Genomic DNA, 110,826 nt, shown 5'->3' on the forward strand with positions numbered 1-110,826 from the left:
AGTATAGAAGCTGGGATGTAATGTTAAAATTGTACAAGGCATTGGTGAGACCAAATCTGGAGTATGGTGTACAATTTTGGTCGCCCAATTATAGGAAGGATGTCAACAAAATAGAGAGAGTACAGAGGAGATTTGCTAGAATGTTGCCTGGGTTTCAACAACTAAGTTACAGAGATAGGTTGAATAAGTTAGGTCTTTATTCTCTGGAGCGCAGAAGGTTAAGGGGGGACTTGATAGAGGTCTTTAAAATGATGAGAGGGATAGACAGAGTTGATGTGATCAAGCTTTTCCCTTTGAGAATAGGGAAGATTCAAACAAGAGGACATGACTTCAGAATTAAGGGACAGAAGTTTAGGGGTAACATGAGGGGGAACTTCTTTACTCAGAGAGTGGTAGCGGTGTGGAATGAGCTTCCAGTGGAAGTGGTGGCGGCAGGTTTGTTGGTATCATTTAAAAATAAATTGGATAGGCATATGGATGAGAAGGGAATGGAGGGTTATGGTATGAGTGCAGGCAGGTGGGACTAAGGGAAAAAAGTTGTTCGGCAAGGACTTGTAGGGCCGAGATGGCCTGTTTCCGTGCTGTAATTGTTATATGGTTATAAGATAAAAAGTCAATAATGCCTTACTTTTGATGAAATGCAGCGAGCAAACGCGATAATTCCCGATATTTTGGATCTTTAAATCTCCACGGCAAATGTCCGCTAACAACTTCCGCTGTATTTACACCTTCAGCTCCCTCTTGAATTTACCTTAGTTTCTATCTTTTTTTTGGACTGTAAATTTAGGCAGCTGTGCCTCACGGTCACCCCGACGGGTACAGTTAATTGCAGCTCAAAAACGGGCCGTTTTCGATGTTTTTAACGGGTGTGAAAGTGCGTGTTTTCCCATTCACTAACATGTACCGGAAGTGACGCTTGTCCCCCAGTTAAAAATTTCGGTCACGTGGGTGCGGATCTACGCTCCAGTGAAATCACCCTATAGGGGGGGTTCCACGTAAGGTCATCGGGTCAAAAAGCGTGACGCACGGAGCAGCTCAATCCTTCTGGAGGACATGGCAGCCTCCGGCATACACTGTTAACACACGAAACGCATACTTGTTAAAAAACACCGAAATGGTCAATTTATGCGCTATAACTAATTGTGGATGGGTGACTGAGCGCTCTGAACCAAATGCTCTAGTATCTTTGCTCTGAATCCGAGTACCAAGGTGTAAGCGGCCGAAGGAGCGCATCCCTCAGGACAGTCCCTACTCTCCCCCCAGGGTCTGCGCTGTCCGGCCACCCTACCCCTGTGGGCCGCACTGTCACGGGCTGTGGTGGAGTGGGGACCGGGCAGTGGACACACGGGAATGAAAACCCGGCAACGTCCTCGTCAGCTGCAGCACAGTTGGGGACAGTCTGGTTTCTCCGCCCACCCAGAGTCACTGACTCTGGGTCGTGACCTCGACTGCCGTGCAACCTCCCTATAGACCATATATGCACAATAAATAAACAGATATAGTGCAATAATAATAGTAGACTGTTATTGTTCGGAGCTTTTTTTCTTGTAGCGTTTAATAGCCTGATGGCTGTGGAGAAGAAGCTGTTCCTGAACCTAGATATTACAGATTTCAGGCTCCTGTACCTTCTTCCCGATTGCAACGGTGAAATGAGTGTGTGACCAAGATGGTGTCTTGGATGATGTTGGCAGCCTTTTTGAGGCAGCGACTGCGATAGATTCCTTCGATGGCGAGGTCAGAGCCGGTGATGGACTGGGCAGTGGTCACAACTTTCTGCAGTCTTTTCCGCTCCTGGATGGAAAAGTCGCCGAACCAGGTCACGATGCAGCCAGTCAGTATATTCTCTACCGTGCACCTGTAGAAGTTCGAGAGAATCCTCCATACCGACTCTCCATAATCTTCTCAGGAAATAGAGGCGCTGATTTGCCTTCTTTATAATTGCATCAGTGTGCTGGGACCAGGAAAGATCTTTGGAAATATGCATGCCCAGGAATTTGAAGCTTTTGACCCTTTCCACCATCGTCCCATTGATATAAACAGGATTGTGGGTCCCTATCCTTCCCCTTCCAAAGTCCACAATCAGTTCCTTGGTTTTACTGGTGTTGAGAGCCAGGTTGTTGTGCTGGCACCATTTGGTCAACCGGTCGATCTCACTTCTATACTCTGACTCATCATCATCTGTGATTCGTCCCACAACAGTGGTATCATCGGCGAGCTTGATGATGGAGTTCGCACTATGTCCGGCTAGACAGTCACGAGTATAGAGTGAATACAGCAGGGGGCTGAGCACGCAGCCTTGAGGTGCTCCCGTACTGATTTTTATCGAGGATGACATATTTCCACCAATACGGACAGATTGTGATCTGTGGATGAGGAAGTCGAGGATCCAATTGCAGAGGAATTCACAGGGACCCAGATCCGTGAGCTTGGTAACCAGTTTGGAGGAGATAATGGTATTAAACGCTGAGCTGTAGTCTATGAACAACAACCTGACGTACGAGTTTTTGTTGTTCAAGTGGTCCAGAGCGGAGTGGAGAGCCAGTGAGATCGCATCCACCGTTGACCTGTTGTGGCGGAAAGCGAACAGCAGTGGGTCGAGGTTCTTGTCGAGGTAGGAGTTGATATGCGCCATAATCAACCTCTCAAAACACTTCTTATAGAAACTTACAAAATTCTTAAGGGGTTGGACAGGCTAGATGCAGGAAGATTGTTCCCGATGTTGGGGAAGTCCAGAACAAGGGGTCATAGTTTAAGGATAAGGGGGAAATCTTTTAGGACCGAGATGAGAAAAACATTTTTCACACAGAGAGTGGTGAATCCCTGGAATTCTCTGCCACAGAATGTAGTTGAGGCCAGTTCATTGGCTATATTTAAGAAGGAGTTAGATGTGGCCCGTGTGGCTAAAGGGATCAGGGGGTATGGAGAGAAGGCAGGTACAGGATACTGAGTTGGATGATCAGCCATGATCATATTGAATGGCGGTGCAGGCTCGAAGGGTGCAGCCTACTCCTGCACCTAATTTCTATGTTTCATCACCAGACATTAATGCCACTGGTCGATAGTCGTTGAGGCACGTCACCTTGCTCTTCTTGGGCACAGGTATCATTGATGCCCTTTTAAAGCAGGTGGGAACCTCAGACCACAGAAGTGAGGGGTTGAAAATGTCCACAAAAAGTCCAGCCAGTTGGTCCACACAGGTTTTAAGAATGCGGCCAGGTGTACCATCAGGTCCAGGAGCTTTCCGAGGGTTCACCCCTCTGAAGGATCTTCTGACATCGGCCTCTATGACTGTGACTAAAATACCATCTTGGCGAATGGGGGCTCGTGAAGGCGCATCAATGTTCTCCCTATCAAAGCGTGCGTAGAACGTAAAATAAATGGATATAGATGTCGAAGATGGGTAAGATAGTGGACAGGAGCGACAAAAAAACTATACCCATCCATAGATGTGTCGGAAAGAACTGCAGATGCTGGTTTAAATCGAAGGTAGACACAAAATGCTGGAGTAACTCAGCGGGACAAGGATGACGATGCTCCAGAGATGCGGCCTGTCCCGCTGAGTTACGCCAGCATTTTGTGCCTCCCATCCATGGACAGTTTGGAAAAGTCAGTAGTCTATTGAGGCGCGGTTACAAACTATACTATTGACTGAGCTAAATGGCCATTTGCTACAATGCAGATTTTCCTTGCTAGAAACACACTCCAAGATAGTTCGTTTTTAATATTGATTCTATACCCAATAATATGTATTCTCAATTTCAGATTGCATATTCCATTATTTAGTCAAGTTGGTTAAATTCCGTTTACTAGATACGGGTATCAGGAAATGTCTTGCTCATGTTTCAGTAGATGCCTCGTTGATGTTAGGTGAAGTCGAGTTTAATGTCAGATATGCAAGTATGGTGAGGTACAAGTATAAAAAACTAATCTTGCCTCAGCATCATAGGTATATAAAACCGGACAACACACAAAAACAAATTATACGCAAAGTACACAAAATTTGTAAACAAAAAAGAGAGTGCAAAAAAACAAGACATCAATGCAAAAACATATTTTGGAAAAAAAGGTTTTTGGGAGTGCAAGAAGTGGATCGTAGTGTTTTGTTGTTGCAATAAGATTAGGGTTGTGCGGGTTGCCTAAAAAAACGATAGTTGCAGAAACATAGCTGTTCCTGAACCCGGTAGTGGTGCTGACGGGGTAGCTATGAGAAGAGGGCATGGCCCGAATGGTGCATATCGTTGAGATGATAGGTGCTACCTTCTTGAAGGAACTGCCAATTGGTCGAACAGCCAGACTGAAGCATCAGTACAGGTTTAGCCCCTCCACCTATATTCCTTCCTCTAGCTTCACAATTCACACTTCTTCCAGGCGGGCTGCCGAGGCTGGCCTACGTTGCCTCTCTGGCCGCTTCCAGGCCAGGCTGCCCGCCACCCTGGCTCCCATTGCCTTCCTTCCAGGCTGCTGAACGCATTTCTGGCTCGCACTGCCTCCCCGGCAGTTTCCAGACCGGGTTGCCGACACTTGCCCGCATCGCCTCCCTGGCTGCTTCCAGGCCATACCGCCCCTATTGGCAGAAGGGTGGCCAAACACTTTCATCAAAGATTGCAAGAAGAATGTCTGCATTTCCTAGTCAAAATTACGTGCGGTAAATGTCACTTATTTCCTGGAGATGGCAACAATCAAAATGGCCGCCTCCCAGCTGCACTGTGGGAGCATGGTGATAATTTGTTGAACTAGTCTGTTTCCAAAGTAGGACACTTGTACATTGCATAGCAGAACAAAATAAAATGTTGATAGGCCAATATGCACGAGGCTGTAGTGGATTTAATATATTTTTTTTCCCCAAAAATAAACTTTATTCAGAATACTAAAAGATATATACAATAAAATGCAAAATCTCTTCCGATATTCTCAGCGTTCATACATTCATTAGCATTATATACGGTATTTTTCCCAAACTGTCCTTGTATCAAGCACTCTTGCCACTCGTGGCCCCCTGGGATGATATCCCTTCCCTTGTTTGAGGGGCATCCCCACCAGACATGGAAGAACCCTAGACTGTGGTTCTCCCACCACAGAGCCTTGGCGTTGGCTGCACCAAGCTTAAGCGAGTCCCCCAGCACGTACTCCTGCAGTCGAGAATAGGACGGTCTTATGGGTTAACCCCATATCTCTCATATCTTCTTGCTTGTGTGAAGGTTAATGTCGAGAGCTCAATTGCATCACCTCTTTTCATAGTAGTAAGAAGGTGAAGAAACAAAAGGTATTTACAAAGACGCCAAAAATATATATTCATCGACAAGATTTTATTGCAGCAAATTATGTTCCTAAAATAGAGCATATATTAAAAAACTCAATAAAAGACACTTCCATCATCAATAGACTGGTATTCTAATTTTATTTCAGTTTCTGCGTATCTGGTGGCTTGCGTTGATTATTTGAATTGTGATGTATTAACGATTAGTTATACATGTTAAGGAAATTAATAAGGAACGTGTTTGTAACCTGTCCGTTTTTTTGATTCTTTGTAGTTTTTGTAAATTTCAAGGAAGAAATTTGACTAAAAGCTTGTCACCCATGCTTCCTGATTGACAGCTGTACTAGGACTGAATTTGCATGCAGAATAACATTGAACTATTTTCAACAAACCCACCGCATAGTCAAACATGCCAAACATCACTGTAATAGGGAGAACGTGCAAATTCCACACAGGCTGCACCTGAAGTCAGGATAGAACGAGAAATACGTGTCTACAGGTGGAATTTTCATAGAGCTTTAAGTTAAAGGTGTTCTGTCTGGTGAATAAGTGTGTTGGTGGAGGAGAACTGTTCCAGGTAGAAGCGCAAGACCCTTGGAAATGTGCAATCATACAGTCATGGTAAAGATGAACTGGTTTGAACCAACAAATTTGAAACTGCTGAAATGTTGGAGGGCATCTCAAATGCCATGGATGCGAGAAGGGATTGAACAAGGGGAGGAAGAATGGAGTCAAGTTAGAAAGATATGAGTTCAGTGGGGTAAGAACAGGCCAAGACAATAGGTCTGCCAAGAGAGTCTTCCTAGTGAATGTTGGGGACAAGGAAGAAGAGGGTAGTGGGGTGCTGGGGCACTACATGGTTGGGAGCTGTGAAGGGACCATCTCCTGAGGAAATGAAGACTATATTTCAGGGGTAATGGTCTAATGTTCATCAATGAGGTCATGGTCCAAAGGGAGGTGTCTGAGTAATGTAGATAAAGTAAATAGTCACAGTCTTGTTTTATGAGTTGGGCCGAAGGGTCTGTTTAGGTGTTGTATGACTCTGTGACTCTATGAACCGACATTTAGTTACAAACACAGAGGTTGATGTACAGGACAGCATCACCCTTGTCAACAGGTTTGATAACATATCAAGCTTGGGTCTTAGTGAGTGGGCAGCCAATTCTGAAGGGGTTAGATTAGAGTGATTGAGGAATTACCAGCATTTGCAGCTAATTTGGATTGCAAAACACAGCAATTCTTCTTACTTATGATTTACTAATTCTTACTTAAATTGTTACCTGTGTGAGCATTTTATAAAGACATGGTTATTGCCTTGCACCTGCTGCAAACATTCAGCAGGTGCAACACTAAATGAACACTAGCTTGGGTGAGGCAAAGATACTGAGAATATTTGATAATATGTACCGAGACTATAGTGGGAACCCCTTGCCCTCCTGAAATCTCAATCCCAGTTGAAAATGATCTTTAGCGTTGAATAAATAATGACAAGAATGGTGAATACTTAAAAAAAATTAAAATTGAAGAGAGTACAATTACTATCATAAAGTTGACATTTGTGCTTGTATGTAAATCAAATCAAGCACCAAGAACTGCGACTCTCTGTGTTCCTTCTCAGCATAAGCTGCACATTTCAGTAGTCAGTTCCTCAATTGCAGCTATTTCTTGTTAAGGACCGTTGTTACTTAACTTAATGTTTACTATCCTATCCCCCATTATGTTGGAGGTAAGAGGGTGTGCTTTTTTGGCTATAGCATCAATGTTGGATCCAATTTGCCGACATGCCTTGGATTCCATGAGTTTTAACCTTTTGGCTCAGTCTCCTTTGTGGGACCTTGTCAAAGGCCTTACTGAAGTCCAGCTTGACCAAATCAACTGCACTGCCCTCAAAACACTTTGCTACCTCTTTGGAAAACCTCAATCAAATTGGTCAGATGTATCCTTATGTATGTATCCTTATTATGTAACCTTAATAAAGTTGTCTATGTTAGATTAATCCCTGTTTTCCAAGTGGCATGAACTCAATGGGCTGAAGGGCCATTGTATGAAGATAATGTTTTTGATTTGGACAAAGGTTGTAGCCACTTCGTGCAAATGTGTGCAGAAATAGATGAAGTTAACTTCAGCATAAAGTGAAAATAAATCCTGCAACCTCTGGTGGGAAAAAAATGAAAATAAATATAGAATATGACAGATATGCCAGGCGGAGTCTATTAGAGCTGGAGAAAAATATTTACTTTTGTTTGGAGATCAATTGTTCGAATAATCTATAGCCAAAATACTGAGTTTTCATTTTCCTTGTAAGAAGCTTGCAGACCTCATGAGCTGATGTTCTTTGCTTTTGATTCTGGTTTCGCTTGGGCCTTGGCTGATATCCTGTCTCCATCCGTTTTCAGGCAGTAAACATGAACCTACTGTTGTTCTGTTAACTAATAGCAGAACAAACTGATTTAGAGGAAAGTACCGTGTGAATACTGTGAATCTGCAACATGAACAGAAAATGCTCGAGATTCTCAGCAAGCCACTATTTTCTGTGAATAAAGAGGGTTAATATCTCAGATTCATGAAGCAAGGTCACCAACCTGAATGTAATTTGAGATTTCACTTGGGAGAATAGACAATATGTGCAGGAGTAGGCCATTCGGCCCTTCGAGCCAGCACCGCCATTCAATGTGATCATGGCTGATCATTCACAATCAGTATCCCGTTCCTGCCTTCTCCCCACATACCCTGACTCTGCTATCTTTAAGAGCCCTATCTAGCTCTCTTGAAGTATCCAGAGAACCGGCCTCCACCGCCCTCTGAGGCAGAGAATTCCACAGACTCACAACTCTCTGTATGAAAAAGTGGTTCCTCATCTCCGTCCTAAATGGCTTACCCCTTATTGTTAAACTGTGGCCCCTGGTTCTGACTCCCCCAGCATCCTGCCTCTAGTGTGTCCAAACCCTTAATAATCGTATATGTTTTCAATAAGATCCCCTTAATTCCAGAGTATACAAGCCCAGCCGCTCCATTCTCGCAACATATGACAGTCCCCCCATTCCAGGAATTAACCTTATGAACCTACGCTGCACTCCCTCAATAGCAAGAATGTCCTTCCTCAAATTTGGAGACCAAAACTCACACAATACTCCAGATGTGGTCTAACCAGGGCCCTGTACAACTGCAGACGGACTTCTTTGCTCCTCCACTCAACTCCTCTTGTTATGAAGGCTAACATGCCATTCACTTTCTTCACTGCTTGCTGTACCTGAATGCGTGCTTTCATTGATTGATGAACAAGGACCCCCAGATCCCGTTGTACTTTCCCTTTTCCCAACTTGATATTATTTAGATAATAATCTGCCTTCCTATTTTTGCTACCAAAGTGGATAACCTCACATTTATCTACATTAAACTGCATCTGCCATGTATCTGCCCACTCACCCAACCTGTCCAAGTCACCCTGCATTCTCATGGCATCCTCCTCACAGTTCACACTGCCACCCAGCTTTGTGTCATCTGCAAATTTGCTAATGTTACTTGTAATCCCTTCATCTAAATCATTAATATATATTGTAAATAGCTGCGGTCCCAGCACCGAGCCTTACGGTACCCCATTGGTCACTGCCTGCCATTATGAAAGGGACCCGTTAATCCCTACTCTTTGTTTCCTGTCTGCCAACCAATTTTCTATCCATGTCAGCACTCTACCCCCAATACCATGTGCCCTAATTTTGCTCACTAATCTCCTATGTGGAACCTTATCAAATGCTTTCTGATAGTCCAGGTTCACTACACCCACTGGCCCTCCCTTGTCCATTTTCCTAGTTACACCCTCAAAACATTCCAGAAGATTAGTCAAGCATTATTTCCCCTTCGTAAATCCATGCTGACTCGGACTGATCCTGTTACTGCTATCCAAATGTGCTGCTATTTCATCTTTTATGATTGACTCCAGCAACTTCCCCACCACCGATGTCAGGCTAACTTGTCTATAATTCTCTGTTTGCTCTCTCCCGCCTTTCTTAAAAAGTGGGATAACATTAGCTACCCTCCAATCCACAGGAACAGATCCTGAATCTATAGAACATTGGAAAATGATCACCAATGTGTCCACGATTTCTAGAGCCACTTCCTTAAGTACCCTGGCATGCAGACCATCAAGCCCTGATGATTTATCAGCCTTCAGTCCCAGCAGTCTACCCAACACCTGCCTAATGTGGATTTCCTTCAGTTCCTCTATCACCCCAGATCCTCTGGCCACTAGTACATCAGGAAGATTATTTGTGTCCTCCTTAATGAAGACGGATCCAAAGAAAGGGTCTGTAACAGGCAGAAAATGTACTTTTAATGAAGAAGGACTGCATCTACAATGAAAATGGCTTAATCTGGTTGAGACCTGAAGCCCATTATTCTTGCTTTCCACCTCACGACCACTGAAAGATTATTTTGATTGGAGATGCAAGGAACTGTTGATGCTAGAATCTTGAGCAAAACAATAAATGCTGGGGTAATTCAGCGAGTCAGGCAGCATCTGTGGAGGAAATGGACTGGCGATGTTTTGGATCAGGATACTTCTTCAGACTGTTCATATTGTATTGATTGGTGGCAGTCAGGCTATTGCATTCCAATAGTATTTAGCTAGAAGCTGCCTGTCAACAAAAGCCAAGCAAGTCCAATCTGACCAGTTGTAATCCTGGATCCTTTCTGTTCATGAGGGGCTTGCTCTCATTCAATGAGCTAATGATAGATCATTGATGGAGCCAGCAAAGGGCATGTCAGACAGCAAAGGGGATGTGGATTAATAGCTTAGGATATAGGTGGAAGACCAAAGGCAGGTGCTCAAAAAAGGGAGCATCTACAGTCACATCCTCCAATAGAACATAGCACTTGGGCGGCACAGTACCACGGCTGATAGAGTCACTGCCCCACAGCGCCAGAGACGCGGTTCAATCCTGACCTCGGGTGCTGCCTTTGTGGAGTTTGTATGTTCTCACTTTGACCCTTTCCTCCCGCATCCCAAAGATTGAAGATTAATTGGCCTCTGCAGAATGCCTCTGTTGTGTAGGGAGTGGATAAAAAAGTGGGATAACATAGAACTAGCGTGAATGGGTGTTCGATTGTCGGTGTGGACTCGGTGGTCCAAAGTTCCTGTTTCCATGCTATATCTCCCAATCCAATCCAATCCAAGCCCAGCATTAAAATGGAAATGCATAGTTTCAATTCTGCATTAATACTTATTCTGTTCTAATTTTATCCTTCCTCTCATTTTCACAAATTGTTCTTTTGGCCTCAGAATGAACAATCCTAATGCCTCTACTACATCTGATGCCATGACATATGTCTCTTGCAAGATTAGAAATGAATAATAATACACAAGGGTTTATAGTAACCTTTTGAGGAACTGTGATTTGATCTAACAGTAGTCACAAGCTGAAGGTTATTTTGATCTGGATATTATTTTGAGTAACATTATTTTTTTTTTTTGCCTCTGCACTCCCGATGTCAATTTGTATCAGTTCATCAATATCAGAACAAAGCAGAACTGCCAAGAAATTAGTTATGAGAATTGGACATGTGTTACATGGATTGTAAATTAATTGTTTTAATTCTCAATTCTCTTGTACAGAATGTGCTGATGCATGAAAGTCCCCAGAGATTGCTGTCATGTCACTTCTGCAAATTAATGCAGTATATGTGGACTATAGAGGCCACACTTGCTGAAGCAAGTTTTCAGAACATTCTTGAAGTCTGTCTTAGTGTAGCTTTCATGGATCTCCCGACCTGATGCTGGGAATCCAACTTGGATAATTTCACCTTTAACCCATTTAAAACCTGGCTGAAAGATGGCTGATTGTGAAGGACTCAAAGCCTGAGCAACGACCAACTGTTGGCAAGCTCCGTCTGCTTAAAATTGCAAGATGTGGAATTAAAAAAAATATTCTCCCTTGCTCTCGTTTTCAGAAAACTAGAAGTTAATTTTAGGAAGTCCAGCAAAATATCGTAAAAGGAAATATAACCATTAGTAATTGGAGTCGTAGAGTCATATAGCACAGAATCAGGCCCTTCAGCCCAACTTGTCCATACCTACCAAGATTCCCTTCTAACCAAGTGCTTAGCCCATATCTGCATTTGGCCCATATCACTCTAAACTTTTCCCATCAATGTACTTGCCCAAATGCCTTTTAAATATTGTTGTACCTCTCTCAAACACTTTATCTAGCACCTCATTCCTTATATATCTTTTGTAATCATCCACCCTGACTCATATTGGCCCCTCTTGCTCTTTCTGCCAAGATTTGCTCTATAGTAAACTATAAGGAGAGCCTGGATTGGCTGACTCTTCTCTCCCTGGAGCATCTGAGGATGAGGGGTGACCTTATAGAGATTTGTAAAATCATGTGGGACATTTTTATATGGTGAATAACCACCACCTCTCCCCTAGGGTAGGGGAATCTAAAACTACTGGGGATAGATTCATGGTGTGAGGGATTTAATAGAGACCTGAGGTTTAGTTTAGAGATACAGCGAGGAAACAGGCCCTTCGGCCCACCGGGTCCATGCCGACCAGCAATCTCCACATATTAACACTATCCTACACTCACTAGGGACAATTTTTACATTTGCAAACCTGTACGTCTTCGGAGTGTGGGAGGAAACCAAAGATCTCAGAGAAAACCCACGCGGTCACAGGGAGAACGTACAAACTCCGTACAGGCAGCACCCGTAATCGGGATCGAACCCGCATTCGCTGTAAGGCAGCAACTCTACCGCTGCGCCAATGTGGCGAGGTACAACCTTTTCACACAGAGGGTGGAACATATATGGAATGAGCTGCCAAACTGGTAGAGGTGTGTACATTAATGATATTTAAAGACACTTGGACAGGGACGTGGATAAGAAAAGTCTCCAGGAATATGGGCCAGGCTTAGGCATGAAGGACCACCTCAGTTAGGCAACTCGGTTGCTAACTCAGTTAGGCAACTCGGTATTGAGCCAATGCAGTTTGGCTCTCACTCTATCTGGCATCTGTCCTCCCATTCCTCTAGCCTGTCTGAAATTATCCTTTTTACAGTCCACTCACATCTCCAAGCTAAAAAACAAGTCTTCACTGATATTATTTCCTGTTATTTAACCAATTAGACCACGCTAGTCTGAATAACAGCTAATTCTGTCTTTGATCATATAGAAGCAAAGAACTGCAGAATTCAGTGAGAGGGCAAATTCTATCAAATTAATTAAAAGAACTGCAGATACTGGTTATTACATAAAAGGACACAAAATGCTGCAGTAACTCAGTGGATCAGGCAGCATCTCTGGAGAACAAGGCAATTCCAATCTCACCAGTTATAATCCTGGATTCTTCAAGTTCATGAGGGGCTTACACAATGAGATAATGATAGATCATTGAGGGAGCCAGTGGTGGTCAGCAAGCAAAGGGGACGTGATTAATAGCTCAGGATATGGGTTATGTGCAGGTAGATAAATGATGGTCTTGGCATCATGTTCGACTTAGTCATTGTGGGCCAAAGGGCCTGGTCTTGTGTTGTACTGGTCTATGTTCTAGTTATACGGCATAGGAATAGGCCTACGATAGACACAAAAAACTGTAGTAACTCAGCAGGACAGGCAGAATCTCTAGAGAGAAGGAATGTGTGACGTTTCAGTAGAAGGGTCTCGACCTGAAACGTCACCCATTCCTTCTTCTGAAGAAGGGTCTCGACCCGAAACATCACCCATTCCTTCTCTCCAGAGATGTTGCCTGTCCCTCTTGAGTTACTCCAGCTTTTTATGTTTATCTTCGGTTCCTTCCTACACGTAGAAATAGGCCTTTCAGCCCATCAGGTCTGGGTCAATCATTATGCTTATCTGTATTAGTTCCAATAAAGATTCATCATATTTTGAATAGGTAGCAGTAATAAGGTTGCAAAAATAATTATGTTTTAATTCAATACACAATCCAGTATTTGACCTTCTATTTTTAAGATTCGGGGAATACAGTCGAGAACTTAAAATTCCTAAAACAATTTTGTAGTTTCCCCACTAAATGTTTCTTTGTATTAGTACACTGAGCTAAAATTTGCTGGAAACTTGTGCCCAAGTGTGTCCCATCAAAACTACGAATTCCGGGAATTCCGGGAATAAAATTGCTTAAGTAATTTTCCAAATAATAAAAGCCCAGTGTGCCATGATTCTTTGGAACTTCTATACTGTTCCACTGAATTTACTTGTGGGAAGAGATCATTGCTGACAAGCACACATAAACTTGTTGCATTCACGAACAAAACTGGACTCAGCACCATTCCCGTGGTACACCACTTGTTACTGGTTACCAATCTGAAAGATAACTCCAATTCCTACCTTCAAGCTAACCTCCAAGGCTATTGTGCCTTGGATCATGTGATGGAACCTTCCAAATCACTCCTACTATGCAATACCATGTCAAATGCCATGCTGAAGTCCATGTGGACAATGTCGACAGCACTGCCATCAATCTTCTTGGTCATCTCTTCAAAAAACCTCTATCAAATTGCTGAGGCATAATTTCCCACGCACAGCCACGCTGAAGAAGGGTCTCGACCCGAAACGTCACCCATTCCTTCTCTCCAGAGATGCTGCCTGTTCCGCTGAGTTACTCTAGCTCTTCGTGTCTATCTTCTGACGATCACTAATCAGTTCTTGCATTTCCAAATGCATGAGGATCCTATCCTTCAGAATCCACTCCAATAATTTACCCACCAATGATGTAGAGCTCACTGGTCAGTAGTTCCCAAGCATTTTTCTTGCAGCCTTTCTTTAATAGAGGCACAGCATTATAGGTATTGGTATAATATTGTCATATGTATCGAGATACAGTGGAAAAACCTTGCTTCAATGCAATTCCATCAAATTATACTCTTTATAAGTACAATCGAGACATACACAAGTACACCAGGTAGTGTAAAGAGAAAAATTCAAAAGTGCAGAATATAATGTTGCACCATTATAGTGTTATAGTTGGAGAGAAGTAGTGCAGATTTTTTTTTTAAGTCCAAGGGCCACAATGAGATAGGTAGGGAGATTTGGACTTCAACCTTAGTTTATGGGAGGACCGTTCAGTAGTCTGATAACAGCAGGGCAGAAATAGTTCCTTAATCTGGTGATACATGCTTTCCGTCTTGTTTCTTCCGCCTGACAGGTGAGGAGAGAAGAGGGAAGGGGCAGGGTGTTTACGGTCCTTGATTAGGTTGGCTGTGGGAGGCGCCTCCAGGGAAACAAAAGTGGATGGGCAAAGAAAAGGACGTGGGTTCGCTTGTCAGCCTGCAGCAGCCTGGCATTGGCAATGCTCATAACAACTAGTGCGTGGACTGCACTTTGAAAATGGCACCAAAATAAGGTGCCTCTTGCAGGATCAAATTAACTATTTCTGTATACTTGCTAATCAGGGAGTGTGCTTGGATATGGCTGGAATGTTTGCAAGAAAATAATTTCACTGTACATGTGGCAATAAAAACCTTTGAACCATTGACCAGTCTCAATATTTCTCTTTACCTAGGGTTTCCTACATCCAGGAAAGGACACAAAGTGTTGGAGTAACTCAACGGGTCAGGCAGCATCTCAGGAGAACATGGATGGGTACTATTTCGGGTGGACCCTTCTTCCTACTTCCAACCTTGCCCTTCACTCTGGCAGGAACATGCTGGCCCTGAACTCTCACTATCTCACATTTAAAGACAGCCCCCTCATCACACTTCCCTTTATCTGCAAACGGCCTTGCCCAATCAGCGATTGAATGTTCTTGGCTGATACCATCAAAATCAACCATTCCTTTGCCTCCACAAACACTGTTTGACCCACTGAGTTCTCCCAGTAGTTTGTTTAGTGTTCCAGATTCCAGCATGTGCAGCTGCTGTGGCCCCTGACTCAATAACTCTCAGCATGCTTGGTGGCTTTGTTTTACCAGCATAGTGGCTGGTAAAACAAAGTAGCCTCATCCTTGAAATCTGGTCAAGGTTTGCTCTTCAATGTTTCTCACCTTTGCTTATATTTCCCTGTAGGTTTTGACATCTGTGAAAGCTAAATGGTAAAAGGATTAAGATGGAAGGACAAGTGGAAAAGATTGCATTGTGCTCCAACTCAGTATGACTTCACACTATAGAGTTGAGTCAGCCTGAACTCTGCAGATGAGATGCTTGTGGAACCAGAGGATCCTGTTCAACTACTTTCAGAAAGGGAAACACGTAGACAAAAATCAGAACAGCTGATGGCAAAATGAACTCATTCTACTTTCTGCCATCACTACAATGTTGTACCAGATGTATCAACAGGGTATCAGGACAGTGTCCATGGGAGGGGGAAATCAAGCATTAACGATAACAGACAAAACTGTAGCAATGTGGAACATCTGTTGAACAGCATCAATATGTAATTAACGTTTTCCCGTAAAGGGCCTGTCCCACTGCGGGGACCTAATTTGCAAGTTTAGAAGAGTTTAAAAAAGTGTCATGGTCTTGTTGTATCTTGTCTTGTAGAACACCTCCTACGACCTCCTTCGACTATGTAGAGAACCTCCTTTTAATATGTTGAAGACTAGCTTCGACTAGCTTCGGGAAAATTGGACACCGAATATTGGAGAGTGAAGACGACCACCTTCGACTATACTAACACTATCTACGACTACCTTCGACTATACCAACACTATCTACGACTACCTTCGATTACCTTCGACTACCTTTGATTACCTTCGATTACCTACGAATAACATGCCGACCTACTACAACCTACTTCGACTAAACCTACCAGTAAAAAAAATATTTTTTCCATGCCGACCAATTTTCACTCGCGGACAATTTTCAGCATGCTAAAAAATACTCCTCGACCAAACTGAGACCATTGAGTACGAGGGAACTTCTCTTGAGCATGAAGGTGCTGTCTGTGTGGAGATTGCATCTCCCTGTGACCACATGGGTTTCCTCAAGGTGCTCCGGTTTCCTCCCACATCCCAAAGACATGCAGATTTGGAGGGTAATTGGGCACTGTAAATTGCTCCTACAGTATAGGGAGAGGAGAATGGGAGATCGATGGTCGCCGTGGACTCAGTGGGCCGAAGAGCCTATTTACATGCTGCATCTCTAAACCAAACTAAAACTAAACTTGAAAGAACCATCATTTGCAGCACGTAGAGAAGAGAAATCTATAACATCATAAGCAATGACAAACATGGCTGAGGGGGGGAGGGAGGAAGAAACTGAAGGGATAGGTGTGATAGGGTGGAAAACAGGATACATTTGAATAAGAAAAAGGAACATATGTTGGTGACAGTGCTTCAGAGAACTGTTGGTGAACTAACCTGAGATGTTACACAAAACAAGCAATCAGTCTGCAATTTGACAGCAGAGATTTGTATTTTTGCTGCTGATGTCATTTGCGATGCCTCTAATTTTGTGTTTGTTATTTTACCATCTACGTTTTCACATGTACTATTTATTTTGTTAATTAATCTCTCTGGCTTTCTACCCATCCCTTTAGCAGTTTCTTCCCTTCCCTTCTGCCCTTTGTTGTCTCTCTTGCTGCTTGCGTAATTTTGGCTCTGCCATCCATCATTACTGACAAGGTCAGCTTACACAAATGCTTTATGTAAGAAGGAACTGCAGATGCTGGTTTAAACTGAAGATAGACACAAAAAGCTGGAGTAACAGTGGGACAGGCAGCATCTCTGGAGAGAAGGAATGAGTGACATTTTGGGTCGAGACCCTCTTCAGACTGGTTAGGAATAAGAGAAACGAGAGATAAAGACGGTGATGTGGAGAGATAAAGAACAATGAATGAAAGATATGCAATAAAGTAACGATGATAAAGGAACAGGCCATTATTAGCTGTTTGTAGGGTGAAAATGTGAAGCTAGTGCGACTTGGGTCGGGGAGGGATAGAGAGAGAGGGAATTCCAGGGCTACCTGAAGTGAGATAAATCAATATTCATACCACTGGGCTGTAAGCTACCCAAGCAAAATATGAGATGCTGTTCCTCCAATTTACGTTTAGCCCCACCCTGACAATGGGGGAGACCTTGGACAGAAAGGTCTGTGGGGAATGGGAAGGAGAATTGCAGTGTCCAGCAACTGGAAGATCAGGTAGGTTCAGGAAGAAACAAGGAACTGTAGGTGCTAGTTTACAAAAGTAGACACAGAATTTTGGAGCAGCTCAACGATCAGGCACATTTCAGGAGAACGTTCTTCTGAGATGCTGCCTGACCTACTGAGCTACTCCAGCACTCTGTGCCTACTTTCTTTTGGAGCCAAACTGACAGCCATAATGACTGAAGATTGAACAAGCTTCATATCCCACCATGGCACAAGGAACAGGAGGCTATTACATTGTTTTAAAACGGGCTGTGAGCTTAGGGACATTAATTGTCTATTTCCTTCTGCAAGCCCCCGTGACCTGTCCGACCTGCATTTCCACAGAAAAATAGATACCTTGGTTACACCAAGTCTTGAGTTCGAAGCATTTGGAAATATTAATGTTGAAATAATTTCTGCAGTAAAAAAATATGATATGGTTTTGCTGAATAATCCTGAGCTTTCATCGGTCAGATCATGACAGAAACTGATCTGAAACACATCAGAATTTGGTAGATCATTGCGATTAAAAAAAAAAATCAGAGCAAATATAAATATTTCATAAGTTTGTTGGAATAGCTTTGTGTGTTTTCTCATTTCAACTGTGTTCATTAGTTCCACCTACTGGAAAATTGGAGTAGTGCAAGAAGGCGTACACAACCACGGAGATGTAATTCACGCAACAAAAGTTATTACGCTGTTACGTGCAGTAGTTACTAATCGGCCATTAAGCATATAGCATCATTAACATTTGTACAATTAAAGAGTGTGGTCCATGCAGATGACTTGGTTCAATAAATGAAACAACTTAATGAAATAACAAATAATAATATTTAATTTTCAAATGGACTACGTTTCTTCATTATAATTTCTTACTCAGGTTTCAATATTTTTTTGTTTTTTGCTCTCTTTAGTACAAAATATAAAATATTTTTACAAATTTAGTACAAAACAGAAATTTAACAAACCAAAGAAAAATTCAATACAAGGCAGAAATTCAAAGCAATATTCATTATTTTTGCATTGTGTTGTTTAATAGCTGGTGAATATTCAATATTCAACAACAGGAGTCATGGTATTAAATGGCCAGAGATGCTGAAGATAAAGCCCTTCAATGAAGACACATGGAGCCTAGTACTACTGGATAATAGAAAACATAATTATAATTCCGTCATAAGAAAAGACGCATTAAATGACATGAATGTCAAATATTTATAATTATACGATGAGAAAGTTAGCAATTTGCCGCTTCAAATGCACATGGAAATTCTACTGATTGCATTGTTGTGAGTGCTATGAAAGGAAGCTCATTATTTTGAACATGCACCTGTGACTGTAATACCTATTAACTCAATTCAGTTGACTTTTTCAAATTTTTTATGCACTGTTTCCTTTTCCAAGTGAAATGGGTATGGTTTTTATTTAGGACGGACAAGGTTTATTGTGCAGTATTGGCTTTTGTTAAAGAACTGCAGATGCTGGTAACATCGAAGGTGGACACATAATGCTGGAGTAACACAGCAGGTGAGTGCTGGTTTACAAAAAAGTCACAAAGTGTTGTAGGGACTCAGTAGGCCAGGCAGCATCCCTGGAGAACATGGATGGATGACGTTTCCAGTCTGTCTGACCTGCTGAGTTATTCCAACATTTTGTGTCATTTTTAATTCTGGCAAGAAGTAGATTTCAAATGGTAGCGGGTGTAATTTCATTAATCCTATCATGTTTAAGAAGTATTTGGGCATCAGGGTGGATCCATGGACAAACTGTTGTGTGACACATGAATTAATAAACTTGATGAATAATCAAGAAAGCTATCCAGGGTAACCCCAGAACTGGAATTTTTTAATTTAATTTTTTCCTCGTCTTTATTATTTTCTAGTTCTCAGCTGGGTCGCCTGGGTGAGGGTGTCTGATGTTGAAAGACCCGAAACACCCAATGACACCAGGTTACATCACTGATGATGTGTTCAGGAGCATCTATCTATGTATTTGTATCAAATAACTAGGGTGGATGAGATTATTAGAATATTAAGGATTATGTACTTCCCCCTACCTGTATTATTAATTGCTTTATATACTCTAGGATGAATGAATGAGTGATTGATTGGTGGGAGATGCAATTATTTTCCATAGTTGGAGCTTGGCCTAGTTTTGCCTTTTATCCTTGCTATCCTCACTGCTTTCAAAAGATTTCCAAGAATTTAAAAATTGAGCAGGAATATTACAATATTTATTCTTCCTCATCTGAAACCCTTTAAAATATTTCACTGCTAATCTGGCCTGATCATTAAACCATCGAACCCTGTCAGTATCTACGATTCATCGTCACACTGGGCATAAGAGAACAGCCAAGGAAGCCACAGAATATAATATAGGGAGGATACATGGCCCACGACCCTCTATCAATTATTTAGCAGAGTTATCCAGTAAGTCCAGATGACCAGGGTTCTGTAATTTATTTCTGCCATCAAAACATTTTCCTTCCAGCACCCCTACAAGCAGCCAATGTATTCCAGATCCTTACAAAGGCACAATTATTACTTCAATTGATAACAATGCACATTTAAAAATCTTAATTGCATTAACACTGAAGACATGCCATTATTGTACTGTTATGGCATACTCCGATTATCTTATTACAATACCGATGTTGTCAATAAGAGTGTAGGTAGCTTTGTGGTAGCTGCCGGAAATTTTAGAAAAACACAAACATTATTTAAAAGAAAGCACTTTTCTCGACATCCCTATATTTCAACCATGAAAAAGGTTTGCTGTTTAAATAGGGATTCTGTCCGGCTAAATGCGATTTCATCACGACTGGCAATTTCAGTTCACATAACTGAGCAGTCGAAGATATAAGGGTCTATAACAAATTAGCATTAAAAATTAAAAACATCTGAAATTAAATAAGCTCAATGGCACACTTACCTCAGACATGCATGTAAAACCCAACCAGTGATACATGCCAGATGAGAAAATACTATCTGAAATAAAAATCAGATATAGGACTCAAAAGAAAAGTTTTAGTTTCTAAATCCCAAATCTATGTCTGTAGATCAAGGTCTGTTAATGTCCTTTCTCCAAATTCTTCAATCCTGGAACTTCCTGCATTTGAAAATTGCCCAGAATCTGCGCTGGTTTGACCACTTTGATCATGCATTTCATTCTCGACTGTAGATATAAAGGAACTCGAACAGGAGCTTACGCTCTTGGTTTTGGTGACAACTATGAGTGGATCACAGCACTCCTCTGAATCTTCAACCGATGTCAGCACATGCAAGGGAGCACTTTGGGACGGCTCACTGAAGCACTGCAAGAATAAATCAATGAAGAAATATTTAACAAATGGAATTGGGCACAACTCATTACTCTGATACAATATTAGTCAAAGACAAAATAGTAGGAACAAAAGTGTTTCTTCAGGTTTAGACTGAAGCCATTGTTGGCATAAAAAGTGCAAATTAAGTAAATACCGACAATCCACTTTAGTTTCTTAACTAAAAGGTCAGAACATAGGCTATCCAAATTTGCTGACAATGCAAAGCTGGGTGGGAAAATAACTTGTAGAATGAGCACAAAGGGACTGCAATTGCATGAACATACTAGGTCATGGTGGATGTTTATGTTAACTTTTATGTAGTTGTGTGTCTTGGTGCTTTTTTTTAGTATGGCTGTATGGTCATTCGAGTTTCACTGTGCCTTAATTGATGCACCTGACAATAAACAGACCTTTGAACCTGAAATGAGTAGGCAGAATGTTGACAGAGGGAGGATTTTGTGGGCACAGAGAATAGAAAACGTGAGGGCCTGAAGTTGGCAAGGAAAGATTAAGAATCCCAATGCAATTGCTAATATTTCCCTGCAAACCTCTCTGTAACTCTGGGAGTCCTGAACATGCAGCCAGTTGCCCATAGTGGTTGACCACAATTGCAAATTATGCGACAATACTTTAAAAACAGTAGAACATTTATAACTGTCAGTGTTTTAAAGAGATCTAGTGCCTCTGGCTGCTACAAATGCGAGAAGTGCATCCAGGTAGAGCTCCTGAAGGGCCGTGTTGGGGAACTGGAGAAGCAAGTGGATGACCTCCGGTTCGTCCGAGAAACGGAGTCGTTCCTCGACAAGTCCTACAGTACGATTGTTACACCTAAGGTACTGGAAGAGAGAAGGTGGGAGACAGTGAGAACGGGAGGGAAGCATGGAATGCCAACTTCCCCGGGTGTTGTACCTCTTGTGAATAGGTTCACCCACTTAGAAGCTGTCGGGACAGAAGAGGTGTTTACACTGGGTGGCGGACTGGCTTGTGATGCGAATAGGGCTGTTGAGCCAAAACCAAAAAGGCTTAAGGCAGGCAACGCCATTGTAGTGGGAGACTCCATTGTGAGAGGTACGGACAGGGGTTTCTGCGGCAACAGACGGGATGCGAGGATGGTGTGCTGCCTTCCTGGTGCCAGGATCCAGGATGTCACGGACAGAGTGCAGAAAATCCTCAAGGGCGAAGGTGAACATCCGGAAGTGGTAGTGCATGTCGGCACAAACGAAGTCGGAAAGAAGGGGATGAATATTCTGCAGCGTGACTTTAGAGAGCTCGGAAAAATGCTGAAAAGCAGGACCTCCAGGGTTGTTATCTCCGGTTTGCTTCCAGTTCCTCGTGCTGGCGAGAGCAGGAACAGGGAGATACGGGACCTGAACGTGTTGCTGAGGAACTGGTGCACGGGGCAGGGATTTAGATTCTTAGATCACTGGGATCTGTTTTGGGGTAAGGGGGAACTGTACAAAAGGGACGGATTGCATCTTAACAGGTGTGGGACCAGCATTCTGGCAGGCAGGTTTGCCACTGCTACACGGGTGGTTTTAAACTGAATAAGGGGGGTGGGGTGTCGAATGGGCTAGTGGAGGATGGAGTTAAAGGGAAAGGGTTTCTTAAATGTGTGAGCGTAGAGACAGAGGGGTGTAAAATGAGGGTAGAAGCAATAGGTAGCAAGGTGAAAAGTAAAAGTGGCAGGCCGGAAAATCCAGGGCAAAAATCAAAAAGGGCCACTTTTCAACAAAATTGTATAAGGGGTAAGAGTGTTGTAAAAACAAGCCTGAAGGCTTTGTGTCTCAATGCAAGGAGCATTCGTAATAAGGTGGATGAGTTGAATGTGCAGATAGCTATTAATGTCTATGATATAGTTGGGATCACGGAGACATGGCTCCAGGGTGACCAAGGCTGGGAGCTGAACATCCAGGGATATTCAATATTCAGGAGGGATAGAGAGAAAGGAAAAGGAGGTGGGGTAGCGTTGCTGATTAGAGAGGAGATTAACGCAATGGAAAGGAAGGACATTAGTTTGCAGGATGTGGAATCGGTATGGGTAGAGCTGCGAAACACTAAGGGGCAGAAAACACTGGTGGGTGTTGTGTACAGGCCACCTAACAGTAGTAGTGAAGTTGGAGATGGTATCAAACAGGAAATTAGAAATGCGTGCGACAAAGGCAAAACCGTTATAATGGGTGACTTCAATCTACATATAGATTGGGTGAATCAAATTGGCTGGGGTGCTGAGGAAGAGGATTTTTTGGAATGTATGCGGGATAGTTATCTAAATCAACATGTAGAGGAACCAACGAGAGAGCAGACTATTTTAGACTGGGTATTGAGTAATGAGGAAGGGTTAGTTAGCAGTCTTGTTGTACGTGCCCCCTTGGGCAAGAGTGACCATAATACGGTTGAGTTCTTCATTAGGATGGAGAGTGACATTGTTAATTCAGAAACAATGGTTCTGAACTTAAAGAAAGGTAACTTTGAGGGTATGAGACGTGAATTGGCCAAGATTGACTGGCAATTAATTCTAAAAGGGTTGACGGTGGATATGCAATGGAAGACATTTAAAGACTGCATGGATGAACTACAAAAATTGTTCATCCCAGTTTGGCAAAAGAATAAATCAGGGAAGGTAGTGCATCCGTGGATAACAAGGGAAATCAGGGATAGTATCAAAGCGAAGGATGATGCGTACAAATTAGCCAGAAAAAGCAGCATACCGGAGGACTGGGAGAAATTCAGAGACCAGCAGAGGAGGACAAAGGGCTTAATTAGGAAAGGAAAAATAGATTATGAAAGAAAACTGGCAGGGAACATAAAAATTGACTGCAAAAGTTTTTATAGATATGTGAAAAGAAAAAGATTAGTTAAAACAAATGTAGGTCCCTTGCAGTCAGAAACAGGTGAGTTGATCATGGGGAACAAGGATATGGCGGATCAATTGAATAACTACTTTGGTTCCGTCTTCACTAAGGAAGACATAAATAATCTGCCGGAAATAGCAGGGGACCGCGGGTCAAAGGAGTTGGAGGAATTGAGTGAAATCCAGGTTAGCTGGGAAGTGGTGTTGGGTAAATTAAATGGATTAAAGGCCGATAAATCCCCAGGGCCAGATGGGCTGCATCCCAGAGTACTTAAGGAAGTAGCTCCAGAAATAGTGGATGCATTAGTAATAATCTTTCAAAACTCTTTAGATTCTGGAGTAGTTCCTGAGGATTGGCGGGTAGCAAACGTAACCCCACTTTTTAAGAAGGGAGGGAGAGAGAAAACGGGGAATTACAGACCAGTTAGTCTAACATCGGTAGTGGGGAAACTGCTAGAGTCAGTTATTAAAGATGGGATAGCAGCACATTTGGAAAGTGGTGAAATCATTGGACAAAGTCAGCATGGATTTACAAAAGGTAAATCATGTCTGACGAATCTTATAGAATTTTTCGAGGATGTAACTAGTAGCGTGGATAGGGGAGAACCAGTGGATGTGGTGTATCTGGACTTCCAGAAGGCTTTCGACAAGGTCCCACATAAGAGATTAGTTTACAAACTTAAAGCACACGGCATTGGGGGTTCAGTATTGATGTGGATAGAGAACTGGCTGGCAAACAGGAAGCAAAGAGTAGGAGTAAACGGGTCCTTTTCACAATGGCAGGCAGTGACTAGTGGGGTACCGCAAGGCTCAGTGCTGGGACCCCAGCTATTTACAATATATATTAATGATCTGGATGAGGGAATTGAAGGCAATATCTCCAAGTTTGCGGATGACACTAAGCTGGGGGGCAGTGTTAGCTGTGAGGAGGATGCTAGGAGACTGCAAGGTGACTTGGATAGGCTGGGTGAGTGGGCAAATGTTTGGCAGATGCAGTATAATGTGGATAAATGTGAGGTTATCCATTTTGGTGGAAAAAACAGGAAAGCAGACTATTATCTAAATGGTGGCCGACTAGGAAAAGGGGAGATGCAGCGAGACCTGGGTGTCATGGTACACCAGTCATTGAAAGTGGGCATGCAGGTGCAGCAGGCAGTGAAGAAAGCGAATGGAATGTTAGCTTTCATAGCAAAAGGATTTGAGTATAGGAGCAGGGAGGTTCTACTGCAGTTGTACAGGGTCTTGGTGAGACCACACCTGGAGTATTGCGTACAGTTTTGGTCTCCAAATCTGAGGAAGGACATTATTGCCATAGAGAGAGTGCAGAGAAGGTTCACCAGACTGATTCCTGGGATGTCAGGACTGTCTTATGAAGAAAGACTGGATAGACTTGGTTTATACTCTCTAGAATTTAGGAGATTGAGAGGGGATCTTATAGAAACTTACAAAGTTCTTAAGGGGTTGGACAGGCTAGATGCAGGAAGATTGCTCCCGATGTTGGGGAAGTCCAGGACAAGGGGTCACACCTTAAGGATAAGGGGGAAATCCTTTAAAACCGAGATGAGAAGAACTTTTTTCACACAGAGAGTGGTGAATCTCTGGAACTCCCTGCCACAGAGGGTAGTCGAGGCCAGTTCATTGGCTATATTTAAGAGGGAGTTAGATGTGGCCCTTGTGGCTAAGGGGATCAGAGGGTATGGAGAGAAGGCAGGTACGGGATACTGAGTTGGATGATCAGCCATGATCATATTGAATGGCGGTGCAGGCTCGAAGGGCCGAATGGCCTACTCCTGCACCTAATTTCTATGTTTCTATGTTTCTATCTCTATGAGCTTGCACAAAAGAAAATAATACGCTTGTTCAATTCCCAGCATGTGTGTATTTTGCTTTTGGGTTTTGGAAAAATCAATGAAGTACATAGTGATAATCTCATTTAACATATTGACTAGGGAATATCCTTTGACCAGTACAACAGGCAACCCAGCTCTTCAGTGAGTGGAACATCAGGGTTGTATGTCCATCTGAGGCAGTAATGTTTTGTTAAACTGTATTAATTCCTCAGTGAAAAACAGGAAAATATGTTTAACCAGGATGATATGGGCAAGCGTTTAAGAAGGAACAGCAGATGCTGGAAAATCGAAGGTAAACAAAAATGCTGGAGAAACTCAGCGGGTGCAGCAGCATCTATGGAGCGAAGGAAACCCTTCTTCAGACAGATATGGGCAAGCCTCTGGTACGGGTCCAAAACCTACAACCTTCTCATTCAAAGTTGAGAGTATTACCATTAAAACAATCTTGACACAAGACATGTTGGATTCTGTTGATAACTTTAACCTTTCCTCTTTCTCCACTTTTTCGTTATTAGATACAAACAAGTTACAGGGGAAATATTATGAGATTAAGTAGATTTCAGTCTCTTGACTATATTTCATTATCTTTGGAAACCACATTGTAAATTGGCTGGGAGAGTGACTGCCAAATATCAATCAAAGGACCAAACTTGGAACTTGACTAACCTGAGCATAGTTTCATCAAGTGTCTGAAAATTGCTTTATATCTTTCATTTCTTTAACAAATGTACAATTATATTTTTCCATGAATCAGCAACTAATTTATTAAATAATAATTTCCAAAAGTATGAAAAACTTAATGGGCACACTGGAATTTTATATATCAACCATGATAGAACTCAACCGTGCCTCAAAACTTAAAAAGAAGGTAAGTAAAATGGAAATAGTTGGGAAGCCAAAGTATATTAAGAAGTATACTTTACATTAATCTATTAAGTCTCAAAACATTTTACATAATGACTTAAGAGTTTTCATATTTCTTTTTAATCAGGTTGAAAAAGGTGGTCCAGATATGAAAGAGATTACATACCTCTTGTATATGTTCTGGCAAGGTGTGTGGGGGAAACAAGGTATACATTATGCATCTGTACGTGCAATGTATACACAAGGTGCATCCTACTGGTACAATGAAAAACATCACCAGTGAAACAAAGAAGCCTATAGCAATCTGCCACTCGGGAGTAGCACCTAGGGAAAATAAAAATAAAATTATGAAAATAATTTTACAGCAGTAATTACAAAATAAATATCCTTATGATATCCCAGCATAATGCCATTGAATGGTTTGTTCTTCAACACCGATCTCCTCCAGAAGGAAATGGGAACGTTACAATATGGAGAAAGCAATTAGTCTACCAGCATGTAGAATGATTTAAAGACGTCATTCCTCACATCTCCTATTAGGTTTCTCCTGAATAATCCAACTAACAATTTGACCTAAACGTAGTAAACTGAGTCACAATCCTTTTGATATAGAACAGCTTGAGCTACTGGATCCCAACCTTTTGCTAGCTGCAATACTGTCAGCTTTCAAATGGGATGGCCATAGAACACAGAGCAGTAAAGAGTACAAAAATAGGCCCTTCAGACCACAATGTCTGTGTCAAATATAAGGCTAAACTAATCTCCTTTGTCCCCATGTGACCATATCCCTCCATTCCAGTCGTATCTAAAAGTCTCTTGAATGTCACATAAAATGAGAGCACTATTACAAGGCCCATTTAACGCAGGTGACCTTTGACTAAATTTTTATCTCACGGTCAGAAAGAAAATTCCACTGCCATAACAAAAGTTGCACTTTTGTCCATAAATCTAGCTCCAATAGAAGCCAAACTAAGTTGCACTATGAGATGACAGTGCAGTTGCAACAGTGGCATGTTCACTTACCCAGATTGGGAATAGCATACAGTGCAGGTGCACAAGTAGCAAGAAAATGAAAGACTAAATGTTAGGGGAATATCCATTAAAGAAAAACCACACATACCACATTAGTTTAAAGAAATAGTTAAAATCGTACCACCAGTCTTTTCACACACAACCAAACTAGCCTGTCCTGTTTTGTTGTACATGGAGCTGAAAGCTAGTACATTCAGACAATATGTGGCCCAAGGGTCAAGCTTCAGAACTACCAATCTGTTTGTGCTGTTTTTCTCCTGCAAAGAAATAAAATGGTATTAGCAAGCTTGTTGAATAAAAAAATATTTGATGGCACATCGCAAAGATAATTATTATCCATTAATTATTATCCATCAGCATACGATAGTTAGCTTTGTGATGCACCTTGTTTGCATTGTTCCAACTCTGCAGTGAGCAATAAATTTGTTTAAATAGGTGGAATATACAATTGAGTGATATGAAAATTTGACACCAAAACAATAAAATTGCAAGAATTTTAAAAGGACATCCTAACATTTCCCTCAAGTTTCAACTCAGCCAAGCCATCCTCTTAACATCCATGCCTTTTAACAGTGGCAACAACCAGTCTCAAGAGGAATGAAGGAAATCCCAATTAGAACTATGCAATTTAAAAGCATTCTTACACTATTTATCATTTCATGCAGAAAACTCCAGCAGAAAACACCTGAAGTCACGGTGGCGCAGCAGTAGAGCTGCCGTCTTACAGTGCCAGAGACCCAGGTTCAATTCTGACTACGGGTGCTGTCTGTATGGAGTTTGTACGTTCTCCACATGACCTGCGTGGGTTTTCTCCGGTTGCTCGTTTGCTCCCACATTCCAAAGATGTACAGATTTGTAGGTTAAATGGCTTTGGTAAAATTGGATATAATCCCTAGCGTGCAGGATAGTGTTAGTGCATAGGGATCGCTAGTTGGTGCGGACTCAGTGGGCCGAAGGTCCTGTTTTCACGCTGTATCTCTAAACTTAACTAAGTAATTCAACTCAAATATGTCAATACCAATAATACAGAGGAAATACTGTGTCAGATGGCAAAAACCAACGTGCCTAAATAAATATCAAAAGGAAATTTACAAGATGTAATGCTAATAAACCTGAAATTATAAAGCTCATGTTTCTATGGTGCATTTCATGACCTCAGGTCACCACAATGTGCTCAATGCACAGTGAGCATTATTTCTTTAGTGAGATGCAATCACTGCTGTATGTAGGAACTAAGCTTTGCCATCGGGATATCAGTTAAATGTAATGTGTGATGTAAGAAATGTGCCAGTAGTTGGATGCACTTTAAAGCCTTTTTCGAAGTCACAGCCGTAAAAGCTGATAAACCCCACAAATTATCCATGTCCTCCAGAAATGCTGCCTGACCCACTTAGTTACTCCAGCACTTTGTGTTTTGCTTAAATCGAATTATATATAGTTTACATGCTGCGACTCGGTACTTTTGCCAAACCTATGTGTAATATTCTAGCATCCTGGCAAAGGGTACTACTGAGGCTGATTTTATATTCTACAAAAATTGAGGATATTGTGATTCTCGAAAAAGGTTGCACATCAGGGAAACCATGGAGGAGTCAAATCTTTGCTTTGTATGGTTAATCTACAAAATGCAGAGTTATTTACTTTCAAAGCCCACCTGTTTCAATTTAGGAACAAAGGAATTGAGTGCAGTTGGATTATGAAGCCCATTGCCTGCTGAGTACCTCCAACATTTTAGGTTAAATGTTCTAATTTATTCCTTTTTCACCATTTCTATAATTTGTGAATCTGGCAATGGTAGACATCCATATATATAATGTAGAGTGAGGGATAACATCTATGTTAGACTTTTATTTATGGACTATAGCTCTGCCTTCAACACTATAATACCATTCTATCTCATCTCCAAATTCGTGAACTTAAGAATCAGCACCCTCCTCTGCCACTGGATCCTTGACTTTCTGATCAACAGTGAGGATAGGTGACAAAACCTCTTACAAAATAATTCTCAACACTGGTTTGAAAAGCAAAAACTTGTAGTTTACAATGCCAAAATTGAAAAGTTGAGGAAAAACAAGGTGTACAGAGTTGCTTACTGGTTACAATCTGAGGAGTATGATGATGCTACTGATTATGATATGCCAATGTACCAGCTAGCAACTGATCTTCTCCATAAAGACTTGGTCTTTTGCTAGAAATTGTAATTTCTTTACCTGTCCGTTACGGACTTACAGCATATAATACAATAATATTAAAGTTCTGACCTTGAGAATATCACATTTTTGAATTTTCAAGGCTGTCTGGGTGTTTATCACTATTTCCATCACAATGGTCAATTTTGTAATTAGCTACAATTAGGTAACTAACTAATTATATGCTTTAATTTCAGGTCATCCAAGTAAGATGTTTCATATTTGGTTCTGAATGCTTCAATCTATAATAACTGAGAAATTAATTCAATTCTCTTAATTTTTAAGAAAGTTATGGGCTTTTATGTCAATTGACTGTTCTTGATCACAGCTTTTGTGTTAAGTCAATGGAAAAGCAATAGGGAACAAAATGCTAATTTCCGAGTATGAAAATGACCATAACTTTTTTGATACTGAAGATATGAACGTGAATTAGGTATCAAATTAAAGTTCTTTTTATGCTTTATCTGATGGGATAAATTACAGGCTTGATTTTTATAATCTCAAAATTTTGAAACATTCCTGCTATTTATGTATAGTATTATCTGGATTGCATGCAAAACAAAGCTTTTCAATGTACCCCAGTACATGTGACAATAATAAACCTGAACCGAATTTCGTCGAAGGATTTGAAAATAAAGATAAGAATTCTGAAACTGCCTGTGAGACTGATCCAGTTTAAGTTCATAAGAGATAGGAGCAGAATTAGGCCATTCAGCCCGAGTCTACTACGCCATTCAATCATGGCTGATCTATCTTTCCCTCTAAACCAAATTTTCCTGCCTTCTTCCCATAACCCCTGACACCCGTACTAATCAAGAATATATCTATCTCTGCCTTAAAAATATCAATTGATTTGGCCTCCACAGACTTCTGTGGCAAATAATTCCACATTTACATCAACATGAACAGGGTGATTGATGGAACTTTGTGCAAGTTACTGTGCAGGCAGCAAAAGGTGTCAAGGGGTATTAATATCTTGTTAAATATACTGCAAATGATGGATGCTGCATAAGCTAATACAGTTGCTGCTTCTCATTACCCAGCTCAACAAAAACATTTAACAAACATTTAATGAACACATAAAAGCATTTTCTTATGTTGTAATGCAGACGTGTTGATTTTTTTCTTTCGATAGTAACATATGGTGAAACTTTGCTTCACATTACATACGTTTCTAATTTCATGAGAATTTTCTTTCCAGTAGGTTATCCTGTACGAAATGTCTTTATACATTTTTTCTATAGATGCATTATTTTCCATATATAGTTCGGAAATGCTGACAGTAAGCAAGTGCCCTTTTGATTCTGCCTGTACAGATGGTGGTCCAATTTCATCTGTAATTTGAAAAGAAGTACAATTCAGTGATCTAATACATAATACATAATGTAAAAACAAGTGGATAAAATAATAAAAAATATTCATTCCAGAAAATGTAAAACTCTCTCAAATTCAAATCAGATTACACTATAATTATGTCTCCTATTTAATATCTGATCCTGGTTAATGAATCATTTTAGTTGTGAGTTCAATATCAACTGTAGCAATAATCCAAATTGTTTTTCGGTAAAAGGATATTAACCTGAAGTACTAACTCGCTAGTCTCCTTTCAAAGTTACACCCTGGTACACATTATTAGCATTTTCTGTTTATTTTAAAATATTCTCATAAGTTTGCAATTAAGTTACATGGTTACACCTTACAACGTATATCATAAAGGCCACTTTGGTAAAAACACTGGATATCTAGGGCAATGAAATTAACTCATAATCCAACCTAGGCCAAACAAAAGAGGTAATATTAATTCTGACTGGCTGGGTTTTTTTGAGTCAGTGAAAAATTACTGTCTTCATCATTACAAGACTTGACACTGCTAAGATCAAAATCTTGTATCCTTTCAGAAATTATTATACACCATTAGATATTTGGAAAGACATTTTACTTCAATAATGTATTACACATAGCAGCTTAATTGGAACATTGGTCTTAGATATTCTTAACATCCAGTTCAATATCACATCAATCTAGTCCTGGTGTAATCCTTGAAAACTATCTTCACTATCCGTATTGATAATGTCAACGGCTCTGCCCTTATCAACCTTCTTAGCTACCCTCCAATCCACAGCTAATGTTATCCCACTTTTTAAGAAAGACGGGAGAGAGAAAACAGGGAATTATAGACCAGTAAGCCTGACATCGGTGGTGGGGAAGATGCTGGAGTCAATTATAAAAGATGAAATAGCCACACATTTGGATACCAGTAACAGGATCGGTCTAAGTCAGCATGGATTTACGAAGGGGAAATCATGCTTGCGGTACCCCACTACCCCATTAGTCTGCTACAGAACAGACTAATCTTCTGGAATTTTTTCAAGATGTAACTAGGAAAATGGACAAGGGAGAGCCAGTGGATGTAGCGTACCTGGACTTTCAGAAAGCATTTGATAAGGTCCTACATAGGAGATTAGTGGGCAAAATTAGGGCACATGGTATTGGGGGTAGAGTGCTGACATGGATAGATAGGTGATTGGCAGACAGGAAACAAAGAGTTGGGATTAACGTGTCCCTTTCAGAATGGCAGGCAGTGACTAGTGGGGTACCGCAAGGCTCGGTGCTGGGACCGCAGCTATTTACAAAATACATCAATGAAGTGATTCAAAGTAACTTTAGCAAATTTGCAGATGACACAAAGCTGGGTGGCAGTGTGAACTGTGAGGAGGATGTTATGAGAATGCAGGGTGACTTGGACAGGTTGGGGGAGTGGGCAGATGCATGGCAGATGGAGATGAATGCATTTCGTTGTCTCTGTACTGTACACTGACAATGACAATTAAAATTGAATCTGAATCTGAATCTGAGATGAAGTTTAATGCGGATAAAATGTGAGGTTATCCACTTTGGTGGCAAAAACAGGAAGGCAGATTACTATCTAAATGGCATCAAGTTGGGAAAAGGAGAAGTTCCAAAGGAGGGTGGTGGTCCCGACCACGGGGGAAAATGGAGGAGGACTGGCCAAGCTCTGTGCCTTCCACCACAGTGATGAATGCTGTGGTGGATGTTTGTGTAAATTTTTTATTGTGGTTGTGTTCTTTATTACTGTACCGCTGCTGGCAACCCAAATACCACCGACCTTGGTTGTGTGGCAATTAAATTATCTCAATTTCAATTTCAAGTACAACGGGATCTGGTGATCCTTGTACTCAGTCTATGAAAGTAAGCATAGTATTTGCTGTATATAATACATAAGAAATTTGCTGTACATAAGTACATAAGAAGTACATAAATACATAAGAAATTCGCTGTATATAAGTACATAAGAAAGTATGAAAGTAAGCATGCAGGTGCAGCAGGCAGTGAAGAAAGCAAATGGCATGTTGGCCTTTATAACACGAGGAATCGAATATAGGAACAAAGAGGTCCTTCTGCAGTTGTACAGAGCCCTAGTGAGACCACACCTGGAGTATTATATACAGTTTTGGTCCCCTAATTTGAGGAATGACATTCTTGCTATTGAGGGAGTGCAGCGTAGGTTTACAAGGTTAATTCCCGGGATGGTGGGACTGTCATATGCTGAGAGAATGGAGCAGCTGGGCTTGTACACTCTGGAGTTTAGAAGGATGAGAGGATATCTCATTGAAACATATAAGATTGTTAAGGGTTTGCACACGCTAGAGGCAAGAAACATGTTCCCGATGTTGGGGGAGTCCAGAACCAGGGGCCACAGTTTAAGAACGGTATCAAAGGTATTTTATTAGTCACATTCACATACACCCAGGTGTAGTGAAGTGAAATGCTTTTTGCCATTTTGCAGCACACAAAAAAAAAATACAGACATAACACCAATAAGAGTCTTAAACACAAAGAACATCCCCCCACAATGGCTCCCACCATGAGGGAAGGCACAAAGTCCAGTCCCCAACCCCAGTTCACCCATAGTCGGGCCCATTGAGGCCTCCACAGTTGCCTCTAGGGAGGCCCGATGTTCCAGGCCGTTCTCGCCGGGTGATGTTGCTCCAGCGTCGGGAGAGTCCCCGTCTCCGTTCTATCAGTACTGTGACACAGATGTTTGGCTTACTGGTCTATAGTTCCCAGAATTCCTAAGTCACAGTACTGATAGAATGGTGAACGGGAAAACAGTAATATTGTAAAAGAGAAAGAGCATGACACGATGTTCTATCTAGACAGAACAAGTTATAAGTAGATAGAACAAGTTATAATATTCAAAATATAATGTGTTATAAACGTTTGGACGCCTCAGCTCTGAATTTATAAACTAAATAATATCCATTCATCAGATGCTAACTAAAGCTAACTTATCGATTCATAGCTCTTAGTGTTTGAATTCAGATCCAAAAGATGAATAATAGACAAAATATTGTGTGCATTTAAACAGTTTAAATTTTCTCACTGTTCCTGGAGGGAATAAATGAATCTGTGCACAACCAGGCCGATGTCTGATTCCCCTGATGGGCACGTAGCCGCAGGATGTATTCTCCATTAAAAATAATGTCTGCTGAAGTGAAATCACACTCTGTATGGGCGATACGTTTACATCCCTTCACTTTCTTCCAGGCTCCAACCTTACTAAGAGGAAAGAAATGAAGGGTGAATCACTGCATAGAGTAGACAGAGGGTGGCTTTGTAGACACACTAGCTGAACAAACATCAGACAAGACACAAAGTGTTGGAGTAAATCAGCAGGTCAGGCAGCATCTCTGGAGAACATGAAGAACAGACTGAAGGGCCCGACCCAAAATGTCATTTATCCATGTTTGCCAGAAATGCTGCCAGACCCGCTGAGTTACTCCAGCACTGTCTTGTTTTGTAAACCAGCATTTGCAGTTCCTTGTTTTTACATTTTAAACATCACATATCGTTACAGTGAAGAACATGCAAATACTTGTGCCAATATTACAAAGTTTCAGTTGACGTCATGACTGCTATGCTAAACTTGAACACAAATGCTAATCAGGAATATAACCAGCATTCTCCACCAGGTGGCGCTTTGATGGCAGCCTCGCCTACAGTCTGTCTGTCCTTTTCGTCTTTTTTGTGTGACTTTTAGTGTGTTTAAAAAGTTTGTGTTAATGTTCTCTGGTCTGTTTTATGTGGGAGGTGGGCGGGGGTGTCAGTGGAAACTTTTTTTCAATCTCTTACCTTGCCGGAGATGCGATTGTTTTCCGGATCGTATTTCCGGTCACTCTGCGGCCTAACATTGTGGAGCTGGAGGTCTTGCTTGGGACTGACTTTGAGCCCCACCGCGGGGTGTAGACTTACCATCGAAGCCGATTCCATGCCAGGGATCGACGCTCCAACCGCGCCCTGCGGACTTTAACATCAAGGAGCTCGCAGTCTCAGGTTAAGACCGACGTCGGGAAGCTCCAAAAGCTGCACGACGTTCGACTAGCTCCGACCGGGGGTCAGATCGGCCGGCGCGGAGGAGCTGAGATTCCCCCCCGATGCAGTAGTTTGATCGCCCCGATGAGGAGGCCCGCCGCAGGCTACGGGAGTAAGATCGTCCCGTCAACGGAAGTTTAGAGGCCCCCCGACCCCAGGAGGACAAAGAAGGAAGAGATTGAAATTTTATTCGCCTTCCATCACAGTGAGGAATGTGGAGGAGTCACTGTGGTGGATGTTCAAGTTAAAATGTATTTTGTGTGTTCTGTTGCTTTTTATTGGTATGATGACTGTATGTTGCAAAACATACTTGGCTATTAAAGTATGACTATGATTTTGATTATGATAAGCCTGTCCCAAACAATAAGAACTAGACTGGCTTGTGAATATGTTGACTAAGGTTAGAAAAAAGGTTGTTCAGCTCTGAGCCAGAAATTGAATGTTCATTTGAATGTTCAAATGAATGCAAATGAATGTGCATTTTCAATCAGAGGAGTTTTGTGTTTTAGAGAAACAGCATTGATCAGACTCTTCAGCCTACGCCCGCCATCAATCACCCATCAATACTAACTCTAGGTTATCCACCACCTGAACACGAGGGGCAATTTACAGACGCCAATTAACCTACAAACCCAACCGTCTTTGGGATGCGGGAGGAAACTGGAGCACCCACAGGAAACCCACGTGGTTACAGGGAGAACATACAAACTCCACAGAGACAGTAGCCGAGATTCTGATCAAACCTGAGTCTCTCTTGCTGTGAGGCAATGGCTCTACCAGCTGTGCCACTTAAAGATGATTCATTTAATTCCTAAATCCAACCAGGATTAAATGCAAACAATTGGAAGCATTCCAAACGGCTTACTTATCAATTTTTGCTGATGTGTAAAAAATTATATAAACTGCATGTCAATTGCATTGGCAGCAGTGTGTGGTAAACAGCATTCATACCATTAAAGACAGATTTTGCTGAGGTAATGAAGTTCCCAACCCCCCACCAGTTAATTCTGATGCACAATACACCTATGTGGTTTTTTTCTTTCCTGTTGTGTCATTTGAAATCTGGCAGGTAGGACCAGTTTTAAATTTATTAAAAACACATTTAAAAAAAGAGCAAAAACCTTTATATAAATAAATAATATAAACTGATAAAAAATACTGGAGAAACTCAGCGGGTGAGGCAGCATCTATGGAGCGAAGGAAATAGGCAACATTTCGGCCCGAAACGTTGCCTATTTCCTTCGCTCCATAGATGCTGCCTTACCCGCTGAGTTTCTCCAGCATATTTGTCTACCTTCGATTTTCCAGCATCTGCAGTTCCTTCTTAAACATAAACTGATAGGGGGGTTTACAGACAGAAATATATCAAGAGGAATTAAAATGAGAGCCCACGAGTGACTCAGTTAATAAAAAGTTCACATCTTTATTATCGACTGATTGTTTTCTTATTCTTTTCTAATTTGGGGCAAGTGTCTAGAGCAGTAGTGAACTGCACTTAGCACTCATTTTAAACTGTACTGAAACCAGCAACTTTTCTGACTATTACTGACATGGACAGCAGGTTTACAAGTACAGAGTAAAGGGCAGCGAGCTCAATTAAAATAGCATGAAATTCTCCAGTTCCCATATGATCATTGCTTTTAGGGGAAAGGTGCTGAGTACAATGATTACTGAGTACTATGTTGACATATCTGTTATGCTGCTGCAAGAAAGAATTTCATTGTTCCGTTTCTGGACATATGATAATAAAATACTCTTGACTCTTGATAGACACAAAAAGCTGGAGTAATTCAGCGGGTCAAACACCATCTTTGGAGAAAAGGAATAGGTGAGGTTTTGGATCGAGATGTGTCTTGACCCGAAATCATACCTATTCCTTTTCTCCAAAGATGGTGTCTGACCCGCTGAGTTACCCCAGCTTTTTATGTCTATCTTCGATTTAAACCAGCATCTGTAGTTCCTTTCTCCACTCTTGACTCCTGAACCTGTTCTCTTGGGTGGATATCAGTGTGGAAGGGAAATTGAAGCAAGTGGCTTCACTGGGTATCCTCAACCAATCAAGACCAATAAGGACAATTTGTAGGAAGGAACTGCATATGCTGGTTTACACCAAAGATAGACATTAAAAGCTGGAAAACTAAGGGAGAGTTTAGTGAGGATAATCTAGCAGTGGAGCTTGATGCCAATAAATGTTCTACTGTTTCACTGCAGTGCTTTGCATCCACAATGCCCAATGACCAGACATTGTGAGATACTGCTAGTTCTCACTGTCTTCAGCCTAAATCAGTGTTTGTCTTGTAGTCGTAAGGGCCTGTCCCACTTGGGCCGTCACTTACGCGACAGGCCGGCAGTGACGGTCGCGAGAGCCTTCTTCAGTCTGAAAGAAGGGTCTTGACCCGAAACGTCACCCATTCCTTCTCTCCAGAGATGCTGCCGGTCCTGCTGAGTTACTCCTGCATTTTGTGTCCATCTCCAATCGTCTTGGCTCCGCTCTGGGAGTAGGAGTGGGGGCGGATCCGGATCCGCAACGGCCGTGAGCCCCAGGCTGAGTTCTTGATAGTTTGCCTGCTTCTGCTGCTGTTGGAGGTGAGACGTTGCGTTGTGCCAGGGTCTTGGGCCTGTCCCACTTTGGCCGTCAGTTACGCGACAGGCCGGTGGCGAGCGAAGATTTAGTGCAGGACGAAGTCCACTCCTCCACGCCACTCCACACTCCTCCACACCACTCCATGCACGCTACCCACACGCTAGCAGGTCGCGTAAATGGCTCGCAAAAGACAGCCACGTGGGACAGGCCCTTTACCTGTTCCATCAGAGGCTCTGATCTACTGGCTTGCCATTTAGCTCATAATTTCAGTTGGGAGTTCCCGCTAATTTGGTGGTGAACCTTTTTCTCAGATATAGTTTTTTTTGGGGCTTATCTAAACATACCCCTCAATAAAGGGAAATTATCAATTCTTTCAATTGCCTGTAGCATTGGCAATCTGAATGTATGGGTGTTCTTAAGATTTCATTTTAATATAAGAAACAGATCCTTTAAAGATTAGATTGTAAATCACAGTTTAAAAACACCTTACATAATCCCGAGATGCAAACATTTAACAATGTCACTGTCTCTCTCCTGGCTGCCGAAACTTAAAACACATCTTATCTCAACACTTGACTGCTCTTATCTCTTGCAAAGGAAGTGATTGCAGATGCGGTGGATACACCAAAAATAGACACAAAATGCTGAAGTAACTCACCGGGACAGGCAGCATCTGTGGAGAGAAGGAATGGGTGATATTTTGTGTCGAGACCCTTCTTCAGATGTCTCGACCTGAAACGCCACCCATTCCTTTGCTCCAGAGATGCTGCCTGTCCCGCTGAGTTACTTCAGCATGTTGTGTCTATCTTTGGTGCTCTTATCTCTTCTGGTTTACCTCAACCATGTCAAAGTAAAACTTACTTTGTCAAGTTCATCAGGTCTCGGCAAAAAAAGAGGATTTAAAATAGATTTTAAGATTATCTTGATTGATTTCATTCTCTTTTCAATATCTTCTATCATCTTTTCCTTGTCCTTACGCGCGTCCATTCCTCTTCCTCCTTCTCTTACCTCATCATTTTAGCTCTTTTTGTATATTACAAGTTCTCTTTCTGAAAGAAGTTAACAACTCAACAATAAGGGACTTACCTTCTATAATTTACAGTATAGTTCACACTGTAATTACTGTTCTTCACATTGTCCCACTTTAGCACATACTTGAGATTAAATGCCTGAATTCGAATATGTGTTGGGATCTTTATTTCTCCGAACACTGTTCAAAAATAAATAAAATGAATGTCTTGTTAATCTCAGAAGCAATAAATTACCAAACAACCTCAACATGTTTTACCTCTTTAAACAAAGAGCATTCAGTTCTGATGAAAAGGTTATCAACCTGAAATTATAATTGTTTCCTGCTCCACAGATGCTGCTTGACCTGGTGAATATTTCCATATTCTTGCTGCAATTCTCCAGCAGGCAACTTTTTTATTCAAACAAGGAACTGCAGATGTCGGTTAATACACAAAAGGATACAAGGTGCAAGAGTAACTCAGCAGGTAAAGCATTTCCAGAGAGGCTGCCTGACCCGCTGAATTACTCTAGCGCTTTGTGTCTTTTTGTCTGCTTTTCACGTTGTTTATGGCAAATATTTTATCAACAAGATTTTGAAATAAAAGGACAATTAAATCTATATTTAATATGCAATGTAATATTATGCAATAATTGACTTCCCCACTTGTTCAGCAATTAAGCTCAACTTATAGGCAGCTCAGTACTGAGTGGTGGTGAGGTGCTTTATTGTACACATCAGGCAGAGGGAGTATAAGTAAGGAAATGTAAGGCTGCAACAAGTTGGCATCCCACAGCTAAATGTCATCTGGAAGTTCAATATTGGAGCCATGGCAGCCACATTCCTTAAGAGTTCTGAACTTCCTGCCACTTTGAGATGAATCTGTTTGACAATAAGCCCCTGGTCTCTGGGTGATAAAGAAAATCAAATATAGTTTATGTTCTTGGAAATCTGTTGCGTCCAAGAATAAAATTTAATTTAATCACACAAATCACCTGCCGTTTACACCATTAATTCGGGAAATGGTTAATAATCTAGAAGGCATTTGTAATGGGACCTGAGTTATCTGCCGTGGCACAGAATGTTTACCAGTCAATTGCAGGGCTGTACAATTGCAGTCTCCATGGGCCTTTTTACAATAGCATAGGAATTTAGTACAAATAATAGTGATCTCCTCAGGCTGATACACATCAGAAAATTAGTGGGTGTAGGAAATGACATGCTGCATGCAAGACTTTGCCCTGCAAACATTTTGGTAGATTGAGAAGGAAAGCAATCAAGGGTGGAGATGTTTATGTCATTAGCAAGGAAAATATAGTTGTTTTTTTACCAAATGGTTCTTTAAAAGGTTTCTCACATGGAACATTTTATTCATAATTTAAACAAGCTCTGGATAGTTCTGGACAGTACTCTGCAGCAATTTGAGCTATTCTAAGAAATATTTAGAAGTGAGATTACCAACTAGTAAAGTTAAAGTCTCTTAACTTTATCATTAACTTCTTAATCTCTTTTATATATAAATTAGGGCTTTCAATTAAAAAAAAAATAGGTGAGGAACAACTGTGCAAGTGTAAACTGATGTTTCTTATTGCTTCATGTGGTGAAAATTGTCTTTTTTTTCACAGCCATCCATAGTGTAGTATGTGGTAAGTGAGAAGAAAGTGCATATTACTTAATTTTAAGTTATCCTTAACTTAGTCATTTAAACTAGTGATTTTCGTCACAAGCAATGTTCTTGTGAGTTTGAAGCTTTTAGCTGGAGCTTGCAGATTTAAGTAAGGAGGTAAGCAATGGACATTGAGAAGGGACCCCTTTGGAAACTAAAGCCTTTTCAGCTGAGATCAACGGGGTCAAGGAAAGAGCGTTCGCGTCGCGGCCCTGTTTTCACCAATCTTTCCGCCACCACGCACAGGAAGCGCAAGACAGACACCATTGTATGCAGATGCCGAGAAGTGTGTTCAGCTCTAGCTGAACAACTTCTAATCTAGTGTGTGGATTCGATAAGAAGAAGCCGAGATCAATGAACACCTGTTGTTTGGGTGTATAAAAATGGAGGCAAAGAAGCAACAGTATGTTTTTCTTCTACAGTGATCCTTGGAGCAAAGTTGCCTCAGAGTATGGACTAAATTAGTGTGAGGACCTTGGTAAGGAGGGTCAATGAGAGGATCTCAACACTAGACATGGATTGGATAGTGCAACATTGGTGTCAGTCAGGTTGTTGGTGGTGAGTATTTATAGTATTTACAGTGAGTAAAGACAGCACAGGAAAAGAGATTGGATTACATTTTAAAGGGATCCTTTCTGAAATAAAAAGTATTGCAGGCAAGTTTGGTCCTGCTATGGTACAGCTTGCCATGGTTTTTAAGGCATATTGGATAATTAGCTTAGTTTAGGGATTCATCATGGAAACAGACCCTTCGGCCCACTACGTCTATGCCGACCAGCAATCCCCATACACTAGCACTATCCAACACACTAGGGATAATTTACAATCTTTACGAAAGCCAATTAACCTGTACGTCTTTGGAGTGTGGGAGGAAACCGGAGCGCCCGGGGAAAACCCACGCGGTCACTGGGAGAACGTACAACCTCTGTACAGACAGCACCCATAGTCGCGATCGAACCTGGGTCTCTGGCGCTGTAAGGCAGCACTCTACTGCTGCACCACCTTGTGGCCCCACTTACTTTTATTAAGTGGAGCATGGCTAACAGCAGAATTGACACAGAAATTTGACACCCCATGATTGATAGAATATCCCAGATTTGGTATTTAAATACCATCATATTTAAAGAAACACTACCAGCATTGGTCAGTAAAACCAATAAAATCAGTTATGATTGGAGGAACATTAAATCTCCCAATGGAAGTTTGATGAGGGATAACACCCACAAAAAGCCTATTTTTCCAAATCAACTAGTTCCTAGTTTTTAAATTAAAATTTCTTTTAAATTAAATTTCTTTATTTATATAGCACATTTTTAGTCAACTTGCATTGACCCCAAAGTGCTTCACATAATTACATCCACACACACAGGCAAAGGTGGGTGAAGTGTCTTGCCCAAGGACACACACAGGCAAAGGTGGGTGAAGTGTCTTGCCCAAGGACACAACGACAGTATGCACTCCAAGCGGGATTCGAACCAGCTACCTTCCGGTTGCCAGCCGAACACTTAGCCCATTGTGCCATCTGTCGTCCCGTTTTGCCTTTAAGCTTCATCTTTTAATGAACCAGCTGTTAAAATCACTCAATAAACAGCCTGGTCAGCAAGGAATATAAAATGGCGTTTAACATAATCATATATAATCCAGAAGAATCTTAAATTATTCAAAAGGTTTTCTCCACACCACCCCAACTGGAAAGTTTACTTACTGTAATTTGTGACACCAATCTCAAGCTAGACTCCATTAGTTTGACCCAAATGCCCTAAATTTGCTTTATCTATGCAATTCCCTGTCATCTCAATGGCAACCTTCAATGATCTCCTTTCATAGCTGAACATTGTTGCTTCTTTCCAAATAAAGTTTCTTATGTTAGGCATTGCATGATTCCTTTGCATCACAGTATGCAGCAGACTGTGACATCTACAACTTGTACTCCTCTCTGGCCGCATAGTTAAAAACTATATTCACTTTATTGACTGATGCTCAATTGTGTCAAGAGACAAGTTTTTTAAATTATCGTATGTCCCGAAACAGAACAATTAAATTCTTATTTGCAGCACCACAACAACTATCTAAATACATTGGAAGCCATAATAAACAACACAAAATTGTTCAATAAATTAAAAAAAAACACGAAAAGTGCAAAAACAAAAACATAGCCCCAAGTCCCTAGTGAATCAAGGCAGTTCATAATTTGGAGTTTAATTGGAATTCATAGTGTTCATCAGCCTGATGGTTGTTGGAAAGAAGCTGTTCCTGAAGCTGGACATTACAGTTTTCAGGCTCCTGTACCTTCTTCCCTGTGTCAGGAGTGAAATAAGAGTTTGGCCAGAGTGGTGTGGTTCTGATTCTGGCACCTCCTATAGATCCCTTCGATGGCAACTGCAACCTTTAACTCCTTCAACTTCAACATACTTTAATGAACATACGTTCATCCAGAACTTTCCTTGCCATGCTGTACACTTGTCTCTCAACTTTCAAGTCAATCTTCTCAATTAAAATATATTGAGCAATTTATTTAATGGCGTCTGATTGCCTTCCCAGGTTCAGCCCTCATTCCTAGTTTTGTAACTGCCTGAAAATATTATCATTTATACTCCCTACAAATTGGTCGAAAGCAAATGGAACTAGGGCATTTAACGTGAACTGCCAAATGAATACGTTTCTGTTAATGTATTATTTCATTTAACTTTATAATGAAAATTTACAACACGGAAGTAAAATCTACTGCCACGTGCGGCGGCAAACAGACTGTCTGGTGAACTTCTGTAACTTTGTCAGCGCCAAAACATCATAACACTGGTGTACAGCCTAGGTGAGGTCTGATATATGTATTTACCGGGTTGTATGCAAAACAAAGCATTTCACTGTACCAAGGTACACGTGACAATAAAGTCTTGTACCGTATCAAGTACAGGCCTGTTAAGTTACTGCAAGTAAGAATTTCAGAGTTCTGTTGGTACATATGACAATTAAACACTCTTAACTCTTGACTCTCTCCTGAGGTCCTGGATGCTCTAGTGAGAGGCCTTGCACTTCGACTTATAGAAACTTACAAAATTCTTAAGGGGTTGGACAGGCTAGATGCAGGAAGATTGTTCCTGATGTTGGGGAAGTCCAGAACAAGGGGTCACAGTTTAAGGATAAGAGGGAAATCTTTTAGGACTGAGATGAGGAAAACATTTTTCACACAGAGAGTGGTGAATCTCTGGAATTCTCTGCCACAGAAGGTAGTTGAGGCCAGTTCATTGGCTATATTTAAGAGGGAGTTAGATGTGGCCCTTGTGGCTAAAGGGATCAGGGGGTATGGAGAGAAGGCAGGTACAGGATACTGAGTTGGATGATCAGCCATGATCATATTGAATGGCGGTGCAGGCTCGAAGGGCCGAATGGCCTACTCCTGCACCTATTTTCTATGTTTCTATGTTTACATATTCCGTTGTGCTGTAGCAAGTAAGAATTTCATTGTCCTATCTGACATATGACAATAAAACACTCTTGACTCTTGAAATTTAAACTGAAGTATGCAGAACCCACAATTTTGAGGCGGCCTGCGGGTAATGCAACTTTTAGATAGTGAAAAGTAGGGCTTGTCTAGACCTTCCCAATGAGACTTGCATTTTGTAGATAAACAATCAGATAAGAGTCCAGAAAGCACAGAGCATGATGCTGCACTTTCGAAGCAGATGAAGAATTGGAGATGAGGGGGGAATAAACAAAAGCTGTTACAACGTTCCAAACAGTTTAACACCTACCTGTTTTGCAAGAATGCACTAAACAGAAACACTCAGAAATTTACTGACATAAACAGAATTTTTTGAAAATACAGAGGAAATATACAAAAGCTTTACAACTGTATCTGTAGGAAAGAAAATAAACCCACTAACTATCACAGTGTATTCAGAAAGTAGTCAGACCCCTTGGCTTTTCCACATTTTGTTACGTTGCAGCCTTATTCTAAAATGAATTTAATTCTTTTTTTTAAATCATCAATCTACACACAATACCCCATAATAAGAAAAAGCAAAAACAGGTGTTTAGAAATTTTTGCAAATTAAAAATAAATGACTGAAATATCACATTTACATAAGTATTCGGACCCTTTACTCAGTACTTTGTTGAGGCATCTTTGGCAACGATTACAGCCTCAAGTCTGCTTGGGTATGACGCTACAAGCTTGATACACCTGTATTTGGATAATTTCCATTCTTCTCTGCAGATCCTCTCAAGCTCTGTCAGGTTGGATGGGGAGCGTCGATGCACAGCTATTTTCATGTTTCCTCCAGACGTGACGCTTGGCATTCAGGCTAAATAGTTCAATCTTGGTTTCATCAGACCAGAGAATCTTGTTTCTCATGGTCCGAGAGTCCTTTAGGTGCCTTTTGGCAAACTCCAAGCGGACTGTCATGTGCCTTTTAATGTGGAGTGGCTGCCGTCTGGCCGCTACCATAAAGGCCTGATTGGTGGAGTGCTGCAGATATAGTTGTCCTTCTGGAAGGTTCTCCCATCTCCACAGAGGAATTCTGGAGCTCTGTCAGAGTGACCATCGGATTCTTGGTCACCTCCCTGACTAAGGCCCTTCTCCCCCGATTGCTCAGTTTGGCTGGGTGGCCAGCTCTATGAAGAGACCTGGTGGTTCCAAAGTTCTTCCATTTAAGAATGACGGAGGCCACTGTGCTCTTCGGGACCTGCAATGCTACAGAAATTGTTTTATATCCTTCCCCAGATCTGTGTCATGACACAATCCTGTCTCGGAGGTCAACGGACAATTCCTTTGTCTTCATGGCTTGGTTTTTGCTCTGACATGCACTGTCAACTGTGGGCCCTAATATAGACATGCGTGTGCCTATCCAAATCATGTCCAATCAATTTAATTTACAACTGGCGGACTCCAATCAAGCTTAGAAACATCTCAATGGAAATCAATGGAAACAGGATGAACCAAAATTCAATTTTGAATGTCATAGCAAAGGGTCTGCATACTTATGCAAATGTGATATTTCAGTTATTTATTTTTAATTACTTTGCAAAAAATTCTAAACACCTGTTTTCATTTCTTCATTCTGGGGAATTGTGTGTAGATTGATGATAAAAAAAAAGAATTTAATCAATTTTAAAATAAGGCTGTAACGTAACAAAATGTGAAAAAAGTGAAGGAGTCCGAATAGTTTCTGAATGCACTGTAACTAGTCACATTTCCCTCAGTGGTGGGGAAAGGTCAAGAAACAGTAACTGAGGGCAGAATGAGTAGTTGCTTAATGTGGATTGACTAGAGAAAGCCACACAGTTAAATTAAAGATAACAAATGTGTATAATTAAGTATTTTTTGTGATGAACCTGGTGAATTGATAAGGTAAATGCGATTAATGTTTCATAAGGACTTTCAGAAGACATTGGATAATGCCACATGTACTGAAGGCAATGGGATAAAAACATCTGTTGCAACATGGATACAGAATTGGTCAGTAATAGGAAGCGGAATATTGAGAATATTCTCAGGTAAGGTATTTTTTCTTTGGAGTGGAGGAAAGTGCCCTGAGGAGCTCCCTAGAAATGGACCACTGCTTTTCTTGTACATTAATATTTGAACAATTCCAAATTTTCAGGTTACTGAGAAGTTAGGAAGTATACTGTTGAAGGATAGTATTCAATAAGATATAGATGACACGTGAATTTTAATGTTGAAAACTATGACATTTTATTTTTTGTTGGGAAGCATATGAAGTGGCAATATAAACAAGAGGGCATAGTATTAATTGGATACAAAGAACTCCAGATTCTGGTTGACAAAACAAAACGCAAAGTGCTGGAATAACTCAACGGGCCAGGCAGCATCTCTGGAGAATATCTTTACTCAGAGAGTGGTAGCTGTGTGGAATGAGCTTCCAGTGGAAGTGGTGGAGGCAGGTTCGATTTTATCATTTAAAAATAAATTGGATAGGTATATGGATGGGAAAGGAATGGAGGGTTATGGTCTGAGTGCAGGTAGATGGGACAAGGGGAAAATAAGTGTTCGGCACGGACTTGAAGGGCCGAGATGGCCTGTTTTTTGTGTTGTAATTGTTATATGGTTACATGATTATAATATGGATAGGTGATGTTTCGGATCCAATCTGAAACGTCACCTCACCATGTTCTCCAGAGATTCTGACCTATACTCCAGCGAGGCAGCATCTATGGAGCGAAGGAATAGGTGACGTTTCGGGTTGAGACCCTTCTTCAGACCTGAAGGAGGGTCTCGATCCGAAACGTCACCTATTCCTTCGCTCCATAGATGCTGCCTCACCCGCTGAATTTCTCCAGCATTTTTATCTACCTGAGAAACAGGGACTGTTCTGATACGAGTTTGCTAAAATTAAGGGTACAGACAGAATTATTCATATTGAAGAGAATACAGAATGACAGTGGTGACCAAAAAGGACATGTAGATCTGTGTTTTTACACACAGCAAGAGGTTTGAGTCTGTAATATGATTCAACCACGGGGCTGCTGTATTGCTCAAACAGTGAACCGGTACAGACTCAATATGCTGTAGCCGTCCACATCCTCCTGTCATTCCATGATCCAGTATAATTATTATAAAAATGATTATTCACAATAAAAGAAGCAAATAGCATTTTAACGAGCACGCATTTTCTGTCAATATTCACAAGTGCGGTGCTGTTTAAGTCCAAAGGTAGATTCGGGGGGACACGCCCTCTCAAGGGTTAAATGCTCCAGGTCCAGGTCCAAGCTCGGGCCTTACCTTCAAAAACCAACGCAGCTGTCAGAGAAACCCACAGGATCACCAACGCCATGCTGCCCTCCTCTTCCTGCTCTTCGCTTCCTCGGCCCCGACGGCCCGCTTTTGCTCAGCATCCGTGTGATTTACGGGAAACACAGCCCAGAGAGGCAAGTGTGTTCGCTGCTCCGACTGCCCACAGACCGGCCTCGGCACCGCCTCCAGCGACAGGTCGCTGCCACTGCAGCCCCGGCCCCAGCGACAAGACGCTGCCACTACAGCCGCAACACCGCCTCCAGCGACAGGTCGCTGCCACTGCAGTCCCGGCCGCTGGCGCAGCACCGCCCCCAGCGACAGGACGCAGCCACTACAGCCGCAACACCGCCTCCAGCGACAGGACGCTGCCACTACAGCCGCAACACCGCCTCCAGCGACAGGCCGCAGCCTCAGCACCGCCTCCAGCGTCAGGGTTCCCCTCTTCCATTATAGATGAGGCTCTCACCTGGGTCACCTGCAGCTTCACTTTTACTCCCACTATTCGTAACAAGGACAGAGCCCCCCTTTTTTTTTAATCATCTTCCACCCCATCAGCCGTCGCATACAACATCTGTTCCCGATGTTGGGGAAGTCCAGAACAAGGGGTCCCAGTTTAAGGATAAGGAGGAAATCTTTTAGGACCGAGATGAGAAAAATATTTCTCACACAGAGAGTGGTGAATCTCTGAAATTCTCTGCCACAGAAGGTAGTTGAGGCCAGTTCATTGGCTATATTTAAGAGGGAGTTAGATGTGGCCCTTGTGGCTAAAGGGATCAGGGGGTATGGAGAGAAGGCAGGTACAGGATACTGAGTTGGATGATCAGCCATGATCATATTGAATGGCGATGCAGGCTCAAAGGGCCGAATGACCTACACTTGCACCTATTTTCTATGTTTCTATGTTTCTATATCAGAGCTGCCAACTCTCACGCATTGAGCGTGAGACTCACGCATTTCGCCCAATTCTCACGCTCTCATACTGATCACAGATTTCTCACGCTCTGTCGTGAGAAATTCTATGATCATCGAGAATTTCAAAATTAATGTCAACTACTTGTGTGCGCGTCTGTTGACAAGACAGCAGCATTCTTATTCTCTGTTATTCTCACTTGACCGAATCGTCACACACCTCCAAACCACGTCCCATGCAAATTTACATTGAAAGCCACAGAACGGGCAGTGAATGAGTGTCATGCAGCGCAACAAGTAAGGCCATGTCCTGCTCCCGGTGGCAGTCGAAATTTAAGGATTTGCGGGAAGTGGCCAACATGAATGAATGAATGAATGAATGAATGAATGAATGAATGAATGAATGAATGAATGAATGAAAACTTTATTGTCATTCAGATATACACCTAGACACAGTGCACCTTGAACAAAATTTCGTTGCAATGAGCGAGGCATTTGAATTTGGTGGTCTGCACTCTGCTTGAAATGGTATGAAATTGAATTTGAATTTGGTGGCCCACACTCTGCATGAAATGGTATGCAATTGAATTTGAATTTGGTGGCCTGCACTGCTTGAAATGGTATGAAATTGAATTTGAATTTGGTGGCCAGCACTCAGATTGAAATAGTATGAAATTGAATTTGAATTTGGTGGCTTGCACTCTGCTTGAAATGCTATCAATTGAATTTGAATTTGGTGGCCTGCTCTCTGCTTGAAATGGTATGAAATGAATTTTGTGGCCTGCACTCTGCTTGAAATGGTATGAAATTATTTTGATCGCCTGCACTCTGCTTGAAATGGAATTTTAAGGAATAACCGTGAGTGAACTGCCAGCCCACCAGCCATGAGTCAATCAACTGCCAGCCCACCAGCCATGAGTCAACTGCCAGCCCGACAGCCATGATTCAGTCAACTGCCAGCACACCAGCCATGAGTGAGGGAACTGCCAGCCTACCAGCAATGAGTGAGTGAACTGCCAGCCCACCAGCCGTGAGTGAGTGAGTGAGTGAGTGAGTGAGTGAGTGAGTGAGTGAGTGAGTGAGTGAGTGAGTGAGTGAGTGAGTGAGTGAGTGAGTGAACTGCCAGCCCACCTTTGGGCCTACCTGAAACCACTCATTTCGGCCCACAAGGCCCTTATTTGCTCAGAAACCAGCCCCCTTTGCCCAAAATGCCCGGATTAGTCCAGGAGGAGCATTTTGGCCCAAAAGGCTCATGCCAGGAAAAGTCTATAAAAAGTGGCTTTCACTGAGATTTCACTCAGATGTCCCTTCAGCCCATCAGGCATGTACTAGCCCAGGAGGAGTCCCTTTGGCCCATCAATAAGTATTCCCCCTGTAAGTATTAAACCTCACCCCAGTATTTTTCTCCCTTCATTGGCTCCCTGTGAGATCCAGGCCAGGATAGACTTTCCTCCTTCATTGCAGTGATCAGTAGAAAAAGATGAAAAATGTCTACAATTGATTCTCCACCCTCTCCCCTTCTCTCTCACAGAGTCTCTCACCTGTTTCGGGCAGAATTTCTGGCAGTTTCTGAGCTGCCAGCCCACCAAGCCCTGAGTGACTGATCTGCCAGCCCACCAGCCCTGAGTAACTGAGCTGCCAGCCCGCCCGCCAGCCCACCAGCCCTGAGTGACTGAGCTGCCAGCCCACCAGGCCTGAGTGACTGAGCTGCCGGCCCATCAGGCCTGAGTGACTGAGCTGCCAACCTACCAGGCCTGAGTGACTGAGCTGCCAGCCCAGCATGCCTGAGTGACTGAGCTGCCAGCCCAAGAATCCATTTGGCCCACAATGTCCATACTAGCCCTCTGGAAACCAGTCCCTTCGGCCCACAACATCCATACTAGCACTCCAGAACCCCACCCCCCGCCCCAACTGGCCACCAATATTGGAATTGGTGGAGAGGCGGAATATTGCGTTGGGGGACCAGCCCTCCCGTGTGGACATTGGGACCCAACGGGTCCCGCTTAGTCTAGTATTCTTTAAATGCATGGATCCAGGGTTCTCACTGCCCGCCCGAATGCAAGTTTGGTTGAAAAGCTTCTGCTTTGTTAGATCCATGCACTTATTGTCCACATTTAAAATTTATAGATTCTATTCTTAATCTAATTCTCCACTGTAAATGTGTCTTCATGATAAAATGAGACTTTGTGTATAAAGTTATAGCATTGCAATTGCACTTTATGGCTTGTAGTGCCCCCATTTGTTTGAAAATGTATATTTAGTGGCAAGTTAAGATCACCGAGGTGGTTACATTATAAATGTAGACATACAATAGAAAAATGGCAGAAATATCGCGAAGATATAAAATTGCGAGATATTTATTCCGATCATGTGTATTTCTTTTCTCTTGACTTTATTAATTATCTAATTTTGTTTTAAATTAAGCCAAATCTGAGTGAAATACTCAAAACTGTAAACATTGCTTCGTAAAGAAGGAAAATTTAGCAGTTGGAACACAATATTTACCAAAAACATTTTCAAAATAATTTATATCAAAATATTGCTTTATAAAAATGATACCACATTCTAGTTTTGTTTGAAACAGAGATTCATACTATGTATTCTTAATATACCAGGCAATAGAGGATAATAAGTCAGTGCCGTCTCTTTCAAATACTTCTCCAGCTTTGACTCACATAGCACTGTTTGGTAGTGTTTATATTCTTGCATAAAAATTGGTGTTACTACTTTGTGCCTGTATCTTTTTGTTTTCACCTTCTTCCTCTGTGGAGTAAATCTTAAGCATATTCAGTCTTGTACTTATGTCAACCTCTGTCTTGTCAGAATATTCTTGTGCATCTGAAATAATACTTAATTGGTCAAAATATTCTTCAGGCAGGTTTTTTGTCTGTGCTGGCAGAAATGGAGGATTCAACCAAGACTCTTTCAGGTACTGTGTAAAAACAAAACAAAAAAAGCATTGATGAGATTTCCCATTAAGTAGTGAATACGAAAACCCCCATAAAACATACACATCTGTTCTTAGTGATGATTTACTATTTTTTGCTGGGATGAAAATGAGTCCAAATTATTAAAGGTGGAAATTCAGAATCTAGAAGGTAATATTCATTACCAATATTATAATATTAGGAATATTAATTTGAGATGTCCATATTTAAAGAGAAGATGTATAAAAATATAATTGGGCGATGAAATACTTATTTAAAAATCACCAATTATTTGTTATCACATCAGGCAGATATGAATGTACTTGAGCATGAATGTACTTGATTTATGAGGATGATGCCAGAACTGGAACAATAGACAACAAATGAAATACCTCCTTTATGTGTTCGGGCAGGTTGAAGGAAGGGAAAAAAATGTATCTGATGGTTCGGTATCCATGAAGGGACACATAGAAAATGCCAGTGATCACAAGGAAGACAATGAAAAATGATGCAAGGAAAACCACAAAAATCTTCCACTCTGCAATTCTACCTGCAAGCACAAAGAAAATAATAAATGTAGTCAGTCAAAAAACTGACATGTTGATGCAAAACTTTTGACAGAATCAAAACACAAAGTTATTGAGACCAAAGGCATTTAAAAAAAATTGGCTGGCAAAAATGGATTTTGTGACTTAGCATCAGGTGCTGCTTTGTATCACCTGAAATGTAGTGCATTTCTGGTCCAGGTTTCAGTACATGGTGAGGGAAGGGGAGTGGAATGACTTCACATTGTAACTTCATTTCTCTGTACCCACTTCTCTGTAAGGCCTATCTGTATGTTAAGTGTGTTCGCTGATCTTTAACCAAGTGCATTATTGTAAAATGATCTTCTTTTAGGTCAGCCACAATGCTGAACTGTAGGAAAAGTTCAGGCCCAATCCTGCTCTCATTTCTTACATTCTTATCTAATTTTTACACAGCAAAGTCGAAGAAGCAACAACGGAAAAATTGCTATCTATTTTGATTCTAACACTATTGGTTTAAGAAGCTATTGGGAACAGTTACGAATATCTGAGGAAAGACATAAAATGCTGGAGTAACTCAGTGGCTCAGACAGCATCCCTGAAGTACATGAATGGGTGATGTTTTGGGTTGAGATCCTTCTTCAGACTGATTACCAGGGTTGAGGAGGGGAGGGGGGGGGGTGGTAGGGGAATAAAACTATAAGAGTGGCGGGGCAGGTAAAAGCATTGCATGTCCACCAGGGATGCTGCCCAATCTGCCGAGTGACTGCAGCATTTTGTGTTTGTCCTTGGCAAACCGGCATCTGCATAGAGTCATAGAGTGATACAGTGTGGAAACAGGCCCTTCGGCCCAACATGCCCACACCGGCCAATATGTCCCAGCTACACTAGTCCCACCTGCCTGCGCTTGGACCATATCCCTCCAAACCTGTCCTATCCATGTACCTGTCTAACTGTTTCTTAAACGTTGGGATAGTCCCAGCCTCATCTACCTCCTCTGGCAGCTTGTTCCTGCTGTTAGCTTTGTTGTCTAAACGGTTCCGGTGGGTGGCGCGACTCACGTCGCAGCGGCCTCTGCAGTCCGTCTGTCTTTTTATTATTTTTTGTCTTGTTTCAATGTAGTTTTTATTTATTTTTTATGGGGTATGTGTGTGTGGGGGGCGGGGGTGGGGAAACTTTTAAAATCTTTCCCCTGCACGGAGAACACGACCTTTTCCTTGTCGGGTCTCCGTTGTCGTTGGGGCAGAGCAACGTGGAGCGGCCTCCAGCAGGAACGACCTAGGGCTCCAGTCGCGGAGCTGCGGACCTACTCACCATCGTAGAGCTGGCCGAGTTCGGAGCGGGAGGAGCGGTGGTGGCGCGCTGCTGCGACCGGACCCCCGGAGATTCGGAGGCTTACCGCAGGTCTGGTGGACAGTAATACCGGGAGCCCGCGGGTCCCTGCTGGGAGACCGCTTTTCGGGGCTTCCGCAACGGCGACTTCTCCCGCCCGAGTTGCGGGGTCGAAGAGTACCTGGAGCGGGGCCTTACATCACCGCCCCGCGCAGCTTGGAATGGCTGCGGGACTTTGCTAGCGCCCGCCGGGGGCTCCAACAACAAGACCCGGAGCGCGGCCTTGCACCACCCGGCGCGGCGTTAATGGCCGCGGTACAATTACCATCGCCCGCCGGGGGCTTTGACTCTGACATCGGGAGGGGAATGGGGAGTGCAGGGGAGGGATAAGTTTTTGCCTTCCATCACAGCGAGGAGGAGATGCGCTGTGATGGATGTCTGTGTAAATTGTGTTGTGTCTTGGGTCTTTTTATTGTGTGTATGACTGCAGAAACAACATTTCTGTATTGTATTGTATTGTATTGTATTGTTCCATACACCCACCACCCTTTGTGTGAAAATGTTACCCCTCAGATTCCTATTAAATCTTTTCCCCTTCTCCTTGAACCTATGTCCTCTGGTCCTCGATTACCCTATTCCCATCTGCAGTTCCTTATTTCTAAACTGTGAATATCGGACTTAACAGTGCCAGAGCAGAAAACAATCTCTGTCAATGGAAAGAAAAGCATAATGAGACTGCAAACTACTTTTAATCTCACAGTGCATCTTAAGGAAGAACATGCTGATTAAAAATAATAATACCATTGTCCTTTGTAGTTTCACAGATAACTGAACTAGGATGAGTTATCATGTTATCCAACAAAGGTTTAACTTTCAAGCAGTAGGTGGTCCAAGGTTTCAGATTAGCGAGGGTTGTCATCTTCTGCTGGATATAAGTACTTTCAACCTGTGTGGAATTCAAAAGGTTCTAAATGGTTACAGGTGTCAAATAGTAATAACACGATGGATCAAATCAAGCATGCTAAAAGGAGGTTTCAGTGGGAAGTTGGATCAATACTTCACTGAGACATTTAAAATACTTTGACAATAGAAATAATTGTTCTCAGTATACTTCCCTAACATGACTGATGAACTTAGGGAAATACCTGTTCCAGTGGGTTGAGCAGTTTAACATGTAACCCATGGTTTAGTGAACAGAACGGAATATATTTTTCTTAGTTATAATTTGGTTTCTGCTGCTGTACATCTGAAATTACTTTACAAAAAGTGAATTAACCCATTCATAATTATATGTTTGAATCTTTGATTTTGATATCCAGATTTAAGGAATTCAGTTCATTAATAGGGAAGGGGAATTCTGAAATCCAGCTATGATTTTTTTTACCTTCCTCAATAGGTGAAATGATTGTAAAATGTTTGTGATTTATTGAAAAGGGCTGCAGATAAATTACAATAGACAATAGACAATAGGTGCAGGAGTAGGCCATTCGGCCCTTCGAGCCAGCACCGCCATTCACTGTGATCATGGCTGATCAGTACCCCGTCTAAGCCTTCTCCCCATATCCCTTGAATCTGTTATCTTTAAGAGCTATTTAACTCACTCTTGAAAGCATCCAGAGAATCGACCTCCACTGCCTTCAGAGGCAGAGAATTCCACAGATGCACAACTCTCTGGGTGAAAAGGTTTTTCCTCATCTCCATTCTAAATGGTCTACACCTTATTCTTAAACTGTGGCCCCTGGTTCTGGACTCCCCCGATATCGGGAACATGTTTCCTATCCTCTAGCGTGTCCAATCCCTTAATAATCTTATATGTTTCAATAAGAACTCCCCTCATCCTTATAAATTCCAGTGTATACAAGCCCAGTTGCTCCATTCTTTCAACACATGACAGTCCCGCCATCCTGGGAATTAACCTTGTGAACCTACGCTGCACTCCCTCAATAGCAAGAATGTCCTTCCTCAAATTTGGAGACCAAAACTGCAAACAGTACTCCAGGTATAGTCTCAACATTTTTAAAAAAACGTAATTTTCCTCTTCTGATTATTGTTGGATGTTCTTTAAGTTTGCTTTCTGTTTCAATTGAAACCATGGGAGATCAAAGTCCGAGAAATCAGAGTGGGAGTAGGATGGAAGTTAAAAGTGATGTGCAACTGGAAATTCAGGGTAGATCTTGCGGACTGAAGTGAGTTATTAGTCATAGATGATACAACGTGGAAACATGCCCTTCAGCCCAACTTGCCCACACCGGCCAAAATGTCCCAGCTACACTAGTCCCACCTGACAGTATTTGGTCCATATCTCTCCAAACCTGTCCCACCCATGTACTTGTCTGTTTGTTAAACATTGGGATAGTCCCAGCCTCAACTACCTCCTCTGGCAGCTTGGTCCATACACCCACCACCCTTTGTATGAAAATGTTACCCTTCAGATTCCTATTAAATATTTTCCTCTTGTACTCTTGTCCTCAATTAACTAACTCTGGGCAAGAGCCTCTGTGCATCTACCCAATCTATTCCTCTCATGATTTTATACACCTCCATAAGATCACCCCTCATTCTCCTGCGCTCCAAGGAATAGAGTCCCAGCCTACTCAACCTCCCCCTGTAGCTCACACCCTCTAGTCCTGGCAATATAAAGCATATCCTATTAAGCAGTCACACAGTCTGTATTTGGTTTCTCTCATGTAGATAGTACTGAGTGCACGCAATCTGGTGGAAGAAGTAGAAGTGAATTTCTGCCTCACCCGGGAGGACAGTTTGGGTCACTGGATAGTGGGAAGGGAAGACGTTGAAGAGCAGGTGTTAACTGACCAGAATTTACAATTGGCCATAAAATGTTAAACTATATTTCTCAGTCTGTGAAATGTACCTTTTTTTTCTCTACATCTTCCCAGTAGAACACTTGATAACCCAATTCAGGAAAATATTCACGCATAGATTTATTGTCATTCTCATTTACAGGCTCAGAGATGTTGATGTCGAACATATCCAACCTTGGCTTCACGATCACTGCCAAAGGAGGTCCAATTTCAGCTGTGTTGCAAAGGAACAGTGGGGTAGTGTGAAAAAAATTGTGGACGAATATAAATTTGAATATAAAGTAAGTAAAGATAAAACTAATTCATCCTACTGTCAGAAAAAGGCTCAAACTCCGTGGCATTGCTCCACTCAGATGCCTCATCTTTATATTCAGCTCTTACTTGGAGAAAGTAACCAACCATGATAGTCAGTTCATTGGACAAGTCACATTTGGTGCTGCTGATGTTGGTGCAGCCTTTCTCCAGAGGCTCTTGTTTATACTGATTGTCATAATAGCTGGAAAGAAAGTAATGAAGACAATTATTTCATCACCATGTACATTGGTAGATACCGTGACACATACAATACAATACAATACAATACAATTTATTTGTCATTTGAACCCCATTGAGGTTCAAACGAAATGTTGTTTCTGCAGTCATACACACAAGAAAGAACCAAGACACAACACAATTTACACAAACATCCATCACAGCGCATCTCCTCCTCGCAGTGATGGAAGGCAAAGACTTATCTCTCCCCTGCACTCCCCATTCCCCTCCCAATGTCAGAGTCAAAGCCCCCGGCGGGTGATGGTAATTGTCCCGCGGCCATTTACGCCGCGCCGGGTGATACAAGGCCGCGCTCCGGGTCTTGTTGTTGGAGCCCCCGGCGGGTGCTAGCAAAGTCATGCAGTAATTTCTCATTATTCATGTTAAGGTGAGAACAATTATGCTGCCCGAATTTCAGAGGGAATTTCAGATGCTGTTTCACAAATAAATGTGGATCAGGCGGTATCCCTGTAGAATATGGATTGGTGGCATTTCGGTTGTGACCCTTCTTTAGCCTGATTGCAGCGGGGGGGGGGGGGGAGGAGGGGGGATGAGCTGGGGAAAGCTAGAAGAGAGGAGGGCCAGGATGAAGTGTGGCAGGTAACGGGTAGGCACGGGTGAAGAGGGGCTTTGATAGGCAGATGGTAGGACAATGGCCAGGGATGTGTAAAAAAAGTGGGACAACGGGATTGAAGAATGGCAAATTGTAGGTGGAGGGTGAGGCAAAGGAGAGAAATAGGCACAAATACAATTGGGGCACAATGGAGTGGAGGGGGGAGGAGGAAAGGGGGTGTCAGGGAGAAGGGTAAAGCAAAGGGGTTGTTGGAGGTTATCTAAAATTAGAGAAGTCAATGTTCATATCCTTGCGTTGTAAGCTGCCTAATGCTTTGGTAATTTAGCAAAATTATGTATTGGACATAAATCAGCTAGTTTTTGTATATTGTTTCAAAGATCATTATCAAGAAATAGTTCATCTTGGCAAGTTCCAGTATTACAACTAGAATAAAATGAATAGGCATTCTGGACACTTTTTAAAAATTCTACTTCCTTGTTTGTCACTTTTTAACCACACTAAGTCACTCACAACAATTATATTTATATTCACGAGAGTAAAAAAAATAATAGTGTAATCAAATGATGGAATTGTTATATCACTTACCTTTGATATTCAACCGAATAATGTACTCCGCCTTTGTGATAAATAACTGGACTCCATTGGAGTATATTCTTGAAATTGATGGAATGCATTTTCACATTTTGTGGTGAAGGTAGCTTTCCAAAAACTGTATTAAAAATAAGAATAAAGTGTATGTTAATCTGTATGTTTCTCTGGGAAATATTGCCTTGGATTTCATGTCATTAGTTAGCATATTATTAATTTAGATTCCTGGGTGTTAACATCTCAGATGACTTGTCCTGGGCCTGGCACACAGGTATAATCACGAAGAAGGTACACTAGCACCTGGACTTTCTTAGAAGTTTAAAGAGAATCTGCATGTTGCTTGAGTTTGCATGTTGCATAGAGCTCCACTCTATGATCTGTGGTTTTGCCATGCTCACTGTGCGCTTGTTCTGAGATTCTGGATGTCGGAGGTCCTCAGAAGAAGAGAAAAATACGCCTGCGGACCGGATAATTGCGGGTTATGAAGCATGTCTCGCCAAAAAAGTGGAGGGGCTGCAGCTTCCCTTGCCCCCGGTTCCGCGGCCATGTACCATAAGGCAGGAGATACAGATGCCTAAAGTCCCATGCCAACAGGTTCAGGAGCAGCTACTTTCCTGCAACAGTAACGTTTATGAACTGACCTGCACAATCCACAGTTGGTCCATGGCCATTTTATTCCTTGTTGATTCAGGTGCTCACCTAGATACTTCTTGAATGTTGTGAGAGCACCTACTTCCATCAGCCATTTGGGCAGTGTGTTCCAGATTCCAACTACCATTTGGATGATAAAGTTCTTCCCTTGCATGCCCTCTAAACCTCTCACCCAAATTACTTTTAGTTTAAGATACCTCGCAGAGCCCCTTAAAAAATGTCATCCATACATTAATGCACGGAAGGTTAGGTGGACTTGTGATAGACGTGCAATGTAATCAAGTCAAGTTATGTTCAGTAGAGTTTATTGTCACATGCTCAAGTTTGGTGAGTGTTGGCATATTGGTATATATCCAATTTTATTCACTCTTTTGTGGTCTTCCAATATCTAGCATAACAATGAAAGGAAGCCAATTCCACCTAGTGCCAAAATACTCAGAAAATGCCCCAGTTGCTCAGCAGCAGATACTCAAGGTGGATATTTAAGGTATTCACCCTTGAACCACCTCCTTAATATATATTAATTGCATGGGTTATTAGGTTATTGTATGGCAATATGCAAGTCAATTTGTAATGGTCTCAAAATTATCCTGAAGCAAATTATGTCTTCATGATTGAACTTAGGGAAGTGGTGCAAGGAAGCAGGTAGAACCGGTTTTAGCAACAGCATATTTGTGATGGAAAGAAAGTGATGTTTCATTTAGTCTGAGCTTTGAATTTAATTTCTCAAATGAAAAGATGTTAACGTTGGGGGGGGGGGAAACTATTTTTCTCAACCAATCTCTAAAACGTTTAACTGATAATTGAATAATAATCATTGGATATTTTTGAATTGAGAAGCAGTGAATGCAAATGCTGATATTTATCACATCAGGTTGTATTTCATAAGAAAATTCCTGGAGGAAAGGAAAGTTTATTTCCAAGCATCATGCAAATCTGACATAAATATTGAACAGTTCCCATTTCCTTGTTCCACAAACATTTGGAACTCCCCACACAACTAGCCAGAAGAATCATCATGATTCAAGGAGGTGTTGTAAACTCCTATCTCACCAGGGACTAACTTTTACTGTACCACTCTACTGCTTTTTTTAAAAGTTGTTGTTTTTTTCCCTTTTTCCTTCCACCCACAATATTTAATATGTAAAAGAATATGTGATTCTGTTCCATTCTGTTTGTAGTTTGTTTGGTTGTTTGTTTGTTTGTCTTTTTGCACAAAGTCCGCGAGCATTGTCACTTTTCATTTCACTGCACATCTCGTATGTGTATGTGACGAATAAACTTGACTTGACTTGATCACAACTTTCTCCAGAGCACCAGGGCCGAGCAAACAATAGTGTCATTTCCAGTGATGCACACATCCCATAAATGAATTCTATCAAGTTAACAACTATAATCCTCAATACAGAAACTAAGAAAAGTTATATGCCACTTACACAGCACATTGGCAAGATTTTAGCACCTGATTAATTACATAAAATTGAGGTATAATCTTCATATGGTATGGGAAGACACAAGAGTCAATTTTCACATGTCTCACATCTAGAAATTGAATTATAAATTAATTGATAAAAATAAGGAATTGCAGATGCTGGTTTACAGAAAAGGACACAAAGTGTTGGTATAACTCAGCAGGTTAGGCAACATCTCTGGAGAACATGGGTAGGCGACATTTCGGATCGGGCCCCGTCTTCAGTCTTCAATTGACTTGCTTTTGGTTGTAAAGAACTGCAGGTGCTGTTTTATCCCAAAGGGAGACACAAAGTACTGGAATAACTCAGTGGGTCAGGCAACATCACTGGAGGAAAAGGATAGGTGATGTTTCGGGTTAGGAACCTTCTTCTGTTTTTGGTGATCCTGGTTGAGGATCCTGGTTGACGAAGATAGGATGGTCAGGGATCTAAACTAAACTGATTAGCTGATTAGTTTCCTGGAACACCACTGTAAAAGTGATAGAAATGGTGTTGTGAAAATATGGATTTTCAAGGGTCTTTTGATGGATAAACATCTTAACGAAATATTATTGAACAAAATCAGACTGCTTTGGGCTTTCTCTGCCTTCTGGCAATTGCTTTGCCTCCAGTAGCTTTATTTATGTAAAAAATGTTATTCCCAGAAGAGAGATAAAGGGGACAGCTATATCAGAATCTTATCCCATCTGTAATGAAACAAAATTTTGCTTCCAGTGCCTCTTATTGCTTTTCTGATTGTAAAAGGTAGCTAGAAAGCAGCTTAATATATATTTTTTCCATCTTCTCCACTTTCTCCAGAGATGCTGCATGACCCACTGAGTTACTCCAGCATTTTGTGTCTACCTTTAATATATAGTTTGTCAGGTTAGAGTTTTATTAAATTTATTTGTTAGAACACCAAAAGAATTAAGGAAAATTATAGGTAGACAAAAATGCTAGAGAAACTCAGCGGGTGAGGCAGTATTTATGGAGCGAAGGAGTAGGTGACGTTTCGGGTTGAGACCCTTCTTCAGACTGATGTGGGGGTAGGGGGGGAAGAAGAAGAAAGGAAGAGACGGAGACAGTGGGCTGTGGGAGAGCTGGGGAGGGGAGGGGAAGGAGGAAGAAAGCAAGGACTACCTGAAATTGGAGAAGTCAATGTTCATTCCGCTGAGGTGTAAACTACCCAAGTGAAATATGAGGTGGTGCTCCTCCATTTATTATGATAAATTATGATAAATCCATGTCTTAGTGGTGATTAGTATTTATATCCCATTCAAGGTTAACATCATTGTTTGAATAGAAAACAATCAAGAGGAAAGATTCTGATGAAATGATGATTATAATTAGTACGGGTGTCAGGGGTTATGGGGAGAACGCAGGAGAATAGGGTTGACAGAGAAAGATAGATCAGCCATGATTGAATGACGAATTAGAATGGCCAAATTTTGCTCCTATAACTTATGAACTTGTGAAAGGTCATCATCCTGAAATGTTAACTGTCTTTCTCGCCACACTTGCTGCCTGATCTGCTGAGTGTTTCCAGCACTTCATGGGTTTTTTCCCCCAGTTTTCCGCGTCCTCCATTTATTGTTCTTTGAACACAGGTAAAGCTTGCACCAAGGTTAAAAACACAGGGTCAGGAGGCAACAAAACAACAGTTTGCATTTAACACCAGCAACCAGGGCCGGCCTTAAGCCAATTGGATCAATTGCTCCCAATTGGGCCCCACGCCAGAGGGGGCCCCGCGCTAGAGTAATCTAATCTCTATGTACTTTTCAGAGGTGATCTACTCATTTTGTTTGTAGGCTTACATGTATGCAATTTTATATTAAAATGTAGCTTAGATCTGTTTGGTCCATTAACTCCATGCACTTGTTAAGCGCACATTTTGATTACTTTCCATTCTACCATAGAGATATAAAGTCCACAATAGACTTTATTTATATTTATATGATTCTACAGACCTTGGCTGGGAACCTGGGGCTCACCAAAATTGTTCCCAATTGGGCCCCGCACCTCCTAAAGTCGGCCCTGCCAGCAACATCTTGGAATGTCTCGCAGTGCTTCATCTGAATATTGCCAAGCAATTATTTGATAATTTGCCATAGAAAGAGATGTTGAGCCACTCTTACAAAAGTATCGAGGGATCTTGGAGTCCAAGTCCATAGCTCCCCAAAAGTGGCACACAAAATAGTGAGAGTGGGAAAGAAGGCATATGCTATGCTTGTCTTCATTGGTCGAGGCATGATAACTTTCAAATAAATTACAAGTTTACAAAACACAGCTGAATGTACAGTTGGAAGAATTTAAGTTTTAAAGGAGAATAAGATCGCATGTGTCATTTAGTAAATTTGTTTTTAATTAAAAGAGCTGTTGTTGTTAAATGTCCTTATGATTGCTCCTCAAGGTGGTGAATTATGAATATTGCAGGATTGGAGTAAAGTTTATCGTCACTGGTCAAACAAACCAAGGGTGTAAAATCTGTTAATACTCCATGCGACGGGATTGTTAAAATTACAGCAAGATATTACCGTGGAATAGAACGATCTGTTACTGCAGTAGAAATGAGCAGGTGTTAGTATTTCTGCTTTCGCTAAAGTCGTCTCCTATTTCAGAAACGCAAATCCGAAGGCAGGAAGTTCCCGAGATTTAGCTGATCAGTTGTGGACACAACATGCTGCCTTCTCTCTAGAGATGCCGCCTCACCCGCTGAGTTACTCCAGCATTTTGTGTCTACCTTTGATTTAAACTAGCATCTGCAGTTCTTTCTTACACATTAGCTGATCAGTTACCTGGTTGGTTGCACAATTGGTATCAGCGGTAACTTTAGAGAATGCTCCTAGTCTTCCTTCGTTTCCACACCCCCCAGAATCAATAGAATATTTCTGGACGGATCATGTGTCACATAATTATGATCTTTTAAAATAAATGGGCGAATAAAAAAACCCACAATCACCCAGTCGGGAATCCGAATAGAAAGTCCACTCGGTAAGAGGAAGTGAATATTTCCATTAGTGAACTGTTCACATCCAGTGTCTAGGATGCTTTTTTTAAATATAAACTTCACTTCTGTCCATGAAATAATACAACCGGTTCAAGCAATAAATAGTAAAATATTGAAGACTGTCAACAGTTCACAAATGGGAATATTGAATGAAACGAATCTCGCAATTTTGCGGATTCACCATGTTTTTTCCGCCTGATGTAGTTCCAATCTGGAGTTTGATTACACGCCAGTTTTGATTGATATTTCACTGGAACGACGCAAATGGGACCACTAACCTGGGAATATTAAAGCTGTCATCAACAGCAGGACTCTTCCCACGGCCATGTCTCCCTCTCATCGGCCCGCCTCGATCTACTACTGACCTCGGAGTTTCCTCATTCTTCCACATCAGCCTCTAAACGTGTGATAAAGGTTACAATTGGGCGGAGATTACCTGAAAGTCTCCAATGGCATTTGCCAGGAAACAGCACCGGGCGTTTGCCCTTTGGCAAATGTCTTTGTTAGCTAATTCCTGGAATTGGCTAATCAAGAAGTATATAACAATAATAATATACTCCATCGGAACTGAGCGTTATGGCCGTGAATGACAGCTCTAATCAGATGTCAAACTTAGACTGCTGACTCTCTAGGCTGAATGTAAAATAACCCTGAACATTACTTAGAGCAGAGAGTAGTTCAGTTCAAAACGTACCTCAAACATAGCTGTAAAATAATAAATAATAATTGATATAATACTGTAAGGCTATGACTCTCTACATTACATACTAGCCCGCAAATAAGGAGGAGGAAGCCACTGGTCATTCAAGCTGTAACCTCAACTCCATATTCCTGCCTAACTCTCCTAACCTTGTCCCCCCCTGCTTATCAAGAATCTGCCTTTCAGAGCCCTAATACTAGTCATAGTCACAGAGCACGGAAACAAGGCCTTCGCACACCTTGACCATGTCTATCACCAACCAGAGAGCAGTCCTGAGCTATCATCTACCTTATTGGAGACCTCTGGACTATCTTTAGTGAAACTTGTCTGGACTTTATCTTGCACTAAACGTTATTCCCTTCATCCTGTATCTACACGTGGGTGGCTTGATTGTAATCATGTATAGTCTTTCCGCTGACTGGATAGCGTGCAACAACAAACGTTTTCACTGTACCTCAGTACACATGAAAAATAAACTAAACATTTGCCTGTAGTTGGCCCATATACCTCTAAACCCTTCCTGTCCACACATCTGTCCAAACGTCTTTTGAAAGTTGTAATTGTATCCACTTCTACAGCTTCCTCTGGCAGCTCATTCCCGATCTTGAGTACTCTGTCCATTGAGTACAGTGCTTACAAACCTGTTGTGCGGCTACAAGTAAGAATTTCTGTGTTCTGTTTCGGTACATATGATAATTAAATACTCGTGATCCAGTCAAAGACTTTGCTTCCACCACTGTTTCAGGAAAGATTCACAATCAAGAGAAAGTGTTGCTTCATCTCCATCTTACATACATGTTCCACCCCTCCAGCTTCCAATGGAAATTACTTAAGTGCATCCCAATCTTGCTATAAGGCCATGATTAAGTAGAATGACAGGTAAATCAATCACTCAGACTCCGTTCTTTCACTGGAGTAGGTTCTCCAGTTTATTCTGAGGAAGAACAATTCTGCAGTCCTTCATCATCCCAACCTGGTGTAAAAGGGTAAGGGTCAAATGCAAGGAGATTTTAAGTGGGAGAAAAAAGCTGAGGTATTCTTTTCTTATTTATCTGACCATTACAGAAGGTAGTTGAGGCCAGTTCATTGGCTATATTTAAGAGGGAGTTAGATGTGGCCCTTGTGGCTAAAGGGATCAGGGGGTATGGAGAGAAGGCAGGTACAGGATACTGAGTTGGATGATCAGCCATGATCATATTGTATGGCGGTGCAGGCTCGAAGGGCCGAATGGCCTACTCCTGCACCTATTTTCTATGTTTCTACTACAAAAATGTTTATTAGTAAAATATTGGTATATTAACACATTTTATCAATTTAAGCTAAAAATACATTCATTATTTATAAAAGTTTTTAAATGTCTCTGTACACATAAATGTTATTTAACACCCTAGGAAAACCCTCACCAACTTTGGCATAAATCAATGTTATAATCTCCAGTCTTGCCTCATGTTGGGACATACAGGGACAAAATCTCAGCAGTATCCCAAGCAGTTCATAAGTGATAGGAGCAGAATTAGGCCATTCGGCCTATCAAGTCTACTCCGCCATTCAATCATGGCTGATCTATCTCCCCCTCATAAATCCATTCTCCTGCCTTCTCCCCATAACCCCTGACAGTTGCCCAGGCATGGGGGAGTTTGTTGCCTGAACTGAGCACAATTTGACCCAAAGCTTTTACAAACCTGATCTAAGATCAAGTCACCTGCTCAGCTCACAGCCCCAGGAGGGGCTGACTGCTACTCGAGTGAAACACATTTAAGCTAGGTTCTATTTATGATTAATCACTTCTATTATGTTATTTCCTCCTTTCTTCACTAAAGGCATCATGTTCCTGGTTGTTTGTTGCCAACGTTGCCGTGTTGTAATCCTTGCTGTGATTGTCAGGGAAGAGAAACTCTCCACTGTTTAGCTACCTATTTCAAACATTTATAAAATTTGTTTTAATAGTTTTTCATTGATATTTAAAGCTTTTAACCATCATGTTCAGTTCAGGCCTAATTCACCATAATTAATAAACATATTTTATTGACAAGTAGAGATTGCTGACAATCATTAATATAATGAGAATATTTTTGATGTACCCTAGCTCAATAATTCAATGTCTTTTTTAGTTACATTAACTAGTATACTAGGGTATACTAGGGTCATGGGCAATAGTGTAAAAACGTTGTGAACAGGTTAATAGTGTTTTAACTTATATAAATGTGTCTGTTTATCCATACTAGGTTAATATGGGTGCGGGACAAATACAGGGTTTAGTTTAGGTTAATTTATAGATACAACATGGAAACAGGACCTTTGGCTCACAATTGATCGCCAGTTCACAGTTCTATGTTATTCCACTTTTACGTCCATTCCTTACTCACTAGGGGCAATTTCACAGAGTATAATTAAATTACGTCTTTGGGTAGGAGACCTGAACACCCGGAGGAAACACACGCAGTCAGAGGGAGAACGTGCAAACTCCATGCAGACAGCACCCGAGGTCAGGATCAAACCTGGGTCTCTGACTTTGTGAGGCAGCAACACTATGAAGATGATTGAGCCCAATAACTCATTGGATCATGAGTGTCCCATTTCAAAGAGAAGTGAAAATGTGTCAAATTAGTATATTTAAAATCAACATATCATGAAACTTTGCAATTTTGCCTTTCATCCAAATTTAAAATTTTGCACAAATTTAGCAAGCACAATTTACATTATGCCTTAGTTCTACTCCCGGGTTTTGAGAGTATTGAGTTTTTAAAGTGATTGCTGAGAATACCCACTTGTTTAAAACCCCATCCCCGGTCTCGTCACAACACAATTGGATATCGTACTCTCATTAGTCATGACACTTCCTGCACACTTTGCTTTCCCGTGCAGTGTCCTCTAGTGTTCAAATAAATGACAAATTAAAAACGAGCTATGCATCTTCAACATTTATTTCTGTAAATCCAAAATAAAATCCATATTTATTGATCACAAATAGACCACGAGAACATCTGAGATATTTTAATAGAAGCAGCACTTTTACATTTTACTTGAAAAGGCTTTGACACATCAATTTAGAAAGCTTTTGACAATTCTGTCCATTCAGTCCCCACATTTCTGCACATGTGGACTTTTGTAAAGCCCAGGACTTATTAAATGACAAGTGGCTCCAGTTCATGCTCCGTCGTTGGATTCTGTGTAGAACCCAGTGATGGGGACCATTCTTGCAGGGATTCACTGACATTGCACAAGGAAAGATCACCGCTCAGATCCTGTACCAACACCATTGTTTTAAACAAATTCCAGGACTGGATGAATTAATGTTTTGAATTTTGCTTTTATTGTTCATGTAATGAAAACTAATAACATGTCAACAACTATCTTAAAATCATTAACTTAAATTTACAACTATCACAGCTAAGTCTTGATGCCGAGTGGAGCCAGTGTTGAAGAAGCCAAAGTCTATTCCCTCTTATTAATCCTTCTATCAGTTGGATAGTCATAGAGTCAGAGATATTCACCACAGAAAACAGGCCTTCGACCCATCTTGTCCATGCTCACCAGTTGGCAGTCTGGGCTAGTCCCATTTGCCTGCATTTGGCCCATATCCCTAAGAACCTCCCAAATCCATAAATCTGACCAAATGTCTTTTGAAAGTTACAATTGTATTTGCTTCTATAGCTTTCTCTGGCCACTCTTCCAGGAACAAACTGCCTTTTGAGTAAAAAGGTTGCCTCTGCAATCTCTCTCAACTCTCTACCCTCTCATCTTAAACATATGGCCTCTAGTTTTTGAATCCTCTACCCTGGGAAAAAAACCCAGAGATGATCTTGTACAATAAGAGTCACCACCTCAACGTCCTACACCCCAAAGAAAAAAGTCCCAGCCTCTTCCTCCTATAACTAAAGCTCGCAACTCCAGCTAACACAGTGTTTCCACTTTGAAGGAAATTACCCGAAATTCAGGAAATTCTGGTTGTCTTCGGGTCATTTTAGGGAAATTGAATAATTTTGAGAAATTTCCGCATCCGGCCAGCGAAGGGGTGTAAAGGTAATACCCACAGCACTGCCGGTTTGGCGCTCGAATGTTTAAACAGAGCGCTGTCAGTTTAACACGTGGGAATTTAAACAAAGAGCTGTCGACTGCAGTGCTCTGTGTTCTAAATATAGCGCTACCGGCTGCTGCGCTATGGGCTTTAAACATAGCGCTATAGCCACAGCGCTATGGGTCACAGACTGTTCGGGAAAATTCTCATATAACAATGAGTCTTTGGAATTCTCTCTCAGTGGAAGCTGAGCCTTTGATTATTTTCTAGGCAGTGGTAGAATTCTGGAGAAGCCTAGTGGTGAAAAGTTACCAGTGGGTGGTGGGATTGCAGTTACATTGGGATTGGCCTTGATTTTACCAAACGGTAGGTGGGTTCAAGGGGCTGAGAGGGAGAGAGGGAAGGGTGGAGAGAGGGAGGGAGGGAGGGAGAGGGGAGAGAGAGAGGGAAAGGGTAGGGGAGGAAGGGAGGGAGAGAGGAAGGGCGGGAGAGAGCAGAGACTGAGACACATGATCAGGTTGAAAAAAACGAAGACAACGAAAGCTTTTGGAGGAAACAAAAGCTGCCTTGCATAACACTGTACAAGTGAGTAACAGAAGCAGGCAGATAGTGTAGTTACATTGATCTGTTTTGCCTTGTTCTTCTTTGTGTTGTTATCGTGTGCCCACAAAAAAACCCCAACAAATAGCACGCAGGAAAATTTCAGGAAATACCATCAAATTCCAGGAAATTTGGGATTCTTTTTAAGGAATTTTATTTTGAAGGTGTGGAAGCACTGAGCTAACATATTGGTGAATCTCTTCCACACCTTTTCCAACTTAATGACATCCTTCTTATTTACATTTCCCTGCTCAATTCGTCCCTTCCCACCCAAACCACCCCCTCCCCGGGTACTTTCCCTTGCAACCGCAGGAAATACTACACTTGTCGCTTTACCTCCCCCCTTGACTTCATCCAAGGACCCAAGCAGTCTTTCCAGGTGAGGCAGAGGCTCACCTGCACCTCCTCCAACCTCATCTACTGCATCTGCTGTTCCAGGAGTCAACTTCTCCACATCGGCGAGACCAAGCGCAGGCTTGGCGATTGCTTCGCCCAACACCTCCAGTCAGTTCGCAATAACCAACCTGATTTCCCTGTGGCTCAGCACTTCAACTCCCCCTCCCATTCCAAATCCGACCTTTCTGTCCTGGGCCTCCTCCATTGCCAGAGAGAGTCCCAGCACAAATTGGAGGAACAGCACCTCATATTTCGGGTAGTTTACACACCAATGGTGTGAACATTGACTTCTCCAATTTCAGGTAGTCCTTGCTTTCTCCCTTCTTCCCCTCCCCTTCCCAGCTCTCCCACAAGCCTATTGTCTCCACCTCTTCCTGTCTTTTTCCTGCCTCCCCTCCACCCCCCCCCCCCCCGACATCAGTCTGAAGGGTCTTGACCAGAAAAGTCGCCTATTCCTTCTCTCCATAGATGCTGCCTCACCCGCTGAGTTTCTCCAGCATCTGCAGTTCCTTCTTAAACAAATCCTTCCTATAGCTGGTCAGTCATAACTACGCACAATGCTCCTAGCATGGTCTCACCAATGACTTGCACAGCTGCATCATGATGCCCCAGCTTTTTTCCCCAATTAAGGCAAGTTTGGCAAAGGCTTTCTACACCACCCTGTAAAACCCGACGTAACTTTCAGTGAACCATACATCTTCTCTCTGCTCCGCAACACTCTCCAGGGATCTGCACTGGTACAACAGAAATTGTGATGGAGGAACCTGGCTGTTTACTAGCATTCCCATTATTGTCAGTTTTCCTAATTTAAATGCTAATCTACCAATGTTCGAGAGGAGGACTTACGGTTAACTGGAGATAAGACACAAAATGCTGGAGTAACTCAGCGGGACAGGCAGCATCTCTGGTGAGAAGTTTGGTGTAAACTAGCATCTGCAGTTCGTTCCTACACATTGGGAGGATACACAACTCATCGCAGGGAGGATGTGCAAAATGTTACAGACTGCACCACAGGTCAGGATTGCACCCAGGTCGCTGGAAGTAGGAGGTAGCAGTTCTATTAGGCGTGTCAACCCAATGTGGGCTGTAGCTGTGAGGCAGCAGCTTTACCAGCTGTGCCAGAGTGCCCCTCTATATTATAAGTAACCAAGTACACCCCAACATTTTTATTTTTTGATGAACAAAATCAATCAGTCATATTAAATCCTCTCCGCAGTATAACCAGTTAAGTAATTTTGGTTGCGTTCAAAAAGAAAAATCTTATTTCTTTGGTAAAATAATTCAGCTATCGCCAGGCAATTGGGTGCAGTTACTTCAAAATGCTCTGAGTAAACTGAGCAGGCTTATGGTGGTCATCATCATAGTTGCTGCATGCAAACTTCCTTCAGCGACTCATGTAATTAGAATGCAAAGCCTGGCGAAACGATGAGCAGGGCGGTATGTCGCACTGAACAGGTTTTACAGATTGGTAAAATTCAGTGTTGACAAAAACGTCAGAGGTCAAAGAATCACTCGGATCATTGGTTCCAGCATTATTAGATTCACATGCCTCCTGATCACACGTCCGTACATTTGAAAAGTCAACAAAAGAGCAGTCTGGATCTTGGATTTGGACAGAGCACAGAGGGACATCAGATGTACTGACACTTGCAGAAGACAAGCTACTTTTACTGCTGTGGTTTATTTTTAACTGGCTCGTTATTTCAGTGTCTGTACATTCATTTTGTGTCACATCTGTAGGAATCATCTCACATTCAGCAAAGTTGGTGAAGGACTCAAATTGTTGATCATTACAAGCCACTGCGCGAGTTCCATCTGTTCTGTTGTCAGAAACTAGGCTGGAGCTTTGAGCGCTGTCCTGCATAGTTACAGGCATAAAATGACACTCATAGGCTGATTCCTCCTCATTATCAATCAACTCCTTCTCACTCTCTTCTTCAATGGGTTGCATTTTCACTTCACTGACACATACACGGTCGATAATGTTGAATTTTTCTTGCACATTGTTGTAATTGTGGGTGGCATGGGTGTATTTGAAATTTTTCTGAAGGAACAGATCAAAAGAAATATAGAAACAAAATGTTAAAAATGACTTCAAGCTCTTCTTTAATGAAAATTGCAAAATAAATTGATATTTAATAAAGGCTTCAATTCTAACCCTGACCCAACAATATGATTACTTAATGCAAGATTTGCAGCTATGACAAGTGGTGGCAAACTTCACTTCCATCAATTCTCTGTTCCCACCCCCCGTGCAGTAAACAACTGCACATCAAGATTTCAACCTCACTTTTTCCAAAAAGAATACATACCAGAGATTGTGGAACATACATGCTGAAGAAAGCAAGGCCACCTGTTTTATATAGTACCACGATGATGATGAGCACAGCTACTATAATGCAAACACCAGATACCAACACAGCTGTAGGTACTATAAAAGAAAATACAGAAATATTCTTTAGTTTCAGCTTACTAAAACCTTCCCTGAGAACTATCCGAAATCAATATGCCTCATAATTTTATATATATGCAACTTAAAAAAGTAAAAACATTAATGGAATTCATACTTTGCTGTAAGAGCACATTCAGATGTTTCTAATATACTGCTGGATATGGACTCTACTTAATCCTCCATTTTAATAGAGATGCTAACAGGTTAAAAGAGTAGAATATTAATGAGGACCAACAATGTTGTTGGTTGTAATTGTAATTCTTCTCACTTTTCTTCCCATCTAGATTTTCAAATAGTATTTGATAAAGTAGCACAAGCAGTAAACTAGTGCGCAGTGGTGTAAGGTTGCTACATTTGGTAGAGCTGTTGCCTCACAGCACCAGAGACCCGGGTTAATTTCTGACCTCGGGAGCTGTCTGTGTGGAGTCTGCACATTCGCCCTGTGATCGTATGGGTTTCCTCCCACATCCCAAAGACATGTGGATTTATAGGTTAATTGACCTTTGTAAATTGCCTCGAGTGTATAGGGAGTGGAAGAGAAAATGGGATAACATAGAACTAGTGTGAATGAGTGATCAATAGTTGGCATGAAGAGTGACCAAAGAGTGTGTGGGCCGAAGTGGCCATTTACATGTTGCATCTCTAAATTAAACTAATTGTTTGGGAAACATCAGCATATAGTATTAAAAAGTAATAACCGGGAAAAGCAGAAAGTAAAGTATGTATTTTTCTGACACAGAGTAGGAATTTGGTCTTTCAATATTGGAATAAGGATCATTTTTCTTGTTAAAGATGGCCGGACAGGTATAGGAAATTTAATATCAAGGTTTATTGATGAACTTTGAACCAGAGTACTGTAGTTTATTAACAGATTTAGAGGATACAGATTGGTGAAAATGGCACAGATAACACTGTTAGAATTAAAAGCTGATAATGTATCCTGTATCAATATCAGTCGTAGATTCTGGCAGTTTTCCATTACTGCTCGTCAAAATTTGCTAAATCCATAATTCGAAGAACTCTACTTGTTTATAGAACTGAAACAGAGAAAAGTCACCTGGAAACAAGACTTATTTTATAAATGGAAGTGATGCAGTTTGGCAAGGACATTAAATTCCTCAAAATTCTGCACCTCTTAAATTTGTACACCTCTCGGGTCAACCTCCATCACTCCAAAGAAAGCAAGCCCAATCTATCCAATCTCCCCCCCCCCCCCATCCCTCTGTTGTTCCTATATACCACCACCCCTCTATATTCTGTTACACTCTTCACCTTTCATTCCTGTCAGATTCCAGAATCGGAAGCCTTTTATTCAACATTTATTACTCCCAGCTCATCACTATCCCCACCTGACCTTTATCTGCCAACCAACAATCCCCTCCTCATCTATATCCACCTATCGCTTACTAGCTCTCGCCCCACCGTTCCTCCCTACCTCTTTATCCTGGCTACTTCCGCACTTCCATATGGTTCAAAGGTTCTTTATTGTCACCTATGCACTGCAGAGTGAAATTCAGTTTGCATAGCTCACCTATAGCATGCAAACAAAAACTTTTCACTGTATCTCGGTACACGTGACAATAACAATAAACTAAAGAAGATGAAGAAACTCTATCCAAAATATCGACTATCCAGCTTCCCCAACAGATGCTGCCTGACCTGCTGGGTTTCTCTAGCAGCTCTTATGAATGAATGAATGAATGATTACGTTTATTGGCCAAGTATTCACATACAAGGAATTTGCCTTGGTTCCTTATTTTCCCCCCACCCAAGTCCTCCAATCCAGGCACCATCCTGGTGAATCTCCTCTGCATTTTTTCCAGTGCAACAACATCCTTCCTATAACGTGATGACCAAAACTGCGTTTATTGTATCACTCGGAAGAAAAATGGAGAGGATAAATAAAGTTATTTCAGTGGGCCGGGCAGACGTTAGGAAGCATGGGAAAGTTGCTAGTCTAACTGTGTTTATTTTAATGCAAGGGGCCTCCTGGGCAATTCAGATGATCTTTGAGCACAGATCAGCACTCGACTTTATGTTATCGCAGTCACAGAAACGTGGTTGAGGGAAGGAAAGGACTGGCAGGTTAATGTTCCGGGTTGGGGGAATCCAGAACCCGGGGCCACAGTTTAAGAATAAGGGGTAATCCATTTAGAACGGAGACAAGGAAACACTTTTTCTCACAGAGAGTTTTGAGTCTGTGGAATTCTCTGCCTCAGAGGGCGGTGGATACTTCCAAGAGAGAGCTAGATAGGGCTCTTAAAGAAAGCGGAGTCAGGGGATATGGGGAGAAGGCAGGATTGGGGATGATCAGCCATGATCACATTGAATGGCGGTGCTCGCTCGAAGGGCCGAATGGCCTACTACTGCACCTATTGTCTATTGTGTAGAAGTTTCAGGTGTCAATGCAAAAGGAGGGGTACTACTGAATGGCAGTATTTAGAAAGGGTATCCTGGAGGGATTATTCATTGGGGCCAGATGAGTTGAAATTAGGAATAAGTAAATAATTTTATACTAAATTTATACTGGAGGCTGCCCAATGGTCAGTGGGAATTTAAGGAACAGATTTTTAAGCAAATTACAGAAAAATGCAGGAGCAGTAGGGTTATAGCAGTAGTGGTTTTTAACTTCCCTCATATTGACTGGAATTGTAAAAGAGCAAGGGGAAAAGATGGACAGAATTTATTAAGTCTGTCCAAGTTCAAATCAAATGCGGAGTCCTAAGGGAGCTGAACACATTAGGGACATTGACCATAATTCTTAATTTTAAAAAGCTATGTATGGAAAAGAATAAGGTTGGCTCCAAGTTAAGGCCTTGAATTGGAGGAAGGCTGATTTCAAGAGCACACAATAGCAATAGGAGCAGGCAAAAGTAGAGTAGGACAGATGTTTGTGGGTAAAATGACAGGGGTGACAAGTGGGAGTCTTTTAAAGGAGAGTTAACAAGCAGTCAGGGTCAGCATGTTCCAGTACACGTGAAAGGCAAAGATAGCAAGTTTAGGCAACTTTAGATGACAAAGAATGTTGAAGAACAAAGATCATTTTTGTGAGGAGACAATCAATGTATGCATAGTCCTAAATTAATATTGCTTGCATTCACCAAGAAGGAAATGGAAGATAGCGAGTTCAGGGGAGATATACGTGGTTAACCTGGAGTGGGTCAGTATTAAAAAGGGAAGATGTTGGATGTCATGGGTTGCATAAGGATTGATACGGTCTTGGGGCACAGACAGAGATTTGTGCATCTTCGTTAGCCACAAGTGAGCTGCCAGAGTATGGGAGGATATTCAATATTCTTCCATCATTTAAGAAGAGCAGGGATTAATCAGGTAGCTATGTCAGTGGAAGGAAAATTATTGAAGAAATTACTGAGAGGTATGATTTATGGAAAGGTAGAGCTGCCAAAGGATAGTTAGCATGGCTTTGTGCGGGGGAACTCTGCCTCACTCATTTGACTGAGCTTTGTTTTGAGATAACTAAGATGATTGATGACGGCAGGGTGGTAGATGTTATTTATATTGGCCTGGGATACAATGTGAACTACTTTTAATGCAGCATCAAGTATGATTACAAACCAGGACGTGAGCAATTCCTCAAGGAATATTTATTTCAAGAAACACTATTAATCACGGTTCAATGAAATTTATTACAGGTGCATTCCACTTATTGCAATGTTATGCATTGCATATTAAGCTGTACAAATCTGATATACCCATTAGAAATTGATAGGATCAGTACAGGCCTGGTTTTACACCTAGCCACATTTCATTCATCACTGTGATCAAATAAGTGTAACATTAGGTAGGATTTCAAACAGCAATTCTATTGAACCCAACTAATCTCTAGTGAGGTGCAGGGTGGGGAAAGGGGGGGAATGGCTTCAAGATCCAAATATTTTGCACATCTTACTCACATCTCACTGGAGAAGCAGATTCCTCGCCCCCAATAATGACTGTAATTATGTAAACTAAAGATGAATTTAAATGTAACTACAATTTGTTGTTTTGAAATTTAATTCAGGCATGTCGTCAACAAGTTGTGTTACTGTACCTTCTGTACCCTTATCTTCGTTCACAAATTGTGTGATTATACATTTCATTTCCAAAGGATCGGTGTTTTTTTCTTGTAGGCTAAATATATTTATTGTAAAGCAGTACGTGGAGTTCGGTTCCACACTTTCAAATATTTCATTAATATTTCTTTTGCTTGTGATTGTCAACAGCTCTCTGTTCTATGGAAGGAAAAAGACCAGAATTATATTTTTTGTGGATAATATTTTCGAAATCTTGTATACAAAAGTAGGCTAGATTTTTCATATACTGATTGTAGCAATTTAGTTTTCTCCATTCTACCAGAAATGTTTGCTCAGCCTATAAAGATATACTGACAAAGTGATTTCACCAGTGAAATGGTCAATCCTCTCATTAACTATACGCAATCAGACACATTTATTGTCTAAATCAGAGAAATTTCCTTCAAAACCGGTTGGTGATCCCAACCACTTTTGTCCCCCTCCTTTATTATTCCCGAGCTTGTCATAACCTTCCATTTCCCATCTCAAGATGAGCATTTTTGATTTTTGAATCCTTCTTGTGTGACCTGCAATATTTAATATCGATCAAGGTAATCAATTACACGAATTGTAAAAGTAACTTTAACAAGACTTTTACAACATTCAGTGCAACTGACCACTCCAATGAATTGCTTCTTGCAGTCCAAGCCTTGAAGGGTTCTGTTCCCACCCTAAAAACAGTTTGTGCATCTCTGTCCCTGGCATTAACCTTGTAGGTTCCCCAAAAGATCCATCTTTGATCCTTTTTCCAAAAAAGAAATGCCCTGCTCTTTGGCAAGGACATTTGCAGGAAGAGGATCCCTTAATGTCTGAACAAAAGATAATTAATTGGCTCTCTTACTCAACTGGTTCCCTTTACTCTTACTCTTAAGCTGAACAAGATAACATTTGTAGGCAGAATAAAAATTTCTCTGGACATTGACTTCACAGCCTTAAAAATAGTGGGAAAAGTCACAATCTTTGTATCAGTTTCCCTAGTTTCTTAAAAGTACCATGGTTATTTTACTTTGAAAGGGCTCATCTTAATTTAATACCATTTGATGCAGCATTTTTATCGATTTTGCGGTACTAGTCTAGGTTAAATACCCGTCTCAAAGTTACCTAAGAAGCATGATCTCAGAGGCAAGATCATTGCTAGAATGATGAGGTATTGACAAACATAGAAGACTTGATGGGCCGAGTGGCCCAATTCTGCTCATATTACTTATGAATATCGTAGATGAGAATTATTCGGCACCGTTTTACAGCATCTGAATAAAAATGCTAACTTAATGCTATGGACACATTCCACCAAAAACTGGGCTCAAAGTTAGAGCAAGCAATCAGGAAGCATAACCATTATTTTAAGCTTACTTAACCACACACTCAGTAGTATCACTGATCAGGCCACATTTGGAGTAATGCATGCGGTTCTGGTCACCTCATTGCAGGAAGAATGTGGAAACTTTGGAAAGGACAGAGGAAGTTTACCAGAATGATGCCTGGATTTGTGGGTTTAAGTTACAGGGAGAGTGTGGGCAGACTTGGATTGTGTTCTCTGGAACACAGGAGATTACAGAGGGACCTGATATAATGTTTGAGACATTATTTATTTGCCTCTGTACTCACAATATGAGATTTGTAATAGAAAATAAAATCACATGTGGTTAAAATGTGGTCAGATTTTAATAAAGGCCATTTTTATACATTTTGGTTTTACCATGTAGAAATTACAGCAGTGTTATACAGTCTCCCCATTTCAGGGCACCATAATGTTTGGGACACAACAATGTCATGTAAATGAAAGTAGTCATGTTTAGTATTTTGTTGCATATCCTTTGCATGCAATGACTGCTTGAAGTCTGCGATTCATGGACATCTCCAGTTGCTGGGTGTCTTCTCTGGTGATGCTCTGCCAGGCCTGTATTGCAGCCATCTTTAGCTAATGCTTGTTTTGGGGGCTAGTCCCCTTCAGTTTTCTCTTCAGCATATAATGGGCATGCTCAATTGCATTCAGATTGGGTGATTGACTTGGCCACTCAAGAATTTACAATTTTTTAAGTTTTGAAAAACTCCTTAGTTGCTTTAGTAGTATGTTTGGGATCATTGTCTTGCTGTAGAATGAACCGCCGGCCAATGAGTTTTGAGGCATTATTTTGAACTTGAGCAGATAGGATGTGTCTATACACTTCAGAATTTATTATGCTACTACCATCAGCAGTTGCATCATTAATGAAGAAAAGTGAGCCAGTACTTCAGCAGCCATCCATGCCCAGGCCATAACACCCCCACCACTGTGTTTCACAGATGATGTGGTATGCTTTGGATCTTGGGCAGTTCCTTCTCTCCTCCATATAGGCCGTGGGCAGAGGAGCCAAAAGAGCTCTAGATTAAAATTTTTATGACCCATGTCTGGTGTCTACTTGAAATTTGGCACAGATTTAGATAAAACATCATTGATAAGGAAGTCATAACTCGTCAGTGCAAAAAGTTGCACACTAATTAATAAAGCTAATTAGAAAAAGTAACAGCGCCCTCTTGTGCTCAATAATATGGGAACATTGAATACGGGAATGCCGCAGAGGTCCTGGGTTTCACCGGCTCCTGAACCCGCCTAATTAATGGGTGAGGGCAGATCTGTGCGTTCCCCAGTTTTCTGAATCCCACTGACTGCCAGTGTGCAGAGTGGGGGTCATAGCCATAGTGGGGCAATGCCAGGCTGGGGGAAGGCAAAGGCATCTTCCACTGAGAGGAAAATATCTAACCCTAACTCGCCCCCCTTCCTGAGCTGCCCACAGCTAAAGCTGGAGCCGCTTTGGGACCGACTGCGGATTCCACACGTGTGGCTGCTTAGCGCGTTCACCTTGGCCAGCATGCCCCTTTGGATCATCAGCAGCAGCCCATCCGACGCCACGATTACACCGAATGTCAATATGTGGGGAGCAGCACTGCCCTGAACGCCGCCCGGGCCGCCTTCAGGACTCCCATAGCGCCGGCTCCGTCAATTCGCCCGCTCGCTCGCTGCAACATTGGCCGGCTGACCGATAAACTGACCAACTCTCTTCCCCCCTGCTGCTCAGCACAGCCCAGGGCTGCCTTCAGCACCCCCAGAGCACCGGGAAGTCCTCAGAAAAAAACAAAAAACGCTTGAGGGCTGGATGTATTCGGGTTGCAAGCAGGATCTGGCCCGTGGGCCATAGGTTGCCAACCCCTGCCCTAACCCTCTTCCACTGAGAGGAAATTGCCTGACCCTGACCCTACATTTATTTATTTATTTCACAGCTTATAACATCACTACAAAGATAAATCAGTTGTAAAACAAAATTATCAGCAAATGGTTAGCGTCACCTTTCTTCCTTCGATACCTTGCTATTGTTGTGATGTTATTAGGTACTGATTGTGTATGATCAGCCATGATCACATTGAATGGAGGTGCTGGGTCGAAGGGTCGAAGGACCAAATGGCCTACTCCTGCACCTATTGTCTATTAAGGCAGCCATGATCCCAGTGTGATTGCTGCCTAGCTAGCATGAAACAAAGCACGTGATTGAGTCGGACGCCAATTGACCAATGTCAAACATGCTTTCATTGGACAATTACTACTCGGAAAATTTGAGGTTTTTCACATATTCAAAAAAATATGTGCAGGCTTTGTTCTTGACACGTTTCAGGTATGATTTCTATATTTTTACACAATATGTTATAAATACAGGTAGATACGCGATTTGGGTCACAAAATGAAAAAGCACTTCGGCCCACGGTCTAATTACTTTGCTCTTGCGATCACTCTGATACGTTAATCTTTGTCTCATCTGTCCACACGTACTTGGTCCAGAACTCTCAACTGTGGTTGCTCTTTTAAGTATTTCTTGGCAAACTGTAACCCGGCCATCCTATTTTTGCGGCTAACCAGTGGTTTGCATCTTGCAGTGTAGCAGCCTCTGTATTTCTGTTCATGAAGTCTTCTGTGGCCAATGGTCATCGACAAATCCACACCAGACTCCTGAAGAGTGTTTCTGATCTGTCGGGACAGGTGTTTGGGGTTTTTTTCTTTATTCTAGAGAGAATTATTCTGTCATCAGCTGCAGAGGTCTTCCTTGGCCTGCCAGTCCCTTTGCAATTAGCAAACTCACCAGTGCTCTCTTTTTTCTTAATGATATTCCAAATGTTGAAAAATTAGCGATGACTAGAATGAAGGCGCCATGGACAGTAGCGAGAATTCTCGTGATGTAGGTGGGTCACCAGGAGGTCCTAGTGGGTTGCCAGGAGGTCGAAGGTTCTCGTAGAATGTAGCCGGTGCTGACCGGTGAATTTCATTGGCTCATTGGGGAAATAAAACATAAGCAGTAGTTTTCAGAACCTAGGATAACTGACCGGTAATGTTAAATGTCCACCGAACTTCACAGCCTTCTGGCTTCTTAAAATATATCTCCACTCCTTCTTCCCCTTCACCCTTCTCCCCCCCCCCCTTGAAGGACTTATCGTACATTGTGCTTTAACCGTCTTAAGTGCCAACCTTCCTGTTCATCGCGGTACACGTCTGTATCACCTTGGCTTAGCACCGTGTGAATTTCACACAGCGCTCCCCCCACTTGCCCTGTTCCCCGCTGTGTGTGTGTGTGTGCCGCTCTGACAGTCGTCGTTCCAGTTGCCGGTTTTTCGGCGACTGCCGGCAACATAGCAGTCGCCGGCAGCCGCCTGAAAAATTGCCTAAGTGGGACAGGCCCATAACAGTTTTATTCTTGTTTCTCAGTATCATAATGGCTTCTTTGACTTCCATTGGCACAACTTTGGTCCTCATGTTGATGAACAGCAATAAAAGTTTCCAAAGGGGATGGAAAGACTGGAAGAAAGATGAGATGAGCTCTTATACCTGCATTCAGGAGGCAATTAAACACACCAGAGTAATTACAAACACCTGTTTAGCCAGGTGTCCCAAACATTATGGTGTCCTGAAATTGGGGGGGGGGGGGGGGGACACACTACTATGTATAAACAGTTGTAATTTCTACATGGCGAAACCAAAATGTATAAAAATACCCTTTAATAAAATCTGACAATGTGAACTTTAACCACATGTGATTTTTCCTATTACAAATATCAATTTCTGGAGTACAGAGGCAAAAACCTAAATGATGGGTCTTTGTCCCAAACATTATGGAGGGCATTGTAAAATTATGGGAGGCATGGATAGGGTAGATACTCAATCTTTTTCACCTGGATTGAAAAATCAAACACTAGAGTGCATAAGCTTTAACGTGAGCGGGGCAAAGTTTAAAGGTGATGTGCGGGCAAGTTTTTTTTCCACATGGAATGGTGAGTGCCTGTAATGTGCTGCGGGGGGTAGTGGTTGAGGCAGATACAATAGTGGCAATTAAAAGACTGTTGGATGGGCATATGGATATGCAAGGAGTGGATGGATATGGATTATGCACAGGCAGATGAAAATTTGTCGTGACAACACATTCAGCACAGTCATTGTGGGCCAAAGGGCATATTCTTGTGCTGTATCGTTCTATTTTCTATATCAGAAATTACACTGCTCAAAGGTATTTGCAGCTAAAATACTGCAAAATATTTAATTTTTCAAACCATGCTCAAAATAAGCCACAAAACTGCCAACCTAATGCTGCATTCGTTTATAGACAATAGACAATAAGTGCAAGAGTAGGCCATTCGGCCCTTCGAGCCAGCACCAACCGTCATTCACTGTGATCATGGCTGATTATGCACTAAGTGCACAAGTTTACGCTCTGACAATGTCAGGCTAATTGGCATCACATCACGATACATAGCCTGTAAAAATAATGGAATAAAAAAAAAAACACGCACATCCAAAGTGCTGAGGAAATAATTATTCTTGAATAAGAATAAGTAAACTTGCAATCTCCACACTGGGCTACAAACTAATTAATTAAATGATTTTCAATTAAGTTGAAAAGACCCGACAAGAAAAATCTAAAAGTTATTTAACTCCACTTTTAAACAATCCTATTACAGTAATTTAGAATGGATCCTTTTACAAATCACATTCAGCTCTGCATGTTTCAGCAGTTGTTTCTAATTGACATATATGTGGTGAAGTGTAGGGAGAGTGGATATTGAGGTGGCAATGTCACAAGAAGAAACAGTAATTATACAATGTCAGATTGAAAATAGAGGTAAAATAAAAAGCTTTGTTCATCCGTCGTGTTATTCTGAAATTAAATTGGGTCTTTTGGAAATTTCTTCCTAAAATATGCAAATATTATGAAGCTTTCTCAAACCTACCTTGTCCAACTTTCCATCTTTATATACACCAATGCGATATTTCAATTTCATGTAGATGTCGATCAATGATTTGACATTTAAGTTGTGTGAAATAAGCACTGGGGGCGCTGCAATCTCAAAACTAACATTAATCACTCCAACTGATGACTCCACAAGCTGAACATTAATTGGTCGTATGTGTGCTGTAGATGAAAAAAACGATTTAAACAAGGAAAAACACACTGAACTTTCAAACATATTTTGAATCACCTAAAACAGAAATTGACTGAATTTTTCTATCCCCAACAAAAATCCAAATGCATCAGAATTAAAACAGAGCAAGGTCTTCTATATTTTTATTCTATTAAAAAAATTATTCAATACGTATTAAATTTACCAATAAACAAAGTTACATTTAATTATGGAAGCATATACGGCTAAGGGCTAGTGGTATCAGTTAAAACTCAGTCAATTCCATCCATTTAAACATTTCTCCCCAATAAAATAACCGCTGCTCTGAAAATTAATATTTTGCTGAATATACTAGTCATTTAATATTCCATCAGATGTTCTCGATGATCAGATTAAGAATGTGTAATTATTGAAACGATACATTTTCCAAAGATAATGACAATGAAAATTAGGTAAAGATAACTAATGTAGTAAATTTGCTGCATGCAGAGACTAAATTTGCCCACTTACTATCACCATGTGGTTGAATGGGATTATCCGCGAAAGTCCAATTGGATTCATCCATTTCTCCAACTGCTTTAACTTGTGGCCAGTAATTCCCATAGATGTCACTAAAATCATCTGTTAGATCACATGTTCTGTTCACAATCAGCACACAGTTTTCCGCAGCGACTAACTCATCCGGTTCACTGCTTGGAACATGGAAACAGTTTGAATACATCAGGTGCAAAGAAGTAAGGGAAACCTACAAAAATACCGCTTTTGTAAAGAATTTGTAGATTTTCAGCAAGATATATTGAAAGGATGCGTTACAAATATAATAACAAGCCCTCAGAGAAGATATTAAAATCGATATTATACAATCATCGAATCAGACAGCACGGAAGCAGGCCCTTTGACTCTATTTGTCCATGCCAGACAAGATACCCCGCATTTGCCTGTGTTTGCCTCACATTCCTTTAAATCTTTCCTATCCATGTACCTGTCCAAATGTATTTTAAATATTGTTATAATATCTGCCTCAACTATCTTCTTTAGCACTTTGTCGCAAATAGTTGTAATTTTTATTTTGTAGAATCTTAATTGATGAGTATATTCAAGTCAGATAGTGAATGTTCAGTCGAGGTATCAGAAGGATAAGCATAAAAGTTATGGTGAGGTTAATATGTTCGTAAATACGTTTTGGTACAATGGGTAGATGACCTTGATTCCGGTTTGGATAAGAAAGAGCAAGGAAAAAAAAATCAATGGTGGGAGTAGTCGACAGGTTTTCTAACAGGAGCTACACTGTAGGAATTAGTATAAAATCAAGAAATAATGGAGGCTTGAAATAAAGGTGCTTTAACAATAAAGGGTAACATTGATCTTCATACAAATAGCATGAATCAAATTGACAAAATTGGTCTTCAGAATAAATGTTGTGCATTCTGAAAAATCTCTGAGTAATACCAACTCGGGAAAGACGATTTCAAGTGTAGCGAGTCAAGATTAAGTAATAATTTCATTATAAAGGATCTTCTGAGCAAGACTGATCTTGGCATGATGAATTTTACGTACTTGGAATCTAGAATCTTAAATAAAAAACAATTATAAAGATTTGCAAGTAGAATTGGCCAAAATGGATGGTAAATAAATTAAAATATTTGATAAATAAATCGTGGCTAACATAAGGAGATATTTAATAATTCCCATTGATGAATTCTACTGAACAATATAAATTGCAAGGAGGATGATTAACTTACAGCTAATGAAGAAACTTGAGATCAGTATCAGATCAGTATTATATTGTCTATACAAATTTACAAGGATTACAGTAGGTCAGACGGTCAGGAAAGTTTTAGAAATCAAAGGATAACCAAACTAAAAATGAAAAAGAAAGCAGATTACATCAGTAGTCAAAAATCCAGTAAAGCTGCTATAATTAAGAGTACCAAGATAAATGTTGGTCCCTTAGGAACAAAGGCATGAATAGTCAATTTCTGCCTTCATGGTAGAAGACACTAAAGGCATCCATTTGGAGTACAAATCCAGGATAAAAAGGAGGAAGGATCTTTTCACCAATTGAAATTATCAGACAAATTAATGGAATTAAGGACGGACAAGTCACCTGGTCCTGATGACTTGCATGATCGGTACTTCAAAGAAGTGAATGATACTGATAAATTATTAGTCATAATGATAAATGCAAATACATTTGTGTGTGAAATTGAAGTTTTCCAGATGGCAGAAAGGTCTCAAGAGTGGAAAAAAAGTGCTTCTATTCAAGAAGGAAGGAATCAAAGTGGAAAATAGAAGTCATTGGAAAAATACTGGAATTTAATATTAAAGTTGTAGCAGGACATTAAAAAAACATAAATATTAATTACGAAAACCACATCAAGTCTGCTTGATTGTAAAAGAAAATCTAACAAATATTCGACTTCTCTGAGAATGCAACAAGCATGGTGAATAAAGGTGAATCACTAGATTGGGTGTACCCAATTTTTCAAATGAATTTGATACGGTGCCATACAAAAGGTTAGTGCACAAGGTCCGAACTCAAGGCGCTGAGGTGGAATGGGTTGACGATGGTTAATGTAGTAACATGCATTGAAATTAAGTGAAAACATGTGATAGATGGATCTTTATCAGCTCAATAAGCTGCAACCCACAGGGAAACAAAGGCTTTTTGCTGAGGTCTCAAACATTTACCATCTACATTGTGATTGAAAACTAAAGAACAGTATATTGACATAAATTTGCTCATGAGAATAGGTGGAGTTGTAAAGCTGAAACTCTGCAAAATAAATAGATACATTAAGCAATGAGTAAACACTTGGCATACGGAGCATAATGTGGGGAAACAAAGTTGTCTACATTGGTAGCAAGTATAGAAAACCCGATTCAAAGGAATTTGCCTTGGTGCTCCGCTCACAAGTAACACGACATACAGTAAACAATTAAGAATAAAACATAAAGAATAAAACATTATAATTTAAACATGTGAATGAAATAAAATACCAGAGCAAAAGGAGGCTACAGACTTTTGGTTATTTAGTAGAGGTATTGCTCGTGGAAAAAAACAGTTTTTATGTCTGGCTGTGGCGGCTTTGACTGTCCGGAGTCGCCTTCCAGAGGGAAGTGCTTCACAGAGTTTGTGGCCAGGGTGAGAGGGGGTGGTCAGAGATGATCTTACCCACACACGTCCTGGCCCTTGCAATGTACAGTTCGTCAATGTGGGGGAGGGGGGGGGGGGGGAATGTTGCAGCCAACAACCTGTGGCAGATTGTGTTTCCTCAGCAGCCGCAGGAAGTACATCCTCTGTTGGGCCTTTTTGTCTATGGAATCGATGGTGGCCTCCCATTTAAGGTCCTTGGAGATGATGGTTCCAAGGAACTTAAAAAAAACTCCACAGATGTGACTGTGGTGTTGTTGATGGTGAGTAGGGGGGAGCTCTCCTAAAGTCTACAATCAATTCCAGTCTTAAGAGCATTGAGCTCCAGGTTGTTACGAAGGCACCAGGACAGACATTTCCTGTCTGTAGGCAGATTCCTCCCCATCCTGGATCAGTCCAATCAGGTTTGTGTCATCCGCAAACATGAGAAGCTTGACAGAGGATTCTGTGGAGGTACAGCCGTTGGTGTAGAGAGCAAAGGTGAGGGAAGAGTACACAGCCTTGCAGTGCTCCTATGCTGAGGGTCTGCGGGTCCGAGATCTGCTTTCCCAGCTTCACATGCTGCTTCCTGTCTGTCAGGAAGTTGGTGATCCACTGACAGAGGGGTGCAGGCACAGTCAACTGGGAGAGTTGAGTGTAGTAGCTCTGGCACAATGGCGTTGAATGCAGAGCTAAAATCCACAAACAAAATCCTTGCATAGGTCCCCTGGCGGTCTAGGTGCTGGAGGATGAAGTGCAGGCCTAGGTTGACTGCGTCATCAACTGATCTATTTGTCCAGTAGTTAAACTGCAGAGGGTCCAGCAGGGGATTTGTGATATCTTTCCAGATTGACACAGTGAAAGCAAAAGGGATGGAAAATGAAAAGGAGAAATTCTTGCTTAAATAACAGTGGTTCACAAAAGGTTCATATGATCAATTACAGGAATCAACAGTTCATCTTATCAGGTAAATTTCAGTAACATGTCAGAGTGAGGGCAGCACGGTGGCACAACAGTAGAGTTGCTGCTTTACAGCGCCAGAGACCCGGGTTTGATGCTGACTACGGTTGCTTGTCTGTACGGAGTTTGTGTGTTCACCCTGGGACACGTGTTGGTTTTCTCTGGGTGCTCCGGTTTCCTCCCACACTCCAAAGACGCACAGGTTTTTAGGTTAATTGGTATAATTGCAATTGTAAAAATTGTCCCTAATTTATATAGGATAGTGTTAATGTGCGGGGATCGCTGGTCGGCGCGTACTCAGTGGGACAAAGGGCCTGATTCTGCGCTGCATTTCTGAACTAAACTAAACTCATGGGAAGTCTACAGGAATACGAGGTGATCTTATTGAAACGTAAAATTCTGAGATTGCCTGACACGGAAGGTGCTGAGAGGTTTGTGAGAAAATGTAATACAATTCAGAGATGTTATTATATTGGTTGCAGAGATTGTAATGCTGTGGCAGGAATGACATTTTGACTAATGAAATTAAAATACAGAGTTGCAGGAAAGATAAGGAGTTATATTTTTTAACTCACAGCAGGAAGTGGATGGTGAAACTAGGATTATAGTTTCCAAGTTCCAAGATAAAAAATGGAAACGAAAAGATACATGACGTAGTGTATCTTTTTTATTGACCGAAGAGGAATACTTAGAATTATATCTCAGTCAGGATGTTTAAGCAATCTTGTTGCTTTCTCTACAACACGTGTTACCATCACACAGATTTTATTGACACTTTTCCCATCTTGGCTTCTACTCCTGTGCAAAATTTGACTTCCTAAGTTTACATATTCAGTTATCATTTGCAAGGGTTGTAATAGATTAAAAGATGCAAACCTGTAAGAGATGTATTTCACTGTATAGCGTGTGTCCAATGGTGTATCTGGTCCAGCTTCCCACATCAGGGTGTGATGGAAGTTTTCTGACACAAATGACAAATTGCGAGGCGGATATAGCACACACGTAACTAAAGCAGGGTTTTAAAAAAAGGCAACATTTAGCATAAACATTAACGGAGCCAAAGATGCTTACATTAGAAAATGTTTCAAGATTCTTAGCATTGACAATATTTTGATGTAGTGAGTACAACTGAGACAGGCTAAATTATAGCACACTCAAATTTTTGGTGGGCGAGTCCAGTACACGCTGTGTCTGGTACAGGCTGTGTCTATAATAGTGAGCGCAGTCCCAGCCAATAGCCCAGGACAAGACGAGTAAGAGGTGTCCCTGCATTTTATGTGCAAGGTGAAAAGGTGTGGCACAGTGAGAATGGACCACGCACAGCAGGTTGCTCTGTCCTCCACATTTGGTTCAGGTGGCTGAGGCCAAGGTAACAGACTGAGCATACTTCAATTCAAACCAACAGTGTGCACATGGAGAAGCGATTAAAAAAAAAAGTATAATTGGCAAAATATTGTAATTTAATCACATTTCAATTACACAAAAATCCACCAAATGCTCCACAAAACTCTTGTGTTCTCTTACTCTTCTTCATCCAATACTAACATATCGTTCCACACTGGTTAATCTCTGGTTAAAAATGTTTTCCCCGCATTTGTTAAGGGATGCAATTAACAAGCCTTCACTGTCTGTTCTCTGTTGCTCCCACTACAAAATGGCAGTCTTTCGTTCTCCAACCGTTCAGATATTCCTTTTGTTCTCTCCACCCCTTTATTACAGGTTTGATTTCTAACTACCCTAATTCTAAGCAAAGGTCAATGACATGAAATGTTATCCCTTTCTCTCTGTTCAGATGCTGCCTGACTTACCAATTTAGATCCAATTGGCTGTCTCCTATGTTCTTAATAGCAAGAAGGAAAAAAAGATTTGGTGAACTTTCATTGCACTCCTCTATTGCAAGTATATCTCTGTACCTCTGTTGCAAAATGTCTTTCCTATTGTACTCGTATCTTTCTGCAATAAAGGCCAATGTACAATATGCCTTTCTCATTGCTTGGCTGTACCTGCATGGGAATTTCAATGATTTATTAATCCAAGTCTCCCTGATCAATAACACCTTTTAAATCTTTCACTGTTTAAAAATAAATTATACTTTTCTTTCTTACTAATAAAAAAAATAAAGGAAGCAGCCAACTAGGTCTATGCTGGCTCCCAGCAAGGCTCTTCCACCACTTCAATTCACTCTCTATCTTTCTATAACCTATTTCCCCTTTCTTGCATTCATCAACTTCACCCTAATTCTCCTGTCACCCACCTACATTAAGGGTAATTTACAGTGAGATGAGCAAAGCAGAGCACTTGGATGCAACCTACATGTTCAGTAGGAAAACATGCAAAATCCACACAGAACGTGAAATCAGTCCTGATCCAGTTTCACTGCAGCTATGAGTTACCACTCTGTACCACTGTCTTGAAATTCCAGAGCATCCATAGTAGGATTTGAATAGTAGGATTTGGATAGTAGGTCTCTGTATTACCAAACCAGTAATTTACTCTGCCTCCATCACAGTACCATACATTATCCCATATTTATTTATTTCTATATCATTATCTATATACTCTGTCTTTATCTGTTGAAGCTTCTCTGCATCCACTTCACAGCTCACATCATCTCACCAGCAAACATGTTTTACATTAAACTCAGTCTATTCATCCCTCTGACCACTGCCCCCCAAACCAAAATGCAGTTTATTCCTGTGTTTAAGAAGGAACTGCAGATGCTGGAAAATCGAAGGTACACAAAAATGCTGGAGAAACTCAGTGGGTGTAGCAGCATCTATGGAGCGAAGGAAATAGGCAATGTTTCGGGCCGAAACCCTTCTTCAGGCCCTACTGAAGAAGGGTTTTGGCTTCTTCAAACCCTACTGAAGAAGGGTTTTGGCCTGAAACGTTGCCTATTTCCTTCGCTCCATAGATGCTGCTGCACCCGCTGAGTTTCTCCAGCATTTTTGTGTACCTGCAGTTTATTCCTACTTTGTCCATTTTCCCCAAATCTATCTCTAACTCTGGTTAATCATCTCGTCTGCCTTCCATTCAGAGGCCTTCTGAAAGTCCAAATACCCCACCTTCACTACTCTGCTGATTGCAACTTAAAAATGAACACATATGTTATTCTTCCCAATTTTATTATTTTCAGTATGGCCTGCTGCTAGTTCTTGAACAATAGACTTCAGAATATTCTCTACCATCAATAGAAGGCTAACAAGTCAGTTCACCCAAAATGATAGCCAATCGACATTACATATGTCCATCTATATTTTAGGCTAGATTATTTAAATGGGTTGAAAGCAAGATCTTAAGCGTGGTGTCACCACTGAGCCAAAACCTGTGAAGCTATTTCCAACACAAGTATTTGCAAATATTGCTGAATTTAGAAATAAGCCAATTAAAAGCAAAAACATAACACAAATATAATCGCGGTATTTTGGTAACTGGTAAAGGAGTCAAAGAATAAATACTTAAAGATCTTTCGATAACATGTGGATAACATGTGGATTAATGCAACATCATTAAAGCAGATTAAATATTTTGATGATACTTTAATCTTGTTTCAAAATATTTACCAGGCTTGAGGAAATGAAGGTGATACACAAGGCCCAATACTTTAAACAGCTTTAAGCTGATTAAAAAATCCGTTTTCTTTCTCGATTGCATGCTTTCTTCTTTCCTATTAAGAAAGGAAATTGCTAAAAAGCAGATAACAATATCATTAAAGTGCAAGTAGAAATTCAAAACCAAAATTACTCAGCATGTTATATCAGACAGTTTATAACTATCTTTCATCTTGCTGGATCCATTATTTGACCTACAATGTAATATGATGATTAAAATAAATATTCATCTATTTCATACTGGACAATAGTTAGTGTGCATCTGCAGGTATTATTGAGATGAGTTTCTGGCTGGGCCATTTCAGAGGGCAGTCAAGCACTCAGCTGTGGATCTAGTCATGCACACCTTTTATCTTATTATTTCATATATCACATATACCTTGTAATCAAGAAGATTTCTCATCAATTGATGAACAATTCATTTTTGAAATAACAATCTAGTTATTTTACAATTACCATTTTTGGTATAACCTTTTTTTATTTTTTTAGTATGTTTTGAAGTCTGTATTTAATGTTTCTTTGTGTGGGGGTGGTGTGGGGGGGTAAGGGGGAAACCGCTTTGGTCGCCTCCTCCATGGAGAGGCGACTTTTTCCAGGTCGCCTCCCCCGTGGCCTAACATCAAGGATCGACGCGGCCTTTCCCGGAGACGCGCCCGGGGCTTCAGCGGAGGGCGCAGCGTGGACTCTCGGCGTGGAGCGGGCGACCCTCGCTGGGGCTCACTGGAGGGGAGCGCTCAGTTTCGCTGGCCCGGGGCAGCCGGCAGCCTGAAGCCGCGGTCTGCAGAGCTCCAGCTGGTGTGGCGTCTACAGCCCGGGATCTCACGTTGGGGACCCGGGGGAAGAAGAAGCCATCACTGCCGGCCCGCGGCCAACTTCTACCGCGGGGCCGGCATGGACTTACCAACACCCCTGGAGGGGAGCTTCGACCGCCGGCCCTGCAGTCTACGGTGCTTCTGGCTGCGGCGGGGACTTTAAATCTTGACCGCCGGCCTGCGGCCTACAACAACTTGAAGCCGCGGTCTCCGGTGAGGAAGAGCCGATCCTGGACTGACTCTGGACTCTGGTCCTGACCACGGGGGGGAAATGGAGGAGGACTGGCCAAATTTTGTGCCTTCCACCACAGTGATGAATGCTGTGGTGGATGTTTGTGTTACAGTTTTATTGTGGTTGTGTGTTCTGTATTATTGTATCGCTGCAGACAACCCAGATTTCCACCAGCCTGGCTGTGTGGCAATAAATTATATCTAATCTAATAAACATTTTACTTTAATTCACAGACTTTAAATTCCAATTGATGAGAGCTCAGACTTCAGGGAGCTGGTCAAGTATCATTAGTTCAAGTAACATTCTAATCAAAGTTGAAAAAGGTTTGGTCACTTCTTTACTCATTCAAACTACTTAAAATTGCATTAAAAAACCCTTATAGGACTTTATTGTTGAATTGTAAAGTCACATACCTACTTGCAGTTTCTCAGTGTATTAGCTTCTGACTTGATCAGCTCTTCAATTATTGATCAAAGTACAAGTGCAACATTACTGCAATAAAAAAAAACAAGGTTAATTTGTCACTTTTATGACTGACGAGTAAATCCTAAAAAATAAAAAGTTATCTCATCTTATAAAGAGTGTCAAAGTATAAGAGCTAAACCAGAGAGATTATTATGTGTGGGAAGGAACTGCAGATGCTGGTTTACACCGAAGATAGACACAACATGCTGGATTAACTCAGCGGGACAGGGAGCATCTCTGGAGGGAATGAATGGGTGAAGTTTCGGGCTGAGACCCTTCTTCAGACTGTCTGAGGAAGGATTTCAAGTCTGAAGAAGGGTCTCAATCTGAAACGTCACCTATTCCTTCTGTCCAGAGATGCTGCCTGTCTCACTGAGTTACTCCAGCATGTTGCATCTATCTTCAGAGAGATTATTAGTTTAGTTTATGTAACGTGTACCAAGGTACAGTGAAAAACTTTGTTACGTGCTAACCAATCATCAGAAATGCCATACATGATTACAATCGAGCCATGCACAGTGTAAAGATACAGGATAAAAGGAATAACGTTTAACCCACATCCAATAGAGTTACTGCCTCACAACCCCAGCAACTTGGGCTCAATCCTAACATCCAATGCTGTGAATATTGGCATATTCTCCATGTGATTATATGGAATTCCTTCACATGTTGCAATTTCTTCCCACACCTCAAATATACACATTGATTAGTTATTTGGCCGCGTTAAATTGCCCCTCATGTTAGATATAGGGTAGAATCAGGGGGAAGTTAGCAGGATGTGGGAAAAATAATATAGACCTCTGTCAATAGGTGCTTAATTGGTAGCAATTATGTTGGTGAGCCAAAGGGCCTATCTCCATGCTGTTTAAACAATGACTAATTAGACCTAACTATTATTTCAGCCCAATGAGTCATATTGTGTTTGACCTGTGTTACGTGACTGAACGGTGTTCAAGTTAGTCACACCGTATGTTTGTCCCCTGTAGCTGCAGTTTCCGATGTCCTGCCAGTCTTCCTACCCCAACCCTTTAATGAATGGGCACAGTCCTCAAATTGAAGCCGTGGCCATCTGCAAAGCGCTCTGAAGATCTAAAAGCTCATTGTCAGAAAGCTTTTTTCCAGTGTTTAAAATAATTTAAACATTAATAAACATAAAAGCCACAATTTATGCAAACTTAAAACGTCAATTAAAACAAAGTGTAAAACAATTTGCTTTCACATGCCTTTACACCTGCCCAGTTTAATGGCTGGTATAAAACCAAGAGGGCAGGTAGTGTACCTAACCTTGAGATGGTGCTCAGAGACGTAGCACAATGTCAAGCAATGTCGAGACCCAGCCTGAAGAATTGTGTCGACCCAAAACATTGCCTATTTCCTTCGCTCCATAGATGCTGCCTCACCCGCTGAGTTTCTCCAGCATTTTTGTCTACCTTCGAATTTCCAGCATCTGCAGGATTATGGATTCTTCTTAAACAATGTCAAGCCTGCTGCTTTTCAGTGAAAGCTTTTCACTGTACCTCAGTACACATGACAATAATAAACTAAACTTTCTGAACCATAGCGTGTTTCTTATTTCCACTCTGCAGTGTGCATACATGGAAGTCAGGGACACACTGAGAGTGTATTAGCAATTAGAACTATTTGCCCATTATGTTTTTAGCTCACAATATCTCAGTGAAGGACAACATAGCAAATGGGCATTTTATATGCATCTTTGATTGATCGTGCCAGACTGTTCGATTTGATGAGACACTCTCTTTTTGTGGCCCTTGCTGCTGTTAAAAGCAGTTGAACAGTATTCAAATGTCTCTGATATTTGAAAAGTTTGAACAGTTCAAATAGATTTGAGTAACTGTTATTAAAATATATTTTTGACTAAATATGTTATTAAAGTGCCAGAAATTAAAAGCAGAGTAAAATGAAGTTAAAATCCCACTTTACCTGACGGTAATCTATTTCATCAAGTTATTAAAATTAATTAACTAGGGGTTACTAGATTTTCCTATTTGCTTGGTAGGCACAAAAATCAGAGACAGCTGATCCAAAAAAGAGGGCATCACTAACAATGTTTTAAGGAATCACTGTCAAAAGACATGTACATTTTGGGCCCACAAAACAATTACAATTCTGATCACTGATAAACTAGAAGATGCAGCTTCCTAAACACAACTAATTAAATATTGTTTTTTTTTCCAGTCGTATCTGACTTTGTGCAGCTTCAAAACAGCAGTAGTTATGGAATACTGTTGGATTTTCATATTGACATGGTAATTTGGTACAAAATAATTATCTAAATTTACAAGGATATATGAACTTTCGGAAAGTCTGATTCTCAAACCTTTTCTTAGGTTTCATGACTACAAAGGCCAAATAACCGCTGCCAGGTAAATTTTCAAATATTGAACAGTAGAGGTACAGGTCCTTCAGCCCTCGATGCCGGTGCTAACCATGATGCCAAATTAAACTAATCCCATCTGCCTATGCATGGTCCATATCTCCCCATTCCTTGCATGTTCAGGTGCCTATCTAAATGCCTCTTAAACATTGCTGCTATGGCCGCTTCCACTACCTTCCCTGGCAGCGCATTCAATGAACCCACAATTGTGTGTAATAAAACTCACCCATACCCCCACCCCTCCCTTCATGTATGGTTGTGGATGGTTCTTCTCAATGGCAGACATTGAGACAGCTCTATTTTTTTTGTAAACCAGCCGTCGGCTCATTCTGTCTAAACATTACTATACGAGGAAAGTTATCCAAGCAAACATTAGGACGAAATTAAATTTAGCTCTTAATTTTGCACCATGATCACAAACTATTTCCCCTTCCAGACAACAGCCTCAGGTTGAACTTAAGTGCACAATGCAAGTGAATACAAAATGAGTTGGGACTCTTTCAAATGATCCATTACGGCAGGAGTTCACAACCTTTTTTGTCCCGTTTACCCCAGGCAACTTTAATAGCACATAACAATGTTATTTTGTTTATTTATGAACAACTAATGATGAACAGAACCAGAACCAAACAGTCAGTCAATGAGAAAAAATACGTACAAATCCAGAATCAACAAATGTACCCCCTGTGTAGGCGAAATTTACTCCCTGTTGGTAAATTTACCCCAGGATGGGAAACTTTACATTACGGAGATCAAATGCTTTTCTCCAACATGTCATAAGGTATAGGAGTAGAATTAGGACATTTGGCCCATCAAATCTACTCCACCATTCAACCATGGATGATCTATCTATCCTAACGTCATTCTCCTGCCTTCTCCCCATAGCCTCTGACACCTGTCCACTAAAGCTTCATACTAACTGGCATATAAATGCCCATGATCCATAAAATCCCACTTATTCTAAATTCATCTAAGTATAATGCTGTGGGAAAATTTCTCAACATGACATACTGATCTATACTAGCTAACCCAACATATGCTCATCTTTAAATACTTTGACCTTCAACCAAATCCATTTCTGTTGCCCCCCTGCATCCCTATCCTCTGTCAGCTTGCACAACTGTCATTTTTTATCCCACGATTACTGTTGGTGAGAGAGCATCCAGTTACCTTGCCCCTTATCGATAGCTACCTTGTTACCTTCCTCCCCTTTGCCTTTACCAACCTTTTGGTCACATCATCCAATGTCTCAGCCAATGGTTTGCTAAACCTTCCACTATATTTTCACATTTAAGCCATTTGTATTGCCAACATTTATTTTAAGAGATACAGCATGGAAACAGGCCCTTCAGCTCACCGAGTCCATGCCGACCATCGATTACCTGTTGACACTACTAGCTTGTAAGACTTTCTCATCCAGTCCTTGCAAATCAGGGGCAATTTTTACAGGGGCCAATTAACCTTCAAACCTACACGTCTTTGAGATGCAGATGGAAACCAGAACACCTGGACAAAACCCATGTGGTCACAGAGATGACATGCAAACTAAATGTAGACAGCATCAAGGTCAGGGTCAAAGCTGGGTCTCTGGCACTGTGAGGTAGGTCTCCCAGCTTTAAACAATACTATTTAATGCCATAAAAAAAAATTGTATGACCAACTTTGAAATAATAAAAAAATAAAACTTGAAAGAATCAAAGCAATTGCAAACAACGTACTCCACTTGTCAGGCTAGCTATGGTATTAATGATATGTCATGGGTTAACCTAGGAAGACCATCAAACAAACAGCATGATTCAGGGCACTCGTACGAAGGCCACAATTGCCCTCAAACACAAAAAAGGGCATTTAAGCATTTCATTCCAAAATAATTATTCCTCTACTGTTCCTGCAATCATCCCAAGAACAAGAACAAACTAAATGGGGCAAAACGCTTCCCAATGCTCCATAGATGCTGCTGCACCCGCTGAGTTTCTCCAGCATTTTTGTGTACCTTCGATTTTCCAGCATCTGCAGTTCCTTCTTAAACCCAATGTTTTAATGCCTAGTTGACACACCTATCCATCTCTGGGAACTGCCTGGCCCTTTGAGTTGCTCCAACATTTTGTTTGTTCAAGAGTAAAAGGTGCTTAACTGCAATTTGAACCAACGACAGAACAATGAAATGCTTACCTGCAGCAGCATGACAGGACTGTAAACACTACAGTCGGTAGTGCAGGTAGTTAATATAGAACAAATTTAAATTAAATAAGTTAATAACTAGTAAACCCCACCCCCTCCCAATCTGACGACCTTTTGGCTAGAGAAGGTAGACACAAAATGTTGGAGTAACGCAGCGGGACAGGCAGCATCTCTGGAGAGAAGGAATGGGTGATGTTTCGGATCGAGACCCTTCCTCAGAGTTACGATCTTTGATGTAAACCAGTATCTACAGTTCCTTCCCACACATACCGAGTTTGATCACCAGTTTCAGTCCGCCCAACTCTTCAATAACAGTTGGTCACCTCAATTGTGTCTCTGTTGTGGACAGCTTACCAGGCACCGATGAGACAGGATTTTCGGTAGGAACGGGATGAGTTGATGTTACAACTTCATCCTTACACAGTGTGAACTGCCCCAATACCTGGCCGACGATGCGCACCCCAACTACAGCGCTAGCACCTCTTCAGTCCCAGTATGTTCCGCCCAGTACCGGAAACAGCTGCTACCCAGTGCGTGCATCGCGATCCCCGCTCAGGTCCAAGGTCGCAGCTGTCAATCACAGCTCAAGGCGCAAACGCCCTTCCCTTCCTCCCTCTGCCGCCCATGGACGTCTGCGCCAACCCACCTGCCAATCACAGTTCAGGGTGCTGACGCCCCGCCCATCGACCGCAGCACCAACCCACCTGCCAATCACAGTTCAGGGCGATGACGCCCCGCCCATCGACGTCAGCACCTCCCAATCACAGCCACGGGCACAGACGCCCCGCCCATTTACGTCAGCACCTGTCAACCGCAGCTCCGACGGCTCACCCGTGACCCGTCAATCACAGCATTGAGCGCTGTCGCCCCTCCCACTTACGTCAGCACCGAGCAGGGTGGGGCGGTGGCGGCGAAGCGGTAGAGTTGTTGCCTTACAGCGCCAGATACACGGGTTCGATCCCGACCACGGATGCTGTCTGAACGGAGTTTGTACGTTCTCCCCGTGACCTGCGTGGGGTTTTTTTTCCGGTTTCTTCCCACGTTCCAAAGACGTACAGGTTTGTAGGTTCATTGGCTTGGTATTATGAATTGTCCCTAGTGTGTGTAGGATAGTGTTAATGTGCGGGGACTCGGTGGGCCGAAGGGCCTGTTTCCGCCCCTGTATCTCCAAACTAAAACAAAACACTGACCTCCCACCAATCAATCACAGCACCGATCCTTTCTTGGAGGCTCAAGAAGGAACTGCAGATGCTGAAGAAGGGTTTCGGCCCGAAACGTCACCTATTTCCTTCGCTCCATAGATGCTGCTGCACCCGCTGAGTTTCTCCAGCATTTTTGTGTACCTTTCTCGGAGGCTTTCAGCTTGATCGGAAAGCACATGACCCAAGCTTGATCAGCAGGTTTGCACATAAACAGAATTAAAACCGGGAAGTTCCGTGCATGCTGCCGGCAAAAATGTTGAGCACTTATTATAAATGGAAGTTCCTACCAATGTTTATTCAACATTTATTCTCTGATTGTTATCACTGCTGTTGAGGAAACCTATATTTAAAATGGTCATACCATTTCCTGCATTAAGACGATGGCTACATTTAAATAAACTTTAACATTAGAAAAGCACTCCCTTGCCTTAATATTTGTTAGCTTGACATTTGATAATTCCCGCAATCTTCCATAACCTTTGTAAAAATGTAATCTAAAGGAGTCCCAAACGCTGGGACTATCCCCATGTTTAAGAAACGGGTAGGTACATGATAGGGTAGACAAAAATGCTGGCGAAACTCAGCGGGTGAGGCAGCATCTATGGAGCGTAGGAAATAGGCAACGTTTTGGGTCGAAACCCTTCAGACTGAAGAAGGGTTTCGATCCGAAACGTTGGATATTTCTTTCGCTCCATAGATGCTGCCTCACCCGCTGAGATTCTCCAGCATTTTTGTCTACAACCATTTTCCAGCATCTGCAGCAAAGATCTTTGATCTGCAGTTCCTTATTAAACAGGTACATGGATAGGACAGGATCAAGCGCATGCAGGTGGGACTAAAATAGCTGATATGGGTAAGTTGGGCTGAAGGGGCTGTTTCCACACTGTATCACTCTATGACCCTGACCAAAGCTTTGTTACCAGACTAAACAGCAGGAAAAGCGAGTCCATGGTCTTCGGCAACTGTCTCACCCCTTCACCATCAGTTCTGACTACCTGAAGGTGTTAGACAATAGACAGTAGACAATAAACAATAGGTGCAGGAGTAGGCTATTCGGCCCTTCAAGCCAGCACCGCCATTCAATGTGATCATGGCTGATCATCCCCAATCAGTGCCCCGTTCCTGCCTTCTCCCCATATCCCCTGACTCCGCTATTTTTAAGAGCCCTATCTAGCTCTCTCTTGAAAGCATCCAGAGAACCTACCTCCACCGCCCTCTGAGGCAGAGAATTCCACAGACCCACCACTCTCTGAGAAAAAGTGTTTCCTCGTCTCCGTTCTAAATGGCTTACTCCTTATTCTTAAACTGTGGCCCCTGGTTCTGGACTCCCCCAACATCGGGAACATGTTTCCTGCCTCTAGCGTGTCCAAGCCCTTAACAATCTTATATGTTTCAATGAGATCTCCTCTCATCCTTCTAAACTCCAGAGTGTACAAGCCCAGCTGCTCCATTCTCTCAGCATATGACAGTCCCGCCATCCCGGGAATTAACCTTGTAAACCTACGCTGCACTCCCTCAATAGCAAGAATGTCCTTCCTCAAATTAGGGGACCAAAACTGCACGCAATACTCCAGATGTGGTCTCACTAGGGCTCTGTACAACTGCAGAAGGACCTCATTGCTCCTATATTCGATTCCTCTTGTTATAAAGGCCAACATGCCATACTCTAAATGCCAGATCTTTACTCTACCATTTGAGATGGACACAACAACGGGTCAGACAGCATCTCTGGAGAAAAGTAATAAGAGGACTTGCTACTGATGTACGCTGTCCATGGGACATCTGCTATGGAGAGGATAGACACAAAATGCTAGAGTAACTCAGCTGGTGAGGCAGCAACTATGGAGAGAAAGGATGGGTGACATTTTGAGTCGAGACCCTTCTTCAGACTGATGTCAGGGGCGGGGCAAATAAAGAATATAGGCAGAGACAGTAAGGCTAGTGGGAGAACTGGGAAGGGAGAGGGGATGGAGAGAGAAAGCAAGGGCTACCTGAAGTTAGAGAAGTCAATGTTCATATCGCTGGGGTGTAAACTGCCCAAGTGAAATATGAGGTGCTGTTCCTCCAATTTGCACTGGGCCTAACTCTGACAATGGAGGAGGCCCAGGACAGAAAGGTTGGAATGGGAATGGGAGGGGGAGTTGAAATGTTGGGCCACCAGGAGATCAGCGTGGTTACGTCGGACTGAGCGGAGGTGTTCAGCAAAACAATCGCCGAGCCTGCACTTGGTTTCGCCGATGTAGAGAAGTTGACACCTGGAACAGCGGATACAGTAGATGAGGTTGGAGGAGGTGCAAGTGAACCTCTGCTTCACCTGGATGGAGTCGAGGGGGGAGGGACAGGGGTTGCATCTCCTGCTGTTGCAGGAGAAAGTACCTGGAGAGGGGGTGGTTTGGGTGGGAAGGAACGAGTTGACCAGGGAGTTACGGAGGGAACGGTCTCTGCGGAAAGCAGAAAGGGTTGGAGATGGGAAGAAGTGGCCAATGGTGGGATCCCGTTGATAGTGGCGAAAATGTTGGAGGATTATATGTTGTATGCGACGGCTGATGGGGTGGAAGGTGAGGACAAGGGGGACTCTGTCCTTGTTACGAATAGGAGTAGGGAGAGTAAGAGCGGAGGTGCGGGATATAGAGGAGACCATAGTGAGAGCCACATCTATAATGGATGGAGACCGAGGCAATGTCTGTGGTGGATGTTCAGAAAGGAGGGGTGTATGAGGATTATAGTGTGGGTGGGGAGTAGCTGGGGCCACCTGGCTAGAAGGGGAAGGGGGAGACCCCCACTAAGGTTCCCTGTAGGGAATGCTATGGAGAGGAGATGGTTGCCCACCTCTTCGCATAGTGAATTTGTCGAGAAGGATGCAAAGATTCTTGTCATGGTTCATCGCAGATAGTTGTGTAAATAGAGGCTGGTTTGTGTGATGGACTGAGTTGCATCCACAACTCTCTGCAATTTCTTATGGTCTTGCGGAGAGTAGTTGCCAAAGTAAGTTGTGATACATCCCAATAGGATGCTTTCTACGGTGCATCTGAAAAAACATAGATAGAAGCCTTTGAAGACATGCCAAATTTCCTTAGTCTCACGTGGAAGCTGAGGCACTGATGTGCTTTCTTAGGCATAGCGACATTGTTGTTAATTTACAGTAATTGGTTAATTGAACAATCCATACATCTTTGGGATGCAAGAGGAAGCACACACAGTCCCAGGGAGAATGTGCCAACTCCATACAGTCAGCACCAGAGGTTAAATTGAATCCAGGTTGCCAGAGTTTTGAGGCAGTTACTTAACCCAACTGGGTCACTCTGTCCTTGCTGACCTTTTTTGTAATGACTCAATTAAAAAAAAAAATATCTTATTTTCAAATTCTTTATGGTCTCATCCCTCTCCAAACCACAACCTGCATCAGCCTAAAACAACTGCCCAAGTAACCTCGACCTCACCAATTCTGAATTACTTTATAGTGGTGGCTACAATGTGGGAAAACCAGCAAAAGGGGAGGCCATTTAAGACTGAGGTGAGAAAAAACGTTTTCACCCAGAGAGTTGTGAATTTGTGGAATTCCCTGCCACGGAGGGCAGTGGAGGCCAAATCACTGGATGGGGTTAAGAGAGAGTTAGATAGAGCTCTAGGGGCTAGTGGAATCAAGGGATATGGGGAGAAGGCAGGCACGGATTATTGATTGGGGACAATCAGCCATGATCACAATGAATGGTGGTGCTGGCTCGAAGGGCCGAATGTCCTCCTCCTGCACCTATTTTCTATGTTTCTAAGTTTCTATGAATGAATACCTCCACATGTGATTGCTCTACCTAAGATGGCTGTGTCTTCAACTACCGTCCAAAACTGCAAAATGCCTTCAAAAACTTCTCTTTTCAGCTCTTATTTTGAGAATCTCAAAAAGTTGACCTCTTTGACCAAACCTTCAGTTATTTGCACTGTGTTCTCCTGTTGTTTTGAAGCACTTTGTGACAATCTGAGGTTCTATTAGGAATAATATAAAAATTGAAGTATTTTTGAAGTGAAACCTTTTCATGCATTTATTGTAGAATCAATTTAGACCAGCTCAACTTCAGAGGTACTGGATTTGAAAGAGTGTTATGCAATAAAGCCAATCAGAAACAAACCTGTGCCATCTCTTAATGCCCAAAATACTTAAAGAGATGACTCTGAAGATTCCTCGCATTTTATTATATGACTTTGGATGTGACTCCGATACATTTTCACTATTCTTCGCACAGAGGAAAACTTGCTGTGATTTATGCGTTCCAATACAAAGGAATTAAACTTACCATAAGTGCAGAAATTGGGAATGCATGACTGATGAAATATTATTCTGAACTGAGACAGGATGGTTATTACCAATCCAATTTGTAGGTTTCAATACCTGGAATTGGGTGCATTGAGTTTTGGACTCCAACCAATATGACTCCCCATTAAAATCTCTGGAAAGTAAAAAATGTCTGATATTAAACTAACATTGTATCCGATCCTGTCCATTTAACAACATATAGACTAGCATAAAATTGCTCCACTTATGTGAACTTGCTTGTCCCTGACCGATGAGGACAGACTGTCATCTAATTGTTAATCCAAGGGTGCAGTGCAGATCAGCTGCCTTTTCTCAAAATCACCCAATTTCCATCATTGTTGACTTTGAGTTAGAAAATACAGACTGTTTTAGTAGCAGATGCTGCCAAACATTCTTCTCTCATCCAATACCAACAAAAATAGATCATATGGTCCATCCTCTCATTGCTGTATGTTCCAAATTGAGTGCTGGTTTTCCCACATCGTAGCCACCACTATAAAGTAAGTTACTGAATGTGAAACACTTTTCCACACTTTTTGGTAATGATTGAAAGCTAAACAACCACAAGCTTGATCTTACATTTTGTGGTGGCTAGCCAAGGGTGCCACAGCAACATAGTTGGTTTTCTCTCTTGGCAGGGGTAGCTGCTTAGATTGGAGTGAATAATAATGGAGAAAGGAAATGGTGTGAACACACCAGGAAGCAAGTTGATACTGCAGTAGCTAATTTCAGCTTGGTAATTTACAGGGTGTGTAGAGAGTGGAAATTTCATAGCCTCAATTTATTGTCGATTTCAAATATTTTTAAACTACTCTTCTTTTGATCCTTCATCCCCAATGTGGGAAATCTTGTCCCTCTTCCCCCTTTCACGATGTCTGTTAATGTTGTATCAGTATGTAGTTTAAAGTGTGAGGTATATGAAAGCACATCAATTATACTTTGGAAAGGAAACACAAGTCTCATGCAGAAAGAATTGGCTCTTGGCAGATTTGCTCAGAGACCAAACAGTTTCTCCTGGCGACACTTAATGTTGATTTTGGAAGGAAAAAAGCCTCCGTTTTCATTTCACTGAATAATTGCTAAGCAACAAACCATGCAGTTGTCAGGTGTGTTCCATTTATGAAGAGTGAAATGCTTCTATTTGCCTGGGTCTATAAACTGGCCTCTGACTCAATCAGGCATGATAGACTGTATTGTCCTCATTGTTTTTTTTTTAAACTGCAGAGTCAATGAGATATTAGTTTTTCAGCAGTCATAAAAACATATAGAATTAACAGCACAGAGCAGCATAATTGATCCAACAAGTCCGTGATGGTATTTACCCTCAGCGTGAGCTGTTTTTCAGCTTATTTATTACACTGGGTCAGTATTTTCTCATTAAGATGCTAGAAAAATAACTAGTTGTTTAAATCATCCAGGAGCATCACTACTGTGAACTTATTTCCACGCATACAAAGCAGTCCTCTTCATCTCTACACTGAAGCAATTGCGGCAATATGCAGAGAGCAGTTATGCACGTGTACAATTCATAAAGGGAATACACCCAATGTTACATAAACCACATCTGTTACACATACTATCATAATATCCTAATATTTCTTTCTAACTTATGTAATTACATTTCTTCCCCATATATGCATCCATGTCATTTGGATCAAGAGCTCAATGATATGCAAGTTCCAAATCAGTAGGGGTATACTATGAGCACAATGACATTCAGGGCCATTTGTTGTTCCTGTTTTTGTTAGAGTCATTGAGTCATGGAGCACATGAACAGGCCCGCCGGACCAACTTGCTCAGGCCATTCAAGTTGCTCCATCTATGCTAGTCCCACCTGCCTGTTTTTGGCCCAAATCCCTCTAAATCTTTCCTATCCATGTACCTGTCTAATTGTCTTTTAAATATTGTTATTTCGGAGCGGAGAGGTACCACAGATTGGCACAGATACAGTGTCCTTTATAATGTTTAGGACATAGACCCATCATTTATTTATTTGCCTCTGTACTCCATAATTTGAGATTGGTAATAGAAAAAAAAACCACATGTGGTTAAAGTGCACATTGTCAGATTTTAATAAAAGCAATGTTTATACATTTTGGTTTCACCATATAGAAATTACAGCAGTGTATATACATAGTCCCCCCCCCCCATTTCAGGGCATCATAATGTTTGGGACACAGCAATGTCATGTAAATTAAAGTAGTCATGTTTAGTATTTTGTTGCCTATCCTTTGCATGCAATGACTACTTGAAGTCTGCGATTCATGTACATCACCAATTGCTGGGTGTCTTCTCTGGTGATGCTCTGCCAGGCCTGTATTGCAGCCATCTTTAGCTAATGCTTGTTTGGGGGCTAGTCTCCTTCAGTTTTCTCTTCAGCATATCAAAGGCACGGTCAATTGGGTTCAGATCGGGTGATTGACTTGGCCACTCAAGAATTGACATATTTTAGCTTTGAAAAACTCCTTTGGTGCTTTAGCAGTATGTTTGGGATCATTGTCTTGCTGTAGAATGAACCGCCAGCCAATGAGTTTTGAGGCATTTGTTTTAACTTGAGCAGATAGGATGTGTCCAAACACTTCAGAATTCATTATGCTACCACCATCAGCAGTTGTATCATCAATGAAGCCAGTACCTTCAGCAGCCATACATGCCCAGGCCATAACACCCCCACCACCGTGTTTCACAGATGGTGGTATGCTTTGGATCTTGGGCCGTTCCTTCTCTCCTCCATACGTTGCTCGTGCCATCACTCTGATATAAGTTAATCTTCATCACATCTCTGCACAAGACCTTTTTCCAGAACATATTTTAAGTACTTCTTGGCAAACTGTAACCTGGCCATCCTATTTTTGCGGCTAACCAGTGGTTTGCATCTTGCAGTGTAGCCTCTGTATTTCTGTTCATGAAGACTTCTGCGGACAGTGGTCATTGTCAAATCCACACCTGACCTCTGAACAGTGTTTCTGATTTGTCAGACAGGTGTCTGGGGATTTTTCTTTATTATAGAGAGAATTCTTCTGTCATCAGCTGTGGAGGTCTTCCTTGGCCTGTCAGTCCCTTTGCAATTAGTAAGCTCACCAGTGCTCTCTCTTCTTAATGATGTTTCAAACAGTTGATTTTGGTAAGCCTAAGGTTTGGCTGATGTCTCTAACAGTTTTATTCTTGTTTCTCAGTCTCATAATGGCTTCTTTGACTTTCATTGGCACAACTTTGGTCCTCATGTTGCTAAACAGCAATAAAAGTTTCCAAAGGTGATGGAAAGACTTATACCTGCATTAAGGAGGCAATTAAACACACCTGAGCAATTACAAACACCTGTGAGCCATGTGTCCCAGCATTATGGTACCCTGAAATGGGGGGGGGGGGGAAGAAGGTGGGAGAATGGGGTTAGGAGGGGGAGGGGAGAAGGCAGGAGAATGGGGTTAGGAGGGAGAGATAGATCAGCCATGATTGAATAGCGGAGTATACTTGATAGGCCGAATGGCCTAGTCCTACTCCAATTCGTTCTGACCTTATGTACTAGATCTGAAGCAAATTTGAAATATCAAAGAAAAAACAGATGATATCTTGATCACCTTGCCTCAGATTTGTAGACCACAAAATGGAAGGCACATTTTCTGAAAAAATGACAAATCTTTTTGCTTAGACATCTGTTAAGATAAATGCTGTAGGCACAAAATGCTGGAGTAACTCAGCAGGACAGGTAACATCTCTGGAGAGAAGGAATGGGTGACAAGTCTTGTTGAAACCCTTCTTTAGACTGATGGGTGTCAACTCTCCAGGGTGCTGCCTGTCCCGCTGAGTTACTCCAGCATTTTGTGTCTATCTTTGAGTAACATAGAAACATAGAAAATAGCTGCAGGAGTATGCCATTTGGCCCTTCAAGCCAGCACTGCCATTCATTGCGATCATGGCTGATCGTCCCCTATCAATAACCAGTGCCTGCCTTCTCCCCATATCCCTTGACTCCACTAGCCCCTAGAGCTCTCTCTTAAATGCATCCAGTGATTTGGCCTCCACTGCCCTCTGTGGCAGGGAATTCCATAAATTCACAACTCTCTGGGTGAAAACGTTTTTTCTCACCTCAGTCTTAAATGACCTCCCCTTTATTCTAAGACTGTGGCCCCTGGTTCTGGACTCACCCAACATTGGGAACATTTTTCCTGCATCTAGCTTGTCCAGTCCTTTTATAATTGTATATGTTTCTATAAGATTCCCCCTCATCCTTCTAAACTCCAGTGAATACAAGCCTAGTCTTTTCAATCTTTCCTCATATGACAGTCCCGCCATCCCAGGGATCAATCTCATGAACCTACGCTGCACTGCCTCAATCACAAGGATGTCCTTCCTCAAATTAGGAGACCAAAATCTGTACACAATACTCCAGATGTGGTCTCACCAGAGCCCTAGACAACTGCAGAAGAACTGCAGTTAAACCAGCATCTGCATTTCTTTCCTACACAAAATACATGTAAATGCTGTATTGTTTTAACTGAAAAGTAACTTCAAGTTGCGGTCAGCTTTCAATCCAATAAAGCATGATATCATCAGGAAGTCTGAGAAATTATCTGTTCAGTTCTTAAAATACCTGTGGTTCACATAACACTGGTTATGTACAATGATTGTTATTTTAAGTCTTATGTCATGTATTAATGTTGCTGTCTGGGTTACAGGATCCCATTATAGAAGGTCCCAGTCGTTGTCTGTTATGTCTCATGTCTCATGTCTCATGTGCAGCTTTTTACATTCCATGTCTGAGGTTAAGAACCCACCAAGAACAGAAAGCACACATATGTTAAATGCCAAAACTGAAGTACAAACTGCTGCAAAAAAAAATCTTCTAAGCAAAATGTATACCATTTGGAAGTAGGAAATTCTTTATAATCTCTGGTGTGCCTCACATGTGAAATGGGTCAGTAGATGGGTTTTTGTGTGTTATCTGAATCTATGTACCTGTGCAATATAGACTGCACCGTAATGTATGCTGTGCTGCAAGTGAGATTTTCATTGTATCTGGTCCTCATTGTACTTGTGCATATGACAATAAACTCCACTTGACTTGATTTAACTGGATTAGTTTGCAGTCAGTTGGATATTTGTAGATTATCAAATCTAGTCAACTTGGTTTTATGAAAGGTAAATCATGTCTGACAAATTTGCGTGAATTCTTTGAGGATGTGACGGAGAGAATTGATGAAGATCAACCTGTTGGCGCAGTGTGTTTAGCTTCCAAAAGACATTTGACATGGTGTGACATAAAATGCTGGTGCACAAATTAAGAGGCGGCAAGATTGGAGAAAGCATAAACACAAGGAACTGCAGATGTTGGAATCTTGAGTAAAACACAAAGTGCTGGATTAACTCAACAGGTCAGGTAGCATCTCCGGAGGCCATGGATAGGTGTCATTTCATGTTGGGACTCTTCTTTAGATTAAGAGCGGTTTTCCGAAGAAGGGTTCCAACCTGACCCTTCTGAAGAAAGGTCCGGACCAAAAACGTCACCTATCCATGCCCTCTGGAGATGCTGCCTGACCTTCTGAGTTACTCCAGCACTTTGTGTTTTGTTGGAGAAAGTGTATTAGAATGGACAGAAAACTGGTTGTTACATAGAAAACAGTGAATGGGTTACTTTCAAGCTGTAGTGATATAACCAGTGGAGTACCCCAGGGACTGCTTCTTGGCCCCCAATTCTTTACAATTTACATTAATGACCTGGACGAAGGAAAGATATGTAAGGTTTCTAAGTTTACCGATGACACAAAAGTAGATGAAAGAGCATATTGTGATGAGGACACTGTGATTCTGCTACAAGATGTAGAAAATGTAGGGACTTGGTGAAAAGCTGACTAATGAAGTTAAACATGGTGATGCATGAGGTCATGCAGTTCAGTGAGAGGAATCAAAAGGCAGGTTAATATCTAAGTGGAGAGAGATTGCAAATGTGTGAAGATCAGAAGGACTTGGGTGTTCCAGTGCAAAAAGCTAACAGGCAGGTCTAACTAGAAATGAACAATGCAAGCAGCATGTCAACTGTTATTGCAAAAGGGTAAGAGAATAGAGAGGCTTTGTTACAGTTGTGCAAGGTGTTACTGTGGCCACACCTGGAAAACCATACTCAGTTTTAATTCCGTTATCTAAAAAAGGATGCAGTAGCCTTGGATAGAGGCCAAAGCAGATTCTGCAAACTAATTCCTGGGATGAGGGGTTTGTCCAACCAAAAGGCTAAACATTTGGTTTTGTATTCTTTCAAGTTTAGAAGAATGAAGGATGACCTTATTCAAAGATCCAAAGGGGCTTCTCAGGGTAGATGTTGCGATGCTTCCACTTGTTGGAGAGTCACGACCAAGGGGACAGAACAACAAAAATAGGGAACCAGTCATTTAAAACTGAAGTGCTTCAAAATTTCTTCAAAGGGTAGTGAATCTCTGGAATTCTCTGCGCCTGATCGGGGTGGAGAACAGATCAGTAGAAATATTTAAGGTGGACATAGATAAAGATTTGAAAGACCAGGGAATTGAGGGTTATGGGAACTGCCGCATGTCAGAAGTTATAGAGACATACAGCACAGAAACAGCCCTTCACCCTAATTTGCCCATACAACTCAAGGTGCAATATTTCCACTAGTCTGACCTGCCTGGGTTTGGCCCATATCCCTCTAAATCTTTCTTATCCATGTTCCTGTCCAAATATATTTTATAAGTTGTTATTGCACCTGCCTCAACCACCTCCTCTGGCAGCTCGTCCCATGTACCCATCAACCATTGACTGAAAAATGTTCCCCTCAGGTTCCACTTCTACAGGTGCACAATAGAGAGCATGCTGACTGGTTGCATCGTGGCTTGGTTCAGCAACTTGAGCGCCCAGGAGCGGAAAAGACTACAAAAAGTAGTAAACACTGCCCAGTCCATCATCGGCTCTGACCTCCCTTCCATCGAGGGGATTTATCGCAGTCGCTGGCTCAAAAAGGCTGGCAGCATCATCAAGGACCCACACCATCCTGGCCACACACTCATCTCCCCGCTACCTTCAGGTATTAGGTACAGAAGCCTGAAGACTGTAACGACCAGGTTCAGGAATAGCTACTTCCCCACAGCCATCAGGCTATTAAACTCGGCTCAGACAAAACTCTGAACATTAATAGCCCATTATCTGTTTATTTGCACTTTATCAGTTTATTTATTCATTTGTGTATATATTTATATAATGGTACATGGACACACTGATCTGTTCTGTATTCATGCCTACTATGTTCTGTTGTGCTGAAGCAAAGCAAGAATGTCATTGTCCTATGAGGGACACATGACAATAAACTCTTTTGACTTGACTTGACTATTAAACCTTTCCCCTCTCACCTCAAATCTGTGTTCTTTAATTCCTTTAATCTACATTTTTTCTGATGTATAGTAATGCAAATAATATTGCATCAAGATAGGCATAGCAAGAGGCCATAAACAAAAGATGATTGTCAGCAGATGAAAATGTTTTGGTGATATTAATTAAGGGATAAATATTGTCTCTCAATTGGGGGATAACTCCTCTGCTCTTCATTGTATGGCACATACATACATACATCCGCCATCTACTATTTGTCATGGTGTAACTTATATCTTTGCCTCCCCTCAGTGCGTGGGAGCTGCAATGTTTCTTGTAGGTTGGATGAGAAAGAAAAAGTGACTGCTACCTTGTTTTTTGCTTCCCACATGTATTCCTCATAACTGATTTGTGAATTGCAAATGATGTGGGAGGACTTGGACAATTAAAAAGATGGGAAAACATTTTTTTCTTTTAAGTTGCTGAAAAATCGTTAAACCTGCGAGGTGGTCTGGAAAGGTTCTGGGATTGTGCTGTTGACTCCTAACCACAAGACCACAATACCACAAAGCAGAATCGTGGAACTGCCTGTCATGCAAACATAACACAAACACCTGCATTTTTATTTTCTCTTTTCAGTCACTCAATAATGTAGAATTTAACACAAAATTATATGCATTGTCTGTGAGAATAGAATGTATGTAATCATTAGAGTGTAATCATAACCAGAGTGCTTAAGGAAGTAGCCCCAGAAATAGTGGATGCATTAGTGATATTTTTTCAAAACTCTTTGGATTCTGGGGTAGTTCCTGAGGATTGGAGGGTAGCTAATGTAACTGCACTTTTTAAAAAGGGAGAGGGAGAAAAAACGGGGAATTACAGACCAGTTAGTCTAACATCGGTAGTGGGGAAAATGCTAGAGTCAGTTATTAAAGATGGGATAGCAGCACATTTGGAAAGTGGTGAAATCATTGGACAAAGTCAACATGGATTTATGAAAGATAAATCATGTCTGACGAATCTTATAGAATTTTTCGAGGATGTAACTAGTAGAGTGGATAAGGGAGAACCAGTGGATGTGTTATATCTGGAGTTTCAGAAGGCTTTCGACAAGGTCCCACATAAGAGATTAGTATGCAAACTTAAAGCACACGGTATTGGGGGTTCAGTATTGATGTGGATAGAGAACTGTCTGGCAGACAGGAAGCAAAGAGTAGGAGTAAACGGGTCCTTTTCAGAATGGCAGGCAGCGACTAGTGGGGTACCGCAAGGCTCAATGCTGGGACCCCAGCTATTTACAATATATATTAATGATTTGGATGAGGGAATTGAATGCAACATCTCCAAGTTTGCGGATGGCACGAAGCTGGGGGGCAGTGTTAGCTGTGAGGAGGATGCTAGGAGGCTGCAAGGTGACTTGGATAGGTTGGGTGAGTGGGCAAATGTATGGCAGATGCAGAATAATGTGGATAAATGTGAGGTTATCCACTTTGATGGCAAGAACAGGAAAGTAGACTATTATCTGAATGATGGCCGATTAGGAAAAGGGGAGATGCAACGATACCTGGGTGTAATGGTACACCAGTCATTGAAAGTAGGCATGCAGGTGCAGCAGGCAGTGAAGAAAGCGAATGGTATGTTAGCATTCATAGCAAAAGGATTTGAGTAAAGGAGCAGGGAGGTTCTACTGCAGTTGTACAGGGCCTTGGTGAGACCACACCTAGAGTATTGCGTACAGTTTTGGTCTCCTAATCTGAGGAAAGGCATTCTTGTCATAAAGGGAGTACAGAGAAGGTTCACCAGACTGATTCCTGGGATGTCTGGACTTTCATATGAAGAAAGACTGGATAGACTCGGCTTGTACTCGCTAGAATTTAGAAGATTGAGGGGGGATCTTATAGAAACTTACAAAATTCTTAAGGGGTTGGACAGACTAGATGCAGGAAGATTGTTCCCAATGTTGGGGAAGTCCAAAACAAGGGGTCACAGTTTAAGGATAAGGGGGAAGTCTTTTAGGACCGAGATGAGAATATTTTTTTTCACACAGCGAGTGGTGAATCTGTGGAATTCTCTGCCACAGAAGGTAGTTGAGGCCAGTTCATTGGCTATATTTAAGAGGGAGATGTGGCCCTTGCGGCTAAAGGGATCAGGGGGTATGTAGAGAAGGAAGGTACGGGATACTGAGTTGGATGATCAGCCATGATCATATTGAATGGCGGTGCAGGCTCGAAGGGCCGAATGGCCTACTCCTGCACCTATTTTCTATGTTTCTGTTATATGTTTCTCTTCATGGTAGTCCTTCATGGTGGGAGATTGCTGGTAACTTTGGTGCTGTCACTACTAAACTACCAACAACTCACTAGTTTGTAAGAGTCTTACTGATGGTTAACCAACTAAATCTGAACACTTCAGTCGAGTTTTGTCTTGTTGCTTGTCCTGTTTGGAATGCTCTGCATCTTCAAGGCACAGAGTGATCATGAATTGGGTTGAAAGGAATCTGGGCCTTCTCCTTGGATTCTTCAATGTCAACCATTGCAAATAGACTGAGTCACCAGAAACCATTATGAAAATATGTTGACCTTTATCCTTGTCTAAGAGCTGGTGATTGTGGTTGCGAGTCAGAAGATTATGGATTGAATCTCCTCTCCAGTAAATGAACATATAATCTGATACCACAGAGATGAAGCTAGCAATTTGATGGGTCTTTAAATGGTATCAGACCTGTGAATCTTTTCTTATGATGATCCCAATGAAACCACTCAGAAGGGTTGTTGTCCCGTTGACAAGGAAACACTTCTTCAACCAATAGCCATAAAATCGATGGGGATGTAAATCTTATTGCGCAATGTAATGTTTTTGTAATGTACTCAGCAATTTTTTAGTTGAAAGATGATTATCAGAATGTGCTATCTTAACTGAACATAAAAACTGTACAGCGCAGGAACGGGCCCTTTGGCCTACAATGTTTGTGCCGAACATGATGACAAGCTAAACTGATCTCACCTGCCTGTATGTGATTCATACCCTCTATTCTCTACACTTTCATGTGCCTACCTAATGCTTAAACACCACCAACATACCTGCCTCCACCACGACCCATAGCAATGCGTTCCAGGCCCCATTACTATCTGTGTAAAAAACTTGCCCTGCACATACTCCAAATGTAGCCTAACCAAAATACTGCATCTTGTCCATCCAACTAAGGTTCCAGTTCCTGAAATTTGAATTTTACTTTCTTTTAATGTACTCAATTAAGTGTCAATGGCCAACTGGAAGTCCGGGTAGAAAATCAAGGAAATCTGCAAAAGTACGTTAAAAAGCACTTTCTGTGGACTAAATCTTGTGCTAAATTGGGATCTGTGTGGTTCCCTACAGAGGCTGCATGCAT

At 41.6% G+C, this 110,826-nt stretch overlaps 3 protein-coding genes across 5 annotated transcripts; all 3 read right to left on the reverse strand.

Annotated features, from left to right (window-relative positions):
* Nucleotides 1-18,149: 18,149 nt before the first annotated feature.
* Nucleotides 18,150-47,047, reverse strand: LOC116980389 (interferon alpha/beta receptor 1a-like). The gene is made up of 7 exons (XM_033032560.1): nt 46,838-47,047; nt 38,507-38,630; nt 33,848-34,023; nt 30,613-30,776; nt 27,375-27,510; nt 26,388-26,545; nt 18,150-20,647 (listed from the first exon to the last, which is right to left on the reverse strand). The coding sequence occupies exons 1-7, from the start codon at nt 46,887-46,889 to the stop codon at nt 20,381-20,383; spliced, it is 1,077 nt and encodes a 358-aa protein (XP_032888451.1). The 5' UTR covers nt 46,890-47,047; the 3' UTR covers nt 18,150-20,380.
* A 3,271-nt stretch (nt 47,048-50,318) lies between these two features.
* LOC116980390 (interleukin-10 receptor subunit beta-like) lies at nt 50,319-62,575 on the reverse strand. Its single transcript, XM_033032561.1, has 7 exons — nt 62,444-62,575; nt 57,054-57,177; nt 55,675-55,859; nt 55,414-55,577; nt 53,343-53,487; nt 51,078-51,235; nt 50,319-50,690 (listed from the first exon to the last, which is right to left on the reverse strand). The coding sequence occupies exons 1-7, from the start codon at nt 62,490-62,492 to the stop codon at nt 50,454-50,456; spliced, it is 1,062 nt and encodes a 353-aa protein (XP_032888452.1). The 5' UTR covers nt 62,493-62,575; the 3' UTR covers nt 50,319-50,453.
* A 5,798-nt stretch (nt 62,576-68,373) lies between these two features.
* On the reverse strand, nt 68,374-95,169 carry LOC116980391. Of its 3 annotated transcripts, none has more exons than XM_033032565.1 (9): nt 95,056-95,169; nt 89,986-90,064; nt 88,481-88,603; nt 85,794-85,923; nt 81,335-81,513; nt 80,654-80,835; nt 74,383-74,563; nt 70,192-70,310; nt 68,374-69,923 (listed from the first exon to the last, which is right to left on the reverse strand). In XM_033032565.1, exons 3-9 carry the CDS (start codon nt 88,569-88,571, stop codon nt 69,264-69,266), a joined length of 1,542 nt encoding a protein of 513 aa, XP_032888456.1. In that variant the 5' UTR covers nt 88,572-88,603; nt 89,986-90,064; nt 95,056-95,169; the 3' UTR covers nt 68,374-69,263. The 3 variants fall into 3 exon arrangements, with proteins under 3 accessions (XP_032888456.1, XP_032888454.1, XP_032888453.1); XM_033032563.1 differs by having other exon boundaries at nt 89,990-90,064; nt 94,968-95,160; XM_033032562.1 differs by having other exon boundaries at nt 94,968-95,160.
* Nucleotides 95,170-110,826: the final 15,657 nt, after the last annotated feature.

The sequence above is a fragment of the Amblyraja radiata genome, chromosome 14 (genome assembly GCF_010909765.2).
Source record: "Amblyraja radiata isolate CabotCenter1 chromosome 14, sAmbRad1.1.pri, whole genome shotgun sequence".
In the NCBI taxonomy this organism is placed as follows: Eukaryota; Metazoa; Chordata; class Chondrichthyes; order Rajiformes; family Rajidae; genus Amblyraja; species Amblyraja radiata.

What these genes read in the sequence shown, in the direction of transcription:
- LOC116980389 (XM_033032560.1), bottom strand. Translation starts at nt 46,889, where the DNA reads ATGGCGTTGGTGATCCTGTGGGTTTCTCTGACAGCTGCGTTGGTTTTT. An exon ending in AGCTGCGTTGGTTTTTGAAG is followed by an intron (nt 38,631 to 46,837) that starts GTAAGGCCCGAG and finishes ATTTTTGAACAG; the next exon opens with TGTTCGGAGAAATAAAGATC. An exon ending in TGTGTGTGAAAAGACTGGTG is followed by an intron (nt 26,546 to 27,374) that starts GTACGATTTTAA and finishes TATTTTCCCTAG; the next exon opens with GTGCTACTCCCGAGTGGCAG.
- LOC116980390 (XM_033032561.1), bottom strand. Translation starts at nt 62,492, where the DNA reads ATGGCCGTGGGAAGAGTCCTGCTGTTGATGACAGCTTTAATATTCCCA. An exon ending in GACAGCTTTAATATTCCCAG is followed by an intron (nt 57,178 to 62,443) that starts GTTAGTGGTCCC and finishes TTTTTAATACAG; the next exon opens with TTTTTGGAAAGCTACCTTCA. An exon ending in AAGATGTAGAGAAAAAAAAG is followed by an intron (nt 53,488 to 55,413) that starts GTACATTTCACA and finishes AATTCCACACAG; the next exon opens with GTTGAAAGTACTTATATCCA.
- LOC116980391 (XM_033032565.1), bottom strand. Translation starts at nt 88,571, where the DNA reads ATGCAATCGAGAAAGAAAACGGATTTTTTAATCAGCTTAAAGCTGTTT. An exon ending in CATTCAACCACATGGTGATA is followed by an intron (nt 80,836 to 81,334) that starts GTAAGTGGGCAA and finishes TTTCATCTACAG; the next exon opens with CACACATACGACCAATTAAT. An exon ending in CGAAGATAAGGGTACAGAAG is followed by an intron (nt 70,311 to 74,382) that starts GTACAGTAACAC and finishes TTTCTTTTATAG; the next exon opens with TACCTACAGCTGTGTTGGTA.